At 45.8% G+C, this 144,179-nt stretch overlaps 2 protein-coding genes across 6 annotated transcripts; one reads left to right on the forward strand and one right to left on the reverse strand.

Moving 5' to 3' along the window:
• Positions 1–4,815: 4,815 nt before the first annotated feature.
• On the reverse strand, positions 4,816–15,416 carry pex11a (peroxisomal biogenesis factor 11 alpha). 3 transcript variants are annotated; one of them, XM_085968535.1, is made up of 4 exons: positions 15,077–15,416; positions 14,747–14,928; positions 12,390–12,505; positions 4,816–8,837 (listed from the first exon to the last, which is right to left on the reverse strand). In XM_085968535.1, exons 2-4 carry the CDS (start codon positions 14,800–14,802, stop codon positions 8,260–8,262), a joined length of 750 nt encoding a protein of 249 aa, XP_085824661.1. In that variant the 5' UTR covers positions 14,803–14,928; positions 15,077–15,416; the 3' UTR covers positions 4,816–8,259. The 3 variants fall into 3 exon arrangements, with proteins under 3 accessions (XP_085824661.1, XP_085824660.1, XP_085824659.1); XM_085968534.1 differs by having other exon boundaries at positions 15,061–15,416; XM_085968533.1 differs by having other exon boundaries at positions 14,747–15,416.
• Positions 15,415–74,473, forward strand: wdr93 (WD repeat domain 93). Of its 3 annotated transcripts, XM_085968531.1 has the most exons (17): positions 15,418–15,552; positions 15,727–15,899; positions 22,296–22,594; positions 24,567–24,768; positions 27,712–27,776; positions 30,308–30,386; positions 43,002–43,105; positions 53,318–53,399; positions 57,426–57,606; positions 61,183–61,253; positions 63,450–63,539; positions 64,792–64,923; positions 65,104–65,302; positions 66,017–66,074; positions 70,040–70,196; positions 72,676–72,850; positions 73,515–74,473. In XM_085968531.1, exons 3-17 carry the CDS (start codon positions 22,334–22,336, stop codon positions 73,636–73,638), a joined length of 1,980 nt encoding a protein of 659 aa, XP_085824657.1. In that variant the 5' UTR covers positions 15,418–15,552; positions 15,727–15,899; positions 22,296–22,333; the 3' UTR covers positions 73,639–74,473. The 3 variants fall into 3 exon arrangements, with proteins under 3 accessions (XP_085824658.1, XP_085824657.1, XP_085824656.1); XM_085968530.1 differs by having other exon boundaries at positions 15,418–15,899; XM_085968532.1 differs by lacking the exon at positions 72,676–72,850 and having other exon boundaries at positions 15,415–15,899; positions 73,515–73,598.
• Positions 74,474–144,179: the final 69,706 nt, after the last annotated feature.

A 144,179-nucleotide genomic window follows, 5' to 3' on the forward strand; every position in this document is an offset into this window, starting at 1 on the left:
AGCCAATTGGAGGAGGGAAAAGCCCATTCATAAGATTGACAGAAAGACCTGTCAAAGCGTATGAATGCTGAGGGCCCAAAACAGTAGTTAACCTACAAATAAATTTTTAAAAAACATCACACTTTTTAAATAAACTATAAATTACATGAAATAACTATTTTAAACAATAATTTAAATTTTTGAAAAAAATAATTTTATTAAAAAACGGGGCTAAAAATAAACTTACCTTGCTTTAAAGTATTTAAAAATAATAAACCTGTGGAAAAAATGTTTTAATTTTAATTAATTGACCACTTACCTTTTAAAATGCAGTCCTTACGCCTGGTTTTTACATTTCTAAAATCTAAAGACTAACCCTCACGGAAAAACCTGTAAAAAAAAAACGTAAGTTCAAAGCGCACGCGCAGACTCCCGCGCGCACGCGTTCGACCTCTGGACCCCTTCGTTCAGAGGATCAGAAGTGACGGTTTCCCGCGCATGCGTAGTGCATACAAGGAACCGGCACTTCCATCGGGTCCACGCGGGAGTACCCCGTGCGTACTCACGCGTTGGGACCCGAATTTCTGGGCCAATATCTCCTTATGTGGCTTGGTGTCAAATTTTGTTTGATTACACTCCTGTGCAGTGCCTTGGGATGTTTTACTACGTTAAAGGTGCTATATCAATGCAAGTTGTTGTTGTTGAAAAATTGGGGCTGTTACATTGGAATGGAGGAGATTAAGGGATGATTTTATCGAGGTGTTTAAAACGATAACGGGATGAGACAGATTAGATGGAAATGGATTGCTTCAAGTGATTGAGGGGAGGTAGATATAAGATTAAAATGGAAGAGATTTAGGACAAAGAGCTGGAGAATTTTCTTTTTTACAGAGGGTTGTGAGGCAATGGAATGTACTACCAGAGTTAATGATTGAAGCAGGCTATGCCAACATTTAAGAATAGGTTAGATAGGTGGTAGAAGGAAAGGGAAATAAAGAGCGATGGCAACAGAGCAAGTACATGGGATTAGGGCTACTGCTCACGGAGAGGAAAAACACCAGCATGGGCTGGTTGGTCCAATCGGCCTGTTTCTGTGTTGTAATTTCTATGTCATGTTACGTAAATCCATCGTTGCTGTTTTTAACCCTAAAGGCTTAAACTGTTGGGTTTTCCCCTTCTTACCACCTGATTTATGGGTAGTATTTGGGGGTGTGGGGTGGAAATTGAAGCAGGGATCCTTTCCCATGAATTCCCACCAGTTTAGCACCTGCCCAATATACCCGCATTTAAACTGGCGGGTATATTTAAATGAGGGTAATGATATGGTGCTGTCATACATTCCATTTTTCATTATTACCACCTCTTCCACACTCATTTAAGCCTGTATACAACTAGCATTCAGGATTACTAAGCATTGGGGGGGGGGGAGGCAGAACACAAGAGCCAACCACAGATAGTTGAAAGCTTTGGAGAATCCTTATTTATGCACTGACTTTGGAATTTGTGGGGGGGATTTTGCGTGTCAACTAATTTACCATCTGCATCCTTCTTCAAACAGGACGCAAAATGGGTTTCACATTGGGGACTGCTCTCTACTCTTGCTCCCTGGAGATAGAGGAGGAAGAATGCTGGGAGGCTATGCTGGGAAAGTTGCACTGGAGATACATGGCACCTATCCGCTCGTGCGCACACACTAGAGGACACAGGCAGGGACATTCCTACTGCATTCGCATAAGCAGCAGCAGCAATCTGGAAATGATGTGAAGGATATCCTTTTCCTGGCTGCAAGGCACATTCATGCCAAATTCACTTAGCAGCTCTCATCTTGACTACCACATCTGGTCACTTGTTGAACAGTCTTGTGTACATCTTGCCCCTTTCCCATCAGTAACATGGCGTCTTCTACAGAACCTTCCCTGTGGGCATCACCCCACACAGTTCCCATTTATGCCAACTCCTCAATGTCGCTTCCAAACCTTGCTAAGAACAATGTATACAGACACAACTTTAGTACAACCATAATTTTAATCAAAAGCTATAGTGTGTGTATGTGTGTTGTCTATGTGTGCTTAGTACTGGTGCCATTGGTGCCATTGTATTAATTACAAGCTCCTATAAATTTTGGCCTGGACATCAAGAGAACTCTCCTATCTGAGAGAGCAGACAAGGCACCAGTTTAATGCAGCATCTGAAGTACAGGACCTCCAAGGTGCAGCACTCCATCAGTATTGCACTATAGTATCAGCTTAGATTAGGTGCTCAAGCCTCTGGCATGGGGCTTGAACCATTGACTCAGGAATGAGAGTGCTACCACTGAGCCCAGGCTGACACTTAGAACATAAGAATTAGGAGCAGGAGTAGTAGTCCATACGGCCCTTCGAGCCTGCTCCGCCATTCAATATCATGGCTTATCTTTGACCTCAACTCCACTTTCCCGGCCGATCCCCATATCCCTTGAATCCCAGCAGTAGAGTGTGGCAGGATAGAACCACTCCTGCCCAACCTAAGTACATGGCCCAAAATTGTATTGTCTGTACCTTTCAATGTGTCTTTAGCCAGAATCATCTCACCCTACTAAAAAGAGAAAAAAAAACCTGAACAACACCATCAGATCTCTTTATTTTCTTTTGGGTCTCTGGTCCACTTAGTGTCTGTGGCTCAAAGGGTTACCTGTTACCAAGCTTCTGGCATTGCAGCTCTGAATCACCTGTCAGGAGGCATGTAACAGTCTTTCAGACTGGCTCTTCTTCATCCCAGTTCCCAGCTCTACATATGGAGTAGTCACTTGGCCTGTATTCTTGGCCTTTTCAAGTAGAACAGCTGAGATCAGGAATGCTGCAGAGTGGGGTAGATGAAGCCCTCATCTGCACTGCTACAGCACAAACTATGTATTTTGAATGTTTATTCTCTTAGGGCAAAGCAAATCACCCTTGTCAACATATTCTTTCGACATATGTGGCTGTTCTCTACCAAATGCCAAAATGTAGCATCAAAGTCCTTATTATGAACTGTATTGACATCTTCACTGGCCAATGATGTTGACATATGTTTGTCATGATCAAGGGCTGATGATCAAATATAAGAGCTGTCTACTGACTGGCAGGAGGATTAGGATTAGCAGAATTATACCCGATAACGCATGTATTGCATTACATTACATAGCCTGGATCTAGAATCTGACAATATATAGGAGTACGCAGATCACAACTCATTGAGGCAACTGGCAATAAAAATTGAATCAGAGCTGGTTTACCTTGTTATTGAATGAGGATCTAGAGCTTGAGAGAAACTTGATTAATGGGGGAAGATACTGTTGCTGTTCCTAATAGGTGAACCATCAAAATAATCTTTGCTTTTCAAAAGCCTTCTGGGTGCATATGGTGTCAGAATTAGCAAATCCTGTTTAAAAGTAGAAACTGGGGCTTACTGCCAATCAAGACCGTTTCCAAGCCATTCCCTGCCATTGTGTCTTTGGTTTTGATGGGCAGTTTTGATCTCCGGAGGCAGGGCAAGCTGTTCGCAAATGTGACAGTTGTTGGCTATTACTTCATTTCACCATCGAGCCTCAGGAGCAAGGAACGACTCCATGAGAACAGTTTCTCACATATAACTTAGCAAAGACAGATGGACCCACTAGAATCACTAAGAATTTAGAGCATTTATAGCTTTGGAACACGTACTGCAAGTTAGGTGATTTATCTAATTTGCAGCTTTTATTCTGTTAACTTTTGCTTCTTATAAACTTGATTCAGTTTTCACGTTATGTCAGTGTGGTACTTTCCACCAGATTTCAAAGCATTCAGGAGTATATGGTGGGATTCTGTCCTATTTCAAGCGTATACTTCAATGGTAAAAGGGTTCGCTGTGCACAAAGATGCGGACCATCCTAAATATGTTCCAAAGGTCCAGTTTCGGTTCATAGCATGTGCTTGCATATGGAGGACGACTTTGCGATAAACATGAAAAAAAAGTAGGGAAGTATCAAAACAGTCCAAATTAAAATGGCTGTCCGCATAACAAATGGCTGCTAGGCTTGTTTACATAAGTACTGGACTTGAAGGTAATTCATTATGAGAAAGACTTTTGAAGAGTTTTCAAGAAATGTGATAAGGTGCTCAAGGAATGCAAATTTTTCTTTGTAAAATCACAAAACTAACAGTACTATTAAAATATTCATGATTAAAACATAGTTAAGTGTGTTGTCCACTCAATATCTTTCCAATGGTTAATACTAACTTTGTCACATATATTCAGGGCTGTGCCAAGCTCCAAATACACTGTCCTACAAGCCTTTCCCACTCCATGCATCCTTACTGTGCTCAGAACAAGATTTATCACACTGACTCCTACTCTACCTCATTCCTCCTCCCCTCCAACAGAACTTTAAAACTGTGGACCTCCTCAAATCCCTTAGTCTGCTCTTCCTCCTTAAACCACCATCACTTTCTTTATATTGTCTTCACTCCGACACTCTGCGGCATTGGTGGCGTCTTTCGTCTTGGCCTTTTCTCCATTCAGCAGTTACACTTCTATAGTGCTCTTTTAAAATAAATTGCCTCAGGGCACTTTAAATGGGAACAAGAAAACTGGACACCAAGGAGGGAAAGGAAAACAAAGTTTAGGGTGTGTCAGGGCCAAAGAGAAGGATTTTGAGAAGGCTTTGAAAGCAAAGAGGGATTTTGGGAGGCAGGACATATTGGTTGAAAGAACAGCCTGTAATGGTAGAATGGAAGCAGAGAACAAGGAGTAAACTAGTGTCAGAGGGTTCGAAAATATCTGTAACTGCAATACGATTGAATGCATTTCAAACAGAAATGTAAAATAAAGCACTACAAATTTGTAATGAATACATTAGTTTATTAGAGCACACACAAACATTAGAATTATTCAGGTTCGTTGAGTACAGCAGCATTGGTTTGCAGCAGAGTCACTGAATTAAGAGTTTCCTAATTTAGGATACAGAATTAGTTCATTTCTCAAATATTGCATTGTAAGAAAAATTTTGGAAGGACAATCTTGATGTTCAGTCTCGCTAGATGAGAACGTGGGTTGCAGTTAGTCCTAGTGTTTTAATGCCATCCATCTCTGACCCACGCTCCTTTCAAGCAAGATTCCATACCAGGAGCTTCCCATCACAAAATTTTCTTTGATGTCTTTAATCGAATATTAAAAACGTTTTGCATAGATTTTTTTTTTCCAGTGAACAAAGATTGTAAACACGGTTTCTGAAGATTCTAAATTCAGACGCAACACTCCTCATTAGAGAGCCCCTAAAATATAATGTTCAACACACAAATATATTTGTATTTTCATAAAGGATTTACCACTCTTAATAGAAAGTCGCTAGGAAGGCTCAGAAAAATTATACAACTCACTATCCAGCCACTTACCAAGATCAAAAATTTAAATATTAAATTAACAGAAATTATATTATTTCTCAAAAAAAAAATCATATTGCAGACAGGTTGCACGTGATACTTCCCTGCATTTACTTGTGTAGCGTTAAGACTCTGAAAACAATGGAGTCCTAGTCAATGAATCCTGACTCGAGTGCAGAGCTGAGCCCTAGCTGCAAATAACGCTTTATTTGCCGGAGATACTGCCCTCCCAGAGAAAAGTGTAATAGTTGTTCCCCGATACCTCAGTGGGTAAGTGTACTCTGCAATGTGGTACAGAGTCATACAAAACCCCAGTTTCAATTCTCAGTCTGTGCTGAGTAAGCAGATCTCAACCAGGGTGGTATTGAGGAGATTGCAGCTGGGTTGGGTGACCTCACGTTAAGAATGAAAGGGTAAAATCTAATCAGCCAAGGTTCTGATCACTATCAATTGACCCTTGCTGGAAAGCACACGTGTGGAATGTCAGGAACTGGTTCCGTTGTGATGCGCCCACCCCTCCACATTCCATAAATCCGAACATTTGGGACAGCACAGCGAGAAAGGTACAGGAGGAATGCCAGAGAATACTCCAGTACATCACCACTTCAAGAAAGTCAAAAAAACATGGAGGGAAAAAAGTGTGTAAATGTAATGTCTGCCAGATAGATAGCATACAAAGTAAAATTTTACTTGCAGCCAACACTGGGATCAGGAGCGAGTCAAGATTCTGCAGCCAGCATGCTCTCATCTGAGAGAGTTACAGTAGTCTTGATTGAGTTTGGGAAATCAGCTGTTGCTATGATCATTTGGGAGGATTAGAAATAGAATAAAATTCTGCAGGTAGGTTTAAAAAATTTTAATTTTAGAAAATTTAGTGGGACAAGCCTGACAAAACTGCCCGATTCCTTCTGGGATCTATGCAACATTTCTTAGGCTGTCCTTGAGAGTGACTCATCTTGGTTCCCAACTCTTGTCTGCACAATCCAGGGAGATAGCTTAGAATAATCAAGTGAGGCAGAGAGCTTGAAGGTAATTGTCATCGGGATTCAGAGTCAAGATATGAAATGTGGTCAAAAATTAATTCTGTAAATTTTACCCTGAATTATTCAGTTTGTACTGAAATGCCCCATAAATTAAAATAATTTACAAAGCACCACACCCTCTATTAAAGTATTGCAAGTCACACAAAACTATTAGATTCTCAAAAGCAAATATTCTTTTTAAATTAATGCTCTCTAATATATAGAGAGAATGAGTTTGTGGTGAAGCTCAGAACTTCACATTTCTTTGTTCTAGACCAACTTCAGCCGCCCAAGTGGCCATTCTTCAATCGCGAGCCAAGACAAAGTTTTAGCTGACTATTTAACCATTGAGGGATCACAAAAGAGCCGAAAACTACCCTCACCCAATGTCCATGAAGGTGCATTTTCTAGCTGAACTCAAGGTACAGCATACTCCTTTTAATTCAAAGTACTGTAGCTTAATTCAAATTAATCAATTAAGATTTTTTGGTATGAAAAGGTAAATGTTATTGCTTAATTCATTTTTGGGCAAAAAAATGGCAGTCAACAGGAACAGACTGTACACTGGATCACAAGCAGAAACTGGGATTAAATATGGGATCTTCTAGTCTATATGCAGGAAACTTTGGTTTATCCGGAGGTTGTATGTCCGGAAACCTCGATCTACCGGCAGAAATCAGGAGCCGTTTTTAGGCTTTTTTTCTTCTCGTGGCTTTGCTTTCAACAGTCGGGCTCTGGAAAGTCTCTCTGAAGCTGTTGCTAAGCTACAGAGATGCTTCCAAGGTACGGGCCAACTGTTTACAAGCTGTTGCTAAGCAACAGTGTTTGTTGTCAGATAGAGAGATGAAAACCGCCATATGCTTCAACATTAACTTTATATGTCCGGCAGTTTTGATAGATCGGCAACAGCTCGGGCCCGTCGGTGCCGATATAACAAAGTTTCCTGTATATCAATACAACATCAAATAGTGCATTTAGGCACAAATATTGAGAGAATACACTTGTCAGCAAGGGTAAAGGTACAGGCAGATCTCAGTTTGGAATAATCGACAGTTTAATGAACTCATTGATTTTCTCAGATGGTTCGAATCATGGAACTTACAGGAGTCCACTTGTCCCATTGCACCTGTGTCAGTACTAATATTGAACTAGAACTCATCTTTTTATATTTCAGAAATCTATCCCAATTCCCTTCAAAAAGTGATGTTACAGTTTTGGCCTCAACAACTTGTGCTAAAGCATTCCATATTCTAGAGATCCTAGCACTTCTTTCCCCCCTATTCTCAAGTGACAATCCGGAATCTATAATCTCTTGTGACCTAATATCCAGCCCGTGCAAATAATCTTTCACTAATGACCCTCGCGATGGGTATTTAAAAAAAAAAACAGAAACAAATACTAGGGACCCATGTTCAACATGGATAAAAGAGCTGGTGTTACGGAGCGGCAGATATTTACTTGTATGTGTGATGTTAGTGTCCTGCTCAGGACATAAACCCAAGTCAGTGTGCTTTTGGTCTGCTTTAGTACCTAAATGGCATGCTGCCAACCAGACCCCAGCACAGCATCAGATTATAATTGATCTGTTTGCACAGGGCAGTAGGATGGCAGATTTCAATTAAAAAAGGGTTCCAAGTTCATAAACAACAGTACACGTTGGAAGTCACTGCATTAACATTTTGCTCTCAAAAGATACAGCAAGAAAATAATTGAAGGAAACAGTTCTTGTGTTGAGAGCAAATTAAAATACACCATTATATATCTTGCTTTCAGAAGCCACAGGCTACATTTTGAAAGCACTTTATTTCCATTCCCACACATTCTTTGATATGTTTATCAGACAAGGAATAAGATTGTTATTCAAAGAACACACAGTTTGTTCACGGTCTCAATTTCAGTGCTGGGTGTGTCAAAGTTAGAATGGAGAGAATGGAGGAAACAAGACCACAGAGACCCACCACTCCAGGATTGGTTTTGCAAATGCCTAGTTTGTCTAATGGAAGGGCGAGGTCACAGAGGTTTTTAACAATGTCGAGTAATACAGGAGGATTGCTCTTAAGGCTTTGAAAAAGCAGCAGAAGAAAAGCTTCAGTCTTGACCCTCGCTGTGCAGACAAGCTCCCTCCGCAGGTGATTACTTTCCAGGTGGTTTATGGATTTGCATGGTTGTCCCTTCTGGGCCAGTGCTGCTTCTTTCAGGAGCTGGACAATCTCATAGACATCTCTGCTCAGGTTGATAATCAATGAGAAGAAATAGTAGTGGTTGGAACGCTTGTTCCATTTCTCCTTGTCGATATCACCAAGTCCCACCGCTCCCATCCAGAGAATATCATCACAGATGAAGTACAGAGCCCGACTGAGAGAAACGACTGTGAGGCAAAACCGAAGCACTGGGTCCGAGAGCTGAACATTTCTTCTGGCTGTCTGAACGGCATCCAGTGTGTTACCTAACCGGAATACTAAAATAAAAATAGAAAGGATTTAATACAGCACTAGCTTTTACCAGTTGTCAATGGCCAAAACATAAAAATAAAATGATTCTGGGTGAGCAATTTAAATACAGGCAGGTTTTGTCTCTGGTTGAGCTTGCAGAAGCTAAATCTCCTCCATCTTGGGTACCATACATTATCGCACATCATATAGAGGCTAGCCAATTTTAACATTTGACCAGAGAGAGAGAGAGAATTAGTCAGTGTCGGTCAGGTTAAAACGCAGTTTATATGACTCACATTGATAACAGAATCCATGGAACAAAATCTTGCTTTATGATTACTGTTCTATGCTGACAGAAAACCACAATCATAATCTTTTGTGGTCTCCTGCTGTAGGAATTTTTACCACATCGTGAATCCTCGATAAAAGATTTTATAATTTAAAGAATTGAATACAGAATTTTCTCACTAGTGAAAAAGCTATGGTTTCCTTCCTGCATACACACACAAACATGTGTCAGCTTGGCTCAGTTGTTAGCACTTTCACCTCAAACATAAAGTTGTGGGTTCATGCCTCGTTCTGGACCAGTGTATTCAAGTGCAGTACTGAGGAAGTGCTTCATTATCAAACAGGTGCTGACTTTGGTGAGATTTAACATAGAAAATAGGAGCAGGAGTAGGCCATTCGGCCCCTCGAGCCTGCTCCGCCATTCAATGAGATCATGGCTGATCATCCAAACTCAGTACCCTGTCCCTGCTTTCTCCCCATATCCCATTAGCCTCAAGAAATATATCCAACTCCTTCTTGAATATATTTAATGAATTGGCCTCAACTGCCTTGTGTGGTAGAGAATTCCACAGGTTCACCACTCTCTGGGTGACGAAATTCCTTCTCATCTCTGTCCTAAATGGCTTACCCCTTATCCTTAGACTGTGACCCCTGGTTTCAATGAGATCCCCTCTCCTTCTAAACTCCAGCGAATATAAGCCCAATCGACCCAATCTCTCCTCGGACGTCATTCCTGCCATCCCAGGTATCAGTCTGGGCCTAACATGAGGCCCTTTCTGCTTGTTCCGGTGGACACGTCGGTCGGACACGTCGGTCGGTCAGTCACTTGCTATTTGTGGGACCTTGCTGCGTGCACATCTGCTGCCACATCTGCCTATGTAATCACACTTCAAAAAAGTAATCCACTGGTTCGAATGTATAAAAGGGCATGATTCGGTGCTATTTAAATGCAAGTTTTTTCTTTTTTCAATCAATAGATAAAGCTTGTACATGCAGCAGAGAGAACAAAAACAAACTAGACAGACAGATGTAGTCCCCTGGCACTTGTAACAAACAGTGCAAACTGCTGCTGGCATCGATAAGACTTCACCTTCGCTGTGTTTGCACTGGGCCCCACAGGTTGTGTTGGAGCTCTGCCCCATGTCAATTTATTTCTCCCAGACTGCCACACAATAAGAGTCCCTTCACAATTAATTTTACTTTTCAGCAAGATAGGGGCAATTAGACACTAATGATTGTACTGCACAGTGATGTTGTATAAATGAACTTTGAATAGTAACCAGAACAAACAATGTTGGAAACATAACAAGCCAGTCACCACACATGAAGAGAATAGATAGTACTTTTTTCCTCTTGGCCTCTCCATTACCAAGCCATTCCACCTTTCATTTCTCCACTCAGGTATTTTTAACCCCACAATCCCTACCCCAACTCATAATTGAGCTTCTGCACTCCTATTCCTGCTATTGGCCCAGGTTTGATTCTCTCTTGGCATTCTTCAAATGGCCATCGAGGCATCTGGCGCGAACTCCCAACAGCAGCCATCCCATCCTGTTTTTAAACTCAAACTTGGCTTGTGGGCGCAACACTTTCCCCCTTACCGAAGCCTCCCCACCTGCCTATGCTTTCCATCATCTGTCCTGCGCAAATTGCTGTGATGTGGCTCTTATAACCACGTCACACCTTGGTTTCGCCTCCTACTCGTTTGAGCCTCCTCACCCTGTGCCACCCCCCTTACGTCTCCTTTAAAATATTCATTGTCGACTGCCCCTCACCCCAAGCTCCACCTCGACTTTCTCCCCAAGATATCCACCCTCCTTTCCTCCCTCAGCCTGCACACTGAGTGACTCCTCGCGTCAGCTTGTGGCTCAGTTAGTAGCACTCTCACCTCCGAGTCAGAAGGTTGTGGGTTCAAGTCCCAGGCTGACACTCGAGTGCAGTACTGAGGGAGAGCTGCACAGAGGTGCCATCTTTTCCGCTAGTTTTGCGCCCAGGTTCCAGCGCAATCGGGATAGAATCGACTGAACCAGCGCAAAAGATCGGAGGAATTTAAAACATAGGGGTGCTACGCCCAAAACCACTTGCACTCATGTTTTCCGCTTGTTAAAGTTTTAATTCACCCGAATCAGACCCGCCCACAAGTCGAAATTGCAAGATTGTGCCGGTTCAGGAATGCTCTTTAAATTGTGCTCATTTTCATTAAGCGCACAGGCACTAGTAGGTACATTATAAAAGTTTTTTCATATCAAACTGACTAGTGTACACCAATTAAACTATACAGAACCATTTAATAGTTTTACATTATTTTCAGTGATTCCAAAATCAGGTGGAGGACTGGACACCCTTATTAAAAATGTTTATTTTTGGTGATAAAACCCATTTTCAGCTGTATTCATAAAACTGCATCAGGATACCACTCTCAAATACACTTTTTAAACAAAGAAAAAACCCAATTACGTTCTATTACGCTACTTGATTGCGCTGGTTCATGGAAGATTTTAAGTTTGTGATTATGCAAATGAATTTTAGGGGAAAACTTGAAGTGCAACCTAACCAGCACAATTGCAAGTGTATTTTAGGCACAATTTCCCAATGGCACCCAAAGCAGAAACTCTACCCCATCATCTAGGCTGACACGCCAGTGCTGTACTGCTGCATTAGCAGAGAGTCTATCTTTCAGATGTGACATTAAACCACTTCTCAGGCGGATGTAAAAAGATCCTGTAATACTATCCGAAGAACAGGGAGATTTCCTGGCAACATTCTTCCCTCAACCAACACCACCAAAAACAGATTATCGCGTTATTTATTTGCTGTTTCTGGGATCTTGCTGTCCCCAATTGGCTGCTGCATTTGTCTATACAACCACAGGGACTGTACTTCGAAAGTAATCCATTGGGTGCAAAGCGCTTTGGGAAATCCTGAGGATGTGAAAAAAAGTGTGTTATAATAATGCTAGTTCTTTCTTAGAGGCAGCCCAGGTTAGCAGCGAAACATCACTGTACTCCAGCCTCAATGCTACCCAGGAGCAGCAGGAAATCTGCTAATTTTGGTAAAGAGAAATAGGAAATCTATGGGGTGAAATTGCTCTCAGCAGTATCTGCAACAAATTAATCCATTCACTTTGGCTGGGTTAATTAACCCATTAAAATAACACAGAGGAATCTTACATGAACACGGTAATGTGCTTTTACAAATATCACTGACACCAACTTCACCCCATTGATCACTGAACAGGGAATGGAGTGCTGCTTTTTTTCCTTCCCCTCCAGAGTTGGTTGTATACTTACACTTGCGTCCTGCACTCATGTTAGACTCCAGCTGTTTGAGCTTTGCAGCCAGCTCCTTGTTGCTACCATTCTTGTGAATTAGATAATTAAGTAACGTGCATGCATACTGAGTGGTTCTGAAAGAAAACAAAATGCAAGAAGCACAGAGCTTATTTCCTGCTACACGCAACAATTAGTGTCTAATGCTTATGGCAAATGCACGATTAACAAAATATGTGTTGGATCAATAAAAAACATAATAGGTCTTCTAAAATAATAAAAGATGCATCATGCACTATACTATTGATTTCACATCGCACCCTCACAGCAGCAGGGAAAAGATTTACACCAATCAGCTGGCCTGGATTCAAAACCAGGTCTTAGAGATGAAAGGACAGCAAGCAACTGGTCTATCTTCACAGGTGTTGCAGGATCTATGGAGGGGGGCTTGCATGAACTATGCAAACAGATCAATTAAGGTTCATAAAATTAAAGTTTTGTTATTTCTGTACTTTTACAAAGTCACCAATTTAAAACAGTCTTTAAAAGAGAGCGAGATGGGTTAGGAGAAATGTTTTAATATAGATTTGTTGGAGCACGGAAGCTTTGCGACGGAGAAACTAAAGCAGACATCACTGCATCTTTGGGGGGGGGGGGGGGGGGGAGAAAGAGAGAAAGCGACTAGATATTGAAGCGGAGGAAGATACAGGCCTATGAGCGCAGGATAGTGGGGTTAGTTTTTGGATTGCTCTAGCAAAAAGACACAGACAGGAGTTTACAGCACAGAAGTGGCCATGTTTTGAAGAAGGGTTCGACCCGAAACGTCAACTCAAATTTCTCTCCACGGATGTTGCCTGACCTGCTGAGTTTTTCCAGCATTTTCTGTTGTTATTTTGGCCCATGGTTTTATGGTCATAGACAACATCTGATTATCTAGAATATAAGGATTCAATACAGCTACACTGGAAATGATATGCTGGTGACACTCCCAAAAACAAACCAATAAACTAGGAGATTTAAAATTGCTCTTCTGGTGCATACGTAGGCCTGTACCATAACTGAATGCAGAAATTGAGGGGCTCTTCCACAGCAACCAGTGAGAATGTAAAGATATGCAAACCTATCAACTCAGCTTCTTGCACATGATATAATGCCTAAGAAAGGCAGTTTACAAAGAGTAGCAGCTCATGACAAATCCTATGAATTTCTGCAAGATAGGGCAAGTTAAAGGCGGCCATTTTGTTTCATGTGATTTGCTTCCCGAGTACTGCAAAACATTTTTCTCCTTCACCCCCGTCCATGTCATCAAATTCTTTATGCTACATATTACTTGGGCTGAATTTACATTGTTTGATTCCCACCTGTCTGGAATTTTTATGGTCCTATTTAGGAGAAAGCTCCGTATATGCTTGAATACACCTAGTAATGCAAATGTTTTACAAGGAGTCCCCAACTCCCCATTTCGCTAAAATTTAAATTGAGGTAAGAGCGCTACACGAGGGTCCATTGGACCGTCACGAGCAGTTTCTACAGCAAGCTTGCAACTCCATGCACTGTGAAACTACCCTAGCCACTTCACTTGAATCCAGTCAGGCTCCGACTGTGGGTTTACAATGCAAGTTTGGGGTCAGTGCAAACCATAAATTGCTTAGCATTGACAATGAATTTGCAATGTAAAAGAACCAAGAATGACACAAACTATTCAGAACATACAAGTGTCTAGCATCTCATCCAGATAGTCAGAATTTTAATTTCCTTCAAAAATCAAACTGGAATCTAAATGTCCAAGCATCATTAATATCCAGACACTACCCTGCATCAGCAGAACCCTAGATCAATGCAATTCATATGTAACAGAGAAAATATACAAGACTCACCTGGTAGCATTATACACACATTTTAACTTCAACCTGTCCCCCACCAGCAAATGTACACCTAAAATGTCTTAGAACTACAACAGCAAGCCATGATACTTTAAACAGCAACTGAAAACACGATTTAAAATAAATGCCTGTTAGCCATTAAAATACTGCAAGAAGATAATTAGAGAGCCTTTGAAATAATGAAACTAAACAGAAAAAAAAGTTAAATACTTTAGGCAGCAGGCCTCAATTTGCACATTGTAAGTCAAGACATGCAAAAGTAATGTTTTCGTTCGGTTACAACGTAGAGAAATGTTTGATTATAAGTGAGATCAAAATATTAAGCACAGATGTCAAAAATAAAGCTGGATATGCAACTGAGCATTTTTTTTTTTTTTTTAAACGAGCCAACGATAAATGAAAATGCAACTTATGCATGATCAACAATGTAATAGAAATTCTACGTCAGGTTGATGTTGAAAGTCAATGTGAAGGTTTCATTTACAGAAAACTTACCTTAAGATTCTGTCCCTTCCTTGGCTGAGGGAAGTGAATTTCACAAAAGAATCCATGGGGAGTAATGGTAGGGCAGCGAAGAGCAGAGTTCACCGGAACTTGGGTTGTGAAAGGGAGCTTTTAATCCCAGATGGAATGACTCAAAACTCAAAAACTTCCCCCACGGCAGCCGGAGCCTCGGGCTGCAAAAAAGCAGCAGGGGGAAAAAAAAAGGAAAAACAATGAAAAAAGAGAAATGAAAACACAAAGACAAAGAGTGCTCACTCTCATCTCCCAAAATACATGAACAATTTCTGACACGAGAGCATTGCTACCTCAGGCTGCACTCACACAAGTCTCATTATTGTTTAAATTGGTAAATTTAAAAACTAGGTTTTTTTAATGTTCTTTTTCTGTTTTGAGGCCTTGGGAAACTCCTCGCTTCTGAAGCCTTCAACCCCTTGAGGTCTCCATAGCAATAGGGAACCTGATCCCACCCCCCAACAAATTTCTAATTTTAACGTATTAGATTGAATCAGATGACGGGATTTCCTTCACCAATAAATAAAACCCAATGGGTTAAAATATAATCTAAACGGATATAGCTACTCCAATAAAGCATAGGAATTAAATAATTTTAAGGACTTTATCGTTCCCGCCCCCCTGAATGAAGAAGCGGCGGACATTTTTAGAGGGCGGACGGTGCTTCCGGTCCGGGTCTCCTAGCAACGAGCGGCCCAGTGGCAGCAACAAACTGGAGCCTGAGGAGAAGAATTCACAACACAATTCCTTTCATTCTGGGAAAATCTAATAACCAGCCGGTGGAGGTCGGCCTGCATTTATTTTTCTCTTTATATATAAAAATTCTCCCTCTTTGCCTCAATCATTTTAAAAATCTTTTCCTCCCATCTGATGGCAAGGGAGGGTGAAGCAACTGTTTCTAAATCTGTGGCTGCGTAGCTTTGGAAACTAAGTGTAAGTATATTTTATAATAACAACAGAAAATGCTGGAAAAACTCAGCAGGCCAGGCAACATCCGTGGAGAGAAAATAGAGTCAACGTTTCAGGTGAACCCTTTGTCAAGACTAAAGAAGCACAGGAAATGAAATAGATTAAGAGGCCAGGCTGGGAGAGAACAAAAGAGAAGAGACATTAAGAGGTATTTGTTATCGCTGTAAGTATTTTATTCCCCCCAGGATGTTGTTTGATATGATGTTTGTTCTATCAGTGAGGGAGCCCGTGGAATGACTGCCGATGCCCGTCCGGTTCTGCAGTAGGATGTCTGGAAATTAATCTTACATCGAATTTACAGCACAGAAACAGGCCATTCTGCTCCATGCCGGTGTTTATGCTCCACTCAAGCCTCCAGTATTCCACCCACCCCTTTCATCTAACCCCATCCTTCTATAATAAAAACAGAAAATGCTGGAAATACTAAGCAGGCCAGGCAGCATCTGTGGAGAGAGAAACGGTTAACACAGAAACACAGAAACCCCACAGTGCAGATAGAGGCCATTTCGGCCCATCGAGCCTGCACCGACACATATCCCACCCGATCCCCGTAACCCCACGTATTTAATCCCCCTAACACTAAGGGTCAATTTATCATAGCCAATCATCCTAACCTGCACATCTTTGGACTGTGGTTAAGTTTTAGTTCGATGAAGATCTGACGAAGGGTCATCGACCTGAAACGTTAACTCTGTTTCTCTCTCCACAGATGTTTCTCTCTCCACAGATCCTGCCTGGAGTATTTCCAGCATTTTCTGTTTTTATTTCAGATTTCCAACATGTGCAGTATTTTGCTTTTATAACAGATCCTTCTATTCCTTTCTCCCTCATGTGCTTATCAAACTTCCCCATAAATACATCTATGCTATTCGCCTCAACTACTCCATGCAGGAGCGAGTTCCACGTTCCTGCCACACTCTGGGTAAAGAAACATAGAAACATTGAAGATAGGAGTAGGCCATTCGGCCCTTCGAGCCTGCTCTGCCATTCAATGAGATCATGGCTGATCATCCAAATTCAGTACCCTGTCCCTGCCTTCTCCCCATATCCCTTGATCCCTTTAGCCTTAAGAAATATATCCAACTCCTTCTTGAATATATTTAATGAACTGGCCTCCACCACCCTCTGTGGCAGAGAATTCCACAGGTTCACCACTCTCTGGGTGAAGAAATTCCTCCTCATTTCAGTCCTAAATGGCTTACCCCTTATCCTTAGACTATGACCCCTGGTTCTGGACTCCCCGACCATCGGAAACATCCTTCCTGCATCTAGTCTGTCCAGGCCTGACAGAATTTTATAGGTTTCGATGAGATCCCCTCTCAATCATCTAAACTCCAGTGAGTATAAGCCCAATCGGCACAATCTCTCCTCATACGTCATTCCTGCCATCCCAGGTATCAGCCTGGTGAATCTTCGCTGCACTCCTTCCATGGCAAGAACGTCCTTCCTCAGATAAGGCGACCAAAACTGCACACAATACTCAAGGTGCAGTCTCACCAAGGCCCTGTACAACTGCAGCAAGACATCCTTGTTCCTGTACTCGAACCCTCTTGCTACGAAGGCCAACATACCATTTGCCTTCTTAACCGCCTGCTGCACCTGCATGCTTACCTTCAGCGACTGGTGCACAAGAACACCCAGGTCTCTTTGCACTTCCCCTTCTCCCAATCTATTGCCATTCAAATAATAATCTGCCTTCCTGTTTTTGCCACCAAAGTGGATAACCTCACATTTATCCACATTATAGTGCATTTGCCATGTTTCTGCCCAATCACCCAACCTGTCCAAATCGTACTGGAGTTTCACGACATCCTCCTCACAGCAGACCCTCCCACCCAGCTTTGTGTCGTCTGCAAATTTGGAGATATTACATCCAATTCCCTCGTCCAGATCATTAATGTACATTGTGAACAGCTGGGGTCCTAGGACCGATCCTTGCGGTACCCCACTAGTCACTGCCTGCCACTCGGAAAACGACCTGTTTATTCCAACTCTCTGTTTTCTATCCGCCAACCAGTTCTCTATCCAAGTCAATACCTTGCCCCCAATCCCATGTGCCTTAATTTTGCACACTAATCTCTTATGCGGGACCTTATCGAAAGCCTTCTGAAAGTCCAAATACACCACATCCACTGGTTCTCCCTTATCTATTTTACCAGTTACATCCTCAAAAAATTCCAGTAGATTAGTCAAGCATGATTTACCTTTTGTAAATCCATGTTGACTTTGTCCGATCCTGTCGCTGCTTTCCAAGTGCTCTGCTATTACATCTTTTATAATGGACTCTAGCATTTTCCCCACTACTGATGTCAGTCAAACGACCTAAGTCAAGGCATCAACGCCTCAATCCTTTTCCTGTTCTTGATAGGAGGTGGCACTCCTATACATAATTCAGGAGGAGTACCATTGCCACCTTTTGCTGCACCTCTAGCTGAAGATATTCTATTGATGATGTATGAGGTGACCTAAAGATATGGCAAAGCCAGAAAGTTTCCAAGTCTACAGTTGTCCTGGTATGGAATCTTGGGAGAGCAGTGTGAGCTTCATTATCTTCCATATGCCAACCGCCAAGAGTGATGCCAAGATAACCTTGGGAATACAAGTGCTACGGTTCCACCAGTAAACTAAGATAATAGCAACTTCTGTTTAAAAAAAAAACAAAGCAGAACAGACTTTTAATGTAGAGTTTACATTTAAGATAGTTGAAGGAGCTGACACATATTCTTGAGATACTTTCCCTCACTATATCATAGAATCATAGAATAGTACAGCAATTTAGGATAGTGCCATTCGGCCCATCAAGTCTGCACCTAGGGCACTATCCTAAACTTCCCCAAATAGCTTAGTGGATAGTTGCAGCATCTAATGTGGCGATGATGAGCCATGCAGACAAAGAAGACTCCAGGTTCAATCTTGGGTCTTGTCACAGGGACTGTGGAGTCAGGAGAGCATTCCTCCACAAGAGAGTATTTTTTTTAACTTGCCTTTCTTTGGCAGCTACAGCAGCCACTTTAGAACCCCGAGCAAGGCAGACCTGGCACCTGCTCCACTCGTCGGAAACATATTTCCCAGAGGGGTCCTTAAACGGGCTATAGGCCCTTAATTAACATATGCAAGGGATACAACGCCTAAAAAAAAGTGTGTCTAACATATTTAGCAGCGGCACGAACAAAGATGCAGATTGGGTGCAAGTCATCACATTGCAAAATTTGTCAGCATTGCTCCATTTTATAAAAGAAAAAAAGAAAGATTTGCATTTCTATAGCGCCGTTACGTGACCACCGGATGTCCCAAAGCACTTTACAGCCAATTAAGTACTTTTTTTTTAAGTGTAGTCAACTGTTGTAGTTTAGGAAACATGGCAGCCAATTTGCACACAGCAAGCTCCCACAAACAGCAATGTGATAATGACCAGATAGTCTATTTTGGTGATGGTGATTGAGGGATAAATATTGGCCCCAGGACACCGGGGATAACTCCTGCTCTTCTTCAAAATAGTGGGATCTTTTACATACACCTGACAGAGCAGACAGGGCCTCACCTTAATGTCTCGTCCAAAGGACGGCACCTCCGACAGTGCGGTGGATGCGGTGAGGATGTTCCCAATGATGGGTGAAACTAGAACTAGGGGGCATAATCTTAGAATAAGGGGCTGCTCTTTCAAAACTGAGATGAGGAGAAACTTCTTCACTCAGAGGGTGGTAGGTTTGTGGAATTTGCTGCCCCAGAAAGCTGTGGAAGCTACATCATTAAATAAATTTAAAACAGAAATAGATAGTTTCCTAGAAGTAAAGGGAATTAAGGGTTACGGGGAGCGGGCAGAAAATTGGACATGAGTCTAGGTTCGGAATGGTCATGGCCCTGTGGGTAGTGGAGCGGGCCCAGGGGCCGTGTAGCCTGGTTCTGCTCCTCCTTGTGTTCTAATTCTGTGTTAGATTTCAGGAGATGGTTTTATTCCTGTTCCTGGCTGGGGTGGAGATCGCCTTTACAGAAGGTAAGTACTGTAGAAAATATAGGGACAGAGTGATCTCCTGGACGAGTTTCGATCGCCTAGATGGGTCGGAGAGGAATTTCCCAGATTTTTTTCTCCCAAATTGACCATTGGGTTTTTTATCTGGTTTTTCGCCTCTCCCGGGAGATCACATGGGTTCGGGTGGGATGGAGAGTGATAGAAGATTTGAGGTTAGGATCAGATCAGCCATGATCTTATTGAATGGTGGAGCAGGCTCGAGGGGCCGATTGGCCTACTCCTGCTCCTATTTCTTATGTTCTTATGCAGCGCTCCCTCATTATTGCACTAGAGTGTCAGCCTAGATTTCAGTGCCCAAGACTCTGGAGTGGGACTTGAACCCACAACCTTCTGATTCAGAGGTAAGGGTGCTACTCACTGAGCCACAGCTGACACACACGCCTAAAAAAGGGGCGCAACATATGGCGATTCTAGCCCTATCATCCATTTACTATTAAGTTTGGCTGAGAAATGGGTATTTTAATAGTTTAATCATGTGTATGTAAAATATCTTCTGCTTGTGTTTGTCTTTTTTTTTAGAATAATTATTGACTGAGCAATTCATATGGTGCTTGGCACAGATAATTTGAAATGGCTTTCCTGTGATCTGATCCTAATCCAACAATAATTTGGCACAAGTATTGCATTTCCTGGCAAAATAAATTTGTTTATTATGACTGATTGTCGCTTATTTTTGATTTAAGACTCGGGTAAAAGTATCAGGAACATTGGAAACCGCTGCAGGTTGATTTGCTCCATAGCCTATGGTGTTGATCCAGTATCACTTTGAATAACAATTGTTTTTCTTCTGTAATTGTACTTGGATAATGTGGGTCTTAATGCTGCCTTCTGACTGTTACCAACTGACAGGATTCTTTATGAAATTACTTTTGCTTATATAAGCAGAAACTGACTGCACCAAACTTGGTTAACTCTTAAGAAGTCCTTTTTGTATTCAGAAGCCAAAGTGAAGGGTCTAGCCTCAGAGAGCCAGGCAACATCGCAGTTGAAGAGTGTAGGAGAGAAAAAGTAAATCAAGTGGGCAAATATTTTTCTTGTGAATTTTGTACTCATCAAGGTGAGGGACACTAGTTCTCGGGAACAGCGCACTTTCTATTGCAGGGACTCAGTGTCAGTATCATGCACTGCCATGTCAGGTATTATCTAATTAAATGCAGAGTAAAGCTTCATTTAATTTGGCCAAACAATATGCCTCAATTCCAGCCTCAAAAGAACACTCCCAACATCATCAGTGTGACATTTTTCCACTTTCAATACTAGCCATTTTGTGGCCTCTCTGAGTGCGATTGCTAATTTGACCTAAACTGGGAGCACCCATAACCACTAAGAACTGGATTGAGACTGTCCAAACTCATTTCACATAGGACTCTTGTAGCCAGCAGACAGAAGAGACTTTGGGCAGGATTTTCAATGGGCCGTGGAGGCGGGATTGGAGGCGTGTGGGGGGTTAAAATCCCCAAATCAGGGGGCACGAACCCATCCCGCACCCAACCTGCCTCCATGCCAGTTTCAAAGGAGGCGGGTACCCGCCCCGCACTGGGACCCGCCTCCCCGAGGCGGGAAGGGGATTAGTGCCAATTAACTGCCTGTTAACAGGTAGTTAATAGGCAGTTTTTAGCCTAATCCCTATTTTTAATGTTGAAGTGTGGGATTCCCGACGGCTCCAAGCCACGCCAAGTTCGAGGAGGCGGACCGTCGGGATGAAGGGCTTGGAGGGGTCGAAATATCCGGTGTTCAGGTGAGTGATGGGTGCGTGAGTACAAAAGTAAATGTGTTTGGTGTGTGTAAAGTGTTTAAAGAAGTTTTACATACCTCTACTTACCTTTACAGCCTTCCTTCCTTCAGGTCTCGGGAGTCCCTCATCTCACCGGCACAGAAAGCAGAATGGCTGCAAGCTGTCAAAAATTGCAGCATTCAGCTCTCTGTTCCGAGGAGATCTCTAAATCAGCCTGAGAGGATGGAATTAACTTAGAGTACAGATTGTCAGTGTTTGACAGCTTCATACAGCTGTGAAACGCTGATATTTCATCTGTCAAAAGGTCTTGACAGATGAAATATCAATCTGTGACGTCACCTGTTGCCAGATGGCCCTTAATTGGCCTGCTGAGCCCGCTGGGCGGGCTCAACAAGGTCAATCATGTCAAAATCGCGTGGATTGGTCGCATCTCGATGGAGGCGGGACTACAACCCCGAAAGTTGTAGTCCCGACTCCTCAATGAAAATCCAGCCCAGATTCTATCTGTCTAGGCTGGATTGAACCCAGATCCCAGAGAAGAAATCTCAATGCCTAAAGCTTGTTTTTTAGAAGCCTGTTCACTGTAGAAGGGAGGGAAGACTGTAAGAAGTAATGAATTCTGCAATTTTGAGGTCCTGGGGAAAAATGAGTTAGAGTTTGAAATGGTGCGAATGGGTTCTGAATTCAACAGAGTGTGAATAAAAATGTAGGATTTGATTCTTGGATGGAACCAGAGAAGACAGACTGACAAATTCTCTGGAGTGACTACTAAAATGGTTTTGGTCATGTTTCAGAGTGTTGAAGAACTGTGAGGCTGTGGAAATTAAAGAAAATGCCAGGTTACACTAAGAAATATCTAGAAGTTCCAAATCCTCCAGAACATAATTGGAGTGACGATAATGAAAATGACTATTATCTGAAGGATCCAGATCAGTGGCTTGATGAGTTGCCCCAGCCTTTCAGGATGATTAATAAATTAATTGGCCGCATCATAGAGAGTGCTTGTGAAAGCATTGAAGGAAGGGAAGCAGAAAGAGAAGCAGAAAGATTAAAGATAAAACCACCTTCTCGTGAATCATCAGAGGAAATTCAGGTGGGCGAGTGTGTGCTGTAATCCAGCAAACTTCACTGTTCAATTCTGCATGCTATTCATAGAATCATAAAATGTTACAACACAAAAACAAGCCATTTGGATCATCAAGTCTACTTCAGTTGTGTTCTCCACATGAGCCACCTATCCCACTCTCCTGCTTGCTCCCCATATGATATGACCTTTAATATTCGTCTTTTTCTTTTTTACAGATTTACATAAGAACATAATAATTAGGAGCAGGAGTAGGCCATACAGCCCCTCGAGCCTGCTCCGCCATTCAATAAGATCATGGCTGATCTTCAACCTCAACTCCACTTTCCTGCCCGATCCCCATATCCCTTGATTCCCTCACAGTCCAAAAATCCATCGATCTCAGCCTTGAATATACTCAACAACTGAGCACCCACAACCCTTTGAGGTAGAGAATTTCAAAGATTCACAAACCCTCTGAGTGAAGAAATTCCTCCTCATCTCAGTCTTAAAAGGCTGACTCCTTATCCTGAGACTATGCCCCCTAATTCTAGGCTCTGCAGCCAGAGGAGACAACCTGTCAGCATCTATCCTGTCAATCCCCCTCAGGATCTTATATGTTTTCTCCCCTTTTTTCTTAAAGACACTGGCTGTTGCTGGGGTGTGGTTCCATGAGCACTAGCAGCCTTAAGGTACCTCACCCAAATGTCTGTTTGTCATGTGTGAGGTAGATAAGGGCAAGCTGTAATTATTGATGTGTCTTATTGCCGTCTCCTGGCACTTATGTGATAGTCTTTGGCGTGGAAGAGGAATTTCCCAAAGTTTTTTCGACTCGTCCAGGATAGATAGATAGACTTGCATTTCTATAGCGCCTTTAACAACCACAGGACGTCCCAAAGCACTTTACAGCCAATGAAGTATTTTTTGAAGTATAGCCACTGTTGTAATGCAGGAAACGCGTCAGCAAGCTCCCACAAACAGCAGTGTGATAATGACCAGATAATCTGTTTTTGTTATGTTGGTTGAGGGATAAATATTGACCAGGACACCGGGGATAACACCCCTGTTCTTCTTCGAAATAGTGCCACGGGATCTTTTACATCCACCTAAGAGAGCAGACGGGGCCTCGGTTTAACGTCTCATCCGAAAGACGGCACCTCTGACAGTGCAGCACTCCCTCAGCACTGCACTGGAGTGTCAGCCTAGACTTTTGTGCTCAAGTCACTGGAGTGGGAATGAACACACGACCTTCTCACTCAGTGGTGAGAGTGCGACCCACTGAGCCACGGCTGACACATTTAAGTTCAGCGGAAACCCTGGAGTAATGGCATTGACGGCTATTTATGCGGTTTCAGCGGTATCCACCGATCTTCTGCCGAAAGAGAGTGCTACCCATTGAGCCATGGCTTGTGTGAATATGATGTGGGGGCAGGATGGTGCATGGTGGGCTACACAATTTCTGTATGGGAGAGGCTTGATGGACCAGTTGGCCTTTTCCTGACCTTTTTCATGTGTTCCTGGCTGTTAAAAAAACAATCCTTGATGTAAGAAAACTACTAGGCACTTGGTCTAAGCGTTAAACAAAGCTTTAATCAACTGTTTTACAACATGGAGGTCTAGTTGTGTCCTTCACTAGTTCCTGTTAAGAATGTCCTGCGCAAGCTGGGCCCGTGCCCGAGTATTTATACTCTCCCTGGACAGCGCCACCCGCAGGCCGCTCAGTATTATTTCATAAGTCTTTCTTTAATGAATGACTGATTCATGTCAATCCTTTTACATTTTTTTGGTGAATTGTTTTTAGATTCATCAATGTGAAGAGCTGTCTTTGCTGGAGAGTAGGGCAGGTTAGAGTTCACACTGTATCTGTGGATCCTGCTGCTGATTTATGCTAAGAGGAAGCTTTCCAGTAATGAAGAAATCTTTGGCCAGAAATCAGGTGTTCAGTACTGGTCTCGGCCATTGTTAGATGATCTGATCGCGATCTCCTTTACTTTTTGAACAGCTTCCTGGCAATTTAAACTGTCTTGCAAATTCTGTGGATGGAAATTATATCTTTGCTGGTCTGACTGAAGGAGTGGCAGCTCTGAACACGGAGGATCATACTGTTGCATCTCTTTGGAAGTCGGAAGGTGCTGAGGTTGTTGCACTTCAAGTAACGCACACTGGAGGCCAGCTTTATCTGCTTGCTGCTGTGGATGACATGGGTATTTATCTGAAAATATTTATTGTTCAATAGTTTTTTTTCCCCAAGTTTGTCCCCTCCTGTTCGCAAGGCTCAAATTCCTTGCTGGCCTCTGTTTCCTTTATCATTTTTAACGTGCAAGTTTATTCAGTGAAAAGAAAGAAAGACTTGCATTTATATAGCGCCTTTCACGACCACCGGACGTCTCAAAGCGCTTTACAGCCAATGAAGTACTTTTGGAGTGTAGTCACTGTTGTAATGTAGGAAACACGGCAGCCAATTTGCGCACAGCAAGCTCCCACAAACAGCAATGTGATCATGACCAGATAATCTGTTTTAGTGATGTTGATTGAGGGGAAAATATTGTCCAGGACACCGGGGAGAACTCCCCTGCTCTTCTTCAAAATAGTGCCATAAGAGCTTTTACGTCTACCTGAGAGAGCAGACAGGACCTCAGTTTAATGTCTCATCCGAAAGACGGTAGCTCCGACAGTGCAGCGCTCCCTCAGTACTGCACTAGAATGCCAGCCTAGATTTATACGCTCCAGTCTCTGGAATGTGACTCGGAGGCGAGGGTGCTACTGACTGAGCCATGGCTGACACTTAAATATCAGTGAATATCAGCAGACTATTTACTTGCAAGGGGTATTATAGCTAACCCTGATCCTAATATCCACACAAATGCACTTTCCAACAGGAGTTATAGGCCTAGAAATTGGGTTGGGGCGCCAAAGTGGCGCAAAAGTCGCCTGAGTGCAGGATTTAGCGCAGCGATCGGAGTGATACCGATCGCCAGAAATTCAGTTTCAGTGCCCCTTGAGGGAGACGGGGCGAGGCTCGAGGCGCTCCGCGTCCCTCTTAGGGCGCTGAAACTGATTATCGCAGCGCAACGTGCCGCAGCGCCACATGCTGCGGCACGGCACGCTGCGGTACTGCAGGCCTTCCTCCCACTGTTAAGGGGGAGGGGCCTGCAGCAGCGCGAGCCTCGATCGCGAGTGCCGGCAAATGAGCCCGGCACCAAGGAGAAGTGCCGGGCTCTCGGGAAACAGCCGGCAATGCCGCGGGGGGGGTTAGGAGGCCGGGGACGGAGGTGCTGGCAGGCGGCTGCCGAAAAAGCGGCCGCCCCGCACCTCCACCTTAACTTGCGCCGCTGCCGGCACAGTAAGGCCCCGTGAACCGGGCGCGGGTAGCGAGCGGCGCAACTGTGGCGTTCGCTACCAAATATCGCGAACGGGGCACGAATGGGGTGCTGCGCACACCGATGATGTCATCGGTGGCGGCGCAGCGCAAATGCCTAATGCCACCATTAGCGCCCCTACTGAATATCGCCGGAGACGCAGCCAGTGGCGCTACAGCCACTGACTGCCTCTTTAGGCGCTAACAGGTGGCGCTACTCACCCAATTTCTCCCCCATAGTGTATTATTAGGAGAACCTTGGCTTGATTTTCCCACCCCAGGCCCAGGAGCGCAGAGGCTAACTATAATGGCTCAACCTCCTGGTCTGTAAGGATAGACAGTATTTATCTTAAATCTTGGATGCTGTTAATTTCATGGGGAAGCTGCTGTTCTTCTTGACAACATGAGTTGGGGTGCGAGTGCAATTGCCCATTATACAAATTGTATGACTTGCTTACTTTTCCTCCTTTCTTTCGCTTAGGGAAGGCACATTTTTGCACCACGCTGCTAAGAATGTGCTGAGTGGCGGTAATGTGGTCCCTGAAGTATTCTGTAATCATTTCATTAGAATTTAGGAGGAGCACTAGTTTCCATCCCTGCTACCTACATGGCACCTAGGAGCATTCTTCAAGTGCTGTCGTTTGCAGGCAACGTCCACAGTAGTTAACACTGAGACTAATATGAATGACGCCGTGCCATCTGTGAATAGTCAATTTTATCTGGTCTGTTCTGTATAAAGTCACACCCAGATTTCAAAACTGAAATGGCAGATAAATAAATTGCTGGTTTAAAGAAAATCTATCTGCTTCTGTACCAAGTTTTGGAATGAACAAAGTTTTGGAGCACTGCAGTTTGCCTGGAGCTCCAGGCCAAAACTGCAGCCTTGTGAGTTTTTTTATGTGTCTCAGAGCACCAATCGGATAGAAATTATGTTTTCTCCACATGTAACTGTCTAAATGTGCTTTGTGTTAACAGCAGCTTTATTCATTTATTTACTTGGGTCCATTTCAAAGCTCCATTAAGGCTGTCCATAAGGTGAGAGTGCAGCACAGTTTGAGGTAAAAGCATGCCTAATTGGTAACCTCTGGGCCTTGTTACTCATACAGGATGTGATAAGTGACCTGTTCACCTTTTCCCGTTGGAAGCAGTGCACCAGTCCTGCACTCTTAAATTGTAAAATTACATTGCTAGTGACATTTGATTACTCCCCTTGAATTATTGTGCCATTTGTGAAGCAATGCAACAACAGATCATCCTCGGGCATCGTGGAGCGACTCCATCGTTACATTCCCAACCTGTAACATAGCTTCCTGAGATCTGGTGGCTGCAGAGCCGGCATCAGAGCAGCCCAAAGTCGTACTTTACTCCCTGCTGTTTGCTACGGAGTTGCTCCTGGACGCCTCCATAAATGGAGTGGCCTAGCACGTGGAGAAACCTCACTTAAGGGTCCCCAGTTTGGTACTAAAATAGCAATAAAAAAAAACCACACAAACATCTAGTAAGAATATAATTGTGATAAAGGTGTAATATTTTGAACAAACAAATATTTTCTTACCATTTACCTTTTTATCAGATATGTCTGGCCTGCTGTGCATTACCAGCATTTTCTGTTTTCATTGCAGATTTCCAGCATTCACTGTTTTTCTTTTTATTCTGTGCCCTTTACACGTGCATTTGTGCTACATTATTATAGCGCTTCACACCTACCATACAAACCTTTGTCTCTTCAAGAATGGGCTCATACGTATTTTGTGACTTAATCCCTTTTTTCTCTCCTTTTGTATTTTAGGTGTTGCACGTCTTCTTTTTTCTTACGGTGACGTCTTTTCCACGATGAAAGTTTTCAATGCATTTGTAAGTTATCTTCTGTCATGTGAACCTTGGGGTTAGGGTGAACAAAACATATTTTTAATGAGCCACACAGGTCAGGAAGGCCCCAGGTTAGATCCCCGATCTGTGCTGAGTTAGCTGAATCCAGCTGAGGCAGTAGCTGGGGCCACTACAATTGGCCCCAGCAACCTTGCATTAGAGAGATGCTGTCCTGTGGCCCTTGCTGGAAGTATGTGTACGTGTGTGTGTGGCCAATTGTGATGCCCTTCCCCACTCAGTACTCACTGCTGAAAAATGGCAAGAAATCACAGTGCACCTATGGTGTGAAATTTGCTTCCCGACATGGTGGGTGGAGGGGTCCGTTGGCGCACGAGAAACCAGAAGTCTGTGCTTCCCCGCATGCTGTGGAGATTTAACTCCACGGCGTGCAGCTCTTGGCCCTGACAGGTTCCCCGCCCAGAAGTCAGCGTGATTGATAACTGGCTTCCAGTTGGGCGGGGAGCACTCTGTAGGAGGCCGCAGGACCAAGTAGGTCCAATCCCGGTCTGGGGGGGTTTGTTTGGGCGGTGGGGGGGGGGAGGGGTGGTGGGTCTGATGATAGGGGCGCTTGCGGGCTGGGAGGAGGCACGCCTGCTCCTCCTGGCCCACAAGGAGTGCTCCCCGAGGCTGACCTCCTCTCACTGCAGCTGGTTTTCCCGAGGCCCGGGCAATCTGGCCAGCCAAAGTAAAACCTGCAGGTTAAATCCGAGGCTTCCAGCCTCAATAATATATTTAAACTGCCAACCTGCCTCCTGGGAGCGGGTTGGCTGCCTGCCCCTTGGCCCGCCTCAGTAAAACCCGAAGGTCGGTGGATTGGAGCCGGCTTTCCAACACACTTGGAATTTTTGCCCATTTAACCTTCCCACCTGTACCCACTCCCACCTGCTCACCCATGTTAAAATTCCTCCCTATGGAACTGCACCACAGGAAGAAATCAACACCTTCAGGAGAGGAGTAGAATGGAATGAAAATTGGTGGTTTAAAGGAGGAAAATAATTGCATGTCGAATATTGGTGTTCTGCAGCTGTGAGTTGATTTTGGTGCCACTTTTGTTCAAATGGGCATGAGCCATGTCTGTAAGTATTCTGCTGACCATCTGTTATCTTGTGTGTTACTTTGGATTGCCAGACGTGGAGGCTGTTGGGGAAAGAAGAACCATGGTTTTGAGATGTTCTTGCGTGTGTGGGGGGGGGGAGTTAAATCACATTTTTGGGGTGGAATAGAGGGAGCTTTAATCTGGGGTTGATTTTTAACTCTACTCACCTGGTGGAAGCCAGGCAGGTGGGCAGTTAAAATCGAGCAGGTTACTTTGCCCCATTTACGATTTTAACCTGCAGCATTCTGCAAAAGGATGAGACGCTCGCCCAAAGCAGGTAGGAGAATCATCAACACTTGCAGATCGGGATCCTACTACATCAGAAGGACCCAGGCTGCATTTTAACTGGGGCCTGAGCAGGGAAGTGACCGTGGCTTTCCAGTCAGGCTGCAGCTGTTCGGCTGATAGAAGAGGCACTCCAAGTAGGGTTACCAACCCTCCCAGATTGTCCTGGAGTCTCCCGGAATGAAAGATTAATTCCATGGACACTACTGTGATACCTGGGAGAAAAACTATAGGGGCATTTTTTCCTCCCGTTTTGCTCCAACCGGACTCACAGCGAGCACCAAGGCTGCAACGCGCCCATGATGTACAGGAAACCTTTTTTTTATCCGGGACCGACGTGGTGCCGGTTCATCAAAAATTCCGGATAACCGAGAGCTATAGTAAAAGATACGGAGAGCTGAGAGCTCCGTATAAAGCAACAAACCCTGTTGCTTAGCAACAGGTGCAGAACAATGGCCAGAAGTTCCAAGCGTCTCTGTAGCTTAGCAACAGCTGCAGCCACACCCAATTGCACAGCAACAGATCGAGGAAGGCAAGTAATATGAAGTAAAACTTACCTGAACCTACTCCTGAATTTTGCTGGTTAACCGAGATTTCCGGTTATTTAGGTGCCGGTAAATCGAAAGTTTCCTGTAATGTGGCCCTTGTGCATGCATGCTCTAATCAGTAAAGCCATGCAATGCAGGGGATTGTCAATATTGCAGCTGCCATTATTGACCAATTACCGCAAGGATTGACGTGTCAGGCAACCAATGGTGGGAGCATGGTTTCAGGGTGGTTGGAGGCGGGAGGACATGTGATGAAAGTTCCCAGAATATGGTCCAACCAGAGTTGTGGGCTCTTTCGTGCCCCACAAAGAAAGATATGGCCTCCCCTGGCCTGTCCAAAACAATAGCCTTCCATTCCCCAGTGCCGAGTTATCTCACCTTCACTGGCATAAAAAGTTCAGCAAAAGAAAAGTCTAATGGGACTATGTGTGCATTGGATCAAACAGTTGAGGATAGCAGGCCAGTTGAACGACTTGAGATCTAACTTTTGAGGTGAACTCCCACTCCCCTGTTCCCTGGTAGTTCATTATTACTTAAATGTTTTATTGCAATAAACCTGAACAAAGTAAATGTTATCTTTTTTTTAGGACAATGTAATCGAAAGAAACACTTGTAGTAAATTTGAGTTATCAGAAGGCGGAGATTATGCTGGTGTAACTCTTGAAGGTAAAGAATTCTCTCAATTCCTAAATGTTCCTACGTTACTTTGTCTGGTTATTCAACTCATTGCTCTTTGTCGCTGCATACTTAAGAATATTGACTGCACTTCAAAGTAATTCACTAATTTGAAGTGTTTTAGGTGTCTTGAGAAATATGATAATGTGCTATATAAATGCAAATTCATTCTTTCTTTGTGTACTTTGTACCTCACGCAATAACAAGGGGGCACAATCCTAAAATTAGAGCTAGGGCATTTAGCAGTGAAATCATGAAGCACGTTTTCATACAAAGGGTAGTAGAAACCTGGAACTCCCTCCCCCAAAAGGCTATGAATGCTAGGTCAACTGAAATATTCAAGACTGAGATCGATAGATTTTTGTTAGGTAAAAGTATCAAAGGATATAGTTCAAAGGCAGATCAGCCATGATGTGATAGAATGGTGGAACAGGCTTGGGGGGCTGAATGGCCTACTCCTGTTCCTATGTAACATACATGTGTTGCCTGTTTCTTCATATTCCTAAGGGTTAAAAGGGGGCCATTTCCTTCTTCCAGACTGAAGTTGAATATGACTGAGACAGATATAAGAAGATTAGAAAAGTCAAGGACAAGGATGGGCCATTCAATCACCGAAGCCCATCCTCTACTCTCCCTAACTACCATTCAACCGTGTTTTGAGCTCTCTTCATGTCTCTACTCCTCAGCCTGGCAGATTATTCCAAACATTCTTTGTGGAATGAAGTTCCTTCTGGTATCCGTTCTATATTTATTCTTTCACTATCTTATATTTATGAAATTTGATCTTAATATCCTGATTTATTTTGAAGCAATATTTATTCAGGATTTACCTTATCTAACCTATTTAATATTTCATATATTTCCCCCCTCCTCCCCAGTGTTAGAGATGGAACTTTTCTAACCTTCATGTCCCCATTGGCAAAATCATCCCCATTGTTTCTAAAACTTTACCCACCACTGATGTTAAATTTGCCGATGACACCAAACAGTGAGGATGATACCAATCGACTGCAACAGGACATAGAAAGGCTAGCAGAATGGGCAGACAAGTGGCAGATGGAATTTAATACAGAGAAGTGTGAGGTGATGCATTTTGGCAGAAAGAACAGGGAGTGGCAATATACACTTAATGGCACATTTTAAAGGGCAGGGACAGAGGGACCTGGGAGTTAATGTGCATAGGTTCCTGAAGATCGCAGGACATATTGAGAGAGTGGTTAACAAAGCATATGGGATATTGGGCTTCATAAATAGAGGTATTGAGTACAGTAGAAAAGTTATGCTGAACTTTTATAAAGCGCTGGTTCAGCCACAACTGGAGTATTGCGTCCAGTTCTGGCCACCACACTTTAGGAAGGATGTGAAGGCCCTTGAGAGGGTGCAGAGGAGATTTACCAGAATGGTTCCGGGGATGGGGGATCTTCGCTACAAGGACAGGTTGGAGAAGCTGGATTTGTTTTCATTAGAGCAAAGGAGGTTGAGGGGTGATTTGATAGAGGTGTATAAGATTATGACGGGTTTGGATAGGCTAGGTGGGAAAAGGCTGTTCCCACTAGTTGATGGTACAAGAACTAGGGGACACAGATTTAAGGTTTTGGGCAAGAGATACAGGGGGGACGTGAGGAAAAACTTTTTTGCGCAGTGAGTGATGATGACCTGGAACTCGCTGCCGACGGAAGTGGTGGAAGCGGAGACACTCAATGTTTTCAAGGGGAGACTGGATAGGCACTTGAGGGAAATAAACTTGCCGGGCTACGGGGATAGAGAGGGGCAATGGGACTGACTGGATTGCTCTACAGAGAGCCGGCACGGACCCGATGGGCCAAATGGCCTCCTTCTGTGCCGTTCTGATTCTATGACTTAGGTCATCATAAAATCTCTTTTCCAAAGAAAGCAAGGCCAAATTCCTGAACTTTTCCTTAAGATTTAAATTCCTGATCTTGCTGCTGTAACTTCTCAAGGGCAATAATATCCCTCCTATGAGCACACTGTATTTCAGATGAAATCTTGCATACGGGAAACTATGTGAAAGTTCTAGCTAATATTTTTTAAAATAAGCTCTGAACTGAAGGCCTGGTTATTGAATTCCGTTGTGACCTCAAGGCGAGTGATACATACATCAATAAATCCACAATCCAGTACGCCTGTCGACAGTCAAAGTGAAACTGTAATTTCCTCAACATTATTGCTGTCATGGAACATTGAAGATCCTGAGCATATCTTTATTGCTCTGCAAAATGTATCTTCCTTTCCCGACTTTTTCATCAATTATACCATAAAATGAGATGGTAATTCTGAAAAATGTAGCATATACCTCTCAGAGCACCAGAACCGGCAAGCTATATAAACAGAATAATTGCAGTGAAATGGGCTCCAATTATTCAGCTTGACCTTTTATTCAACTTTTACATGTTGAATTGCAGTGTGTGATTGTATTACTGATCTCTATAATTCGTCAGCGTTAACCCTTCAATTGTACTCTCTCAACAATGTCTTTGTGATTAGATTAACCGCAAGTATGTGGTAGAGTTGCTCATTGTCTGGCATTAAACAGGGCTGCCTGCTTTCTGAACTAGCTGTCTGGTTTCTGAACAGGCTGTCTGGTTTCTGAACAGGCTGTCTGGCGATTTATAAAATGGCAAAGCTTTTTCTAACGTAGAAGTCAAGTTGCATTTATATAGCATCCTTTACATCTCTGAGCACTTTACAAGAGGGAAAGGAGGATATTGAGGAAGAGCTGGGGAGGATTAAGGTGAGGGAGAATCGAAGACACAGCCAAGGAGATAGATTTTTAAGAAGCTTTTGAAGGAAGGGAGAGAGGTAGGAAGGAAGGCAAAGTGTTTTAGGAATCTACTTCCAAAGAGTAGAGGCAAGATGACTGATCTTTGAGGGAGGAGCTGCGGGTGTGGATTGGGGTGGAAACATTAATTATGAAAGTTACTAAGGGGGAAAAATTCAGTTGCTTTGCGCCTCCCGGTGAAATTCAGCAGGAGGTTAGCGGCGGCCGCAACCATTAGTGCCCCGCGGCGCTGCGCCACCGGCAATGACGTCATCGACCCGCTCGCTCACCGGCCGCGACCTTCGGTATCGCCCCGACTTACCACCAGACGCTATGTCCGATGGGGTCAGGGGGGCCTATCTGCGGCTGGGACGGCACTAATTAAAGGGGAGGTGCCGGGCGGCCATTTTTGTTGGCCACCTGCCAGCACCTGCCTCCGTTGCCATCCCTGGCCTCCTCAGCAGCACCCCCCACCATGGCATGCCGGCTGCGCTCCGTGAGCCCGGCACTCCTCTTGCGTGCCGGGCTCTTTTGCCGGCAATCCGATCCCTGGTGGCCCAGCTGGGCCCCGGGTTGCGCTGCGCAAGGCCCCTCCCCTTTAAGAAGGGGAGGAAGGCCTGCAATACAGCAGCACATAGTACCGCGATATTCCCTCGCAGCGCCCCAAGAGGGAGGCGGGGCGTTTCCAGTAGCGCCCCGCTTCCCTCTTGGGGCGCTACCGATGAATTTCAGCCGCGTGGGCTGAAATTAATTTTTTGGGGCGCTAAAAGTAACGCCCCAGCAAAGTTAGTGCCCCAAAGGGGGCGCGACTCAATTTTTCCCCCTAAGATTTTTAAACTTTTATCAGCAGCAAAGCCAATTTAAGGCATAATCCCACCCTCTTCCCACCTTACCTCCTTACTGTTTAGCCACTACTTCTTGATTTACCATTTACCTTCTTGATTTACTAGATCCGGAAAATATACAATCTGTAGATTAATGCTTATGTAGCTGATGGTGAGAGGAGAAGCCTGGAATGATGCATATTACAGCAATTGTTGCGATAAAATAGAAAAAGATGGGTACAGTTGCAATAGAGATGGGGTGGTATTAGGATCAAGTGTCAGATGACAAGTTTTTAGACATGGCCATGAATGTAAGAGATGCATTAGCAGAGCCTCCTTATATATGGGAGCAGTATTCAAGTCTTGAGCAGACTTAAGCTTCGTAAAAAGTTAAGAGTTGTTGGGTGTGAAATTCAACTTCAGTGGGGGTGCAAAATGGGTGGCAGCGGATCGATTTGAGTTTCATTGACTTCAATGGAAAGGAGCATCAGGCAGGGTGTATAACGAGAGGTCGATCCACTGCCGTTTGTTTTGTGACCCTGTCAAAGTTGAATTCTTCCCCCACTGAGTGCAAAGAACATACATAGGGGATACATTTGCACCTTTGGCACCCAACTATCCACATTAAGCTCTCCCAAATCAGCTATCGCACAGGCCAAATGCATCAATATGTGAAAACTGGCAGGGGGAGGAGAAAGGACCAGGAGTCATTTGTTTTTTACACTCTGATGTGTGGGCTGACATAAATTGCACTGTACAAAACTCACCAAATTATAGGGACCAAAGAACTAAGTGGGAGGAAAATGCTCAATGTTTTAAATATAATTTTACAAAACAATTCTGCGTGAAAGGATTTCAAAGATTTTTTTTTAACTATTTATGCATTTCTTTCACACGGCTTTTTGCTTAATTGGAGGAGTGAGTATAAGGGAATAAAGCAATTTTACAGTTTTGGCATGCCAGAATCAATCACTCTCCGCTCAGGCCAAATGCAAAGTAAAGTTCCCTCTACACCTTTCCAACAATGTGCTTTAATCCCAAACTCACACCTCCTACTGCATCTGTGTGACATCTCCATTTCCCATTCTTTTTGAGTGAGACAGCCAGTTCACTTTTCAAGTACTACGAAATTACTTGTGTTGTGAAACTGCTCCCACCAAGAACCCAGTTGAGATTGACCCTTGAAACTAGCAGATTGAAACCTTTATCCCTCTTGCCGGAGCTGAATTTGAACTGCTGAGGTAGCAGCTAGTGGCATCGTTGCTCCTGCTCCAGAGAGTTCCTCCACCTACTTTGAATATGTTCTTATACCCAAGTCCTCTGTTGTTCCTTCCACTATTAGTAGCAAACCATAAAGAGCCAGTACCAGTGCCTGTGACAGATCCCAAGCCATACAGGCACCGTACATAGCCAACAAGTGACAAAAATCAGTGTATCTACAGTGTCAGCTTGGCTAAATTGGTAGCACTTGTCTCTTGAGTAGAAAGGTTGCGGGATCAAATGCCATAAGAACATAAGAACATAAGAAATAGGAGCAGGAGTAGGCCAATCGGCCCCTCGAGCCTGCTCCACCATTCAATAAGATCATGGCTGATCTGATCCTAACCGCCAATCTACTATCACAGAACCATCTCCTGAATCTAACAGAATTAGACACACGAAATAGGAGCAGGATCAGGCTACACGGCCCCTGGGCCCGCTCCGCTACCCACAGGGCCATGACCGATCCGAACCTAGACTCATGTGGCTATGATGATGTGATCTTGGTTAATAGTGAACATCCAGTTACTTCAGTGCACAGTAGTATTAATGGGGTTACAGATGTTGTTAAATAAAGCAGTGTTAGTTTAATGCAACTTTGTGTCTGACTTCATCTTTAATGACTGGAGTTAATCACACATCAGTCAGTGTTACATTGTGGCCCTGTTGTAATTGGTTTGGCTTGGGTAAGCATCATGTAATTTGGATTAAGTTACATGAGATAGTCCAAAGGTGAACTAATTCAGGCATTTTATAAACTCTTAAACATGAATGGCAGATCCAATCTTCTGATATGTACATGCTATGGAAGGAAGAAAGATTTGTCCAGAGGGAGTGCTGCATTGTTAGAGGTGCATTTTTCAGATGGGATTTTAAACTTAGGTCCTGCCTCCCTGTTCAAGTGGATGTCAACCATTCCACGGCACTAAAAGAGAATTCTCCTGGTCTCTTGGCCAATATTTTCTTCTCAGCCAACAGCATCAAAAACAGAGGGGGGAGTGGGTGTTCACATAGGGGACTCCAGATGCAACACTGAAATCACTGCGGCGTTATCCTAGTGACGTTCCAGCAATTTGCAGTGCAAATAGGATGTCAACGGTGAGCAGAAAAATTCAGTTAACGCCGTTCGCCACGAAACTCTTCATAAAGTATTTCATTGTATACAAAGTGCTTTGAGATCATAGAATGATACAGCACAGAAGGAGGCCATTTAGCCCATTGTGCCGGTGCTGAGAGATGCGATAGGTTGCTATGTCAATGCAATATTTCCTTTTCTTCACATTCAATAATGAATTCACCTTTGGTGCATAAATAATAAAGAATTTTTTTTTAATTAATTTAACTTAAGGTTGTGTTTTAAGATTATTTCAATGGGTGGTAGCATCTATTGATGAAGGCTGCTTTATTGATATATGCATGACCATTGAATAGTTTAGTTTTAACCATTAGTCATTGGAACAGCCAATTAGCTTGTTGATAAATTCTGTGTAACAGACCCATACAGGCCAGGAGGTCTCTGGTTCAATCCCTGCTCTGTGTTGAGTTAACTGATCTCATCTGGGGCACATGTGCGTATTTTCTCATTTTTCCTTCCCAGCCCAGTTGCACTGAGGCAAATTGTAACACTGCTACTCCCACACCAACTTAGCACAGAATGGGAATCTAACCCAGAACTTTTTGTTTTGTATGGCTCAGTTATAACTACCTTTATCAAATTACCTATTGGAAAGTTCTATATACAAAACAACAATAATGGTGTTATGAATATCACAGATTATTACATTGTAAGCTATGTGACAATTCCATAAAATGTACTTCCCCCATAAGTTTTCCCCTAGGCTACAGGCACAGTATATTTACTGTTTCCTGGCTCCTGGAGCATTCCCTTCGAGTAGTGCCTTGGGACCATTAACATCCACTTGAACAGGCAGACAGGACCTGGGTTTAACATCTCATCTGAAAAACTCCAACTCTGACAATGCAGCACTCCCTTTGTATTGGTTTTACTTCATTACTTTGCTGGTTTACTTTATTACCTTCTGGGGGTGGGCATGCAGGTGCGGCGGGCGGTTGGGGGGGGCGGGTGGTATGTTGGCCTTCGTAGCGAAGGGGTTTGAGTACGGGAATGGGGATGTCTTGCTGCAGTTGTGCGGGGCCTTGGTGGGACCACATCTTGAGTATTGTGTGCAGTTTTGGTCGCCTTATCTGAGGAGGAATGTTCTTGCCATTGGGGGAGTGCAGCGAGGATTCACCAGGCTGGTACCTGGGATGGCAGGAGTGACGTATGAGGAGAGATTTGATCGATTGGGCTTGTACTCGCTGGAGTTCAGAGGAATGAGAGGGGATCTCATTGAAGCTTATAAAATTCTAACGGGACTAGATGGACTGGATGCTGGAGGGATGTTCCCGATGGTCGGGGGGGTCCGGAACCAGGGGTCACAGTCTGGGGATAGGGGGTGGGCCATTTGGGACGGAGATGGGGAGGAGTTTCTGTAGTGTATGTACCCGTCTACCTTTAAGGGAACGATTGAGTGTAACCGTTCACCTTTAAGAGAACTACTTTAGGTGTGGCACTATTTGATTGGCTTCTGTATACGGTAATACCGACAGTGACCACACCAGTATATAAGTGATGTTACAGGATAACTAGGGCAGATTCGCCCTGACCTCTGAATAGTAAAGACCTGTTTGTTTGTACTTCAAAAGTCTGTATATTTATTTACTGCACAACCCACAGACTTTACAGTAGCGACGAGTCCGATCGTACCCTGCGGCAAGAATAGCAAAGTAACAAAGAGCGTCGAAGAGAGGCAACCGCCCTCGTCGTGCTACCAAAAGAAAACACGAGGCTACAACAACAGAAAGTGTGGTACTTTACAGAAGCTGGAAGACTAGCAACAAAAGCTTCATCAGCAACAGGCACTGATTACCCTGCTACCACGGTGTGGAGTGAGCCGACCAGCAAGAAACAAGGCGGCCGAAGAGACTGTGAGTAGGGGAAGGGGTAGAAGTATCCGGAGGAGAAGGGCAGAGCACTCGACCTCGGTCGAGGGGGAGCTGTACCGGCCAAAAGTCGGGTCCAACGGCGTCGGGTGACAGCCGGACCGCGATCGGCGGAAAAAATCCGGGCAGCGACCGCAGCCACGAAGCGCTGAACCTGCGAGTAGGCGCGGGAGGAGAAACCCAGCCGCAGCCGGGGAGGGAAACACCGGTCTGCGAGAGGGCTGGGGAGGCGAACGGGAACCGTGCGGGTGAGAGCTGGGTGCGGAGTGAGAGACTGCGAGGAGCCAGTCCAGCGGCTGAGCTGTTCTCCACCAACGGGGTACTCAGAGCCGGCAAAACCGAACGTGCGGGAGTGGGAGAGCGAACAGGAGCCGAGAACGGGGAGAGAGACTGCGCGAGAGCCAGTCCAGCGGCTGAACTGTTCTCCACCTACGGAGTACCCAGAGCCGGTAGAACCGAACGTGCGGGAGAGGGAGAGACAGAGCCGAGCACGGGGAGAGAGAGACTGCGCGAGAGCCAGTCCAGCGGCTGAACTGTCCTCCGTTAACGGGGTGTACCCAGCGCTGGTAGAGCCGTGCGGGCGGGAGGAAAAGACAGAGCCGAGTAAGGGGAGCTGTGCGAGAGCCAGCCCAGCGGCTGAACCTGTCCGCTGTGGGGAAAGCGTACCCCTTACACCAGGGAGAAACGCGGAAAGCCGCCATTAGGCGGAGAAGACGACAGAGGCGGGAAACCGCCATTGAAGTGGGCGGGGAGAGAAAGGAAGAGCGGGAAACCGCCATTTTCACAGGAAAACCGCCATTTTAGAAAAAAAAAGATAATAAATAATACTTAAAGAAATACTGTGCTGCTTCAAAGAAAGAAAGATGCCTAAGCGAGGGAATATTAACGATTTTAATTCTGAAATAGAAGACTGGGCCACGTACGTGGAACGCATAGAGATCTATTGCGAAGCCAACAAAATAGAGGAAGACGACAAGGCGATAACATTGCTAAACTCGATGGGGGCAAAAACATATGGGCTCTTGAAGCATCTAATAGCACCAGCTAAACCAGCTGATCAGACCTTCGAAGAAATTGTGGCTGTGCTGAAGGACCACTTGAACCCCACACCGTTGATGCTGGCTGAGCGATTCAAATTCTACGCAAGAATGCAGAGGAAAGACGAAAGCAATGCGGAATACTTGGTCGAACTGCGTAGGCTAGCGAAATACTGCCAGTTCGGAGGGAATCTGACAGAGGCACTGCGGGACAAGTTCGTATGCGGATTGTCCAAAGAAGGAACGCAGAAGCGACTACTGGAAGAAAACGACCTCACACTGGACAGGGCTGTCCTCATAGCTGCATCACACGAAGCCGCAGCGAAAGGAACGGCCGAAATGCAGCTAAAGGCGGCGGCACTCGGGGTGGACCAAATTACTTCGAGCACAACAAAATGCTACCATTGTGGGAAGACCACGCACGACCAGAATCACTGCTGGTTTAAGAACCAAGAGTGTCGGAAATGTGGCAAACTGGGTCACATCGCGAAGGTATGCAGGTCCGGGAAAAAGACCAACAATCAACGGAAGCCACCACAAGAAAAGTACAACAAGGTACACAAGGTGGCTGAAAAGAGTTCAGACGAACAGAATTCAGACTCAGACCCAAACAACCAGGAGCTGGGTAGTCTGAAGATCCACAATGTGGGGAAAGAAACTGATCTACAAACGATTTGGGTTGTACTAAAAATAGCTGGAGTCCAAGTACGAATGGAGCTGGACACTGGATCAGCTCTATCAGTCATCAACCGAAGGGACTACCACCGGCTGTTCTCTCACATACCTTTGAGAAATACCAAGTTCGTATTACAGACATACACGGGGCATAATGTATACCCCATGGGGAAAATAAGAGTCAAGGTGAGAGATAGAGGGAAAGAACACCCAAGAATGAATTTGTACGTATTACCTGAGGGAGGACCACCACTTCTAGGACGGGAGTGGATTAAGAAAATAGACATGGAATGGCACTACCTAAAAGCCATAATGAAGGAGGATTCGGTGCAAGCTATCAGCTCAGATTCTGAGATGGATGACGATAAGACCAATTCAAATATGCATGACAAGGCTAAAGGGGACTTGCCGACGATGGGGAAGGAAACAAAGACATGCAGAAAGACTTATGTCACCAAGAAGAATAAAGTTACAGAGCAGAACTCCAGGTTGACAGAGAATTCTGAGCCTGTTCAAGCTAAGGATTCATCCACGACGGAAGAACACCGAGCTCGGACTCAAACTTATGTCAAAGTACGACAACAATTAGAACAGTGGAGTGACCGTCTCGTACAAGAGATGAAAAATATGGAAAAGTTCTGGGACACTGAATGGGAGAACCTGGGAAGACAACAGAGACAGCTAGCTCGAGAAAAGAGCGACCATAGAGCCATCGTGGCCAAGTACCGATCACATCTCCCTGAAACTGTTCAGGAACTAGACTATTTACAGAACGACCTAAAGGAAGAGGAATCTTCAGGAAGCCAGGATTTTATCCCAGTTCATCTCTACGACTCGTTGCAAGCAGAGTGTAACAAGTTGAAGGAACAGTATGAACGGGCCCAGACTACAATCCTGGAAGGGGTTAACTCGGCAACCTCCGAAAAGCTAGTTTTAGTGAAAGCATATGAACAACTAAAGTTTGAACATGAGCGAGAATTACAAAGGCTGCAGGAAATGTTTGACGAGCTCCAGGCCAAGACAGACTCATCGGTAGAGATTCCATCCGTAGATGGAAAATTAGAGGTGGAAGACATAGCAGAACGTGAAATTCAAGATGTCCAAGAACTCGTTAAATTATTGAAGGAAACCCAAGACAAATATGAGGCGGCAATGGCAGAGGTCCAACAACTTGAAGAACATATTCAACTAGGAATCCGGGCAGTGGAAGGAAAGGCCAATGGAAGGAACACAGAGACTGTAGGAATGGCCCCTGATCAGGAGTTAGAGAACACCAAGGCGCAATTTCTTCGAGCGCTTAAAACCAAAGGACCGGAGGAAAGGAAGGTGAAAACATTGGAGGGAAAGGTGGATGAAATGGAGAAGGCGCTAATCCACAGTGTCCCCGTAGAAGAGTTAACGGCCAGCCAACTCTTATACACGCTGAGGGACAAGACTCCAAAATGGGAACACGAGTTTCAGGTTTCAAAGGGAAAGAATTCGGAGCTTCCAAAAGTCACGGAGAGAGCTGAGGGGGCAACACAGCTTGCACATGGATGTCAAAAGTATGCTGAATTACGTCAAGGGGAACAGAAGAATGCGGAAACAGCTACTTCAGTAGAAGGATTAAATAGCCTGATAACGGAATCCCCGATGGAAGGGAAGGTATTGAACTCACAAATGAGGCCAGGCGTGAAGGAATGGCAGACATCCCAGGAAGAGCGGGATGAATATGAATGCTTGAAGAAGTCTTTTCAAGAAAGATGGTCAGAGAAGGAACCACCGTCGGCTAACGTCCAGTTGGATAAGAAGGAAGTAGAAGGGCCCCTCACTGGCCTAACTCAGGACGACCCCGAATACTATCATGACCTATTGAGTGACACTGAATATTACGAGGATCTGGTCTGCCCAGTTTGTGATGAAAACTCCCAAAGTACAGAAATCCGCATGAAGCACTTAAGGTCTAATGAACATAGAGAGTTGGTGGCGCTACAGATGGCCGCAGAGAAAGGAGCTCCGAGAGTTTCAAAAAGGCAGAAAAGAAAAAGAAGAAGCAGGAGATAATAACTGTCTAAAATACTATCATCTCAGGCGGGACACCATGAAAGGAGCTAAATTAGTTGAAAACCCGAAAATTATCAAGACAGCCAGTTGGTTGTAAAAGTCCGCACTGCTGGTTCAACAGGACGGAAGGTCAAGCTGTTACGTTAAGAAAAAGGCTATGGAGGAGTCCCGCTAGCCATGTGAACCGGCTACACCAAAGAGATGCTGTTCGGAATGAGTCAAGATCAGAGACTGAATCTATGAACTGTTTCCGCAGAGACTGAACCTGTGAACTGTTCCCACCGAAAGTATATCTGTAAACTGTTTTATATGACGTTGACTCCACCGGAATTATCTCTGTAAATTGTTTGTTCTCCACCGAGAGTATATCTGTAAATTGTTATGTGAAGTTGAAGATATGTATGTTTAACGGGGACCCTGTAAGTAATAAGCTAAAAAGGGAGGATTGTAGTGTATGTACCCGTCTACCTTTAAGGGAACGATTGAGTGTAACCGTTCACCTTTAAGAGAACTACTTTAGGTGTGGCACTATTTGATTGGCTTCTGTATACGGTAATACCGACAGTGACCACACCAGTATATAAGTGATGTTACAGGATAATTAGGGCAGATTCGCCCTGACCTCTGAATAGTAAAGACCTGTTTGTACTTCAAAAGTCTGTGTATTTATTTACTGCACAACCCACAGACTTTACAGTTTCTTCACCCAGAGAGTGGTGAACCTGTGGAATTCTCTACCAAAGAAGGCAGTGGAGGCCAATTCATTGAATGTATTCAAGAATGAGTTGGATATATTTCTTAAGGCTAAAGGGATCAAGGGATATGGAGAGAAAGCAGGGACAGGGTACTGAATTTGGATGATCAGCCATGATCTCATTGAATGGTGGAGCAGGCTCGAGGGGCCAAATGGACTACTCCTGCTCCTATCTTCTATGTTTCTGTTTCTGGTTTATTTCTCAGTTTAAATTTGTGTTTTCTCATTTAGGTAAAGGCGAGTCCTGGCTGGAAGTGTATCGACTGCTGAAGGACAATTGGGCACACGAGCTGGACCAGTTTGTAAAGCTAATGGCACTTCATGAGCAAACTGGAGTATGTGATAAAATAGCAAAGACATGCCATTGTTTGCTTTTTAGGCTGCTCACCAATGAAAACCTAATTTAGATGTAAAATAAATGCTGGAAATACATGGCATGTTGATCAGCATCTGAAAGGAGAAGAAAGGTTAACATTTCAAGTTCAAACTCTTCATCTGATGAACTCAATGTTAACCTATTTGTTCTCTTTTCAGACCTGCTGTGCAGTTCCAAGGTTTTGTGTTCTTTTCCCCATCTCTCCTGAAGGCACTGACTCTTGCTGGGGTGCAGTTCCATGGGAGCTAGTAATCTTCCAGTACCTCAATCAAGTGGGCATTCTTCATGGGTCATGCCCCAGTATAAAACCCAACATCGCATTTGCCATTTTCATGGCATTTTCTACCGGACGCGACTGCTGGCAATGAATCGGAAGCGGACTGCGCATGCGCGCTGCCGGTTCGTCACGGGAGCGGGTTCGTTAATTAATAAATAAATAAATGCCGGGAGGGAGCGGGCTGTGAGGGTGGTTCCAGAATAATGTGCAGTACGCCTCTGCACAGCTTCCGGCCATTGGCAGGAGTCACTCCATTTTCGGACTGCACACCCACTTTTAAAGATCTATGTACCTGCACTCTGAGGTCGCTCTGCTTCTCCACTGTGTTAAGAATCTTACCCGTTCGGGTATATTTACTTTCAGTGTCTCCATTGCTGCCCTAGTTGAGACCAGCCACCAGATTCCAGTCTGGAAACGTCTAGTCTATGTGACTTAGTTGAAGTGCCAGCTCAGTGGTAGCACTATCACCTTTGAGTCAGGAAAAAAGAAAGGCTATGCAGTGCCTTTCATGACTTCAGGACGTCCCAAAGTGCTTTACAGCCAATGAAGTACTTTTTGGGGTATAGTCACTGTTCTAATGTAGGAAACGCGGCAGCCAATTTGTGCACAGCAAGCTCCCACAAACAGCAATTTAATAATGACCATATAATCTGTTTTAGTGATGTTGGTTAAGGGATAAATACTAGCCAGGGCACCGGGTCCCCTACTCTTCTTCAAAATGGTGCCATGGGATCTTTTACATCCACCTGAGAGGACAGACGGGGCCTCGGTGTAACACCTCACCCAAAGGACAGCACCTCCGTTGTTACAATGCTCCCTCAGTACTGCGCTGAAATGTCAGCCTAGATTTTGTGCTCAAGACTCTGGAGTGGGACTTGAACCCACAACCTTCTGACTCAGGAGAGTGTACTCCTACTGAGCCACAGCTGATACCATTCAAGCCTCACTCCAGGAGTTGAACACATAAGCTGGAGTATTGTGTTCAATTCTGGGCACCACACCTTAGGAATGATGTCAAGGCCTTGGAGAGGGTGCAAAGGAGATTTACTAGAATGGTACCAGGGATGATGGACTTATGTGGATAGATTGGAAAAGCTGGGGTTGTTCTCCTTAGAGCAGAGAATGTTAAGAGGAGATTTGATAGGGGTGTTCAAAACCATGAGTGGTTTTGATAGAGTAAATAAGGAGAAACTGTTTCCAGTGGCAGAAGGGTCAGTAACCAGAGGACACAGATTTAAGGTGATTGGCAAGAGAACCAGAGGCAACATGAGGAAACTTTTTTTTTACATAGAGAGTTGTTGTGATGCGGAATGCACTGCCTGAAAGGGTGGAGGAAGCAGATTCAATGGTAATGGTATTCAAAAGAGAATGGGATAAATTTACAGGGCTGTGGGGAAAGATCAGGGGAGTGGGATTAATTGGATAGCTCTACCAAAGAGCACGTGGTGAACTTTGGCAGCAGTGGGGGTTTAAATGGGCACAGCTTGGAGGTACAAAAAAGCAGTCTTGGTGCCCGCGATTTCGCCTACCGAGGCGGGGCTGGGGTCGGTAGCGCGGTCCCAGCCCGCTGCCTGCTCCAGCCCGCTTTGCTGAAGTGATTTTACGATGATTGGGCTTGTTAAGCCCACCCAGCGAGGTTCCCAGCCAATTAAAAGGAAGCGCGTCTGATGACGTCATTTGATGATGCATTATCAGCCGGTTTCCTTAAAGGGGCGATGTCCAAATTTACTTTGACAGCTGTGCTGTCAGTGTTCTACAGCACTGAGGTGCTGCAAACACTGACAAGCACTGCACAAAGGTGCACGGCTGCACCCAGGCTCTCCCATGACTCCCTCCATATGCAGGGATGTCGTCAGGAGGACCAGGCTGCAGTGGCGCAAACCTTTCAATGATCTCAGTAGATCACGAAACGTTACTGCAAAGCCACACTCAACCTCATCCTCCTGTGCCACTCATCCCCATCACTCTGCCTTCCCTACGCTACTCCTGCACATCCTTACACCAATTTACCTTGCATCTCCACCCATCCCACTCTATCTACATTATCACTTCCCCATCCCACTCACCACCCCTCACACTCACTCTCACCCTAGTGTAAGCATACCAACTAACAACACACAAGGCTGTTTTTGCCAATGTTCATGTAAAGTTTCTGTTAATGTGTAGTCAAACATTGAAATCTTTATTTTCAACACTTTCTGTTCTTGGACAGATTTGTGTGCACCTTTGGAAGTGGCTTAGTGAGTTGCAGTGAATGGTGAGACATAAGGGTGTACCCTCCTGCAATGGTGATGTGTGTGAAAGGAATGGCTTGGGCATTGTAGGGATGCTTTTATGGTGTTGGTGTGGGGTGGTGCCAACCTGGCGCATCATGTAGCAGCCAAGGTGTGCAGTGTCAAGTGAAGTAAAGGTGGCCATGGTGAGGCCATCCCTGGCGTCCCGGGCAGCAGTGTGGTCGGGTGCTGATGCCCTGTGTCCTGTGCAGCATCAGTTGATTGCGGAGAAGGTTGGTGTTGATGTTGGTGCTGCTGGTGTGCTTGGTGCTGCTGGTGTTGGGGCTGATCATGGCGGGATTCTGAGGACCAAGGTGAGATTTTTTCAAGGGCACCGATGCTGCTGGAATAGATGGCAGGTGAGGTTGAGATGACAGAAGTGATCTGTCAATGGTGAGAGAGGTTGTTCCGATGAGGTGACACTAGATAGAGAGTTTGCTCAAAACACTTGCTAGCTGCATAAAGCTCAATCTGTCTTCCAAATGCAGTAAGCATCAGCTTCTAACCTTGGAAAGTGAACACCCATGCAATGGGATTTTTTATAGACCATTTGCAGCTGTCAAGTAAAGAAATCATCACAAGTTGACACAACACCCGACCTCCTTACCTGACGTGATCCCCAAGCAACGGGGAAGCTGTTGGCGAACTCTAAAAATCTAAAGGTGAGCTTAAAATAGTTTTTAAGTGCCTGTTAACAAGCTCTTAATAATCTAAATTGCCTCCCCTGCCACTTGGTGTTGGGTCTGTTCAGCGTTGACCGACCCAACACCTGGGAGACAAGCGTGGAGGCGGGTTGACAGCGGGGTCCCGACCCGCTGTCAATCATTTCAAATTTCACAGCTGCCCCGCCTCCGATCCCGTCCTCTAGGTGCCGGTAAAATTCCGGCCGGTGTACCAATGGATGTGGGGGGGGGGGGGGCGGAAAGCCAGTTCAGGGTTGACCAAGGCACCAAGATTACAAAGCACTGAGGAATTAGGCATTGGACCATGCCACCTATGCTTTTGGCTGCAGGTGTGTCTGTAGGGATAAGCGTAATGTAGGAAAATAGAATAATTTTATATTCCCTCAAAAAAATGTACTTATTTCAGCTTACAATTAATAATTTTGCAGAATGTGAATTAAATGCAGAAAATAAATCACAAATGTTGGAGATCGGAAATAAAACAATAGTGCTAGAAATACACAGCAGGTCAATCAACATTTCTGAACGAGAAGGACAAGTTAATGTTTCAGATGAGACCTTTCATTGGAACTGAATTCTGATAGTGGGAGAGTTATCAGTGTGATTTTAATGAGTTTGTGAAGTGCACAGTTAATTATCGTACAAGGCTGTGTGCATGTTAAGATTATGTGCACCTGATGTAAGGGTCTTACCAACACACAATCCTATTGTAGAACCGTATCTTTCTCATTGTTCTCGCTGTGACTCCCACTCTGCCAATTAATGTCAAACAATGGTGGCTGCCTATCAGCTAAAATCACTGTGACACCGGAATAATGACAGTTCATAGCCAAGCAATTATTCACAGCCATTTGTGCTGCAATTCTGAGAATTTCACAGTGAGGGGAAGGACAATTATTTTTGGTGATTATCAATTGCACATGTAATCTTATTAAACAGAACTTCCTAACAAACAGAACTTAGTGTCAAAGAACTTGAAATTACACCACGGTATACTAGTGTGCATATATTTAACACGTTTGTCTGAAAGCCTTCTCTCTGCTATTTTAACCTGTTAAATTGTTTAAAATGGATGGGCTGGTAATAAAGTTTCCCACATCGTAATTTCAAGGGTCAGAGAGCGTCAGGCCAAAAATGGGCTGTTGTAATAGATATAATTTGGCATCCTGGTTACTTTACAGGGTCACTCCATCAGAGCAAACAACTAAATTACAGTTCTGTTTGTGGCTCCAAAACATCTCCGGGGACACAGGTTTTCTGGGTGGCTCTGACCACTGGGCTTTGCTGACTCCAGTCGAAAGGCAAACATTCATTGCTGGTGACACTTAAGGGATGATTTTATTCCCCCTGCTGGTGGGATTAGTGGGGGTAGGGGCTTAATGATAGGGGGAAATTGCCCTGCGTCCCCGCCTCCACCCCCTCTTCGCCCCATCATTTTTACTTTCCTGACCAGGCACAGAAAGGCCGCCCTCCCCAGAAGAGTGGGGCATTAATTTAAATGTCAGTGTAATCAGCATGTCGCTTACAGATGCAACAAGTGAACAGTCTGTAACATTCCCTCAAAGCAATATTCTAGTGTAAGAAATTACAAATCGTTTACATTGAAAGCAGTTCCATAACAGAAATGGGCTTTAAGATGTTTGATCTTATTGGAGTTAGGATGGAGAAGGAGGTTAAACCTTTTTCATTACCAATGTGCTCCTATTTGTTGCTGTTAATGTTGCTGATTCCACTTGTTAGCCGGAGAGGGTGTTTTGTCAGCTCAACACACACTGCAGCTGTTAACTTGCTTTTGTGTATATATAAGTTAGGTTTTTACCAAACTAACAACTACTCCACATTGAAATACACTGTGTAAGCACCCCAGATTTGTTTATTTTGCACCTTCCAGTTTAAAGTGTGGAAAGTTTACAGTATTGTAGATTAGATCCACATAATCAGCCCTAAATGAAAATCTCTTTTATATTTAGTTCCCCGCTGTACCTCAGTTTATTCCTGATGTGGTAGGAAATGTTATTTCTTCCTACCTGAGACAGTCATCCATCTCTAATTGAAATTAAATATATTGGTTTTTAAATTGTTAGCTATTTGGAGGGTGGTGCTATGAAGCGATGCAGTAGAGCACTAATGTTACAGCTTGCAAGTCTCAGAGGATCTAGGATTAATTGTGTCAGCTCCCAACTCTGGATCTTGCAGGCAAATATTCCAGCGACAGTTTTCCATTGCTCCATCTGGAGAGTTGCAGTCAGGAAGTTTGCTTGCAAAAATCGGAAGCCGGAACCTGGCACAGATGATCGGGAATCCTCCCGGATAGTTCCGGAGATTTGTAAAGTATGCAACATGCTGTGCCACAGAGTGACGGGATGTGGGTTTGAGTTTGACACTGGCTCCTCACAACCTGCTTAGATCAAATCTCACAAATTGGGGGTGTGGAGGATATCGCACACCTCCTGCATGCCCTGCTTTGACCAAGACGTCCTGATATTAAACAGAACTGAAACAGTGTACAAAACTCCTAAGCCAACAAAAACCATCTGATTAGCTGGTTCTAGGAAAGCTGTACTTGTAGGAGTCTCTGCACTCCTAACAAAGAATCTATAACTTACTGGAAGTTAACAAACTGAATTTATTGTCTAAGAACTTTACAAAACAAGAAACTACAGGAGAAGCTCAAAACAGGTCTTTTCTCTTTCAATCCACACGAGGACTGGCTGGTCCCGCCCTCTACCTCTGACGTCATGACGACATCACGTTTCCTGCCAAAGGGGACGTCATGTGACCCACGTGATGACGTCATCGCGTCAGATCGCGATGTTGTCGACCTAGCTCTGTTTAACCAGAGCCAACTTGAAAGGTAATAACATTGGTTACAGACAATTAATGCTAGAGGTAATAACATTGGTTACAGACAATTATGTAAGTCACTTAGTGGTTTTGCCACATACTCCCAATTGAAGCACCAACAGTATTGCATTCTTTCAGCACTGTACTTGTGGAGATGTACGTCTTACACTTCTAGGGCTATTCCCCCAGGAATCTCGCTTGCTTTAAAAGATATATTTTACACAAGTTTCAAAAGATTCTAGCTTGACTCAATTTGTGTAGCACCTGATCATGCCTTTCAGAAACATTCCACACAATGGACAGGCACAGTAAGATCCCACTTTCAGTAATGGCCCATAAATCTCTTTGCTAATGTTGGTTGAGGGAGAAATGTTGGCCACAGCACTTGGCGAACTCCCAACTCTTTCCCCCTGCTCTTCAAATAGTGCCATGGGATCGTGAACATCCATCCAAACAGGCAGACTGAATTTTGGTTAAACATCTCATCCCAAGGGCAGCACATCCAACAACACAGCACTCCCTCAATACTACACAGGAACTTAGATCCTGAACACAAACACCTGATTACAGGTCTTGAACCGACAATCTTAAGGCCCTGAATCAAGATTGCTACCAACTGAGTCAAACTGACACGTAACATAAAGAAAAAAAGAGTTGCTTTCAGTGTTCCCCATCACTCTGCCTTCCCTACCCTACTCCTGCACATCCTTACACCAATTTACCTTGTACCTCCACCCATCCCTCTATATCTACATTATCACATCCCCATCTCACTAGCCACCCCTCACACTCACCCTCATCCTAGTGCAATCATACCAACTAACAACACACAAAGGTAGCCACTTGGGTGTTTTATACAATGTTCACGTAAAGTTTCTGGTAATGTGCTGTCAAACATTAAAACTTTTATTTTAAACACTTTGCGTTCTTGGACAGATTTGTGTGCACCTTTGGAAGTGGCTTAGTGAGTTGCAGTGAATGGTGAGACATAACGGTACCCCCCGCAATGGTCATGAGTGTGAAAGGAATGGCTTGGGCATTGTAGGGATGCTTTTTGGTGTTGGTATGGGGTGGTGTCAACCTGGCGCATCATGTGGCAGCCAGGGTGTACAGTGTCAAGTGAAGTAAATCAGGCCATGGTGAGGCCATCCCTGGCCTCCCAAGCAGCAATATGGTCAGGTGCTGATGCATCAGGTGATTGCGGAGAAGGTTGGTGGTGTTGTTGGTGCTGCTGGTGTGCCTCGTGCTGCTGGTGTTGGGGCTGATCGTGGTCGGATTCTGAGGACCAAGGTGAGACAGTATAGGGGTACGATAGCATAGTGGTTATGCTACTGGACTAGTAATCCAGAGGCCTGGGCTAATAATCTGGAGATGTGAGTTCAAATCCCACCACGGCAGCTGGGGGAATTTAAATTCCTTTAACTAAATAAATCTGGAATTAAAAAGCTAGTATCAGTAATGGTGACCATGAAACTACTGGGTTGTCAGAAAAACCCAACTGGTTCACTAATGTCCTTTAGGGAAGGAAATCTGCCTGGTCTGGCCTATGTGTGACTCTAGACCCACAGCAATGTGGTTGACTCTTGACTGCCCTCTGAAATGGCCTAACAAGCCACTCAGTTGTACCAAACTGTTACAACAAAGTCAGCACTTTGGGAGTATCTTCAACACACAGACTGCAGCAGTTCAAGAAGGCAGCTTGAAGGGATAATTACAGTACTAGCCCTTTTCTGGCTACCCCAGATCAGGCGTATTCCCCAGACGTTCACCTTCAACTAAAGTTAGAGATAGCCGAATTCTATAAGACGCTTAATTAGGTCTAAAGGTCCAGGCTATCTCTCTCTAAAGGAAAGGAATGACGTAAAGATGTTACCGTCCTCCAGATAGCACTTTTAATAAGTTTAACTAGACTGTAACCTTCCGGATATTATGCATCAGGTGATTGTGGAAAACCCCCCCAGAATTCTGTAACTCCTTACTGAAGAGTGTACAGAAATTGAGTTTGCGAGTTTGATACAGAAATACTACTTGAGACAATTCTAAAAATATATATATTTATTTAAGAGCCGACATACAGTTAAGAGCTATTGAGTCAATCGCAACTTTAACAGTTCAAAATACAAATAGCTTACATTTCTTTTTCTCAGAGATCCTTATTCTCAAATCTTAACTTCGTACATTTTTACATTTCTATTATTCTTAATCCAGAATATCCACCAAAATCAAATAAGAGTACCTTTTTGATCCCCGGGCCTCAAAGAGTTAAAAACTTACAGAGATGCCTCTGAAGAGTGAGAGAATCGCTTGCCCTTTCCAGCGACTTCTGACTTTCTATCTGAAAAGCTCTATTTTTATACCTTTTTTTAGTGGTTTATCCTTTGAAGTTTTCTGCTGATGTAAGCTAATTATCTCTAGTCATTCTTTGTTGAATTCTTTCTATACTTACTGCCAAATCAACTGTTAGCTTTTAGAATCCTGTCTGCTCTATAGGTGTTTCAAAACTTACCATAAAATGGTTATAACAGATTTATCTCTTTGATGTCATTCTTATCGAAGGTCTTCAATTCAATTTTTAAATATTGGCTTAACTGGTTATAATCAGACGTGTCTCCTAACTATTCCATTTTCAATACAAACACAATGTGATTGGTGTCATCTATTGAAGTCATATTTTCAAAGTGTTCTGTTGGTATCTTTTACAACATGTAAATCAAAACCCCTTCAACCAGGGTGTTTCATGCATTTCTTAGCTACTTCAATTGGTTGCATATATAATCGTGTTTCCTGTTTCATTTGATGTTACTTTTACAAAGGCATGTGGTTTTTTAATATTCTGTGTTCCTGTTCGAAGTGTCAGTTTTTAACACTTTACTTGGGCATTGCTATTGTGTTGGTTCCAATGTTCAGACATAGAGGAACTTCCAGCCTGCTGTTTCAACAGGGCTATTATCTCAGTATTAACAATCAATTCCCATTTCAAAAGCTTGTGTGGTGTTTACAACTTTTGTGTTAACATTTCATCTTATCTCAGAAGCCTGTGTTCTGTTTGCAACCTGTGTTGTCGAGGCTTTCCAAACTTTTAAACCCAGTATGTCGTGTATTAATAATATCCAAAATCTGTTCATAGGGTGGTGTATCGCTCTGAAATATGGCTATTTCCTTTACAAGCTCACCATCACCTTCTCAAGGGCAATTAGGGATGGGCAAGAAATGCCGGCCTTGCCTGCAATGCCCACGTCCCGTGAACTAATAAAAAAAAAAGGGCACCATGTTAATAGAAATAGAGATAACAGAAGCATTCTGCCAATGGTGAGATAGGTCTTCCAATGAGGTGAGAGTGGATGGAAAGTGGAAAGCCTGCAGAATCTGTGCTGGATGGAAATGGACTGAGAAACAGCTTGTGGCTGAGGAAAGTGATGATCTGTCAGTTGGGAGCTTTTACTGTACATTTGAAGCTGTCAAGTAATCAGCTGGAGCAATGGCCATTCAACTCCCGTCTCAGGTTCACAGACGTGGTCCCTGAGCAGCGTGGACCCCGTGGGCGAGCAGTTAAAGTTAAAAGATAAGGTTAAAAGCATTATTAAGGGTCTGTCAACAACCCAATAATTGGTTTAATTGGGTCGCCCGCCTCGGGTTGGATTGGAAATCACACATGCGCCATTGGAAAAGGCGTGTTGCGGTGGCTTGACAGCGGGGTCCTGCCCTGTTGTCAAAAAATCAAATTTCCTGCCCCTCCACTGACGCCCTGGAAAATTCTGGCCCAAGTCTCTAGATTGCCAATGGCTTCTTTCCTTATTATCTTAACAGCCTCTCCAAGTTGTCTCATAGCCAGAAAAGCAGCAGAAAATAACTGGATATCCTTTTCTTTTTGTATATTTCTTTTAATACTGTTCGGTTGTGATTTGCTGGTATTTTATACAAGCTGTAACCTCTGGAAATATAATGGGCACTCTTAAAATAGGGGCACTTATATATAAATAGATAGATTAATGTAATCTGCTTGATCTGATTAATCTATCAAGAATTACTTTGTCCATTATTATAACAGAGAATGTTTTTAAAATAAAGTTATGATGTGTATATTTCTATTTTAGCACATTAATCCACCAAATTTACAAGATATTAAACTGACACCTCCGGTTCTAGTATTGAAATTAAGACCCAAGCAGATCACAGGTACGTACCAGAATTATTTCCATGAGCCTGTACTTACAGCTATTTCCCATAAGAGTTTATCATCAAAATGCCTTTATTGTTAGGAATACTTAAATGGGGATTTATATTGAGTTACTGCTTATGTAAGACGGCGCACTGCTGTCAAAAAAAAGCTTGCCTGATGGTGCCGTCGGTAAAAGCCACGTGCAATTTAGCCAGAAGAACCGAGTTTTGGTTGTGCTGAGTTAGCTGGTCTCAGCAAGGGTTGTACTGTGGGCTAGGGTGTGGGAATATCTGCCAGAGTTCGCACTCCTGCTGAACAATGCATACATGTAAATGTAAGGCAAGGACAGGTTGTAACATCCTCCACTATAAAATAGCTTGCTTATGAAAAATTATGAAAAGTTGGGTGAGGTAGCGGCAGGGTGCTAGTGCCTGTGAAACCATATCTCAGCAAGAGCCACCACCTTCAGCAAGCATGAAAATTGACAAAAGATAATTCTTGTAAGGGATTATATTGTGCATGTATGACTGTACTGTTGAATGCATATAAAACATGCACAAAATATAGACTCTGATCATTTTACCATTACGTTGAATATCCCACTCCGTCGACAGCAAAGAGCATTAACTTTCACTGAGCAAATTCTGCACTTTTTGACTAGGCCATTAGATGGTGCAAACAGAAAGCTATGTCACTGTGTTTGGGGATTACTGTGTGAATCAATAGTCCTTGCAGTAAATTAGAATCGATATTTCTAAAATAATTCTGTTAAAGTTTAACTCTTTTCGCTTTCCAACATTAATTTATTGCAAAAACCAACAATACAAGAGATCCTTAAAATATCAACCCCCCCCCCCCCCACTTTTGATGTAATTTCAAGAAGTGTAATTGAGACGTGAATGAATTTATGATTGTTAAATCCATGCCATATTACGAGAACGGAAGTTTCCTCCCCCAGCTAGATGTAAAGGGGGAAAAATTGAGTTGCGCTCCCTTTGGGGCGCTAACTTCGTCAGGGCGCTACTTTTAGCGCCCTGAAAAAATTACCGCCCCCGCGGCTGAAGTTCATCGGTAGAGTTCGAAGAGGGAAGCGGGGCGCCACTGGGAGGCGCAAAGCAACCAAATTTTTCCCCCGAAGCTTCTGTTACAATGTCTTTATGGGATGCAATCCACAAATGGAGACCTGTGACCCCAACTTGTCCTGGTCTCCCATGTAAACTTGGTGCTAAAATCTGACTCAGTGACAGCTCTCAAGACTCATGACAATGTGGGTGTTAGATGCCATTGAGTCTGCGGAGTACCCTGTAAGTCATGTTGCTGTGCCCTTGTAGTGAAGTTTTACTCTTCATCTAACCAATGCTATACCTAAAGTAAAATACCGTAGATGATGGAAATCTGAAATATAAACAAAAAAATGCTGGAAACACTGAGCTGGTCAGGCAGTATCTGTTGAGAGAGGTAGGTAGGGTTAACGTTTTAGGTCGATAATCTTTCCTCAGAACGGGGAAATGTGACCAATGAACATCTTATAAGGAGGAACAAATCCCGTGAAAAGGGCAGGAAGAAAATAAATAGCCTGTGATTAGGTGGAGGACAGAAGATGATTAATTTCTCTCATTATTGCCTCCTTTTGTCACACCATTATCACTTCTGTCATTTAGAGAATTAAAAAGATGTATCTGAGACTCCGAGCATGTGTAAATAGTTACAGCAGAACAGCAGAGGGAGAGGGAAGCATGGGAAATCGAGAAACAGCATCTCATACTTTACAGTCCTCTGGCCTTAACATTGACTTTAACAACATTTAGATTTAGATGAGGAAAGACGGGAGGAGGCTCGTGTGGAGCATAAACGTCGGCATGGACTGGTTGGGCCGAATGGCCTGTTTCTGTGCCGTATATCCGATGTAATCCTATGTAAAATATAACCACAGCTCCCAGTTTCTTTCAAACAGCAGGTGCTGGTAATGCAGGATGGGTGCACCATGTATCCGGGAATGGGGGGAGGTTGTGGGCTGGTGCCTGGGATTGGGATCCCCTATTGGTACATGGTCGGTGGGGTGGTCTGCAGCCCTGGTGCCACTATACTCCCAGGCCACTGGAGCCTTCTCTGCTTTTCCAGATTTTCTATGCTTCCCTCCCCCTCCACCATTTGCCGTAGCCATCCTCTCCGTTTTGGAAGCATTTTAATTTCTCTCTTTATTGCCTAATTTTGTCACACCATTATAATTTCTGTCATGTAATCATCTTCTGTCCTCTACTTAATCACAGACTATTTTTTTACCCTCTCCGCCCCCCTATTTTCGTGACCCTGTTGCTCCTTATAAATCTGTAACATCTCTCGTTTCTGGTAAATGGTCAACAACCTGAAACGTTAACCCTACCTTCCCCTCTCAACGGATGCTGTGTTTCCAGTATTTTCTGTTTATATTCCATGCTACACCTTACCTGGGAATGCTTAGTATTATTGATTGACACAGAGGGCTGGATTTTCATTCAGAAGTCGGGAAGGAGGCGGGACTACAAATTTCGGGGTTGTAGTCCCGCCTCCATCGAGATGCGGCCAATCCACGCGATTTTAACTTGATTGACCTTGTTGAGCCCGTCCAGCAGGCTCAGCAGGCCAATTAAGGGCCACCCGGCAACAGGTGACGCCACAGACTGAAATTTCATCTTTCAAGAGATTTTGACAGATGAAATATCAGCGTTTCACAGCTGTTTGAAGCTGTCAAACACTGACAGTCTGACTTCTAACATGAGTCCTTCTACACAGACTCAGTTAGAAATCTCACCGGCACAGAAAGCTGCAGGCTGTCACTTTTGACAGATCACAGCCATTCTGCTTTCTGTGCCGGCTGAATGATGGACTCCCGAAACCTAGAGGAAGGAAGGCTGTAAAGGTAAGTACAGGTAATTTAAACTTCTTTACACACTTTAGACACACCAAACACACTTACCTTTGCACTCATGCACCCATCACCCACCTGAACACCGACATCTCGACCCCTCCAAGTCCTTCAACCCGACAGCCCGACTCCTCTAACTTGGCGTGGTTTGGAGCCGTCGGGAATCCCACATGACAACCTTCAAAATAGGGATTAGGCTAAAAACTGCCTGTTAACTAGCTGTTAACAGGCAGTTAATTGGCACTAATCCCTTCCCGCCTCAGGTCGGTGGGTCCCAGTGTGGGGCGGGTACCCGCCTCCTTTGAAACTTACATGGAGGCGGGTTGGTGTCGGGACCCCCGAATTCGGGAATTTAATCCCCCGCACGCCTCCAATCCCGACTCTACGGCACACTGAAAATCGACCCCAGAAAGTCAAAACTGTGCCATCCATGAGCACTGACTTTTTAAAAAACTTGATGAATTTAACACTTGCATTATTGTTTTTTTTTTGTCACAATTTTTCAGCCAGAGAGCTGTCTTACCTTATTTAGCATTGAGCACTGATGTTTCATTATGAATATACAGTGTACTGAAATTAAGCTTTCAAGGGCAGGAGATCATTTTGGTTCCTCCTCTCCTGAAGATGGACAGTCTTGCTGAGATGGTTCTACAGACACAGGCTGAGCCTCCAATGTCTCACATGTGGCCATTGTTCATGATTGGTCCTAGATAGTGAGTGTTGCCAGGCAATTCAATCATAAGGAGTACGAGAGATAGTAGGGAAGGTGACACAAGATGCGGTTGAAGATGTAGATTTTGAGGAGGTTTTTGAAGGTGGGGAAAGATGTAGCAAGACAGAAACATTGCGAAGGGAATTTCAGAGCAGGAGCATTAAGGCTCGAGACTGTGCTGCAGATGGTAGAGTAGAGGGATGGGAGGACTTGCAGTAGACCAGCATCAGAAGAGTAGAGTGTACAAGCTGGGCTATAGAGCTTGCAAAAATTGCAGAGGTAAGGTTAGACAATTAGTGATGTATATAATGTTCTTCCCTGAGGATGTGACCAATTAAATGCACCTCTATCCTCTTGCATCTCACTTGATTAAAATACTTGTAAATCTACATTGACTTGACATAATTTATTTTGCTTTTAATACAGATTGCCTTTGGAAAAATCCATTTGACGCCCTTGAGAAGCTTGATGATGCCAACGTTATTGGTACAGGCCAAAATCATGTTATTACTGCTCAGCAATGGAATGAAGAAAAGAAAATATTTGAAGAAATGTACAAGACTTATCTTTCCAAAGACACCACAGAAGAGAGTGAAGAAAAGCAAAGGTTTATATTATCATTAATATTTTCACTTCAACGTGTTCACATCAAAGTAACAGAATTGAGCACTGTAAGGCCAGATTTGGTACAGGATAAAAGTGATTGTGAGTCTCTGACATTGTTTCAAGAATTAACCTGTATGCATCACATAGCTCTGCGAATCAACCTGCACACCTCGCGGGGCTCTACGAATTGGCTTGTATACCTGACATGACTCTAAGAATCGGTCTGTATACCTGACTTTGCTAAATGCAAATCTTTTCTCCCTGGGCAAGATTGTTTTTATCCAACAATCAGATTTGTTTCCAGACAAAAGACTAGGCAAAACTCTGACGCATATTGCGAATTCTTTAAGGTGCTCCGCTGATAATTTACCAATGCAGTAACTGCAACAAAAAGCAGCATCAGCAGCCTCAAGGTTATCAGCAGCTGGAAGGGCTCTCAGAGTCTTGTCACATCTCTGGAGCGCCTTTTAGCAAAAGGAGCAAGATTATTAGGCACTGAGGGCATAAGCTTCATAAGAAGGTGGTGCAGAGGCTGCATTGATTTTTGATACTCTCACTGGGCTGCACCGCAGTGCTCTTCTAGATTTGTCCAGGCATCGAAAATGGGACTTGAGAATTCCTATAGTCTGCCCTATGACACTTCTTGCAGTTGCATTTGCCCTCCTCTGTCTGTTGAAGCCTTACTGGAGTCATCAGCCATGACTGCAGGGGTTCGCCCTGATAACCAGCGAGCCATCTGGTTACATGGCTTTGAGTCATGAAGGCTGGCATGGTGGATTGTCGCATGATGAAAGTATGATGGCAGCTTCCTGGGTATCTGGCATTGATGTGCAGGATAAGATCATTGGCATCATACACCAGTTGGACATTAATAGAATGAAAATCATTCCTAATCATTACATTGAGGGAGCTGTTAAATGGGGCTTTGAGTCCCACATGCTTTGGGTTAATGGCTCCTTGCCTCAGTGGGGATCCTGCCAGTCTGTAGAACTGCATAACTCTTTTTCTGATTCCATTGGAAATGATGGGCCAGATTTTGCTGTCAAAATAACGGTGAGGCTAATGGCGCTTGCCATTATTTATGCATAAATGGTACAGCAACATCAGGCAAGGAGCAGATGTGCGGTTAAATGCTAATATCCTAAAGTTGCTGTCCACAGAAACGGCATTTTGCTGTTTGCCTCACCGTTGAAATGCATTAAATGTCATGAAGTTGCTGTGTTTACGTGGTAGATACAAACTAAACTCGCCACAGAAAATTAAGTCTTGTCATTTCAATTGTAAGTACCCTTTTAACAACATGATAATTGTTAATTACTGCCAATCAACTTCTCTGACACTAAAAATTAACTATTACAAGTATGGAGTCTCATTCCTTCAGGTGGGACTGGAGTGCATTATCACCCCCGGGAATAGAATTTTAATTAAATTTGTTACGGTTCCTTTTAATTTGTTTTAAGTTACAGTCCTTATTGGTTTTGCCCCTTTAAAAAGGGGGCACATGCTGAACTTTAAATTGGCAATTGCCAACAAGAAGAGCCATTCCTTCAGGTATTAATTGTTGTTGGAGATTTTTAAAATGTCAAATTTAAAATAAGAAAAATGTTTTTTACTTTTCCTTTCTGCCTCTTTTTTTCTCTCTCTCTCTCTTAATCGAATCTTTCTTTCCCTCTGTTATTTCTCTTTCTGTAGCTGATTTGACATTGAATTCACCCTCTCTAATTTACACTTCTTTCTCAGTTCTTCCGCTGTTTATTTCTCAATCTTTCAATCTGATTGGTTAAGGAGATACCTTGTTGGTTGCCCTCTTCACTCAGGTCCCAGTAGCCCCGTATCCCTCGCTGCACCATTATCAGCTCGCACTTTCAGCAACTTAGTGGGCAAAAATGATTTGAGCTGAAGGGTGCAGGGGCAAATCTAACTAATGGCAGACGTGAGGTAAATCAGGCCCCCAGTCAGCATTCCCTCAAAGAGTGGGTGCGCAGCTCTCTGCCGGTCCCGCGCAGCCCGCAATCGGTTTTCTCAATGTTAAACTTCACGCATGAGCAAAACTGTGAATGGGGCCGCGCACCCAAAAAAATTACAGGGAACCGCTTTTTGAGAATGTAATGCAGTTGCAGATCTTTTGCTGCGGATTTGAGCAAGTAGTCTCTAAGAACTCATTTTACTCAGTTTACCGCACTAAATCCACCCCAAAACAGGCAGTAGTTCGAAGGGAAATTCTAGCCTCTATTTTTAATATTTATTATGGAAACTTGTGTCACTTGGTTACTGCGTAGCTGATAGCAGCCAGTCCAGATGGAATAGATAGATTTTTCTGAAGCAGGACTCCCTCCATCCGTGGCTCCTAACAAGTAATTAGTAGAGTTTCCTTCTTGCGCTACAGCTATATGGCCAGTGGTTAACAAAGGACTTTGTAGGAGTTCGGTTTCATGTAAAACTTTGCATTGTACACATTGGGGTCGATTTTCCCGAAGCTGTCGGGAAGAAGGCGGGACTACAACTTTCGGTTTTTAGTCCCGCCTACGTCGACGTCCGGCCAATCCGTGCGATTTTCCCTTGATTGACCTTGTTGAGCCCGGCCAGCAGGCTCAGCAGGCCAATTAATGGCCACCCGGCAACGGGTGACATCACAGACTGCAATTTCATCTGTCAAGAGTTCTTGACCAGATGAAATATCAGTGTCTCACAGCTGTTTGAAGCTGTGAAACACTGACAGTCTGAGTTCTGACATGAGTCCTTCTGCACAGACTCAGTTAGAACTCACACCGGCACTCAAAGCTGAAGGCTGTCACTTTTCACAGATCGCAGCCGTTCAGCTTTAACTGCCGGCTGAGTGATGGGCTCCTGACGGCTACAGGAAGAAAGGCTGTTAAGGTAAGTACAGGTAAGTAAAAGTTCTTTACACACTTTAGACACACCAAACACACTTACCTTTGCACTCATGCACCCATCACTCACCTGAGCGCTGACATCGTGACCCCTCCAACTCCTTCAACCCGACGGCCCGCCTGCTCTAACCTGGCGTGGTTTGGAGCCGTCGGGAAACCCACACGAAACCCCTCAAAATAGGGATTAGGCTAAAAACTGCCTGTTAACTACCTGTTAACAGGCAGTTAATCGCCACTAATCCCTTCCCGCCTGATTTCGGCGGGTCCCAGTGCGGGGCGGGTTCCTGCTGCCTCTGAAAGTTGCGTGGAGCGGGGTTTTGGGCGGGATGGTGTCGGGACCCCCGAAATCGGGATTTCCCCCCCTCCCCCACACACCTGAAACCCCGCCTCCTGACGGCTCCACGAAAATCGACCCCTCTGTGATTATGCAATTTTACGTATAAACTTTGCATCATGCTCACTGATCCAAGTAATAATGTAATACTATAGAGAATGACTAGAATAGGAAGTGTGTGCTAAGCTGAACCTTTAATACATTATATAGATAGATGGATAGATTTAATGAACACATTTTTGGTCATTTAGGCAATTATTGCCTTTTGTACCAAAATATATACACATTTTTGCATTAATCATTTTATTATAAAAGAAACTACATAAAAATAAACTTTTTTCAATTGTTTCAGTCAAGCAACATTTCATTTTTTTACGCTCGGACGAATTCTTACTGCGGGTATGGAAAATAAAACTCAAGTTGGTAAGATACTCTTTTTGTTCCTTGATTTAAAAAAAACTTGTATTTTATTTCTGTTTAAATATTTATCTTTTACCAAAGCGTAAGATTCCCTTTTATGTGTCTCCCTTTTCTGTAATCACCCTTGACATCCAGAGTCCATCCAAGTGTAGCTGATAGCAAGGCTGGATGACTTTTCCCACACCTTCAGCAATGTTGCTTTCAACCATCCACAGGGAGGTGTGTGACCATAGGCTGGAACAGTTTTTCTTCAAATCTGACAGTAAAAAAGTGCCTGAACTCCACCCGGCCCCTTCCCATAGCGATACACCCGAGGTTGGAAACTCAGTGACCCATCCTTCACCTTGCATGCTCCTCTAGAAATGCACTTAAGATTGCATCAGCCTGGTGTCTACCTAGCGCCTCCCAGTGACAATGCACCTGAGATTGGGAGCTCTATGGCCTGGAGATTCAACCTGTATTCCACCACATGCTGGTCCTCACTATTATTTTATATCAAAATGCAACTTTTTGACATTTTAAGTAACATACAGAGGAGAAAAGGCTTTTTGTAGGATTCTTTGGGCAGGATTTTCATTGGGCCGTGGAGTCAAGATTGGAGGCGTGTGGGGGGTTAAAATCCTGAAATCGGGGGTCCCGACCCCATCCCGCCCCCAGCCCGCCTCCATGCCAGTTTCAAAGGAGGCGGGTACCCGCCCCGCACTGGGACCCGCCTCCCCGAGGCGGGAAGGGGATTAGTGCCAATTAACTGCCTGTTAACCGGTAGTTAACAGGCAGTTTTTAGCCTAATCCCTATTTTTAATGTTGACGTGTGGGATTCCCGACGGCCCCAAACCACACCAAGCTAGAGGAGGTGGACCGTCGGGATGAAGGGCTTGGAGGGGTCGAGATGTCTGGTGTTCAGGTGAGTGATGGGTGCATGAGTGCAAAGGTAAGTGTGTTTGGTGTGTGTAAAGTGTTTAAATAAGTTTTACTTACATGTACTTACCTTTACAACCTTCCTTCCTTCAGGTCTGGGGAGTCCCTCATCTCACCGGCACAGAAAGCAGAATGGCTGCGAGCTGTCAAAAATTGCAGCATTCAGCTTTCTGTTCCGGGGAGATCTCTAACTCATCCTGACAGGAAGGAATTAACCTGGAGTGCAGATTGTCAGTGTTTGACAGCTTCAAACAGCTGTGAAACGCTGATATTTCATCTGTCAAAAGGTCTTGTTGCCGGGTGGCCCTTAATTGGCCTGCTGAGCCCACTGGGCGGGCTCAACAAGGTCAATCAAGTCTAAATCGCATGGGTTGGCTAGAACGCGATGGAGGTGGGACTACAACCCCGAAAGTTGTAGTCCCGCCTCCTACCCGACTCCTCAATGAAAATCCAGCCCTTTATGTCTGAATAGATTTAGATGAGGAAAGACGGGAGGAGGCTCGAGTGGAGCATAAACGCCGGCATGGACTGGTTGGGCTGAATGGCCTGTTTCTGTGCCGTATATCCTATGAATGTTGTGCTCATCAAGGTGAGATATATTGTTACTGGGTATAAAACACCATTTCAAGCCCCTAGTGTCAGCACCAAGCACTCTCAGGGGTCAGGAAATGCAGAGTAAAGCTCTCTCTACAATTCCCAATAATGCACCCAGCCTGGTTGATCCATCTGACTGCATTTGTGAACCCAGGTCCCAAGAATTAATGGTCAGTGTCTACCCACTGTGACACCCAGCCCCCCCCTTACTGAAAATGCATGATGCAATGAAGTAAATTGCATCAAAACATACCATTGCATATGTCATCTCAGCAAAAATGGTGCATTACTCGTCAGGCTGACCTCCAAAAAAGAAAGTTTGCTGAACGTTTTTCCAAGAAGCAACTGTCCCTTTAAGGACTGCAAAGGTGGTTTTTGAGGTGAATGGGCAAGTTCTGTAGTGAAGGAGAGCACCATGCGGGGCAAAAGGGAATTAAATTAGAAAGTAATGTTTAGGTGATACTGAGCTTTGGTTTTAAAAGCCGCCAGATAGGACAAAGGGAAAACTGGAAAGAGCAAGAGGAGTTTTTTTTTTTTAAGGAATATTTAGTCAGAAGTATACAGTTATTTTAAGTTTGTATAATGAGCTTGGGAATGCAAGGAAATTGATGTCTATATTACAGAAACTGTGCAAGTAGGACATGTTGCTGTGGACTTGATGAATTAATCTTCTGATTCTCCTTCTAGGTCTTCCCAATGCCTTATGCTTGTGGTGGAGTGGCAGCCATGTTCTACTCCAATATGTACTGAAAATACCAATAGGGAAAGAAAAGATAGGTATAAGTACCATTCTGTACAATATCACTGGGCTCTGAAGGAGTGAATTAACCCTTGATAGGATTCCCAGATAAAACGGATCCCTGTGTGCATAGAAAAACTTCACTTGAAATGTGCAATGGGCAGAGTGTCTGGGTGGGGCTCAGACCAATGCAATCAACCAATATTAGCACAATTACCTGTGCTACTTCTCAGTCTGTGATTGATTGAATCAAATGCTGCTAAAATGATAGAATCAGTCAAGCTTGCATATTGGGAGCTTCTAAGCTGGTTTAAAGGTGTAGCATCATTATCAAAATGAGCCTTAAGCTTCTTTCTCCTCTCCATAAGGTTATCTCCTCAGACTATACATCTCTCCAAAAGTTACATCGCAAGGGTCAGGTGATACGTTTACACCTTGTTCAAAGTTCCAAGCAGAACTTCTATGTTTTATAAAGGAATTCTGGCTCCATTTTGTGACTGTGAACATCAGAAATGCTGAACATTCAGAATAAAAGAAAAGGCTTGTATTTATATAGCCCCTATTATGCTTTAAGAGCTTCACATACAATAAATTACTTTGAAATATAGTCAATAGTGCTGTGAGGGCAGATGCAGCAGCTATCTTTGGTTGACAGCAAAATCCCGCCAATAGCAATGAAATGAATAGCCGGTTAATCTGCCTTTGGTGTTTGCTGAGGGAGAACTGTTGTCCAGGACAACCAGAGAACTCTCTAGTCTTCTTTGAAATGGTGCCATGGATCTTTAATATCCACCCGAATGGCAGATTGGTTCTTGATTTAGCATCTCATCCAAAGCGCAGCATCTCTGATGATGCAGCACTCCCCCAGTACTGCACTGAAACATCAACCGAGATTCTATGCTGAAGTCCTAGATTGTGGCTTGAACCCACCAACTGAGCCAACATAATAGATGCACTGTTACAATCAAGGCCCATCTCCCATTCTGATTCTTGGTTTTGTAAGACTATTTGCCTTCTTTGATTCTTCTAGAAAATACAAGCCATTAAAACCCTACTCACAGCTTCTTGATTTATTTTGTTTTCTGTCCTGCCTCTTTCAACCTTGCAGGTGTCCTGTTATATGGGCCTTCGCTTTTCCTTTCGATTTCTCTGTGAAAAATATATAACCGTCTTCACAGCATTTCATAGTAAATGTGACTTCTGAGGCTTTTTTTTAAGATCTTGTTTTAAAATGTAAAAACTGGATTATGGGGATAATTAAGATATTTCTCTTGTTCTTTTGCTCTACAGAACTGGAACCAAAAGCTGATATTGTCTGGCCCAATGCTTCTCCAATCACCTGTTCTGCTGTGAAAGTTTGTGCATCCCTCCTGGCGATTGCCTTTGCAGATGGGACAATGACAATCTGGGACTTGTACTTAGGTAGGTATTTGCCTCTTTATTTGGGCATTTGAGTGGTTAATGTTCATGAATTTGCAGCTACCATTAGCTGTTTGCTAATTTTAGTTTTTAAGTGGGTTGAGGTTGTCTAATTATTGGCTCTCTAAATTCAGTAAAGTAGTTTTGAATCGTTAAGACCCAAACCCATGTTTTTTTTTTCAGGCATCCCAATATTAGTCTTACCAGTTTCAATGGACAGTACCATCAGGAGTCTGCACTTTCTGGAGTCTAGCTTTTGTGTTCCCTTTGGATCATCTGATGAATATACAAAAGCCCAGGTGTTGGTAACCTGCAAAAATGGTGCAATTTACCTGGTGACAGCCACTGAACACACAGGTAGCATTTCCACATTGAGAGAGAGGTGAGTTGGAGTGTGAAGCTAGCAGTGGTTAAAGCACCATTGCAGAAAAACCTATTTTAATACGATGAAGATGATGTCGCTTTCCATTGACTTGTTCAATGTCTACTGTCAGAAAGCGGCTTAATTAAATCTGCACCAATTAAATTGCATTCTAAAATCTTTCACCCAGTTTATCTCTTACATACTTGAGGGAAAATTCCTCTCTGTTAGTGGGTGCTTCTCTTTTTGCCAAAAAAAAAGGCCAATAGGTAAGCCCTGCCAGTTACCAGGAGGTGCTTTAGCAGTAGGGAAAACTCTCCATCCATTTGTTTCTTCTTTTCACCATCGTGCCCCCGCCCTATTCACTGGCTTTATATCTATTTGGGGTGTTTCCACAGAGTGAGAATTTGGCAGGGATTACCTGGTCCCTCCTCAGCATTTCCCCAGAGTGGGTCGACTGAGCTTGCCAAAATTCACAACTGCAATCCTGCATCCCACCGTTCTATTGCGCAGCATGCTCCTGCTCCAACACAGTCATTTGCAGAGGGCCACAAGTGAGGGAGAGGTTGCCTGCAAGTGGCCCCCTTGTTGGTTCCTACCTAAGAGGAGCTTGGCAAATAAGTTGATCCTGAGGTGAGCACATTGCTCAGTGAGTTGTTGAATGAAATGCTTTACCTCTGAAATCATTGTTAAAGTACAGTACAGCCTAACCAGACACTATTTTCTTTTGTACAGGAATGAAGAGCCAGGAGATACAATTAGTGCAGTAGCACCTGTACCACAACTCTCAAAGGCAGGTAGATGTTACGTTTCAACAACATCTCAACAGTCCAGCAATATGTATTAGCAAGGCCACTGGTTTACGCTTTTCAAGAGAAAATGGATAGAATGCGGTTCTCAATGACACCAATAAAAGTCCTGGAACCTCGTAATAAAAGCGCAGTTTGATTAAATTAAATCACCGTAAATCAGTGGTGCTAATTACTAGACGACTGGGTTGGGGTTTTCGAATTCAGTACTTACCAGACTGTGCTTTTCTGCCCATTAATTTTAATGGCTGAAAAATCACGACTGGCAAGCACAGAAGCGGAAAATCTTGTCCCAATTGTCTCATTCTTTTGTTTTGGAAAATTTCCAAAACCGTTCCCAGCAACTATAAGCTGGTCAGTTTAACCACGGTAGTGGGGAAGCTTTTAGAAACAATAATCGGGGACAAAATTAACAGTCACTTGGACAAGTGTGGATTAATTAAGGAAAGCCAGCACGAATTTGTTAAAGGCAAATTGTGTTTAATCAACTTGATCAAGTTTTTTGATGAGGTAACAGAGAAGGTTGATGAGGGCAATGCGGTTGACGTGGTGTACATGGATTTCCAAAAGGCGTTCGACAAAGTGCCACACAATAGGCTTGCTAGCAAAGTTGAAACCCATGGAATAAAGGGGACAGTGGCAGCATGGATACGAAAGTGGCTAAGTGACAGGAAACAGAGATTAATGGTGAATGGTTGTTTTTTCAGACTGAAGGAAGGTATACAGTGGTGTTCCCCAGGGGTCGGTACTAGGACCACTGCTTTTCTTGATATATACTATGACTTAGACTTGTGTGTACAGGGCACAATTTCAAAATTTGCAGATGACACAAATCTTGTAAGTATAGTGAACAGTGAGGAGGATAGTGATAGACTGCAAGAGGACATAGACAGGCTGGTGGAATGGGCGGACATGTGGCAGATGAAATTTAATGCAAAAAAGTTTGAAGTGATACATTTTGGTGGAAAGAATGAGGAGAGGAAATTTAAACTAAAGGGTACAATCCTAAAGGGGGTGGATGAACAGAGAGACCTGGGGGTGTATGTGCACAAATCACTGAAGACAGGGCAGGATGAGAAAGCAGTTAAAAAAGCTTACGGGATCCTGGGCTTCATGAATAGAGGTATAGAGTACAAAAGCGTGGAAATTATGATGAACCTTTATAAAACACTGGTTCGGCCACAACTGGAGTATTGTATTCAATTCTGGGCACCGCACTTTAGGAAGGATGTGAAGGCCTTAGAGAAGATGTAGAAAAGATTTACGAGAATGATTCCAGGGATGAGGGACTTCAGTTACGTGGATAGACTGGCGAATCATAGAAAGTTACAGCACAGAAGAAGGCCATTTCGGCCCATCGTGTCCGCGCCGGCCAACAAAGCGCTATCCAGCCTAATCTCACTTCCCAGCTCTTGGTCTGTAGCCCTGCAGGTTACAGCATCCCAAGTGCACATCCAAGTACTTTTTAAATGTAGTTAGGGTTCCTGCCACTACCACCCTTTCAGGCAGTGAGTTCCAGACCCCCACAACCCTCTGGGTGAAGAAATTTCCCCTCAAACCCCCTCTAAACCTTCCCCCAATTACTTTAAATCTGTGCCCCCTGGTTTAAGCTGGGGTTGTTCTCCTTAGAGCAGAGAAGATTGAGAGGAGATTTGATAGAGGTGTTCAAAATCATGAGGGGTCTGGACAGAGTAGATAGAGAGAAACTGTTCTCATTGCTGGAAGGGTCGAGAACCAGAGGACACAGATTTAAGGTGATTGGCAAAAGAACCAAAGGTGGCATAAGAAAAAACTTTTTTACTCAGCGAGTGGTTAGGATCTGGAATGCACTGGCTGAAAGGGTGGTGGAGGCAGACTCAATAACGGCTTTCAAAAGGGAGTTGGAAAAGTATCTGAAAGAAAAACATTTGCAGGGCTACGGGGAAAGGGCGGAGGAGTGGGACTAGCTGAGGTGCTCTTGCATAGAGCCGGCACGGGCTCGACGGGCCGAACGGCCTTCTTCCGTGCTGCAACCATTCTATGATTCTATTATTCACTCTCCCTCACCTCTCACCTTCAACACAATCCATGTAGTGAAAATAATTTTTTTGTTTTTGTTTTTCTCCACATGGATGATTCATCATAAAAATAATATTTTTAATTTTCACTTAACTCCCTGGTGATTTATATCTGTCCGCCTTCAAGGCCGATAAATCCCCAGGGCCTGATAATCTACATCCTAGGGTACTTAAGGAAGTGGCCCTAGAAATAGTAGATGCATTGCTGGTCATCTTCCAAAATTCTATAGGCTCTGGAACAGTTCCCATGGATTGGAGGATAGCTAATGTAACCCCACTATTTAAAAAGGGTGGTAGAGAGAAAACGGGGAATTATAGACCGGTAAGCCTGACATCAGTAGTGGGGAAAATGCTAGAGTCCATTATAAAAGATGTACAGGATTGGACAAAGTCAACATGGATTTACAAAAGGTAAATCATGCTTGACTAATCTACTGGAATTTTTTGAGGATGTAACTGGTAGAATAGATAAGGGATAACCAGTGGATGTGGTGTATTTGGACTTTCAGAAGGTTTTCGATAAGGTCCCGCATAAGAGATTAGTGTGCAAATTTAAAGCACATGGGATTGGGGGTAAGTAACTGTCTTGGATAGAGAACTGGTTGGCAGATAGGAAGCGAAGAGTTGGAATAAACGGGTCTGTTTCCGAGTGGCAGGCAGTGACTAGTGGGGTACCGCAGGGATCGGTGCTAGGACCCCAGCTATTCACAATATATATAAATGATCTAGACGAGGGAACTAGGTGTAATATCAGACGACACAAAGCTGGGTGGGTGTGTGTGCTGTGAGGAGGATGCTGAGAAACTCCAGTATGATTTGGACAGGTTGGGTGATCGGGCAGATGCATGGCAAATGCAGTATAATGTGGATAAATGCGAGGTTATCCACTTTGGTGGCAAAAACAGGAAGACAGATTATTATCTGAACAGCAATAGATTGGGAAAAGGGGAAGTGAAATGAGACCTGGGTGCCCTTGTGCACCAGTCGCTGAAGGTAAGCATGCAGGTGCAGCAGGCGGTTAAGAGGCAAATGGTATGTTGGCCTTCATAGCGAGAGGATTCGAGTACAGGAGCAAGGATGTCTTGCTGCAGTTGTACAGGGCCTTGGTGAGACCACACCTTGAGTATTGTGTGCAGTTTTGGTCACCTTATCTGAGGAAGGATGTTCTTGCCATGGAGAGAGTGCAGCGAAGATTCACCAGACTGATACCTGGGATGGCAGGAATGACGTATGAGGAGAGATTGGGTCGATTAGGCTTATATTCGCTAGAGTTTAGAAGAATGAGAGGGGATCTCATTGAAACCTATAAAATTCTAACAGGACTAGACGGACTAGATGCAGGAAGGATGTTCCCGATGGCGGAGGAGTCCAGAACCGGGGTCACAGTCTAAGGATAAGGGGTAAGCCATTTAGGACTGAGACGAGGAGGAATTTCTTCACCCAGAGAGTGGTGAACCTGTGGAATTCTCTGCCACACAGGGCAGTTGAGGCCAATTCATTAAATATATTCAAGAAGGAGTTGGATATATTTCTTGAGGCTAAAGGGATCAAGGGATATGGGGAGAAGGCAGGGACAGGGTACTGAATTTGGATGATCAGCCATGATCTCATTGAATGGCGGAGCAGGCTCGAGGGGCCGAATGGCCTACTCCTGCTCCTATCTTCTATGTTTCTATGTAAACCTGCTGTCATGTAATTGTAACTGCTTCTGGCTGCAGAGTTTCATGAAAAGTTACATTTTTACAATGGGAGCAATATAGTGAGGACAATGGCAGTGGGGCTGCCACTGGTTAATAACCCAGAAAAAAACACAAAAATTGACATTGTATTTTGAGCTGAGAAGACTGAAATTCTACAAAAAAGACACCTTTATTTTCTCTCTTTTTCCCTAGTTTCTACTCATCTTTACTAATGGCATGACAGCTTTGTTGGACAGCACCCATGGGGATATTTTGTGCCACTGTATTTTCCCTTTCCCACATGTGATAGCGTCACCATGGGAGCCGGTATTTGCTTTTGACAGAGATGGCAGTTTCCTCTTTATCAAAGGTAGAAAAAAATGCACAATTAATTTTATTTTTTGGGTTCCTCTCATAGAAATGTTGAGCTATTGAGAATCAGAATTGTATTGCACAGCCAAACTGAGCATGTGCCTCTGTGGTTTAGAACTTCTAACTTGAGCAGAGCAAGTTTAATATATACTGTATTGCCAAATTGGTAAAATGAGAATGGGTTACATTGAGGCTGATCGCTAACATCAGAGAACTGACTTATATGGGGAAAATGGAAAAACTGGGGCTCCTTAGTTTGAAAGAAGGCAACTGTGAGGAGATCTTATGGAAGTATATAAGATATTAAATGGTATAGAGAAGGTACCTCCAGTGCACTGCTACAAAGTGAACCACCATAGCACAGGGGGACATAGGTTGAAACTGGTGAGATGTGAATCTCGGACAGATGTCAGGAAAATTTATTTGCACATTTGGAACAAACTTCTGGGTAGAGTAGCGGAGACAAAAACCTTGCATGGCTCAAGAGCCAGATGGATGCAGTGATGGGAGACTGCAGATTTTTCTTTCCTCACAGATGAACTAAGATGTGCCAAAAGGCCGCCTTCATCTGTATTTATCTTCTGATGTTCTGTATGTGATCAGTTACTTCCGAGGACAGAAGTACAGGATTAAGTTAATGATACAGCATACGTCAAATTTTTCGTCTTATAATATTCCTGTGAAGCGCCTTGGGATGTTTTACTATGTTAAAGGCGCCATATAAATGCAAGTTGTTGTTGTGTGGTTTACACATCTATTGAGGCACCCATCAACGAGTCAGAGTGAGTGTGGTTTAATCTTTTATAAGCTACCTGTGTCGTTTTAATATATTTTCATTAGAATTTTTTTCTTAAGACGAACTGAATTAATTTTTCCCTATTTTTCTCTTCCGGTTTCAAATCACAATTCTTCAACATGTTACTTACAGCATCTCACTGTATCCAAACTGAACTCCACCTGAGTAAATATCTTGACTGTCTAAATCTATTAATTACTATTTCACTCAAGCGTACAAGCAGAGAATGCATCAAAGAGTTTTACTGCATTAAAATCAAACCCAGATTTGATTTTAATTTAACTTTTGGTAATTAAAAAGTAATTCCTGTTTCAACAACTTGCATGCATAAAGCACCTTTAAAATAGGAGAACATCCAAAAGGCACTTTACAGAGGGAATAATAATTTTAAAAAGGGAAATGAAACCGAGCCATAGTGGGGGAGTTAGGAGATTGTGCCCGCTGGTTTGAAGAAGGTTTTTAAAGGTGGATAGGAAATTAGAGAGGAGGAGGGTTTCAGGGAGAGTTCCAGGGGGCAGGGTTGAGATGAATGAAGGGTATGCCACAATGGTGGAGAGGAGTGGAGTGGAGCGCAAAAGGCCAGAATTTCATTAACTTATGTGATAATAATCATGACTAGTTGATGAATAGGTCTGTAATGGTACTAAAAATGTTTCACTACTTTCTGTAGTTTTTCTTTCCTTCCTTCATCCCTCCTTCCCTGAAGGTGCACAACTGCTGACTGCCCTCCAGTACCTTGCCCACATGGCCATGCTTCATGTGTGAGCCCAGCCCATGTCAGTTGGCTACAGGAAACTTTCTGGTATCCGGCACTGACGGGACCGAGCTGGTGCCGTACCATCAAAACTGCCGTAGAAACCAGCGCTAATGTTAAAACATACGGAGCTTTTCAGCTCCGTGTGAATCAACAAACCCTGTTGCTTAGCAACAGCTTCAAAACAGTCGGCCGCAGCTTAAAAGCATCTCTGTAGCTAAGCAACAGCTTCAGCTAGACCTTGCAGAGCCTGACTGGAAAGAAAAAGCAACGAGAAGTAAAAAAACTTATAGGAAAGGCTCCTGAATTTTGCCGGTAGATAGAGCTTTCCGGACATTTAACCTCCGGTTAAACCAAAGTTTCCTGTATTTGACTTCATGGGGCATCATAGCTGAGCCTGATCCTGTCCTTATCCAATATCCACACACATTGCACTTTTCCAGTAGGGATTCTCCAATAATGATGTCTTCCTTAACCCAGAGGCATTGAGGCCAGTTATAATGTCCCTATTACTGCCTCAGCTCAGTCTAGCTAACCCAGCGCAGACTTGGAATTGAACCTGGAATGTTCCTAATCTGTATGATTTTGTTTTTGAGAGAGTAAATAGTTTCTTTTTTTTGAACTATATTTATTGTGTAGATTGCAAAGGGAAGTCCATAGATTGGACAGAGACCGAGGATTAAACACCAAACTGTGGCAATATTTGCTGACAAAGCTCACTGCCCTTTCAGGGTAGAATCCTGTGCTTATAGTCTCACCATTAATGAATTGAGCTGGACCAGTTTCAGCCCAGCCCCAGCACACATGAGCCTGCAGAACCAAAGCTGCTCCAAAGTGCATAGTCAACCTGATTTCCACCCCTGCCAGTTAGTAGGTGTTTACAATTCTTCCATCCGCCTATATCCTGGGCTTTGTTGTTGCCTGCAGGAGATAAAAAGATGAGCGAAGAAGCCCTCGACAGAAAGGAAAGCAGCAGCTCATTATTTGCCTTCTCCTTGCTCTTTCTTTTCCCACTGGGCATTTGTACAAAAAAGAAAGTGCTCCCACAGCCTCCCACGCAGAATACTTGGGAAAAGAGATGTGAACATTTTCTGCAGGAAAGGTGAGCTCATTACTTTTAGTACAAGGCCACTCCTAAAGATAACCAAAGCAATGTAGTAATACAGTAGTCTGTTTCTTTGAAGAGTAAATTTTACAGTACCCTTTTGTGGAGTAAGAAAAACTCTTAAGGAAATAGGACAGCAGTACCAATATATATTTTTAAATTTAGATCACTTCTCTCCTCGCTTGGAGGTCATGCTAGGGTGTAGTTCCACAATGGCCATTTTTTTATGTGTGAAGTTGAACCTTGTATTGGAAGGTCGTTCAACTATGGGGGAGTGGGGATAATGGGAGGGGGGGAGAGGGCCTCACAGCCAAGCCCAGCCCTGTCCCTGCTTGATATCTACATGTGTGCAGTTTCAAGCAGGGCTCACTGGATGGCAATCAGGTGAAGAAGAAAGTTTAGTTGACATTTTTTTTCCTCCCTTCCCTAGCATATGGGTGCTGAGGCCAATTGGCGTGCCCCCGCTGGCCCAACTGAGATTTGCTAACTCCGCACTGACCAGAGATGGAATCTGGAACTGACCTAGTCTGTTAGGCTTAGTGCCATACTGACCAGCCCATTTACTTACTGAGATTTTGATGAATTCGTAAACATTTTCTAGAAAAGTTCTTTTGTTTATTCTAATTTACTCTTGTCTTCGCTTCTCATTCTGGTGTTTAAGATTGAAGTCTGTGACGAGCAGAAATGAAGAAATGACAGAGCGTTGGAATCAGCTTCAGCATCATGCCATGTTCGTCAATGAAGGGAGAGAGAGTAAGAAAAAGACGACGTGTCCTTTCAGATAAAAAGAAGCTCACATAAATATATCATCAGATTGGAGTATAATGGTGAAGGATTTCCTGCATGATCTCTAAAATGAAGCTTTCAGATGAGCGGTTAAACCAAGGCAACTGAAACTGGAAACTAAGCAGGCTGTAGAGGGGGTTGGGGGGGTGCGGAGTGGTTGATCTTGTGCTGCTCCTCTTAGCAGTTCTATATATTGATGCTTCAAAACGGCGCACCACTACACTATACTTGTTTAAAAATTGCACAACTGTTCTGAAACAGCAGGAATAATTGAGCAGCAAATGCGGGTTGGAAAACCTCAAACCCTATCTCTAACCCATGCTCATGTCATAGAGTTATACAGCACAGAAAGAGGCCCTTCGGCCCATCGTGTCCGCGCTGGCCATCAAGCCCTATCCTAATCCCATTTTCCAGCACTTGGTCCGTAGCCTTGTATGCGATGGCGTTTCAAGTGCTCATCTAAATGCTTCTTGAATGTTGTGAGGGTTCCTGCCTCTACCACCCTTTCAGGCAGTCTAATGATGTTCTGCACTGGCAGCAGAGCTTTGCTGGCCACCGCCTCCATTTAATAAATTGTGATCCTCCGTGCCCAATTTCTTTTTCAATTTTCTCCCCTGGCACTGACTCATGCCTGGAGTACAATCCACCATTATTGCAGTACTACAGTAGTTAATGCTTTTACCTCGTAATCTGTCAGGGGAGCTCTCATTTTAAAACTGAATAAAAATAAGGTTGTTTTAAAATCTCCGGTGTGCCATAAATTGATCTAAATGTCCTAAAAGTTACTTTGATTGCATTAATTAATAGTAATAAAAATCTGGGCAGTTTCTAATGCACGGGTTTGAATGTTGCTGCTTTTATCAAAGATTTGCCTGGCAGTTGGATTTGCAGGAGGTGATTACGCAAGTCACTGGCAGAGCTTTACTTTTGGATAAGTCTCCATTTAGAAATTTGCAACAGTGAGAAAGGATATGGCCAAGGTAAATGTGTCCGCTTTCCTCTTCGGCCTGACAGCTGAGCAAGTTTATCCAGCAGGTTGTTGAACAATGCAAACCAAGACCATCGAATCCCTGTGGTGGTGAGTCAGCTGATCTCAGCCAAGGCAGTGCTACGGTTGGCTTCAGTATCCCTGGATTTGGCCAGTTTTATCACTCCTGATCCTGGCCCATATTAGATGGGTCGCACTTAAGCATTGGCTACTAAGAGGAGAATCAATCGGTCCACGTGAAACTGGACCCCAGAAATGAGTCAATGCCTTCAGCAGAGGAGATGGGAAAGGAAGGAAATTTCAGCCAAAATATGGTTCAATTCAATTCAATTCAATTTTATTTGTCATATATGCAGCAAACGTGTGTACTGCACAATGAAATGTTGATTTTTACGAGTCCTCCCAACATTGGAATAAATATGGCATAGCAATGATAAAAATACTAATAGAAATACAGTAATAATAAATAAAACAGTAATAAATAATAAATTATTCATTCATGAGTCTTATGGCCTGGAGGTAGAAGCTGTTTCGAAACCTGCTGGTACGAGACCGTATGCTTCGATATCTCTTACCAGACGGGAGCAGGGCAAAGAGGTTGTGGCTGGGGTGGCTCGCGTCTTTGATGATTCTCAGGGCCTTGTGGCTTGTTATATGCTTTCTGATAGGTTTTTAGATGTTCCTTTGTAGTGTTAGTAAGAAGAATATGCTCAGGTGTGAAAACTGATTATGTGAGAGATTTCGTGCTGAGCAGCATTTCTACTAGTTTTTGTAAGCATAGTGTCAGCTTGGCTCAGTTGGTAATATTCTTGCCTCTAAATCAGAAGGTTATGAGTTCAGGCCCCGCTCCAGGACTTCAGCATATAAACTATGCTGTCACTCTATGGTGGAAGCTGGCGAGCCAGCCTCCAAAATATTAATAACCCTGAGGTTGGAAAGTTGCCCAGTGTCAGTGGTGCATCTCCTTAGCTTAAGTCAAGTCCCTGATAAGTCACTTGCTATGTGTGAAGCCCACTGGTGGCATGGGGTTTTGGATAGTTTGGCCTTGTATGTGTATATTGGATAAGTGCACAGCTTCAGAGTGTAATATATGGAATCTATCCTTGTTAGGGAGGAGGACAAAAGCACTTCCTTTTGACTGAAGACACTTGGTCTGAAGAAAGTATTATGTACAGATTCTCAGAATCATGCTAATTAACTAGAAGTGACGAGGTTGGGTTTGGAACCCTGAACACGAGCTGCAGCTGACTGTGTATCTCCACAGCTACAACTGCAAGTGAGGTGTGACATGTTCTGTCCTATTTCCTGCTGGTAATTGTTCTAGAAAATGAAAAGGTGTAAAGAGGGAGCATTGTTAAGGAGCATTTAGCTCCAACCTGCGGGGAAGAATGGCACCACGTAAATAGAGCAACTGTAGCTCATTGTTGGCAATTCACTTAGTGCCATTTATCTGTGCCCAGACAAACAAGAACAATAATTTGGAGGGGGAGAGGATATTTTCATTCTGAACTACTATTATTTTTACCCCAATAAACTTACCTTTTCCTGCACTCCCTTCCTGAAGCTGATTCATGCTGGGGTACAGTCCACAAACACCAAAATCCCCCACCCACCATGTGGCTATTTCTCATCTCTTAGCCAAAAAAGATGTTGGCTGGCTGCTTGACTATAGGAAGCATCACAGCCAAACTCAGTTCCTCTCTGCCCACTGTCTTCACATGCACACACTCCAACAAGGGTCCACTGGGTAACAATCACAACCAAGAACCCCAGCTGATATTCTCCTCCCTGACTTAGGGCCTTAAGTCTGGGGATTTCTTCTCACAGTGGCTCAGTAGTAGACCAGCTGGTGCATTTATCCGCTGGCTCATCAGCAGAGATGAAAAAATTACTGTTGGGAATGTCTCCAATCTGAAGAGTGATGCGTGTTTCTCTAGAGATAGTGGGGAGGTGGGTTAAGACCAATCAAAAGGGTCAGGCTTGATGGGCTAAATGGTCTTTTCCTGTTCCTACAAGCTCCTATGCGCTAGCTGATCTCAGTTGTAATAGCCTTCAGTATGTCCCTTGGTCTGGGATGAGTAAAATTAACCCAGGCTTCCGCTTTTGATCATTAGCCAGTGTGTGTGGATGGTAGAGGGTCAGGCTGGGCTGATGTCCCCCACCTCCACACTTGTGGTCATGTGGACTTGCTTCCGGGAATGGCAAAGAGCCAGAATACTGGCGGCCCATTCTTGCCTCAGTATGTTTTCATGCTGGGTTTCAATGCAGGTTGTTTCCTTGCATCGCTGACTGTCAATGTTTTTTCTTTTCAAAAATGGCTTTTATTTGAAAAAGATACTTTCATTGATCTCTCCACAAATTTAAATTTGTTGATTATCAGACTAAACTTTGACCAGATACACTTCCTAATAAGAAATAGCAGATAATTAGTTAATAGAAAAAATGTATTACTAAAGGTTACTTTGTGTATAAGGAAAGAAAACAGTGTGCCATTTCCTTTTTTGACTCCTCGTCCTTCATTCCCCCCCCCACCCCCCGCAACTCCCTCGCTCCTCCAATTAATCCTGCCCTCCTGGTTTAGATAGAATTACATGGGGGGGAATTTTAACGTCAAAAAAAAGGTTTGGGGCGTGGGGATAGTTAAAGTGTTAAAAATCTGAATCCTGACCTGAACCCGCCTCCAACCTGCCCACTTCCGGTTTTTACGGGGGCGGGTAGCCAATCCACTACCAGGAGGCGGATTGTCTATTTAAATATTATAATGAGGATGGAAGCCTCTGCTTTAACCTGCATTTTGTATTTAACTTTAGCTGGTCAGGTTTTGCACGCCTGGTGAAACCCGCCAGCTAAAGCAAGGCGAGGATTGCTGGATCCAGGAAGTAAGTGCCTTTACAGTTACCTCCTGAATCGAGCTTCCCTGTCTAAACCACCCCCCCCAGTGATCGGAGACCCCATCACGAGGCCTCCAATTCCCCAGGCTCCCGATCTCCCCCACCCCCGCTCAGGCCCCTGATCCCCCCCACCACGGCTCCTCTGGCCCTTCTCTTGCCCTTGATCCCTTCGGACCCCACCCCCACTCCTCCTGTGGCCCGCAATCCTCTGGAGGCCCCCACAGCCCTGCTCCTCCGGCCGGCCCGCAATTGCGATCTTCTGGAGACCCTGCTCCCAGCCCATGATCTTGTTGAACTGCTCCCCCCTGTGCTCCTCAAGCCACTCTCGGCCCCCACGTTATCCCTCACTCCCTCCTCTGTGCGACCTATTGCCACAGGCCTACCCACCCAGAGCCAGACAGACAGAGGTTTCCCATGCAAATCAGCACTGGCATTAAATTCAGCAGGGTCTGCGGGAAACCCGTTCTCCCAGGTTTCCCAGTCACCTTGGCGCCCCCCATCCCATCCCATCCCATCCCCAACACGTCTTCTCCATTAAAATTCAGCCCATAGAATCTACAGCACAGAAATGGGCCAATCAGCCCAACTGGTCCATGCTGGTGATTATGCTCCACATGAGATTCCCCTCACCCCTCTTCATCTAACCCTATCAGCATAACCTCCTATTCCTTTCCCCCCTCATGTTTATCTCGCTTCTGAATCCTTGGCATAATATTCCACGGGTATCACCAGCTCTCCAGTAGCTCACCCTAACGCCCATTCTTTATGTAAAAGCATAAGAAATAGGGGCAGGAGTAGGCCACTCGGCCCTTCGAGCCTGCTCCGCCATTCAATGAGATCATGGCTGACCTTCTGCCTCAATTCCATTCACCGGCCTTATCGCCATATCCCTTGATACCCATACTAGTCAGAAATCTATCGACTTCTGTTTTGAATATACCCAATGACTGAGTTTAAAAGGCACAACATCTGACTAGGAAGCATCAAAATTGAGCCTGGTCCTGTTCTTGATAAAGTGTCAGCACACATGTACTTTCCAGCAGGGGTTTCTGTACAGTGATGAGGAGCTGAAGCTGTGGCTAAACTTCCACTTTGTTAACAATCAGATGCTGAGACCAATTGTAGCACCTGTACCATTGAGATTAGCTAACCCAGCACAATTGAAGATTGAACCTTGGACCCTCCTGTACTCTGCTGGCACTTTCTCCACATGTGATTACCTGATTCTCTGCCATCCTTCTGCTTCTTCTCCCAAAGGTCTCATTATTTATAGCTCTGTTTCCTAAGTATTTTCCTTATATAAATTTCTCTCTGGTTAATCCTTACTCAATCTCTGCACTGAACAACTCTTCATCCTTAGCAACTTGAACCTGCACCTGAACGCACCTTGCTCCAACTGCTGGTAGAAACCACCTAGCATTTCCTGGTGTATGCCTATCAGTCTTTTTCTGTAGCCTGGGCCCTCAAAGTCTGACCAAGTGAGGGTGCATCTTCAGGAAGGCTGGCTTCCTCTTTCTGAAGTAGCAGAGGTATTTCCACATTTTCAACACATGAAATGAAAAAGAAGGAAAAGAGTTAGCTTTCAGTGCGAAGGGAGAGCAGAGAGAAATGAGTGGCAGGTAAAAGCAACTTTAGAACTTAACAGATTTACAGTAATTGGCAAAAGAGCCAGAGGGGAGATGAGAATTTTTTTTATGCAATGAGTTATGATCTGGAATGCGCTGCCTGAAAGGGTGATGAAAGCTGTTTCAATAGTAACTTTCAAAAGGGAATTGGATAAATACTTGAAGGAGATAAAGTTGCCGGGCTATGGGAAAAGAGCAGGGGAGTGGGACTAATTCGATAGCTCTTTCATAGAGCCGGCACAGGCACGATGGACTGAATGGCCTTCTTCTGTGCTGTATGATTCTATTCTATTCTATAACTGCAGTTTGTTATGCAGTGTGTAGTATGAGATGGAAGTAATGAGAGTAAAAGGTGTGAAGGAATCCTGCGCGGTGACTCTCACCTGCCCGTGACAGCCAGCATGTTTTCTTCCACGGGAAAGTACATGTGTGCTCCCCACCACCAGCCGTGCACAGAGGGCAGCAGACACATGACCTCTTGCAACTTCACGCCCAGCTACTGTGGCTCTAATAGCGCCCAATAATGTGTGTGCAAGAGATGGCTCAGAGACAACTATTTCATTCCCCTGCCCTCCTTGTAATACTAACTTAACTAGGAAGATGAACCTTAGAACTGTTTAATGCCTATCAAAGTGTTCATTCCATCACTGCTTAAATAGGGAGAAATAGTTATTAAACCACTAGAAAATCATTGGGTGTATTGAATATTATTGACCAGGGAACTGATTCATTGCACGGTGGCCAAGGATTTTATTAGAACCAAGCAAGCAATCTATTTTCATGCCAACTCAAAGAATTCAATCAATTGTTGCATTTAGAGCTCAAGTCAACAGTTCCTCAAATCTATTAGTTTTGGGACATAATGTAGCTCATGTGACAGGGTTAATGGGAGTGTGTGGCAGCAAAGGCTGAACATAAAGCCAAAGTATTAGACTAATATAGTTGGTACTGTATCAGATTCTCTGTAAAGCAGTGAGATCTAGATTGTGCACATCCTGCAGTGAAGCTTAGTTCTTTTATCGCAACCAACTAGCACTCATTGGAAATGTCAGTGTAGCAATTTTACTGAATTGGATCAAGTTTCAGGAAGAAGGCTGAGGTGACTTTAGAGCTTAGAAGGTTAGATAATCCTTGCTCAATATCCCTTGTATTCAGCTCGCTTAAAAGCAGATTCTGCATTTTTAGTAACTGCTCAGTTGTTAAATATTGAAAGAGATAACAACCTTTCGTATTGAGTTTCTACTCTTTCCCTAACTTCTTACTGAAGACTCCTGGGCGATGAGTGAGGAGGTATCTTGTGCGGGTTAGGTTGATTGGCTATGATAAATTGACCCTTAGTGTTAGGGGGATTAAATACGTGGGGTTACGGGGATCGGGTGGAATATGTGTCGGTGCAGGCTCGATGGGCCGAAATGGCCTCTATCTGCACTGTGGGGTTTCTGTGATTCTGTGATCTGTAGTGTCCGTGTGTAGATAAAGACACTGAAGACAGGAGTTGGTTCATAGGTATTTACTAAGCAAGTCTGGGGGGGGTTTCTAAAGGATATACACAATACACAGGCTTATATAGCCCAAGTGGCAATTACCGGTATTACGCACACCTGGGGCTCTTAAAGGCACATACACCATAATTGCTCTTAAAGGCACATACACCACAATTCCTCCCCTTCTAGCTAACTAGTACATCATATTTTAAGTAATTATTAATTACATGTTATATGCAAAATAATATACATTGCTGTATTAATTAATTATAAGTTAGTCTCTCAGGAGGCTTCCACGCCTCGGGGGTGTAGTAGTTTCTGGTGGTGTAGTAGGTTCTTCTGGCAAGGCTGATTCGGCTTGAAGGCCAGTGTCGGGTTCATCGGGCTCCAGTATCACCGGATCGGAGGTAGATATGGGTATCTCTACTTCATCGTTAGATGTATAGAGTGGTGGTGTAGGTTGTCCCTTTTCGGATGACTTGATGATTTGGTCAGCATGGCGCCTTATTATGCTGTCTCCGATGTCCACGGTATACATCAGTGGTCCTAATCGTGTGCAGATAGTTCCAGGCTGCCATTTCTCGGTACGGTAGTCCCGGGCCAAAACCGGTTGGCCTATCTGGAAGGCCCTAGTTGGCCTTTCATTCATGCCCTGAAACTGCCGGTTCTCCACGTCCCTTCGGATGTTGGGCTTGACCAAATCCAGCCGGCATCTTAGGTTTCTATTGTAGAACATCATGGCGGGTGTTTGGTTAGTAACCATATGCGTTGCATTCCTATATGCAAATAAGAAGTTATCCACCTTGTGCTGAAGTTTTATGTCTTCATTACCCATGGCCTTGATGGCCTTCTTGAAGGTCTGGACAAACCTTTCAGCCAATCCATTGGTGGCGGGATGGTATGGGGCGGACGTGTAGTGCTTTACCCCATTGTTCTTTAAGAACTTTCTGAATTCTTCGGACACAAATTGCGGTCCATTATCAGAACATATCTGCTCTGGCAGCCCATTCCTGGCAAATATGGTCCTTAATACTGTGATGGTTTTTTCCGTGGTGGTGGAGGACATCTTTATTACCTCCGGCCACTTGGAGTGTGCATCAACTGCGATTAAGAACATTGAGTCCATAAATGGACCAGCAAAGTCGATGTGCACCCTTTGCCGGGGAGATGAGGGCCACTCCCATGGATGTAGAGGGGCCTGTGGCGGAGCATTTTGGACCTTCTGGCATCCTAGGCAGCTCTTGGTCATGTCTTCGATGTCTCCATCGATACCTGGCCACCATACAAACGCCCTAGCTAGGTTCTTCATTTTCACTCCACCCAGATGCCCCTCGTGAAGCTCCTTTAGCACTTTATCCTGGAGTTTGGGTGGAATCACCACTCTGGATCCACACATCAAGGTTCCTCGGCACACTGACAGCTGTTCTCTTCTTTGCGAGAATGCTGGCAACAGTGGTTCGCCATGTGCTGGCCATCCCTTCACTGTTAAATCGTAGACCCGTGAGAGAGTAGGGTCATTCCTTGTCTCCCTTTCAATGGCAGAATTTGTCACCGGTAGACATTCCACTATGGTAGAGTGGAATATCTCTACTGGGTCTACTGTAGGTGCCTCTTCTATCGTTGGCAACGGTAGGCGCGATAAACCGTCAGCATTCCCATGCTGTTTTGACCCTTTGTATTCAATGCTGTATTGGTGTGCCCCTAGAAAAAGGGACCACCTCTGTAGTCTTTGTGCCGCCATAATGGGGACACCTTTTTTAGGGTTGAATATGGAGATAAGGGGTTGATGGTCAGTCAGCAAGGTAAATTTTTGTCCGTGTAGGTAATGGTTGAATTTCTTCACTCCCCATACCAGGCTGAGTGCTTCCCTGTCTATCTGGGCATAGTTACGCTCAGCTGAGTTCAATGAGGGTGACGCAAAAGCTATCGGCCGTTCCGAGCCATCAGGGAATCTACGGGACAATACCGCTCCTATGCCGTAAGGGGATGCATCGCACGCCAGTCTGATTGGTAGTGATGGGTTGTAATGAGCCAAAACTTTCTCGGATGTGATTAAGTCTTTACATTTATGGAAGGCACGTTTACAGTCTTCGTTCCATTTCCAAATCACTCCTGTCTGTAGAAGATCATTAAGAGGGTGTAGAATAGTTGATAAGTTCGGTAAAAATTTATGATAGTAATTTATTAATCCGAGGAATGACCTTAATTGTGAAACATTTTCAGGTGCTGGGGCTTTTATAACTGCTTCAATTTTTTCAGGTGACTTATGCAACCCTTCCTTATTAATTATGTGGCCACAATATGATATCTGATTTTGGAAAAATTTGCACTTGGGGCGATTTGCTCGTAGGCCCCGTTCTTTCAGCCTAGTGAGCACCTGCTCCAAATTGGCAAGGTGCTTGTTGTCGTTTTCTCCTGTTATAAGGATGTCGTCTAGGTAGCATTGAGTCCCCGGAATCCCTTGCAGGACTTGCTCCATAGCTCTTTGCCAGATAGCTGGAGCTGATGCTATTCCAAAAACCAGTCGATTGTACTGGTACAGGCCTTTGTGTGTGTTTATTGTGAGATACTTTTTAGAGGTCTCCTCAACCTCCATCTGTAGATATGCCTGTGCCAAGTCAATTTTTGTGAAACGTTTCCCTCCGGATAGTGAGGCGAAAATATCTTCTATCCTCGGAAGAGGATACTGTACCGTGTGAAGGACTGGGTTTACAGTCACCTTAAAGTCCCCACAGATGCGAATTTTTTTCTGTTCCTCAGAGTTATTTTTCAATGTTTTTTTCATGACTGGAACGATGGGTGTTGCCCATTCGCTCCAATCTATTTTGGATAATACGCCTGCCTTTTCCAAATTCTCCAGCTCTGCCTCGACTGCCGGACGTATTGCGTATGGCACCGGTCTTGCCTTAAAAAATTTTGGAATTGCTGTATCTTCCACCTTTATTGAGGCGGTGATGCCTTTCAAGGTTCCTAGTTTCTCTTGAAACACTTCTTTGACGTTGGCCAAGATGTCTTTTAATCGTTCAGGTATGATGCCATCATTGTTTTTTTCCTTACTGGTCACCGTCAGTGCCTGAATGGAGTGCCAGTCTAAACGTATCTTCCTTATCCATTCACGTCCCAACAACGGTGGACCACCATCTTGTAGAATGTATAAATACAACTTTTGTATTTCTTTGCCGTTGTATACCACAGGCACCCTTATTTTTCCTTTGGGGTAGACTTTCTGCCCCGTATATGTTTTTAAGATAATGGATGTGTCTTTTAGAGGTATATGCGAAAATAGCCTCTCGTAATCTCGTCGATTTATTACGGTTAGAGCTGATCCTGTATCTAGCTCCATTTTAACTGGGGACCCTGCTATTGTGAGGGTAACCCAAATGGTTTGGTAATCCTCTTTGGCAAGTACATTATGTAATTTGAGACAGCTTAGTCTCTTGTTTCCGGAGTCGCTATCGCTATTCTGGTCTTCGGAGCTATTGTCCGTCATCATTTGTACCTTCCTGTACTTTTCTTTATTGATTTTTTGTTTTCTGTCAGTGGATTTATTTTGTCCAGATTGGCATACCTGTGCTATGTGTCCAATCTTACCACATTGCCTGCATGCTTTGCCCTTGAACCAGCAGTCCCTCTGGTTATGGGTGGATCTGCTGCAGCGATAACATCTTCCGAACTCCTGTGTCATTTTATGGGTGCCGAAGTCCTGTGTCTCTTGTTGTATCTCTGCAGCTCCTTTTGCTGCTGCTTCGTATGATACAGCCATACTGAAAGCTTTGTCCAATGTTAAATCTTTTTCAGAAAGCAGTCTTTTTTGTGTTCCTTCACTTAAGAGACCGCAAACAAATTTGTCTCGAAGATAATCCGATAGTCCTGCTCCGAATTGGCAGTACTTTGATAGCTTTCTTAATTCGGTTAGGTAATCAGCGTTACTTTCATTCTTGTGTTGATTTCTCTTGAAGAACTTGAATCGTTCCGCTATCAGCAGCGGTGTTGGGTTTAAATGCTCCTGCAGGGTATCAACAATTTCTTTAAAAGTTTTGTCCTTTGGTTTGGCTGGAGTGATTAAATTTCGTAACAGCCCGTATGTCTTCGCGCCCATTAAGTTCAGAAGTACTGAAGCTTTTTTTTCATCTGCTATTCCATTTGCAGTGCAATAAACCTCTACTCTTTCCACGTATGTGGTCCAATCTTCTATTTCGCCATCAAAAGCCTCAATATTACCAGATTTAGGCATTTCAGAAAAGATATGGCGCTTCCCGCGCTTTTTTTTTTTCTCTGTAGAAAAGATATGGCGCTTCCCGCGCTTTCCCGCCGCTGCTACCGATAATAATGTTGTTTTACTGTGGTTTCCGTTTATTCACTGTTGGAGACTCGTTCCCGATGGAGGTCTAAACACTGACCTGCTTGCTGCACCGGCTGTCTCTCGAGTGCACCCTCCCAGTCCGTTATTGCTTGCCTCCGATTTCGCTGCCTGTCTCAGCTGTAGAGCCCGCCGCTGGAGCTCCAGCCTGATGCCCAGGAAGGATTAGCGCAGTACCTGTCACCAGCTTGGCCAGCTGGTGAAACCACAGTTTCTCTTACTTCCTTGAGTCTTCTGGACGCTGGAGGAATCGATGTCCTTGAGGTGCTGCCGAATTGCAGGTAAGTCCGTTTCCACTTCGTCGCCACTGTAGTGTCCGTGTGTAGATAAAGACACTGAAGACAGGAGTTGGTTCATAGGTATTTACTAAGCAAGTCTGGGGGGGGGGCGTTCTAAAGGATATACACAATACACAGGCTTATATAGCCCAAGTGGCAATTACTGGCATTACGCACACCTGGGGCTCTTAAAGGCACATACACCATAATTGCTCTTAAAGTCACATACACCACAGTATCTGCTTCAAAAAGAGTCCTGTTTCAAACAGATTTGCACTGTTTCAATGGCTTAGTATCATTCTTTACCATGTTTGGCTGGGATTATGGTCCACAACAAATGTCTTGCTCAAAGGCAACTCTCGGTAATACTGTAACCTTCTGCACCATGGGTGCGATTTCTCATACAGTGAGCTCCTGATCTCAATCGTACCGCTGTGGGCAACTGTCAGCTGGAGGAAAGGTACCTCACCACAGGAAGAGACCAAAAAAGTATAGATCTAATAAACGGCTCTATTTTAACAGGGTTCTTTCAGTTGCTGTACGGAAGGTCGGGATAATACAACAACAACTTATCTTTATATAGTGCCGTTGATGTAGTAAAACATCCCAAGGCACTTCACAGGAGTATTAAAAGACAAAAAAATTGACACCAAGTCACATAAGGATAGATTAGGGCAGGTGGCCAAAAGCTTGGTCAAAGAGGTTTTAAGGAGCGTCTTAAAGGAGGAGAGAGAGGTAGCGAGGTGGAGAGGTTTAGGCAGGGAATTCCAGAGCTTAGGGCCTTGGCAACAGAAGGCACGGCCACCAATGGTTGAGCGATTATAATCAAGGATGCTCAAGAGGGCAGAATTAGAGGCGCGCAGATATCTCGGGGGGGGGGGGGGCGGGGGGATGGGGGCGTGGTGGGGCTGAAGGAGATTACAGAGATAGGGAGGGTCAAGGCCATGGAGGGATTTGAAAACAAGATGGAGAATTTTGAAATTGAGGCATTGCTTAACCATTGTAGGTCAGCAAGCACAGGGGTGATGGGTGAACGGGACTTGGTGTGAGTTAGGACACGAGCAGCTGAGTTTTGGATGATTTCAAGTTTACGTAGGGTAGAATGTGGGAGACCAGCCAGGAGTGCGTTGGAATAGTCAAGCCTAGAGGTAACAAAGGCATGGATGAGGGTTTCAGCAGCGGGTGAGCTGAGGCAAGGGCGGAGACGAGCCATGTTACGGAGGTGGAAATAGGTGGTCTTAGTTATGCTGCGGAAACTGTCCAGTTTCCATGGGCATTCAGCATTTACATCCAGCAACCGCTCTGCCCACATTCTGACTTTAAAATCAGGATTGAGCTGGGCCAACCCCGCATAAACTTCCAGCTTCATTTTCAATGCACGTCCATCTGACATGACATCACGCTCGGCCAGATATAGCTCGAAGAGGGAGAAAGCACTGACCTTGGTCAGCAACATGGCACTTCCCAGCTGATATGTGGAAAAGAAAACATCATCGCTTCTTTGCACACAGCGCATTAGCATGGTGGAGGGATCATGGAGCCAGAAGGAGCCATTACAAATAAGATCCCAATCAAGTAGGGTGAGTCTCTAGTTTATGTTTTTAATCCCAAACAGCTGATTTGAAAAAACTCTGTTCCTGAAGCTGATGGGATACTAGTGTACAAATGCTTTGCGCATTTGTCCGAAATTCAACCCCCCTCCCCGCCTCGTCGTTTTAATGAAGGCCTTAGCCTGTTGGTTTTAAACCAATTAATTAAAATAGGGCAGAGAGGAATTTCAGATGAACACATACAGTAGTGCCCCATGGTATCATTGCAGGACCTTTATTTTTGTTCTGTTTTTAACAGGAGTGTTACAAGTCTTGGGTCTGTCTTGGATTTTCTCTTGGGGTACAACAGTGCTGATTGCTCCCGTAAACAGTCTGAGCTTCTTGAATCCAAGAGTCTGCCTGTATTTCCTATATCTAACTATACAATCGCATAATCCAGGCGTGTAACAATAGGATGCCCTAGTGATCTGAAATGGATATCGTGTCTTTCACATGCCCCAATGTGAATTCCTCCAAGTTTCTTGAAGGTAGACTTAAACCCTGAGATGAAGCCACATACAAATTGTTAAGATGCTTTATTTTACAGACAGTAAACGAACATACAGTGTAGTGTATTGATTACCCAATAGCCCATTAAAATATAATGAATGTAAATTATCTTTGGATAATAATGCGCCTCCTGCAAAATTCCGTGGGAGGTTAGCGGCGGCGCTACCGGGTATCGCCTCGATCTTCTGCGCACAGAGATCATGACGTCCTCTCCGGGCGCAGCGCCTCGGGAGAAAAATTCCCCCTCATATCCCGCAGCAGCGCCGGGCGATGTTACCGGCTGCTGCAGGGGTCGCAAACAGTGAGGCCGGCCACCACACCTTTAATTGGCGCACTGTTCACTTTGATTGTGGTGGTCCCAATATATCAAATTGCAGATCATAGCACCTCAGTTTAATCAGCTGGGATGGTGCGATCTGCAGATGCAGCTAGCTGAAAATCGCTGACCTTTACTCAAATTATTTAACTTTTGTTTTGTTCTAACTGTCCTGTCAACTCTTCACTATTATTAAAATTGAAACAACATTGGGACACCAGTGACTGAAGCTTCTTGCATTCATGTAAGGCCATATGCGCAGAGCTACATATTGCCTGAACAGAGCAGTGCAGAAGCAGCAGTGTCACTCCGTTCACCCCTTCTCTTTCCACACCCCCTCGTTATCTCCCCACCCCACCCCTCCAACTCGCCACTCTTAAGCAAGGACTGGGTTCGAACCAGTACTTGCTGTATAACAGCACCCAAAGAGCCAGAGGTGTAGATTTTATGAATGAGTGCTCCTGGCACCGAGCTTCGTGTAGCGGCAGTGCCAGTTGGAATGTTGGGCACCGAGATTAATATGCCCCATTCGCAGCCAATATCCGATCAATGCTCTGGTTCCTTGGTGGCAGGAAATCTGAATTGTAAATTCTGCTGCAGCATTCAAACAGAATCTTACAATGAGTTTGTGGTGGATTTTATATGATAATGCTATTTAAATTTATTCAGGACATGGATTACTGATGTTTGCTGTATCTTGGCAGTCCCTGAACCATTTGATATTCATAACATCAAACAGAGCTGGAGAATGGTTCAAACAACATAAGTTTTCACCGTGTGGCTCCTTTACAGGAGGAAGCATCTGTACCTCTGTCATTCATTCCTTTTCTTTTCCCTTGAAGTCCACAAAGGGCGATCAAAAGTATACGGTTCAGGATAGGGCCAATGAGAGACGAAGAAGGCAACCTTGTAGTGAGGAGCGATGGAATGGCAGGGATTAATTTTAAAAGGCCAGAAAATCGCACATTGTGCAGCGCGATTTCCCAATGTGCTCTCAGCGGGTGAAGCTCTGTGCAAAGAGCACGCAAGTGAATGACAAATCCTGGCGATTATTGCACAATACCAAAATCATTGTGTTACAACAACAACATGCATTTGTATAGCGCCTTTAACATAGTAAAACGCCCCAAAGGGGGTTCACAGGAGCGTTATCAAACCTTTTTGATGCCAAGCCACATAAAGAGATTTTGGAACAGGTCAAAGAGGTAGGTTTTAAGGAGCGTCTTAAAGGAGAAGAGAGAGGCGGAGAGGTTTAGGGAGAGAATTCCAGAGCTTAGGGTTGTAAGAATACATCATCGCTGTAAAGTAACTTGACTAAACTCAAAGTTGACTAAATTTAATGGACCAGCATACCTTGAGAAACTGAGGGCCATGTTACTGGGCAAATTCCGTAAAAATCACAGAGAAGAAAGTGGACCTTGAGGGTTCTGTAAAACAAACCTTCGAACCATTGTTAACAGGAACTTCTTCAGACAATGGCGTAACTGGCCTTGAGGCCTACTGCCTAACAGATAAGAAGAGGAGAAAGAAAAACAACTGCTGGCCATTGTTAACGTGGTCTGGGACACGTATGCATTGGGTGGTCTGCTAAGTTTTGGGGTATAAAACGTGCAGTCGAAAGATACTAGGGGCTGCTGCAGTGATCGGGCGACTTGATCGGTCGCACAGAGAAGAGAACCTACTCGTCACTGCCGAACTGGTCACTCGCTGGTGTTAGTACGCATATATTCTTGTACTTGCTTGTAATCGCTGTTGATTTTAAGTAAGTAATAGTTACCCTGAAATCTTTATCTCAAGTTGTCTGTTCCAATACGGGTCTGAACTCTTAAGTACTGTTGGACTGGAGTAAAAATAAACACATCTTACAGGGCCGAGGCAACTGAAGGCACAGCCGTCAATGGAAAGCGTGTACCCTGGGCCTGTGATTAGATTGATGAGGTCAAACTCTGATGTGCTTTACATTTGGCCACGTGCGAAATGCTGACAAAAAGCTAATTCCTTGTCGCCTCAGAGGCATAGATCTACCAAAATAAATGATCTCAGTGTTAAAAGTTTGATGGTTAAGTTTAAAAAGAAAAACTAGCGTTTATAGCGAGAGGATTCAAGTACAGGAGCAAGGATGTCTTGCTGCAGTTGTACAGGGCCTTGGTGAGACCACACCTTGAGTATTGTGTGCAGTTTTGGTCGCCTTATCTGAGGAAGGATGTTCTTGCCATGGTGGGAGTGCAGCGAAGATTCACCAGACTGATACCTGGGATGGCAGGAATGACATATGAGGAGAGATTGGGTCAATTGGGTTTATATTCACTGAAGTTCAGAAGAATGAGAGGGGATCTCACTGAAACTTATAAAATTCTAACAGGACTAGACAGACTAGATGCAGGAAGGATGTTCCCGATGGCGGGGGAGTCCAGAACCAGGGGTCACAGTCTAAAGATAAGGGGTAAGCCATTTAGGACAGAGATGAGGAGGAATTTCTTCACCCAGAGAGTGGTGAACCTGTGGAATTCTCTACCACAAAACGCAGTTGAGGCCAATTCATTAAATATATTCAAGAAGGAGTTAGATAAATTTCTTAAGGTTAAAGGGATCAAGGGATATGGGGAGAAAGCAGGGACAGGGTACTTAATTTGGATGATCAGCCATGATCTCAATAAATGGCGGAGCAGGCTCGAGGGGCCGGATGGCCTACTCCTGCTCCTATCTTCTATGTTTCTATAAAGTGTCTTATGGACATCTCTGAGTGACTGATAAATTGTCAGCTGCTGCTGAAACAATAACTGTAGCCCTGGCTAATCAGCCCCTGAGCTGCTACACTGTTAGACCACTAATTCCGTAATTAAGAATTTGAGTGGTTGGTGTTCAACATACAGCATGTTGTAGCCGAAAGAAAATGGGAGAGTTCCATTTGCTGTGCATCCCCATTGGGAGATTCTTCCTCGTTTTGTAGGTACATGATTAGAAGCAGAGTTTAAAAATATGTGTGACAAACTCCGAGGAGGACTGTAAAAGACTTCTGGAAGATATAGGCAGGTTAGCGAAATGGGCAGACAGGTGGCAGATACAATTTAAGTTGGATAAGTGTGAGGTAATACATTTCTGGAGAAAAAGTAAGGAATAGGGGTGACGTAAGAAAACTACTAGGCACTTGGTCTAAGCGTTAAAGCTTTAATCAACTATTTTACAACATGGAGGTCTAGTTGCGTCCTTCACTAGTTCCTGTTAAGAATGTCCTGCGCAAGCTGGGCCCGTGCCTGAGTATTTATACTCTCCCTGGACAGCGCCACCCACAGGCCACTCAGTTGATTCATGTCAGGGGGTACAGTGGAAACACACTGAAAGGTATAGATGAGCAAAGAGACCTAGGCATTCCATCACATAGTTCTCAAAAAGTGCAAGTGTATGTGCATAAAGCCGCTAGAAGAGGCAATGATATAAATAGGGGCACAGAGTACAACTGCAAAGAATTAATGATAAATTTATACAAAATATTGGCTGGGTCACAGTGAGAGTGCTGTGTGCAGTTTTGCGCACCCCATTATAGAAAGGACATAGAGAGCGTGCAACATATATTCACCAGAATGATGACAGGGATGGAAAACTATACTTATGAGGAGAGACAAGGCCTAAAAATTTGGTTGCACAAATTAGTGCTCTCAGAGGGCGCTAACGGGGCGCATAGCAATTAGCACCCTAGCGCGGCACAGCCAACACCTCCCGCAAAATTCAGCAGGAGGTCAGTTACGGCAGTAACCATTAGCGCCCCGCGGCGCTGTGCTGCCGGCGATGACATCATCTCCGTGCGCAGCACCCTGCTCGCACCCCAGCTGCGATCTTCGGTAGCGCCCCCTGACTTACCGCCGGATACTACCTTCGACGGGGTCAGGGGAGCCTACCTGCGGCCGGGGCAGCGCTAATTAAAGAGAAGGTGCCGGGCGGCCATTTTTGTTGCTGGCCGCCTGCCAGCACCTGCCCCCTCTGCCGTCCCCGGCCTCCTCTGAAGACACCCCCCCCCAGCAGAGTGCCAGCTGCGCTCCGTGAGCCCGGCACATCTCTTGAGTGCCGGGCTCTTTTGCTGGCACTCCAATCCCTGGTGGCCCAGCTGGGCCCCGGGTTGCGCTGAGCAAGGCCCCTCCCCTTTAATAAGGGGAGGAAGGCCTGCAGTACTGCGGCACAACGTGACGCGATATTCACTCGCAGCGCCCTAAGAGAGAGGTGGAGCGTTTCCAGTAGTGCACCGCTTCCGACTTGGGATGCTACCGATGAATTTCGGCTGCGGGGATGCTAATTTTTTTGGGGCGCTAGAAGTTAGCACCCCAAAGGGAGCACAACTCAATTTTTCCCCCTATTTCCACTAGAGTAAAAAAGGTTAAGATAAGATTAATTGGGATTTTTAAAATGAAGAGCTCTGACCAAGTGAATAAAGAAAGACTATTTCCTCTGGAGGAGTCAAGTGGTCATGGAGGGAGTGGGTGAAGAGGTTAGGAGACATTTCTTTACACAGAGGGCTGTTTGAATGAGGGATACGCTGCCACAGGAGATGATTTGAGGCTGAGACCATTGTGTATTTAAGGGAAAATTGGATAAATATCAAGCAGAGTATGATAAGAGCTACGGGGAAGAGAATGGTGCAACGGAGGTAGTTCTGGATTGCACGAGCAAAAGCTTGTCACAGACCCAATGGACCAAATGGCGGCCTCCTGTGCTGTATGATTCTAAGCTTTTATTCAGGACTATTTCCAGTTGTATACTGTGTTTTGTGAGTTAGCAGCTTGCTGAGGCTGTTTATTAACTTTTCCAACTTTTGGAGGTTAGCACGTAAGAGGATTGTGCCTCATACAATGCAGCACTCCCCGAGGAGGGGACGACACTACAGAGTTTATTCAGCATCATAGACAAGTACTGTAGGCTTTGACAAGCCTTTATTCAGACTGTAATACTGACATGTCAAATCCTGGTTGTCAAATTTATGTTGCCTCCCTTGTCTTCATGGGGTTAGTGACAATAGAGCGGCATGTTTTCAAAGGACATTAATCTCACGATCTTGCATCAAATTAAGGAATATACAAATTTCAAGATCAACCTTTTGATTGAAAATCTGATCATCCAGATATACATACAGTATATTGAATTTGAGACTTGAATCGTTGCCAATTCCTGTGATCTGGAATTGCTGATATTTTTAATGCAGCTTTGAAATGAAGAAGATCGAATCTCATCTCCAAAGCATAAGGCTTTTAGCTGCTGAGTGACTCACCATGTGTTCAGAAGCTAATAGAAATTCATACTTGGCCTCACGATATTCAGAAATTCTATGTCAGAATTAATGTGCATGGTGCCCACTTATAAGTGGTAACTGTAATACAACCCAGAGCCAATAAGCCAGTGTGGCTCAGTGGGTAGCACTCTCGCTTCTGAGTCAGATGGTTGTGGGTTCAAGTCCCACTCCAGGGACTTGAGTACAAAGCTCTAAGCTGACACTCCAGTGCAGTACTGAGAGAGTGCTGCACTGTCAGAGGTGCCGTCTTTCAGATGAGATGTTAAACCGAGGCCCCGTCTGCTCTCTCAGGTGGACGTAAAAGGTCCCATGGCACTATTTTGAAGATGAGCAGGGGAGTGATCTCCGGTGTCCTGGCCAATATTTATCCCTCAATCAGCATCACTAAAACAGATATTCTGGGCATTATCACATTGCTGTTTGTAGGAGCTTGCTGTATGCAAATTGGCTGCCGCGTTTCCTACATTACAACAGTGATTACACTTCAAAAAGTACTTCATTGGCTGTAAAGCACTTTGGGATGTCCAGCGGTTTTGAAAGGTGCTATATAAATTTGCTTCCAATTTCCACCCTTCCCTCACCTTCACATGGTCCATCTCCGACTCTTCCATCCCCTTCCTCGACTTCTCTGTCTCCATCTCTGGGGATAGGCTATTGACAAACATTCACTACAAGTCCACTGACTCCCACAGTTACCTGGACTACACTTCCTCCCACCCCGCTTCCTGTAAGGAACTATTCCATTCTCCCAGTTTCTCCCTTTCCTCCGCATCTGCTCTGACGATGCCACCTTCCATACTAGTGCTTCCGACATGTCTTCCTTTTTCCTCAACCGAGGATTCCCCTCTACTGTGGTGGACACGGCCCTTGACCGTGTCCGTTCTATTTCCCGCACTTCTGCTCTCACCCCTTCCCCTCCCTCCCGGAACCACGATAGGGTTCCCCTTGTCGTCACCTTTCACCCCATCAGCTTCCACATTCAACAGATCATCCTTCGCCATTTCCACCACCTCCAGCGTGATCCCACCACCAAACACACCTTCCCCTCACCTCCCCTTTCAGCATTCCGAAGGGACCGCTCCCTCTGCGACACCCTCGTCCACTCCTCTATCACCCCCAACACCCCTTCCCCTTTATCCGGCACCTTCCCGTGCAAGCGCAGGTGATGTAACACATGCACTTTTACCTCCACCCTTCCCACTGTCCAGGGCCCCAAACACTCCTTCCAGGTGAAACAGCGATTTACTTGTACTTCTTGCAATTTAGTATACTGTATTCGCTGCTCACGATGCGGTCTCCTCTACATTGGGGAGACCAAACGCAGATTGGAGGACCGCTTTGCGGAACACCTCCGTTCAGTCCGTAAGGGCGACCCCGAGCATCCGGTGGCCTGTCACTTTAATTCTCCACTCCACTCCCACTCAGACCTCACTGTCCTCGGCCTCTTACACTGTTCCAATGAAGCTCAATGTAAGCTCGAGGAACAGCACCTCATCTTTCGATTAGGCACTTTACAGCCTTTGGACTCAACAGAGTTCAAAAATTTCAGACCATAACCTCTGCCCCTATCCTTTTTTTCAATTTTTTCTTCTCCCTTTCCCCCACATGGCAGCTGTCTTTCATTCTGCCAGTGCCATTTACACTTCACTACAGCCATCTTTTGTTTCTTAACTTGTCCCATTACCATCTCCTTTTACCTTGCACCATCTCTTAATCTCTCTTAATGTCTCTTAATCTCTCCTGCCTTCCACCCTATCACAGACCTTCCCTTTTGTCCTTTCCTACCCTCCCCCCTTTCCCTGCCCCTGCACTTGCTTAAAAACCTGTTACATCTCCAGCTTTTTCCAGTTCTGACGAAGGGTCATCAACCTGAAATTTTGGGCTCAATTTTGCCAGGCCCGAGGAGGTGGGATTGGAGGCGTGTGAGGTGGTAAAATTGCAAGAAATGGTGGGTGGCTCCGATCCCGCCTCCGAGCAATTTTCCCAGAATCGAGGTTTCAGACCCTGTTTCCATCCCGCCTCCAAGAGGCGGGATAGGCCCTTAAGACCCTTAACAACCACTTAATTGCCTCTATAATCCAATTTTGAGAGGCCTTTTTGATTTTTAGACATTTTCCCCATCCTACACGCTTCCTCTGGAACACGCCAGGTAACCCTGGCGGCCTCACAAGTGGATTGCTTAGTAACAGCTGCAGCTCCACCATTAAAAAGGAGTTTCCAGCAATCATCATTTGCAGGTGGCAGAACTTTGTTGTCTCAGGTCTGGGGGAACTTTTAGCGGCCTACTCATTGTTGTGGAAGGTTGGAGCCTGACACCCATCTCCAGTGTGACCTCCTGGGAAACTCCTCTCCCCACCTTGACTGAGCGCTTCCTCAACTGAGGCATATACCAGAAGCATGGGAACCATTTACTTCCTTTCCTCCTGGACATCACATTCGGACAAAGACCACCCACGACAGCAGCAGAACCTTGAACAACAGCAGCACCAACAGCAGGAGCAAAAACAGGAGCGCCAAGCTGCTGCTCACCCACCTGAAACTGCACAGGCCAGAAGGCGCCAGTGCGTGACCACATTGCTGCCGGGGATACAAGGGACGCACTCATCTTGGCCAGATTTGCTTAGCCTGCACAATCAAACACTTTGGCCTCGTACCTTCTTACCAGAGCATCGACAATGGACAAGAACCTGCGGATTCCTATCACTCTGACTACCATACTGACAATTGCAAGTCGCTCTAAGCCCTCAATGTGGAAGTCCCATTTGCGAAATGACACACGCCACAACTTCAACAGATTGCCATCAGATATTTTTATCACAACAAGCAACTGATGGCATTTCAAAAATATACACAACATAACACCCAAGTGACTACCCTTGTGACTACTTGTGCATTATCTTCCTCTTACGCGTGCTCCCACATGGTGCTTCCCCTGTGGCTTCAGCAGATGTGAAGGTCCCTTGCTCACTTTCTTGCTGCTCCTGTCTCGACACCTTTGGCGGCCGTCCTCTGGGGTTGCGAACCTGTGAAGGCTTGGCAACAGTCTGCTGCTCCTGTGGTTGTGCAGGGGATGAGACGCCCCTCTCAGTTGGGTGAGGACTCTGGTGGGGCTCTGACCGAGGACTTTGCAGTGGCATGGTCGTGTGAGCGCTTGGAGAGGAACCCCTACATCCTTGTTGTCTGCCACCAACATCCCTCTCATGGGTCAGGCCCACTTCAGAGCTAGCAAGTGGCTTGAAAGCACCTTGCTGCATTTCAGGGGGGCCATGAGGACCTGTTTTTGCACTGGAAGTCCTACTACTCCAGAAGACTTCCATGAAGGTCTGGTTTCTATGCTGCGCCCCTAGCCAAGCTGTTCCAGTACAGCTACAACACTGGCATCTACCCGGCAATGTGGAAAATTGCCCAAGTATGTCCTGTTTTCAAAAAGCAGGACAAATCCGACCCGGCCAATTACCGTCCCATCAGTCTACTCTCAATCATCAGCAAAGTGATGGAAGGTGTCGTCGACAGTGCTATCAAGCGGCACTTACTCAGCAATAACCTGCTAACTGACGCCCAGTTTGGGTTCCGCCAGGTCCACTCAGCTCCTGAACTCATTACAGCCTTGGTCCAAACATAGACAAAAGAGCTAACTCAAGAGGTGAGGTGAGAGTGACTGCCCTTGACATCAAGGCAGCATTTGATTGAGTGTGGCATCAAGGAGCCCTAGCAAAACTGAAGTCAATGGGAATCGAGGGGAAAACTCTCCATTGGTTGCAATCATACCTAGCACAAAGGAAGTTGGCTGTGGTTGTTGGAGGTCATTCATCTCAATCACATGACATCACTGCAGGAGTTCCTCAGGGCAGTGTCCTAGGCCCAACCATCTTCAGCTGTTTCATCAATGACCTTCCCTCCATCAGAAGGTCAGAAGTGAGGATGTTCGCTGATGATTGCACACTGTTCAGCACCATTCGAGACTCGTCAGATACTGATGCAGTCCGTGTCCATATGCAGCAAGACCTGGACAACATTCAGACTTGGGCTGACAAGTGGCAAGTAACATTCGCACCACACAAGTGCCAGGCAATGACCATCTCCAACAAACGAGACTCTAACCATCTCCCCTTGACATTCAATGGCATTACCATCGCTGAATCCCCCACTATCAACATCCTGGGGGTTACCATTGATCAGAAACTGAACTGGACCAGCCATATAAATACTGTGGCTACAAGAGCAGGCCAGAGGCTGGGAATTCTGCGGCGAGTGTCTCACCTCCTGACTCCCCAAAGCCTTTCCACCATCTACAAGGCACAAGTCAGGAGTGTGATGGAATACTCTCCACTTGCCTGGATGAGTGCAGCTCCAACAACACTCAAGAAGCTCGACACCATTCAGGATAAAGCAGCCCGCTTGATTGGCACTCCATCCACCACCTTCAACATTCACTCCCTCCACCACCGGCGCACTGTGGCTGCAGTGTGTACCATCTACAAGATGCACTGCAGCAACTCGCCAAAGCTCCTTCAACAGCACCTTCCAAACCCGCGACCTCTACCACTTAGAAGGACAAGGGCAACAGACGCATGGGAACATCACCACCTACAAGTTCCCCTCCAAGCCACACACCATCCTGACTTGGACCTGTATCGCCGTTCCTTCACTGTCGCTGGGCCAAAATCCTGGAACTCCCTTCCTAACAGCATTGTGGGTGTACCTACACCATATGGACTGCAGTGGTTCAAGAAGGCAGCTCACCACCATCTTCTCAAGGGCAATTAGGGATGGGCACTAAATGCAGGCCTAGCCAGCGATGCCCACATCCCATCAATGAATATTTTTTTAAAAATAGCTGACCATCGCTCCTCAAGAGATGCCAGTCTATTCTGAACAATGACCATGTTTTCAACATTCTGGCGACTTAGCTCCTCCATGGCCATAGCCATCCTCTCCTCTACCATAGCCATCCTTTCCACGGAGGTTGCCATCCATTCTGTGGTGATGCGTTCATGCGCCAATGCCTCCACAAAGGCTCTGCTCATGTTTCCGATGGACTCCTCCATTCACTCCACACTTGCAGCGACCCTGGAGACAAAACCTGCCAGAGACTCCTGCACCTGTTCCTGGAGTTCCAGCACCGCTCTCCTTCTGGATGGACCCGGAGGCACAGGGTCAACATGCAGCTGAGCCGAGCTGGCAGAGTCCTGCGCCCTCTGACGAGGACTCTCCACTGCTGCCCCTGTGTCCACCATCTGCTGATGCTCACTTGTGAGCTGTGATACACCAGGTGACAACAATACTCTATCTTGCAAAGGTCCCACCGAGGTGTGAGTGTCTGCGCTGGTGGTGGGTGCACTGAATTCTGCTGACGCTGCACCCTCAGAGGTTGCAGCTTCCTCTGAGGAGTCTGGAAGCTCAGGCACTTCCTCCTGGACAGTGGGGACAGGGGCTCTCGATGGTCTTGTGGGGGAGTAAAGGAAAGAGTTAGAGATGTGAGGTCAAGGTTACATGAACATTGAATAGTGCAGATGATCATAAGTCATTCTGTTAGAGCATCAGATTCATTATCAGTGACTCATGCAATGTCAATGAGAGAGATGCCAAACTATTCTGTCACCAGCTTGCTCTGATGCGCCCGTCTGTCCGTCCCCCACTTGGGAATCCTCGTCGATCCCGGTGATTTCCAGGACCGCCTCCTCCCAGGCGGTGAGCTGGGCTACTGAGGGTGGCCCTCCTCCTGTCCTCACTCTTTCTCTCTTATTGTGGGCTCTCTTTTCCTGCAATGAGGGCCACAAGTGGAGTTTGAGTGAGAATTAAAGAGTGAGTATAGAGAATGCATAGCATAGATGCTTAGAAGGAGACAAAGGGCCCTCCCTGTGTGTTGTAAGTTGTTGGGTTGTTGTTGCATCACAGTGATGGGGAGTGTGAGGGCTACATGGTCGAATAGTTAAGTGAATGTGACCATAGAGAGAGAGGGAATGGGTAAGGATGCAGGGATGTAAGTGTTAAGTGGGATGTGGAGGATGAGGTTGGCAAAGCAGAGTGCTGGTGAGGAGAGGCGATGGGGATCAGATTGAGGGTGATGGGAAAGTCATACTCACTTTTCCTGTGCGGAGAAGGTCATGAAACCTCCTCCTGCATTGCAGCCAGGTTCTGCGGCTCATTGATATGGAGTTGACCTCCTCAGCCACTTGCAGCCACACAGCTTTAGTCTGCTGGGGTGGCTTTTTTCTCCCTGAGGAAGGGAAGAGCACCTCCTTATTAGATCTTGCTCCCTGCACCAGAGCTTGGAGGGAGGGCTCATCAAAGCGAGGTGCACACTTTTGCTTGCTGCTGGACATGGTCGGTAAATGAAGTCCTTCATACAATGTCCAAAGCGTTTCCAGTCTCCAGAAGAAGCAAGGTTGCTTGCAGGTCTTAAATCCAGCAGCATTGATGACGTCATTGGAGTCGACTTTCTGTATGAAAAGACTCATTGGGCCAAGGGTTCCCACACGCTGGAAATCAATTGCCTAATTAGGGGAAAATCGCAATTTTTCAACACTTCACTTCGGAGTCGGGGTCCTGACACGAATCCCACCTGACACCTCCCAGCCCGCCCACACTGGCAAAGTCGAGCCCATTAACTCTGTTTCTCTCTCCACAGATGCTGCCTGACCTGCTGAGTATTTCCAGCATTTTCTGTTTTTATTGCAAGCCTTTCTTAATGGTAGAACACATTTGAAGGTGGATGGGCCATAAAGACCCTAGTTTAAGCTTTGCTGCATTAGTTAATATCAGTAAGGGCGATGGTCGGGGGCACTACAGGAGACCTCAGTACTCCAGGCGTAGGGAGAGGACAAATCGGCAAAAGCTCCTCTTGGTGCCTGTAGAACTCAGCCACAATCATTGGCTTTAGAACAGAGGGGATAAATTGATAGTGGGAACTAATAAAAACGCTATTCATATTCCATTCAGTGAAGTTTCATATGATCTGATTATAAGGCCTACAAGGTTTTCAATAGCTTGTGTAATAATGCTCCCATTTTTCATTGTCCAAAATATCTTGGTTATATTTTGAAGTTAAACATTGAGTTGCTGTTGGATCACAAAAATGCTATTTGGCATTTAGCTGTTCCAATGGCCTAGGAAGTTAATCTACAGCCTGTTGTAGCACTACTAAACCGTACAGACTAGAAAGCTCCCCAAGTTTGATCAACGGCCTGTGCTGATCTACAGGAGAGCTAGAAGTCAGCGCTATATTTGGCCTTCGTGTCCCTGCACTGGAGGGAGTGGGTGGCGGGGGTGGGAACCACTTCCCACACTTGAACGCTGTTAGCAACTCATGCTAAAAAATGCAACATGCATGAACGCTGGGTGAGTACCAGATTGGACTTGACTGTGATGTCCTCCTCAATTAAAAAGCCTACTGAGACTCACTGTCAAGACTTATGCAAGAAGAATGGCCACCTGGGCAGGGTCCTGGAGAGCTGCTGGCCTCTGTGGAACTGCACCCAAGCATTTCATGCAATAGTTGTGAAGCTATTACAGGGGAAGGATGGTGCTGGATTACCCCAGATTATGAAGAGATAAATATGAACACTTGTATTCACATAGCACCTTCTCACATTAAATATCATAAAAACACTTCACAAGCAATTCATTACTTTGACGTGCAGTGACTGTTGCTATGTAGACAAATGAAGCAGTTATTTTGCACACAGCAAGATCCAACAAACTGCAATGTGATGGATAACCAGCCAATCAGTGCTTGGTGGCTTTGGTTGAGAGAGAATGTTGGCCTGGACAGCAAGAGCACCTCCTTGCTCTTTTTGAATTGGGGGCGTTCGATCTTTAGTATCCATGACCTGGGCAGGACACGAGATCTCAGTTTAATCTCTCAGCTGAAGGACGGCACTTCAGACGATGCAGCACTCTCTCAACATCGCCCTGGAGCATTAGCCTAGATACCACAATCAAGTGCCGATGGGTGGCTAGGAACCAGAACCTGATAATGCAGAGGGGGGAGTGCTTCCCACTTGGCCAATTATAAAGTACTTTCAGTGATATAGTACGAACACATAATGCTCTCACGTTAAATTCTGTCCCTGCTAATTAAACAGGGCGTTAAAGAGAACAGGCTAACTCTGCCATTAATGTAGTGCAAGGACGAATTTGAAATGCGTGCATTGTGGCATACCGATCACGTTGGGGTCACCAATGTAGGAGTCTACGTACTCCTAACAAAATATACTGAACTCGGAGAGGTTCAACAGAAAAGGTTTAATTGTTGAGACCACATATTGACCCTTCAGAGGAAGGCAAGTACGCACATCTCAAGGCCGCGCTCCTTAAAAAATTCACAGCCTCCCAATTCGTGCGCAACTGCCACCTCCTCGACCTCCCGGGCCTCGGTGACTCCACGCCGTCAGACTTGCTCTCACACATGTTTGCTCTGACCGACGAGAAACCGCCCGGCTCCCTCTTCCGCACGCTCAGAGCGGGGGAGGGGCAGCCCTATCCCGGGCGCCATGGCCCCCTCCCCCCAACCCGCCGAAGGCGATCGTGGCATCCAGCCTCACGGACCTCGAGGACCTGGCCGACGAAGCCGATAAGCTGCTGTCCGCCGGCTCCAACTACGCCGTCACCCCCGACCTGGCCTCCGCAGCGTCGGCGCGCGCTCCACCCTCTATCGCGTGGCCACACAGCTCGGCCACGAGGCCCCCAGGCCCCCACGTCCCCCAAGCCCTCCGACCCAGGGCTACTGCTACTTCCATACCCGGTTCGGCGCACGGGCACGCCGCTGCAGCCATCCCTGCACGTTTCCAACCGCCCCCACACCGGCCTACACGATGGCCGTGGGGCAAGCAGGCGCACTGCTGTACGTTACGGACAGCGCCTCCGGACACCGTCTCCTATGCGACACGGGCGCACGGCGCAGCATCATCCCCGCATCCGCCCTCGAGATCCAGCGAGGCGGCCGCGGCCCTGCGCTGGCTGCCGCCAACGGCACCGACATCCGGACGTACGGCACCCGCACCGTCACCATCGACCTCGCAGGCCGCCGCTACCACTGGGAGTTTATCACCGCCAAGGTGCTCTCCCCGCTCCTTGGTGCGGATTTCCTGTGCGCCCACGGCCTGTTGGTCGACATGCCTCGGCGCCGCCTCGTGGACATGAACACCATGTCACCTATCCCGGGCGCCATGGCCCCCCCCAACCCGCTGAAATGGCGTGGCAGTGCCGCGCCCACTCAACGGACGACTACTCAGCACTCCTGGCTGAGTTCCCAGCCCTCACCAACCCGACCTTCTCCGCGAAAGTTGCTAAGCACGGGGTAGAACACTTCATCCCCACCACAGGCCCACCGGTGTATGCCCATGCCCGCAGGCTGGACCCGGCCAAGCTGGAGATCGCGCGGGCCGAGTTCGCCACAATGGAACGGCTCGGCATCATCCGCCGCTCCAACAGCCCCTGGGCCTCCCCACTCCACATCGTCACCAAACCCAACGGGGGATGGCACCCCTGCGGGGACTACCGGCGCCTAAACAACGCCACCATGCCGGATCGGTACCCCACACCGCACATTCAAGACTTCTCGGCTAGACTGGCCGGCCGCTCAGTCTTCTCCAAAGTCGACCTGGTGCGCAGTTACCATCAGGTGCCAGTCCACCCCACGGACGTTCCCAAGACGGCCATAATCACCCCTTTTGGGCTATTCGAGTTCCTCCGAATGCCCTTCGGCCTCAAAAACGCGGCCCAGGCCTTCCAGTGGCTCATGGACTCAGTCCTCCGGGACCTGAAGTTCCTCTTTGTCTACCTGGATGACATCCTGGTAGCTAGTTCCTCCAAGCAGGAACACATCGAGCACCTCCGCACCCTGTTCCAGCGGCTCAGTGAGCACGGGCTCATCATCAGCCCAGCCAAGTGCCAATTCGGCCTCAGCAGGATCGAATTCCTCGGCCACCACATCACGCAGGACGGAGCCATTCCCCTGCCCGCCAAGGTGCAAGCCGTCCAGCAGTTCCCCCGGCCTACCACCATCAAAGGCCTCCAGGAGTTCTTGGGGATGATCAACTTTTACAACCGCTTCATTCCCGGAGCGGCCTCCCTCATGCGGCCCCTGTACGAAGCCCTCCGGGGTAAGAAAGACAGAATGGCGATCGAGTGGTCGGCGGACATGTTGACCGCTTTCGACTCGACCAAAAAGGCGCTCGCTGACGCCACCATGCTCGCTCACCCACAGCCCAATGCCAGGGTGGCCCTCACCACGGACGCCTCCGACCACGCGGTCGGCACCGTGTACGAACAGTGGGTCGACGGGGCCTGGCAACCGCTGGCCTTTTTCAGCCGCCAACTGCGCCCCCCGGAGGCCAAATACAGCGCCTTTGACCGCGAGCTCCTCGCACTGTACCTGGCAGTCCGCCATTTTAGATTTCTTCTGGAGGGCCGCCCCTTCACCGCGTTTGTCGACCACAAACCCCTGACATTCGCGATGGCAAAATCTGCGGACCCGTGGTCAGCCAGGCAACAACGCCAGCTCGCCGCGGTGTCCAAATTCACCATGGACATCCGGCACGTCTCTGGTCGAGACAACGTGGTGGCCGACTGCCTATCCCGCCCCGCCATCCACGGCGCCCACCTGGCAGTGGACTATGCTCAACTGGCAGCAGAGCAACGCACCGACCCCGATCTGCTCTCCGCGCCCACAACCCTCTCAGGACTGCGACTGACCGACGTCGCCTGCGGCCCGTCCGCCGTCACAGTCAAATGCGACACCTCCTTGGCGCAACCCCGCCCCGTAGTCCCGGCGTCCTGGCGAAAACGGGTGTTCGACATCATCTACGGCCTCTCACACCCCGGCACCCGCGCGTCCATTAGACTGGTGGCCAACCGATTTGTCTGGCGCAGCCGGCGCAAAGATGTGCGCGTCTGGTCCAGATCCTGCATAGCTTGCCAGCGTGCCAAAATCCACCAGCACGTCAAAGCCCCACTCGAGGAGTTCACCGTGCCAGAAAGAAGGTTTGACCACGTCCACATCGACCTCGTCGGCCCCCTGCCGCCATCACAAGGTCATACGCACCTGCTGACAATCGTGGACCGTACCACCCGCTGGCCCGAGGCCATTCCACTGACGTCCACCACCACCGCCGACATCGCAAGGGCGTTCATCGGGACCTGGGTCGCTCGGTTCGGCGTCCCCTCCGACATGACGTCGGATAGAGGCCCGCAGTTCACCTCTGATCTGTGGGCCGCCATCGCCCGAAACCTCGGGGTGGCCGTTCACCGCACCACGGCTTACCACCCCCAAGCCAACGGACTGTGCGAGTGATTCCACAGGTCCATGAAGGCGTCCCTCCGCGCCAGCCTCGAGGACGAGGCTTGGATCGACCGCCTCCCGTGGGTGCTACTTGGCCTACGCTCCGTGGTCAAGGAAGACCTGCAAGCCTCGGCGGCGGAACTCGTGTACGGCTAGCCGCCGCGCGTACCCGGAGAGTTCCTGCCCACCGCCACGACCCCCTGGTCAGCTGACCAGCAACGTCACGCTTTCGCCAACCAAGCACAACAGTTCGCTCCGGTACCCACCGGCCGGCACGGCGAACCAGCAACCCGCGTACCACCTAGCCTGCACATGGCCAAATTTGTTTTCGTGCGCCATGATGCCCACCGAGGACCTCTACGGCCCCCATACGACGGACCCTACAAGGTACTCCAGACGGGGAACAAGTTCTTCCTCCTCCAAGTGGGCGGCAGAACTGACAAGGTGTCGGTCGACCGGCTCAAGCTGGCGCACCTAGAGCCCGACGAACCCGTTCAAGTGGGCCAACCCCCACCGCGGGGCAGACCGCCTAAGAGCCCGACGCGTCCGACCGACCCGCACCCGACACCAACTGCCAAGAGCCGTTCCGGCCGTGCCAACAAGCCGCCATGCCGGTTCGTACACTCCCTACTAGCGGATTCTGGGGGGAGCTGTGTGGCGTACCGATCACAGAAAGGACACAATCCGCTTTTCGGTCCGTAGACTATAAATCAGGCGTCATGCCTTTAAGAAGGATCACACCTTTAAGAAACTCGATCTGCAACATAGTTAAGCTCAGAGCGGGGGAGGGGCAGTCGAAGCTGCGGGCTGAGTAAAGGCAGTCGGACTTGGTGGAGTCTCTGACGCCATTTTTGTGTTCAACATGTGGTCTCAACAATTAAACCTTTTCTGTTGAACCTCTCCGAGTTCAGTATATTTTGTTAGGAGTACGTAGACTCCTACAGCATTAAGTTTTCTCAGCAGTGATTTCCATCCTTGGTTCTGTACTCTTAACTGTGTCTCTGTCACCTCTTGGCCCATTTCTGTGCTTTGAAATTGCCGTAAGTCACGCCAGCTGAAATAAGTTAAGTCCACGCAGTTGTCTAAAGGTTTAAAAAAATTTACAAATAACTTTGGAAATCGCAAGTCGCGATGTGCATGTGTGTCCCCTACTTAGAAATAAGTAATTCTCTTCAGAAGAATACGCTGAGAACATTCTCAAGTTCTCTTAACGTTGATCAATAAAGGAGAGGCCACCGAGTCTGTGGTCTTCTGCGAGGAATCACGCTGTGTTCCGTGTTCATTCTTCCAGAATTTATCTACAGCAAGCCAGAGCCCCCTCAGCTTTCCAGTGTAACACCCAGAGAGTATATCAAAGGCCAAAGCTTAATCTAACTGAGTTTGCACAGATTGATGGGCATTGAGATTGCACTCATCCAAAGGGTCTGCAGGTTGACGGCAGCTCCCCGCTGTGGTAACCACAGAGCAATGACTGAATCTCTCGTCTTTCACCGGCTCACCAGAGAACTCTTGGCATATTGTCCTGAAGAGAAGTGTTGTATTTATAAATCAAGGACCACATGCAAGCACAGCGCTGCTTGGGATTTTCTAAGGCACTCGTAAGATTATTTTAACTTTTAGACAAATAGGAAATTCTGTACTCCTGGGTCTGGCCATTTGTTATATTTATAAGATTCCAGTGATTGAAAACAGAAAAAAAAGTCAACAGGACCCTAGGAAGTACAGAGGGTCAGAGGGACCTTGGTGTACATGTACATAGATCTCTGAAGGCAGCGGAACAGGTAGATAAGGTGGTTAAAAAGGCATATGGGATACTTGCCTTCATTAGCCGAGGCATAGAATATAAGAGCAGGGAGGTTATGATGGAGCTGTACAAAACGCTGGTGAGGCCACAGCTGGAGTACTGTGTGCAGTTCTGGTCGCCTCACTATAGGAAGGACGTGATTGCTTTGGAGAGGGTGCAGAGAAGATTCACCAGGATGTTACCTGGGATGGAGCGCCTCAGCTATGAAGAAAGACTAAACAGGCTGGGGTTGTTTTCCTTGGAGCAAAGAAGGCTGAGGGGGGACCTGATTGAGGTGTACAAAATGATGAGGGGCATAGATAGGGTAGACAAAGAGGAACTTTTCCCCTTAGTAGGGGGGTCAATAACAAGGGGGCATAGATTCAGGGTAAGGGGCAGGAGATTTAGAGGGGATTTGAGGAGGAACTTTTTCACCCAGAGGGTGGTTGGAATGTGGAACTCAATGCCTAAAAGGGTGGTAGAGGCAGGAACCCTCACAACATTCAAGAAGCATTTGGATGAGCACTTGAAATGCCATTGCATACAGGGCTATGGACCAAATGCTGGAAAATGGGATTAGACTGGACAGGGATGGATGGGCGGCGCAGACACGATGGGCCGAAGGGCCTCTTTCTGTGCTGTAAAACTCTATGACTATGAACAACTTTTATTTATATAGCTTCTTCAACATAGTAAAACATCCCAAGGCGCTTCACAGGAGTATTATAAGACAAAAAATTTGACACTGAGCCACATAAGTAGAAATTAGGGCAGATGACCAAAAGCTTGGTCAAAGAAATGGTTTTAAGGAGCGTCTTAAAGGAGGAAAGAGAGGTAGCGAGGCGAAAAGGTTTAGGCAGGAATTCCAGAGCTTATCTGCTAATATAACAGTAATAATGTATGGTACAAGTCTCCCAGGAGGGTCCCACATCACTTGGACCATGAGGAGCTGGAAGCTGGTACAAGCAACCCTCCCGACTGCACTTTTCCAGACAGATCAATTCAGCACTGCATTCAAGAAGTTTGTCTCCAACGTCCAGAATCAGGAGCTGACACAGGTGAGCTGGGAATACCCCCCAAGAGATTTTTAAGGTATAAAGCAGTGTTTGTTATTAAGTTTGGCTACTAGCAAACTAGAAAGGACTTCAGAGCTCCAGAACATGTGGCATGTTTTGATCAGCCAGTTCAGTAGACTATGTTTAGCTGTCAATCATCAATAGCCACTTGTGATAAAGCATTCCATATTCTAATAACCCTCTGTGTGAAAACATTTCTTCTAACTTCCCCCTCGGTCCTCCCCCCTCCCCGGTTATTAATTTGGCAACCAACAAAAACAATCTTTCACTAGTTATCTTCCTCATTTGATAACCTGGGGTCGATCTTGACCCTGTGCGATAGTGTAAAACGGGTGATAGCGAGTTGGCAGCCCGTTTTGCAACTCTCCTGACTTTTATTTCCATTTGAGCTCAATGGAAGGCGGGAACACACTGGCTTAAGCTGAGCTGCTCTTTAAGTATTCAGAGGACACTGCATCGAGGTTGAAAGAAAAAACATGGACAATATGTAAACTAAACAACCCAGGAGAAATGTATTCCGAAATCATTGCAATGAAACAGCAAGTGGCTTAATTTTATCTCTTTCCTTTTCAGAAAAATCAGATGAAATATTGCAAAAATAAATTCATCCGTCACTGCCTTCAAAGGGCACTCAGTACTCAGAATTATCCCAGCTCGTTCTGATTATTATTTGTCAAAACTTCAGGAAATTATCTATTGTCAGTAGTAGCAGCAAAAACAGAGCACTATCACTCTGAAAGCCTTTGTTTCTCCCCAGAGGGCACCTTCTGTAATTATATTACATTGGTGTGCATCAGCACAGAACAATTCAGTTTCTATGTGGTAGCAGCAGTTGTTTTAAAGACGAAAGTAGCGAATTGAGAAATTGGTAAAAACCCAGAGGAATCAAACCAACTTCTTTGTTATTATTATGAGATAATGCTATAGTCCAGTTTCTGATAACAGTCAGCTCGGCTCAGTTGGCAACACTCTCGCCTTTGGTTCCAAAGATTGCCAGCTCATGGCCCATTTGGGGGGAATTTTCCCAGCCCTGGGGAGGCGGGTATGGAGGCGGGACTGCCGGGAAAATGGCAGAAACTGGGAGTGGGTACCGACCCCGCCCCCAACCCGCCTCCGTGCCATCTTCCCGGGAGGTGGGTCCCCGAGTCACGCAGGGACCTGTCTCCTCGAGGCGGGAAGGGGATTAGAGCCAATTAACTGCCTGTTAACAGGTAGTTAACAGGCAGTTTTGAGGCTTATCCCCATTTTACGCCTGCAATTCCGGGCTTCCTCACCAGGGTCAGCGAGGCGAGCAGTGGGCCTGCAGGGGGTGAGAGGGGTCGAACCGTCAGCTGTAGAGGTGAGTGATGGGTGCAAGTGTGGACAGGTAAGTATGAGAGGTGAGTGTAAAGTGTTGGAAAAAGTTTCCTTACCTTTGCTTCTTTCTGCAGGCTTCAACCGTTGAGGATCCGGAGGTACCTGATCTCAACGGCAGAGATGACAGAGTGGCTGCTACATTCTCAGATGCAGCTTTCTGCTGAGGAGAGGGGTCTTGGTGAGCCTGTGTGCAAGGGTTCACCTTAGAACAGAGATTGTCAGCGTTTGACAGCTTCTCAGAGCTGTCAAACGCTGACAATTCATCTGTCAAAAAATTTTCAACAGATAAAACGTCATACGCTGACGTCATCTGTCACCGGCTTTCCCTTAATTAGCCAGTAAGCCCGCAGGGTGGGCTTAACAAGGCCAATAAAGGGAAAATAGCATGGGTTGGGGGAGGGACTGAAACCCGGAAACCAGAAGTCCCACCTCCAGCATGTCTCCATTGAGAAAATCCAGCCCAAGGGGTCTGATTACACAATCGATTCTGATACTCCAGTGTGGTGCCGGACAGTCACATTGTTGGAGGTTCCATTCTTGAGGTGAGATGTTGTCCTGTTGGCTCGGTGGACATTAAAGGGCCCCACAGCATGATAGAAGATCAGGGCGTTCTTCCGGTCAAAATCTCTTACTCATCCATTGCCACCAAAAAAAAGGTTAACTGATCATTCTGTTTGCGGAATCTTGGTGTGTAAACCGAGTGCTATATTTGCCTACATTACAACTCACTGTGCTTCAAAGCAAAGTAAGCCCTCGCATGTGGGATTAAATGTTGGTAGCCTGTATAAAGGCTGCTAATAATTGGCCCTGAATTTGCGGTCGGTACCACCCTTGAAACTGACTGCAACTTCGGGATTTGGCGCATGCGCAAGCGGAAATCCCGAAGTTGCGGTCGGTCAATGACAGTTCCGAAACAGGCGGCGCTGTGTGCCACCATCGCAGAGCCGGCAATCAGTGAAATCTCGTAAATCATTGAAACTGACGAAAACTTCAGCTCTTCTGCAGTAATTACGCTGTTAAATTCCCCACTAAAAGTTAAACCCAAAGTGATTAGGTGTAACTGGGGTTTTAACACCGTATTGACTGCTAAACAAATGTTAAGGACCTGGAAAACTAATTTTAATTTTTGTGCCGTGTGAAATTTGTCCATTTTAATTTTAAAAATTAAAGTTTTTAAGAAACTTTTCATAAAAATGTTGGCCCATATTTTCCGATCGCAGGCCTCCCACGGGCAGAGGCCTGCGATCTGGAAAAATCTGCGCCATTACCTGAGGGCTCCCAGGACGCGCACACTTCCGCTCCTCGGCCTCTCCAAACTGCTGGTGTGCAGGGCCCACGTATTCCAGAGACGCAGGTAGTTCGCAGCGTCCCTGGGATCACGTGGGCCATGGGGAGCCAATCACAGAAGGGAATCTCTCTTCATACATTTGATAGGAAGACCTGTCAAATATATGAATGGAGATCACCCCAAAAACATAGTAAAACTTTAAATACATTTTTTAAAAAATCACATTTTTAAAATGACTTGAAATTACAATAAATTAAGTATTTTAAACAAAAATTTAATTTTTTGTAAAAAATACTTAGCATTTTACGGGGCTAAAAATAAACTTACCTTTTTTTAAAGTAATTTTAAATGATAAATCAGTGAAAAAACTTTTTTTTTTAAAAACTTTTTTCTACTCTTATCCTGGTAAAAGCAGGCCTTATGCCTGCTTTTACCAGGCGTAAGAATTGTAAGGGTTTTCTGCGGGCGGAAGGTCTCCAAAAAGCAGAACTATCTACCCGCAGAGGCCCTTCGCCAGGGCAGCCAGAGGATCTGTCAAGAGGATTCTTGACAGATCGGAAATGCCGGTTTTCAGTGCATGCGCTGTGGATGCCTGAAACCGGCATTTCCGATGTCCCTACGGGTGGGTGCACAGCACGTACCCACCCGTAGGGATCGGAATATCCGGCCCGTTAAGTTTGTGCATCTTTTAGGTTTGCCTTTTCCCCATGTGAGAACCCCAATCGTTCTTTTGCTCTGTGAGAATTCTGCCTTTTGATTGGCTGCTTAGACAGCCTGTTGCCGTCAGAGAACTTCGCTCAAGGGGATCCCCATTAAGTTCCGTTGAATTGAATTCAAGGTCGGAAAACCCAAAGTTCTCGACACGGGGAATTACGAGATCCCTGTGCGGAGCGTACTTCGGGGCCAGCAGGGAACGCCTTCGCTTCGCCGCTGACCGCAAATTCAGGGCCAATATTTTTTATGTACCAGTCTTTCCAAAAACCGTTGGGTAACAAAAATGTCATTGACAAAATCCAATGGCAGGTACAATAAACACGGAGGCAGGAAATTAAATCTGTGGCCATTTCTGGCGCCAGTACAAAACCCAACCGAAAAATTAGGCGGGTCTCTAAATGGGTGGAAATCTGACATATTCCTGTCTCTGGCCATTTTCCTCATCCCCCACTTCATCCCATTAATCAGGCGCAACTAAGGAGGAAATCTACCCTGTTAATTCTATTGAAATTTACATTTTTAAGCAACTTTAATAATATATATGAATAAAATACATTATTTGAGTATGGCACTGTCCAACCAGAGAGAAAAATATATTTGAGTCTGTGAAGATCAAAACACCATTAATGAGTTCCCAAACTAGTAGGTCTGCTGGCCAAGAGTGATGAGACATTCACAATAGACAAACAATTAGCGCATACAGATTACAGGAAATCTCTATTATTTACATCAATGTAGCCATTAACAATTTAAAACCAAAAATATTCTATACTAGAATCAAAAGTCATCATCTGCTTATTTAATTAAAAATGAAACAAGCCAAAATTAATGAGTCCATAGAGTAATAATTCCTCAATTCACTGTGTAGCAACATTTTAAATGCATTCATGAAGATTTCCACTCAAAGGTCTCTCTGGCAAAATCATAAGCAATTAGGAGATTGCGATCATCTCTCCCATTTGCTGTATTGACTAGGGTGCTTCAAATCCCTTTGTGCACTATTTTAATAATGTAATGCTTTTTAAAATTTAACGACTTCTTTTAAATTGCCCCATTATAAAATTGAGTCAAGTGCATCAACCAGATCACTAAAACTAGTACACAGAGGAATTCCAACACCCAACACACTAGGTTGAGAGGAAGGGGAGCGGAGAGACAAGGGTAGCAGGATGGCGGACGAGGCAAAGAGGAAGGTGAAGAGCATCATGAACAGAAATGTTTGGGGTGAAGTTGTGATCTGTGAGATTAGCATACAAATGCGTGAGATACTCATATCATATTGCATGATTTCACCCCAGTTGTGATGGTGCTCTATGCAAACTAGGCACTAAATATATATTTTTTAATTTAACAGTTTAAAAGGCTGGCATGTTTTGTTGCTTGAAATGAGGATGATCTTACACAGTAATGAATTTTCCACATTCCTAAGAAAGTAAATTTAGTCAGTATCTGCACCTTTGTGTTGTAACTGCAATTGAAATGCAATTTTTGTTACACACCACTGCGCCTTTGGATTCTGAAGAGATAGGAGCAGCGTTTCTTGTAATTATCAAGTTTTAGAAAAGGTTCGATATCATGAAGGTACATAGAATCATAGAATGGTACAACACAGAAGAAGGCCATTCAGCCCAATGTGTCCGTGCTGGCTCTTTGAAAGAGCTATCCAATTAGTCCCATTCCCCTGTTCTTTCCCCAATAGCCGCAGACATAGACTAACAAATAGGTGACGTAATAAAACTCACTACACACTTGGTTTGAGCATAAAGCAAGGCTTTAATCAACTTATTTCAGAACATGGAGGTCTAGTTGTATTTCACTAGCTCCTTGTCTTTACAAAATGTCCCTGGCAAGATGGGCCAACGCCCGAGTATTTATACTCCTTGGACGGCGCCACCAGCTGGCCGTCCAGTGTTATTTCATAGGTAGTTTGAGATTTATGACAATCGGGTTTTTTATTATTCCATCTTCATGAAATACTACATTTGCATTTACAACAACAACACTTTGCATTTATACCGTGTCTTTAACGTAGAAAAAAAGCCCCAAGGAACATGAGGAGAAAATGAGCAGTGAGCTAAAGAAGGAGCTATTAGGAGGAGTGACTAAAGGTTTGGTGGAAGAGATGGTTTTTAAGGAGGGTCTCAAAGGAGGGAGGAGAGGTGGAGGGGTTTAGGGAGGGAATTCCAGGACATGGGCCCAGGCCGCTGAAAGCCAGGCCACCAATGGTGGGGCAAAGGGATGCACACAAGGTCAGAGCCAGAGGGACAGAGTTTGGCTGGGGTAGGGGAGGGGGTGATAGAGATAGGTAGAGGCAAGACCATAAAGAGAGGTTAAAAACAAGGGTGAGAACTTTAAATTTGACCTTCAAGGAGATCGCAAGCCGTACATTCAAACAAAAATATATTGTGTGATTTTTTATTTCCAGCTCTATGCATGACTGGCAAATCCTTTTGAATTTAGCTGACATATAATGGAATCCATAAGCCGTAGTGGGGCCAAAATCCATCATCATTGAAATGATAACCAATTTATCAGGGCAGAGGCCTGTGCCCAATCTGCACAGGCATTCGGGCCACTGCTAAATTAGTCGGGATTTTTTTTAGGTAGCCCTGGTGCTCCACCTGGCGCCTTAAAACAACTGCGTGCCTCTACGTTCTTGCTCTTGGTATCTTCAATCCTGCTCCTAATGGGATTGTCAGCCACACAATTATGACTGACAGGACTTCTTTGCTTTTCAAGATTAGTCCATGTTCTCGATTATTCTCAACAGTACAAGTCGCCTCTGGCATAATGTAGCTTTAATTAATTTCTTTATATTCTGTCTTTACCCTTAATGCGATTAAGGGGCTCTGAATTCTTAGGCTATCCTGTGCAGTCCTTAGATCGACAGGAGAAAGACTGAGGCTATTTAGAATTACAGTGTAACAGGATATCAGTAAATTGACCCAGTTGCAGGTTACAGAAAAGACTCTATCCACGTTGAAATAACAGGTTTAGAATTAGCTATTTGAATGTAATACTTGGCAAGCCAGGTTGTTTGCTACTGGCCTCAATGCTAGGGCAAGTGAGGGGTGGAGGTGGGGGGTGGAAATCAACCAGGGTTCCTGCGACTGACTGATGGTCATTGGCTCCTCTTGGACAGTGCATGCAGGAGAGGACAGGACTGCAGTTGATTGTGATAGCTACACACAGAGTCATAGGGGGAAAAATTCAGTTCTTTGCGCTTCCTGTTAGTGTCTTAAGAGGGCGCTAATGGGGCGCAAAGCAACGAGCGCCCGGGTGCGGCAATGTTTGCGCCGCTCGCGAAATTAACTAGACATTTTGCGGCGGCACTAAACACTACCGCCACGATCTCCTGCGGCGACAGATCGTGACGTCAGTCGAGTGCGCAACGCCTCGTTAGCGCCCCGGAACGGATATTGAGTGGCGCCCCCTGCCTTACCGCCTGCCGCTAGCAACGACAGGTTGAGGGGAGCGTTTTGCAGTCAGAAAGGGACTGGGGGAGCGCTATTTAAAGGTGACCGCTTCCTGCTTTTTTTTGTCGGTGACATTTTTGCACCACACATTCTGAGAGAGAGGGAGAGAGACTTCTGGAGAGATTCAACGCTGTGTGAAGGAGTTTTGGGTACTGAGCAGCACTTTGCAGGTTTATTTTGATTTGCCCTTCCTTGCTTCGCCAGCGCTCTGAGGTAGCGCCTCGCTCCTCGGCCTTTGCGCCTTAAGACAGGTGTGAAGCGCCTGATTTCGCGCTCCAATCACCTCCAGGGGCGATAAAAGCCAAGTTTGCCGTCGGAGGCGATAATTAGCCCCAGGCGCTAAACTTTGCGTACGGCTGATAATGGCGCCCCAAACGGGGCGATACCGAATTTTTCCCCCATAGAATGTTATAGCACAGAAACAGGCTATTTACACATCTGTGCTCGTGATTTTTTTCCACTTGCCACCAAGTCTAATCTCACCTCCTACTCACTCCCCATATCCTTTACTATTCCTCTTTTCCAAATAAGTTCCGGCATTCCCTTTCAAAGGGATTTATGGACTCGGCGCCAACAATGGTTTCTGCAGAATTCTACTTTATGTAAATATTTTTTTTTCTAACCACTTTCATTCATTTTGTGCTTATCTTAAATTTGTACCCTCTACCGTTCTGCTAAATGCAAATAATCTATCACTACAGTATTTACTTTATAAACCTTCATATAGTGGAATGGGACTAAGTGGATAGCTCTTTGCAAGAGCTAGCACGGGTGCAATGGGCCAAATGACCTGTTCTGCTGTAAAATTCGATGGTTCGATAATAATCTTCATGGTCTTTATCAGGTCACCCTTTAACCTTCTCATCTATAGTTAAATAAGCCCTAACTTCTCAAATCTATCTACATAACTATAACTCCTCATTCCTGGTAACCCCAGCGAGAGTTGGAACCTTCAGGAGAGATGGGGGAAAAATAACAAAAAATGGGAAGAAAGCAGCAATTATACTCCTGATACTCCTGATGGGCACAAGCTTATCTCTGGCTCCCTTCAGTTATTTTGCTTCACTTAGAAAATGTTATTGCAATTTTTTTTTAATCTTGTTTCCTGAGGTTAGGAACATTGGAGCATAGGAACAGGAGGAGGCCATTCAGCCCCTCGAGCCTGCTCCGCCATTCAATGAGATCATGGCTGATCTGCGACCTACCTCCATATACCCCTCTTTGGCCCATATTCCTTATTACCCTTGGTTAACAGAAAGATATCAATCTCAGATTTAAAATTAACAATTGATCTAGCATCAATTGCCATTTGCGGAAGAGAGTTCCAAACTTCTACCACCCTTTGTGTGTAGAAGTGTTTCCTAATTTCACTCCTGAAAGGTCTGGCTCTAATTTTTAAACTCTGCCCCCTAGTCCTAGACTCCCCAACCAGCGGAAATAGTTTCACTCTATCTACCCTATCTGTTTCCCTTAGTTAGCGTAACAGTATCCCTTACACTTGCATTTTTATGCTTTCTAAATTTTGTTTTGTGAATTTTGTGCTCTTCCGTATGAGGGATGTGAACGCTGGAGGATGGAACATTTTTATTTCATTCATCCAGCATCACCAGCACGCCGCCTCGGTCATGTACAGCTCGGGTCAAATGCAGATCAAAGCCCCCTCAAACAATCCCAGCATGAGATAGATGCAAAGTGAAGCTCCCTCTACAATGTCCCAATCAAGCATCCCAGGTTAGATACGTGCAGCATGGGATAGAGGCAGAGTAAAGGACCTTCTATACTCTCTCATCAAGCTCTTCTAAGTCAGGAACAGCATGGATTGATGCAAAGCAGAGCCCCCTGTAGTCTGCCCCAAGTATGTGCCTCAGTCCTAACCCGCAAGGAACACCCTCTACTGCACCACTGTGACATTTATTTCTCTTCCCACAGCAGCCATCCTTTGCTTTCTCAGAGTGAGATTTTCAATTTAAGGCTATAAATGATGGGTGATTTTATCATTATGGATACTAAATGCATTCATATCAAATTCCCCTGGCATTAAATAATTTTTAAAAAAATCTGTCAGCCCCAGCTCAGTTGGTAGCACCCTCGCCTCAGAGTCAGAAGGTTGTGGGTTCAAGCCAGATCCTGTAATTGCCTGATGTCCACAGGTAATGATTTTCCACTCACAAAAATCTCGGCTGACACTCCAGTGCAGTGCTGAGGGAGTGCTGCACTGTCGGAGGTGCCGTCTGTCAGATGAGAAGTTAAACCGAGGTCCCGTCTGCTCTCTCAGGTGGATGTAAAAGATCCCATGGCACTATTTCGAAGAAGAGCAGAGGAGTTCTCCCCGGTGTCCTGGGCCAATATTTATCCCTCAATCAAAATCACTGAAACAGATTATCTGGTCATTATCACATTGCTGTTCGTGGGAGCTTGCTGTGTGCAAATTGGCTGCTGCGTTTCCCACATTACAACAGTGACTACACTTCAAAAGTACTTCATTAGCTGTAAAGCACTTTGGGATGTCCTGAGGTTGTGAAAGACGCTGTAGAAATGCAAGTCTATTTTTTAATAGGCGGGTTTAAGTTTTTCTAAGATAATAACACCCAGGGTCATACCTAAGCTTTAATGTTGAATTAGGCACCATTTTTGAACTGGGCTGAGATTGCCCAGACACATTTTGGCATAGGACGCTTACAGCCAGAAGACAGTGGACATGTTCATCCTCTCAGTCTGGGTTGGATATGACCCTCAGTCCCAGAGGTAAAAGACCACCAGCTGAACCACCAAATCTCCTCCAATGCATCACCAGTTCCCCGCCCTCCAACTACACTACCCCATTTCCCCTACCCCATCCCACTTCCCTCTGCACCACCGAGCATCCCCACCTCCCACACCCCGCCACTGACCCCCACCCCTTGGCCACCCGCCTCCACCTTGAAATTTAATAAATTGTTTCCTGGGCTTTGTGCTGAAACTAAGCAGATAAATTTGAACTTCACAAACTGCTGATGCACCTCTCAGCTCATGATGGGCACTTGCCTCATCACAAGTGATTAGTATGCATACGATAGCAAAATACTGCGGATGCTGGAAATCCGAAATAACACCAGAAAACGCTGGAAAAACTCAGCAGGCCAGGCAACATCCGTGGAGAGAGAAACAGAGTCAATGTTTCAGGTCGAAACCCTTCTTCAGAGATAAGTATGCATACCTCAGTATAACCGAACCGGCCTCATTCAGTTGCCTTCTTACAGGAATGTGAATTTCATTGTCATGTCAATATCCTCAGGGCTTTGGTCTCATTAGAATGATTGATTCACACTAAAGCACCACAGGCTACATTTAACTGTTAATCTCTTCATTCTTTTCAATGTATTTTCAAAAAATGATTTGATTTATTAAAGATTTCATGGGTTCCTCGTGGAAATTCTTCCTGCAGTGAGCGTTGCTGGATATTTGCCAATGGAGCTGAGCCAGATCCTGTAGTCGCCCAATGTCCACAGGTAATGATTTTCCAAACGGCATGCGTTAGATTCTTTCACTTATCATCCATCTGGTACCACTACATCTCCTGACAAACAACAGTAAATTAGTGACATTATACGCTGCTGGTACAAAACGTAGTCCTGAAGCAGGCAGGGGAGGCTGCCTCATGCACAGAGAATTTGTGTACAAACGACAGCGAGTTGTGGATGATCGGGAGATTGGGAGAGTGAGAGGGAGACTGACGTAGTGTGTGACATAAGAAAACTACTAGGCACTTGGTCTAAGCGTTAAACAAAGCTTTAATCAACTGTTTTACAACATGGAGGTCTAGTTGTGTCCTTCACTAGTTCCTGTTAAGAATGTCCTGCGCAAGCTGGGCCCGTGCCTGAGTATTTATACTCTCCCTGGACAGCGCCACCCGTAGGCCGCTCAGTATTATTTCATAAGCCTTTCATGAATGACTGATTCATGTCAGTGTGCACAAGAGAAACTGAGGTATTGAGTGCATGTGTGAGAGCAGGAGACTGTCAGAGAGAGAGAGAGGAAAATAGGAACAGGAGTAGACCATTTAGCCCCTCGAGCCTGTTTCGCCATTCAATGAGATCATGGCTGATCTGTGACCTACCTCCATATACCCACCTTTGGCCCACATCCCTTAATATCTTTGCTTAACAAATAGCTATCAACCTCCGATTTAAAATGAACAATTGATCTAGCATCAATTGCTGTTTGCGGAAGAGAGAGTGAGAGAGAGCCTATTAAAGAGGAAGAGGTGAAAAGTGCGTGCGAGAGAAAGGGAAAAAGAAGCTGATGTGCACGGGGAGACTGAGGGGGCGATTTTCTGCCATCGGAGGAGGCGGGTTTGGAGGTGGGAAAGGCGGGAAAATCAGAATAAATGAGCGCGGGTTCGGAACCCACCTCCACGGGATTTTGCCGGTGCCGGTTTTGGAGGTCGGGAAACGGTCCCGCCTCCAGCTGGCTATAGTGATACTTGTGATCATTAAGTGCTCGTTAAGGGCCTCTCTAAGCCTATTTTGAGAGGTCCTCGTGATTTTTCGAGGATTTTGCCGTGCTCCTCGCACCTCCTAAACCACACCAGGTAAACCTGGTGGGTTGACTCGTGGGTGGCCTCCTCACAGCTGCAGGTCTAACAAGACATCATTTATTGCATCAAGGATTACTTGCAGGTGCCAGACCTTTGCTTTTAGAAGGCCTACCGAAGTTGGAGGTGCTTCAGCTTGAATCAATCAACTGTGGGACCTCCTTGGAAGACCCTTTCCCTGCTTGCAATGGGCGCTTCCCCAAAGGAGGCATCTGCAAGCAGCATGGGAACCATTTGTTTTCTTTCTGCATGGACCTCGGATGAGGATGAGGAGGAGGAGGAGTATCTGGAGGAGGAGGAGCAGGAGGAGGTCAAAGCGCCAGTCTATCAACCAGCGGCAGTGGCAGCATGCAAGCACATGGCTGCCCGGGATGCGAGGGATGAACTTATCCTGGCCAGATTTGCATAGGTTGCCCAAGTTGGCACATGTCCTTGGCTCCATCCTAGGACATCATTGACAATGGACATGACTCTCTGGCCTCCTTTCACTCAGGCCTCCAACCTGACAACGCAAGTGTGTGGAGCCCGCACTGTGGAGCTGCCTAAGGCGAAAGAACAGATGGCACAACGCCAACATTTTGACTTCAAATCATTTTAATGCTGTCCAACAGGGTTGGCATTTCATCAATACACATAAACATTCTCCCAATCTGCACACAGATCTGGAGGTTATATCCCTTGCCAGCTGTACCCACAGAGGTTTCTTTGGCATGCCTCTTCCTCCCAGATGAGTGGAAGAGCACCTCCATACTAGCTGTCACCCCCTCAAACAACATTTGCAGCGCCTCCTCCGAGAGCCTCGGAGAGGCCCTTGCCTTGGAATTGGACATAGTGGTTTCTCAAAAAGATGTTGGAGGTGGTACAGAAGATGCAGAAATGCTGTGGAATGAGCCAAGGGAGCAAGAAGCCATAAAATCAGACTGGAAATGTGCTGTCAACAGAGGAGAGTTTCAGTCCTAAAACACTAATTGAGCAAGGGCATCCCACACCTCTGAAATCAAGTGGCCAATCAGGGGAAAATCTCAATGTTTTGAAAACTATCAGTGGAGGCGGGTTTCAAACCCACCCAAACCAAAACCTGCCTCCATCTCGCCTCCAGGGTGAAAATCGCCCCCTGAGTGTATGAGAGAGAGAGGGAGAAACAGTATGTGAAAGAGAGTGACAGACTGAGGGGGATTTTTCTTCACGATCCCACCCATAATTGGATGGCATTGTGGTGGAAATGGCATAAAATTGGGGCTGGAAGGTCTACCATCACTTCACCGCCCCAATTGGTCTTCAACCACTCCCCCCACCCCCATTCACTTTCCCCACATGCAAATGAAGAGGGGCCTGGGCCCCAGTGGTTTGTCAGTTTTCTCTCTCTGTGTTGCCACCGTTTCCTGGGGCCACGATGGGAAAGACAGTAAGTGCCCTGAGGTGCCCCCATGCAGGGAGAGGGCCTTAGCATGGCCACCTCTCTCTCCCTTCATACCGTCTCCTTTATCTGTTGAAGGCCGCTGGTTTTCGCCAAGGCCTTCAGTGGGTCTGTCAGATCTTGGGGTTGCATCTGCCCTATTTACAGTCCCTGACTGGGTGTTCTGGTGCTGCAGTGACCGCCCCACTGCCGGAGGTACCTCCTTTGCACTGGCGGGCTTCCTCTTGATGGCGGGAATCCCTCTGGGAGCCTGGTGTGCAAACATAATAAGCCCCAACCCAAGAAAATGGGTTGGACTGGGGCGGATATAGAGAGGTGGGCAGGGAATCAAGAGTATCCCCAGGGATATTGTACCCCTGTGTGTATGTGTGAGAGAGGAAGGGACCAAGTATAATGAGAAGAATAGAGACTAGGGAGAGGAAGGGCCTGGGTATGCATTGGAGAGAGAAGGGGAACAGACTGAAGGGCCCATTTTCCAAGTTCTCACTGCTGGTGAAAAGCCTCACCTGCTGGCCATGTATATCGGGAAATCATGGGTCCTCTGCCCACAGATTTCAGTCCATTAATGAGGGATAAAAAGGGGCAGGAGATAAGCATGTGGAGGAAGCTACACAGTGTGGACTGATTAATGGGAGCTGTGATTAGGTGGATGTTTGTGTTTACCAAGTTCATCTTTCAGTATAATGTAAAATGGCAGAAACACCAGCTTGTATGTTTCAGTGGCTTTGGGACTAGCTTTGGAGCATGTTCAGTCAATCTGAATTCAAATCCCGATACAGCTAAATGCTTAACTTTGCAGCCCAGTACCTCTGATTGCTAAGGATTTGAATCCTGATGAAAAGACTTTGTCTAATGGAATAACTCACTTTAGCTCCACGACATACATGTCACGCAGGCAGTCAGCATTTTGGGGAGCCAGTCAACATGTCTGCATTTGCAGACAAAAACCCACATAGACCACGCCCCTTTCCTCTCAGTGTCATTTCTATGAGAGTCCTGCCTCGAATGGAAGGAATTCTGACCCCTGCATATTGCAGACTGGTGAGAACAAGAGTCCCCACCAACAGCGGGCAATGGCTGGGATCCCTTCCATGAGCAATGGGACTTGGATAGGGGCAGTGCTGTGGGGAGAGCAAAAGAGAAATAGCTGGGAATAAAGGGGAAAGTAAAAGGGGAAATGAATGACAATCAAAAGGGAGAGGGAAGAAGTGAAAGAAAAAGAGAGGGGGTGAGTGAAGGGGGAATGGATGGCAATAAAGGGAATGGGAACTGAGGATGAAAAGGAATGGCTCAGAAGAATGAGAGGGGAAGAAGAGTGTCAGAATGAGAGGGAATGGGGCGGGAGAGTGACAGCATTGACTGAGGGGTAGGGAATAATATCAGTGCTATATCCGATAAACACGAAAGGGTCCGAACTGATTACTGATAATGACTGCAATATATTAGAATGAACAACAAAACATGATATACTGGGACATTTCTAACCACAATGGGGTGGTGTAAATAGTAAATAATAAGGAGAACAGTCTTCAGCAGCTCAAAACCTGAGCAGCTGATTGAAAAATGATTGATTACTACATACAGGAAGATAATAGAATTATTAAAGTTGGTTTTCTAGCGGGTGAAATAAAGTTTCATTGTTATGAATTATTGACACAGTTGAATTCATTAAAGAAGAACAATGTTCCGGGGGAAGATTCCTCACAGTCGAAGGTTCTCATCTGAAACATGTTTGAGAAAGGTTTTTCCAAGACAGAAATCATCTGGCTGGTGGCTCTTCCTCTCCAGGTCGCTCCACCACTTCTCCCCGAGCAAAAAACATCCTGTAGGCTGCACCAGCCTCAGCTGGTATTTTCATAGAATTCATTTTCAGGATGTGGGCATTGCTGGGATACCGGCATCCATTGCCCAACCCTCATTGCCCTGTGAAGGTGGTGGTGGGTCTTCTTCTTGAACCACTGAATTTTTTGTCGTGGTTTGATACAATTGATTAGCTTGCGAGGCCACTTGCGAGGGCAGTTAAGAGTTGTGGTAAACCACTGTTTGTATTCCTGTTTGTCCTGTTTGTATTCCACTGTGTACATGCCTGGACATGCCTCGGCTGACTCCTCCCACAGGTCCTAGTATAAAGGTGACTGCTCCCCAGCCCTTAGTATCATGGACCGGTCGACCACGCGAGGCAGACCTCCATTCTGTTGTTAATAAAAGCCTTTAGTTACTCTTCTAACTCTCAGTCTTTTATGAGTAATTGATAGCGCATCAATTTTATTAACAACATTTTTATAATGGAGAAGATCCTCACACCAGCATGCCTGGACTTAGATCATCGGGAGGCGGACTCATCCACCAAGTTTACTCACTGGCTTAAGTGTTTCGAAAAATTCCTGACCGCCTCCGAAGCAATCAAATCGGACGAGGACAAACTGGATGTCCTGACCTCCAAAGTGAACCACCGAGTGTACTCGGTCATCCAAGACGCGACCTCGTACGCGGACGCTATCAAACTCCTCAAGGACCAGTACACGCGCCCAGTGAACGAAGTGTACGCCAGGCACCTCCTGGGGAGTCGTAAACAACAACCTGGGGAATCGACCGTGGAATACCTTCAGGCACTGTCTGTGCTTGGCCGGGCCTGTGGTTGTAAGGATGTAAAGGCCGCCGTGTACACAGAGGAACTTATCCGGGACGCTTTTGTAGCGGGCCACAGATCCAATTACACCCGACAGCGACTGTTGGAGCAGAGTAACCTCGACCTCAACAAGGCCTCTGAACTCGCACTATCGTTGGATGCAGCCTACCAGGGCATGGATGCCTACTCCTCTGCACCGTGGACGCCGCGGGGAATGACAGCCTGGGACACGGTAGGACCGCCTCATAGCGCCGTGCCACCCCAGCCACACCCCAACAACGGCCCAACTACCGCAGCAGTGTCCCAAGGCCAGACAGCAGTGCCCCAAGGCCAGAAATGCTACTTCTGTGGCCAGGCAAAACACCCCAGAGCGCGCTGCCCGGCGAAAAACGCGATCTGCTCGGGCTGCGGGAAGAAGGGACACTACGATAGCGTCTGCAGGGCCAAAGCCACCCCGAACCCCAGCAGCGCCGCGTGTGGGCCATGCGGGCCGCCATCTTGGACCTCCCCGGCCATGTGCGAATCACCGGTACAGCAGCCATTTTGGACGCCTCCAGCCACATGGGGATCATGGACGCCGCCATCTTGGACGACAGCCGGGACGCAGCAGGCCCCCGACACCGCCTCATCTGATACCCGCAGCGACACACCGACCCCTACGCTGGCATCCGTTACACTGGACCAAGCGAGACCGCACCAACTGGCCAGTTCCACAATGGACATTAAGGTAAATGGTCACGATACAATCTGCCTTTTTGACTCTGGGAGCACGGAGAGCTTCATCCACCCCGACACGGTGCGGCGTTGCTCTCTCCCAGTCCTGCCTGCGCAACAGCGGATTTCTATGGCCTCCGAGTCCCAGTCGGCGGACATCGGTGGCTACTGCGTGGTGACACTCGTAGTAGACGGGACCGTGTACGATCATTTTAAACTTCTGGTCCTGCCTGACCTCTGCGCTGCCGTCCTGCTGGGGTTAGATTTTCAGTGCCACCTTAAAAGTGTTACGATGGCGTACGGTGGACCCCTACCCCCACTCACAGTCCGCAGCCAGCAGCTTCCAAACTGCCCGCCGCGCACCAGGTGCAACCTCTCCACACTCAGAGTCACCCCCCCCCAACTGTTTGCTAACCTCACCCCCGACTGTAAGCCCATCGCCACAAAGAGCAGGCGATACAGTGCCGGGGACAGGGTTTTCATTAAAACCGAAGTGGAGCGGCTCCTGAAAGAAGGGATTATTGAGGGCAGCACCAGCCCCTGGCGAGCCCAGGTTGTGGTCGTTAAGACTGGCGAGAAGCAGCGCCTGGTCATCGACTACAGCCAGACAATAAATCGCTACACCCTGCTGGACGCCTACCCACTCCCCCGTATAGCTGATATGGTCAACCAGATCGCGCAGTACCGCGTCTTCTCGACCATTGACCTGAAATCAGCGTACCACCAGCTCCCCATCCACCCTGAGGACCGCCAGTACACTGCCTTTGAGGCAAACGGCCGCCTCTATCACTTCCTTAGGGTTCCCTTTGGCGTCACCAACGGGGTCTCCGTCTTCCAAAGGGAGATGGACCGGATGGTAGATCAAAATGCGTTGCAGGCCACTTTCCCATATCTGGACAATGTGACCATCTGCGGCCGTGACTTGCAGGACCATGACGCAAACCTCGAAAAATTCCTCCGCACCGCCCAACTCCTAAACCTGACATATAACAAGGAGAAGTGCATATTCCGCACAAACCGCCTCGCCATCCTTGGCTGTGTTGTGGAACACGGAGTCATCGGCCCCGACCCCGACCGGATGCGTCCCCTTATGGAACTTCCACTGCCCCACTGCCTCAAGGCCCTGAAGAGGTGCCTAGGGTTTTTCTCCTATTACGCCCAGTGGGTCCCCTACTATGCGGACAAGGCCCGTCCGCTGATCAAGTCCACCTCTTTTCCCTTGACGGCAGAGGCCCGCTTAGCCTTCCACCGTATCAAGGAGGACATTGCCAAAGCCACCATGCACGCAGTGGACGAATCCATCCCCTTCCAGGTGGAAAGCGACGCGTCTGACTTTGCCCTGGCCGCTACCCTCAATCAGGCGGGGAGACCCGTGGCCTTCTTTTCACGAACCCTCCAAGGCCCGGAGACCAGACACTCCGCTGTTGAGAAGGAGGCCCAGGCGATTGTGGAGGCTGTGCGTCATTGGAGGCACTACCTGGCCGGAAAACGATTTACCCTGCTCACTGACCAGCGTTCAGTTGCTTTTATGTTTAACAACAAGCAGAGGGGCAAAATCAAAAATGACAAGAGCTTGAGGTGGAGAATCGAACTTTCCACCTACAACTACGAGATCTTGTACCGGCCCGGGAAACTAAATGAACCCCCGGATGCGCTATCACGTGGCACCTGCGCCAGCGCGCAGATCGATAGACTGCGGGCCCTCCACAATGACCTCTGCCACCCGGGGGTCGCCAGGTTCTTCCACTTCATCAAGGCCCGCAACCTGCCTTACTCTATTGAGGAGGTCAGGACCATGACCAGGAACTGCCAAGTCTGCGCTGAGTGCAAACCGCACTTTTATAGACCAGACAGGGCCCACCTGATAAAAGCCACTCGCCCCTTCGAGCGCCTGAGCGTCGATTTTAAAGGGCCTCTCCCCTCCTCCGACCGCAATGTGTACTTCCTCAATATTATTGATGAGTACTCCCGTTTCCCGTTCGCCTTCCCCTGCCCGGACATGACCAGTGCCACGGTCATTAAATGTCTGAACAACCTCTTCACCCTGTTCGGCTTCCCCAGCTATATCCATAGCGACCGGGGCTCATCGTTTATGAGCGACGAACTCCGTCAGTACCTGCTAACTAGGGGTATTGCCACAAGCAGGACCACCAGTTACAACCCCCGGGGGAACGGACAGGTGGAAAGAGAAAATGCGACAGTTTGGAAGGCCGTCCTGCTAGCCTTAAAGTCTAGGGGCCTTCCAACCTCCCGCTGGCAGGATGTGCTCCCCGATGCGCTCCACTCTATTCGGTCACTGCTCTGCACTGCCACTAACGCCACCCCTCATGAGAAAATGTTTGTCTTCCCAAGGAAGTCCACATCGGGGACATCGCTACCGCCATGGCTGACGTCCCCAGGGCCGGTCCTACTGAGAAGACACGTGAGGACCCATAAAACGGACCCCCTGGTCGAGAGGGTCGACCTCCTCCACGCCAACCCCCAGTATGCTTACATTGCATACCCGGACGGGCGGGAGGACACAGTCTCCATAAGAGACCTTGCACCCTCGGGGGCCGCAGTAACCCACTACCCACTACCACCCCCCCCCACGATCCGATATCCAGCCCCAGCAGACGGCAGGCCTGGGCCCCGCGACCCGCTCGACATCTACGAGGACGACACGCCTGTGCCACAGCCTACGCTGGACTCGACGCCGGAAACTTCACTACCCCTGCCGTCGCCACGCAGATCACAGCGGCAGACAAGACCTCCGGAGAGACTCCAATACACTAACTTTTAATACACTTCACCCCGCCGGACTCAATTTTAAACAAGGGGTGAATGTGGTAAACCACTCTTTGTATTCCACTGTGTACATGCCTGGACATGCCTCGGCTGACTCCTCCCACAGGTCCTAGTATAAAGGTGACTGCTCCCCAGCCCTTAGTATCATGGACCGGTCGACCACGCGAGGCAGACCTCCATTCTGTTGTTAATAAAAGCCTTTAGTTACTCTTCTAACTCTCAGTCTTTTATGAGTAATTGATAGCGCATCAAGAGTTCACCACGTTGATGTGGGCCTGGAGTCACAGATAGGCTAGATTGGTTAAGGACGGCAGGTTTCCTTCCCTAAAGTACAGTAATGAACCAGTTGGGTTTTTAACCACAATCCGACAGCTTCATGGTCACGTTTACTGATTCCAGCTTTTTATTTCCAACTTTAAAAAAAAACTGAATTCAAATTCTCAAACTGTCATGGTGGGATTTGAACTCACATGCTCTGGATTACTGGTCGAGCCCCTGGACTAATAATCCAGAGAACGTGAGTGCACCGACTGTGTAAGAAATCACAGCCAACCCGGATTGTGTTACATAGGAACATAGGAACAGGAGGAGGCCATTTAGCCCCTCGAGCCTGTTCCGCCATTCAGTGAGATCACGGCTGATCTGCGACCTAACTCCCTATAGCCGCCTTTGGCCCATATCCCTTAATACCTTTACTTAACAAAAAGCTATCAATCTCAGATTTAAAATTAACAATTGATCTAATATTAATTGCTGTTTGCGGAAGAGAGTTCCAAACTTCTACCTTTGTATGTAGAAGTGTTTCCTAATTTCACTCCTGAAAGCTCCAAGAATCCCTAACCAGCGGAAATAGTTTCTCTCTATCTACCCTATCTGTTCCTCTTAATATCCTGAAAACTTCGATCAGATCACCCCTTAACCTTCTAATTCCAAGGAATACAATCCTGGTTTGTGTAATCTCTCCTCTCCTCGTAATTTAACCCTTGGAGTTTGGTATCATTCTGTTAAATCTACGCTGCACTCCCTCCAAGGCCAATATATCCTTCCTAAGGTGTGGTGCCCAGAACTGCTCACAGTGCTCCAGGTGTGGTCTAACCAGGGTTTTGTACAGCTGTAGTATAACTTCTACCCCCTTGTATTCTAGTCCTCTAGATATAAAGGCCAGCATCCCATTAGCCGTTCCATTATTTTCTGTACCTGTCCGTGACATTTTAATGATATGTACATGGACCCCCAAGGCTCTTTGGACCTCCACTCTTTTTAGATTTTCACCATTTAGAAAGTACCCTGTTCTATCCTTTTTAGGTCCAAAGTGGATGAGCTGGCATTTGCCTACATTGAAATCCATTTGCCACAGTTTTGCCCATTTGCTTAACCTATCAATATCTCTTTGTAACGTGATGCTTCCATCTACATTGCTTACAATGCCGGCTATCTTTGTGTCATTGGCAAACTTAGATATCTGGCTTTCTATCCCATCATCTAAGTCATTAGGAATATTTCCCTATGAAGTGCCTGCAAGACTGTTCCCATGGAGACGTCACAAGAAAACAATTATGAGTAGTCTTGCACTGAAGTCAGTTGCTTAAGCAGTAACTAGCTAACTTTTGTAAAGGTCATTCAGAGACTCACATCCAGCAGCCAAGTACTTTCAAGTTAATTATGACCTTTGCTTCTGCCACACAATGTTCTCAGACATCTGCAATCACAGAATCGCAGAAACCCCACAGTGCAGATAGAGGCCATTTCGGCCCATCGAGCCTGCACCGACACATATCCCACCCGATCCCCGTAACCCCACGTATTTAATCCTCCTAACACTAAGGGTCAATTTATCATAGCCAATCAACCTAACCCGCACATCTTTGGACTGTGGGAGGAAACCGGAGCACCCGGAGGAAACCCACGCAAACACGGGGAGAATGTGCAAACTCCACACAGACAGTCACCCGAGGCCGGATTCGAACCCGGGTCCCTGGCGCTGTGAGGCAACAGTGCTAACCACTATGCCACCGTGCTGCCAAAAAAAACTTAAATCTTATATTGTTTTTCTAAAGAAAAGTTAAATGAGATTGGATCTTCTTTCAAGAAAATGCTCTTTCTACCACTAGTTTTCTCCTCTTGTCTCTTAAAGGATCCGACTCTACCTGGGGCATGCAGGTAGATGGTTTTCAGTACCTTGCCTAAGTGAACATCCTTTAGGTATGAGTCCAGAGAGTTTGGATATTCGATAGTGGAAGGAACAAAAGCCAAGCATGATCATATTGTCGTCTGATGTAATCTGTAATGTAACCTGTCACCCCTGATCCTCTCTAACTTTTACCGCTGCACAATAGAGAGCATCCTGATGAACTGTATCACAGTATGGTATGGCAGCTGTAGCTACTATGACCGGAAAGCCCTGCAGCGGGTAGTCAAAACTGCCCAACACATTACCGGCACCCGGCTACCGACCATAGAGCACATATACCAGAAACGCTGTCTACGGAGGTCACGGTTCATCATCAAAGACCCTACCCACCCCAGCCACAGTCTGTTCGCCCTCCTGCTATCTGGGAGACACTACAGATGCATTCGCACCCGTACGACCAGATTTAGGAACAGCTTCTTTCCCAGGGCTGTCATCCTACTGAACTCCACAAATAAACTCTAAAGCCTGCACATCTGCCAATGCACTTTATTATGGTTATATTTATGTTAATGTATTACAAGCCAAATGTATGTTGAATGTTTAAATGTCTTAATCCAAATGTACACTCTCGGGAGCCGCAAGCCTACATTTCATTGTACTGCACTTGTGCACTAACAATGACAATAAAAGTTGATTTGATTTGATTTGATTTGATAAGCTCTTGCTTTTTCACAAGGAGTCACTGGATAGTAATCAGGAGCAGGAACCCTGCTTGACTTTTCCCTCCCTTGGGCAACAAAGTCAATTATAGCATCTCCACTGCCGTCTTGGTTGACAACATCAAGATTAGACTTGGGACCTTCCTGCCTTGTGTGCCTGTTAGGATCCAATATGCAGTCTAAAATAACAACAGAAACTGCTGGAAACACTCGGCAGGTCAGGCAGCATCGAGGAGAGAGAAACAGAGTCAACGTTTCGAGTCGGGGACCCTTCGTCAGGACTGGAAAAGGTTAGAGAAGAGAGATTTTTAAACAGGGGCAGGGAGGAGGGGAGGAAAGAACAAGAGGAAGGTCTGTGATAGGATGGAAGGCAGAAGAGATAGACTGACAAAAGCGATGACAGTGCAAGGCAAAAGGAGAGTTAATGGGACAAGTTAAGAAACAAAAGATGGCTCTAGATGATGCGTGGATGATAATGGCAGCAACATTAACAGCTATCATGTGAGGAAACAAGAGATCGGTGAAAATGGAGTGCCTCCCTGCCCCTGCTTAAAAATCTTTCTTCTCTAACCTTTTCCAGTTCTGTCGAAGGGTCCCCGACTCAAAACATTGACTCTGTTTCTCTCTCCTCGATGCTGCCTGACCTGCTGAGTGTTTCCAGCACTTTCTGTTGCTATTTCAGATTTCCAGCATCCGCAGAATTTTGCTATTGTATGAAGTCTAGCCTAGTTACCAGTGGGTACACTTCCACAGCACAACCCTGTCCATAAATGAGCAATCTCACCTGGAGAGACGGTAAGGATAGCTGGTGCAGTACATGGAAATGTCATCGTGGTAAGGGGGTACTCATTTACCACCAACCCCCTCCTTCCGACACTCTGGTGAGTTTCCAATGTCGCTCATACTGAGAAAAGGTAAATTGAATATAACAAGGTATAAACGAGCAAGAAATTTGGAGAATGTCTCTGGGAAGGAAAGGCATTTAATATTTATGATACAGGATGTTCTGAGAGATGTAAATCTCCTACGGTCTAACTATCTTAAAAGATGTATGCCCATGTTACATTGTATTTCAATCAACGTTACAATCCTTTGGAAGTTTAATCCTTTTGGAAGATTGCTTCAGAAATCCTGAATGAAAACCAAATTAAACTCAATCTGTGGTCTGTGCTGATCTGAGCTGGAATGCACTAAGGCTATTACAACCAGCTTTAACACCTTGAGATAGGAAGGGGGAAATCACCCAGGGCTCTCTCTGCTAATTGCCGCCCAGTAACCCCTGTTGGAAAGTATATCTGTAATGATGTCAGATGAAGACAGGATTGGGTTTGGCTGTGGTGCCGCCTGTAGTTGAATAGCTCGCCATCACACATGCACACACACACCTGAGTCAGTTGGATTAGGTAGCAGAGTGCGTCTCGCGACCATGGGACTTTACCCCTGCAAAGAATAAGACGACGGGAGGGGAGAAATAGACTGCCTGGTCTGCTGAGCATTGCAGATTGTGAAGGCCGCTGGTTGGATCCATGGGCTGTGCTGAATTAGCTGATCGCAGTAATGGTGCTATAACTGGCCTCAGCGTGCCTGAAGCGAAAAGGGAGAGAGTGCTCGGAACAGGAATCAACCGGAGTTCCTGCTGCTGGTCTCTAACCAGTGACCCCAGCTGAAAAGTCTGCACGTACAGGATGTTAGCCCAGGACAGGATTGGGCTCAGCTTTGACATCCCCTCCACTCCCCCTTGGCTGTGTTCAAACAGCTGGTTGACACTCACGGTGTGGGCCCACATACGAAGAACGACCACTTGGGAGACACAGTCGGTGCCCGTGGATGTACACTATGGTCGGAGTCCACACCTTCAGGAGAGCAGAAGTATGGGCTAAATTGTTTGAGTACGCACCTGCGATTTTCCTCCATGCATTGGTGACGGGAGAGTATCCTTGGGAAATTTTGACCGACATGTTAGTTAATGTTCTGTTCACTGTTTATAACAATATCATAAGGAAATTCTTTACACTCCACCCATCACCAGGAACAGGCATTGTTGATGCACAGCAGAAGGCAGAAAAAGTGTCCGAGCTTCATTTCTAGTATTTGACTAATGAGCCCACTTAAAACTGCAGTACAAGACAGCTGTTAAAGAACATTGTGAGATCTCCTCACCAAAAGCAGTGCTCTGATAAGCCAATGTGTGATAGTGTTCTCTAATTAAAAAACCGGCGCAGACTAAATCCCTCTGACATTAATAAGTTTAAGAGAAATGCCATGGAGTCATCCAGGACATTTCACAACCTCGGTTTAATTAAAGACGCTTAGTCTCCTAAATTAAACTGTTTCCGTAAAAGTATTTCCTGACATCAAGGCCGCGAATTTCATTGAACCTCAGAGGGTGGGTTTGGAGGCGGGTCTGTTGCGAAAATCGTAAAAATTGGGGGTGGGCTGCGAACCCGCCTCCACGCGACTTTGGAAAGTGTCGGGTCAGTCGCTCCCGAACTGACCCGACACCAAACGGTGGGAGAGGCCGTTAACTGCCTGGATAATCCTATTTTAAACGCCTGATCTGATTTTGGAGGTTTTATCACCATGCTGCCCGCCTTCATAAAATCATGCCAGGTGGATCGAGCCGGGTTGAGCGAGGACCTGAATTATTGCCAGCTGCTCGAGCAGCTTAAAGTGGTCCTACAATCTCTCATTCTTTCACATGCCACAACTTAGTGCTTTGAGATTTTGGAGACATTTTGCAGCTCTACTAATCTTGTGAGTTGAGGCTGAAATCCATCTGCTGTGTGACCTCCTTGGAATACCCTCTGGCCACTTTGTCTGAGCTCACACAACCTCCATTCCTCGACTGAAATATATACCAGCGGTATGGGAACCATTTATATCCTCTCATCCTGGTCGTCAGATTTGAAGGAACAGCAGCCGCGGCAGCAGCGCAACCAGGCACAGCTGCAGCTGCAGCAGCAAGAGTGCCAACCTTCTCCTGAGCCACCTGGTGATGCACAGGGCAGAGGGCGTCAGCGCAGGCCTGCACCTCGCCGCAGGAGAAACCCCCAACACATGGTTTACAGGCAGAGGATCAGCTTCCTCAACATGAGTGAGCAGCAGTGCCAAAGGAGGCTGAGACTTTCGCGAGAGGTAGTCGCTGACATCTGCGCAATGCTGCACCCACACCTGGAGCCCAGAGGAGCATGTGGACACTCCTTACCAGTGGCTGTCAAAGCACCCAACTTCTTTGCTTCGGGCTCCTTCCAGGGATCATCTGCAGACATCAGCGGCATCTCCCAGTCGGCCGCACACACCTGCATCACACAGGCAACTGATGCCTTCTTTGCAAAGGCGCCCAATTACATATATTTCCCCACAGATGAAGCAAGTGTAACTTCTCGTGCGGTTGGCTTTGCAAATATGGCAGGCTTCCCAAGGGTGCAGGGCGTCGTAGACTGCACACATGAGGCCATTAAGGCACCCCATCACAACCCAGCTGTATTTGTCAACCCCAAGGGCTATCAATCCCTTAACGTCCAGCTAGTGTGTAACCACAGGAACATCATCATGCATGTTTGCGCCAAATACCCTGACAGTTTCCATGAATCCTTCATCCTGTGGCAGTCTACTGTGCCTCAGCTCTTCAATCCGCAAACCCAACTTTCTGGATGGCTACTTGCGAAGAGGGCTATCCCCTGAAAAAGTGGCTCATGATATCGATGAGGAAGTCATCAAACAAGGCTGAGGAGTGGTACAATGTGAGCCACATTTCCACCAGAAGCATCATAGAGCAAACCATCTGCTTTCTCAAAATGCGATTCTGATGCATTGACAGATGTGTGGAGCCCTGCAGTATGCACCAGCCATGGTGTCCAGAATCATCGTCGTCTGCTGTGCCCTGCACAACATCGCACAGCAGCGTGCCTTAGCGCTCCCTGAGGAACAAGTGGCTCAGCACAGAGCACCCTCGAAAGAAGAGGGGGAGGAGGAGGAGGTGGAGGAGGACGAGGAGGAGGAGGAGGCATGCCTTGCGGGCCGGATGTGGCCAATGCAGTAGCACTCGAGCACATTACTAGCCGTCACATAAGGGATGCACTCATCCATGCCAGATTCGCGTAAGCTTACGCTTCAACCACAGGTGGCTAGCATATGGCTATGAATGTGTGGACGACTTTCTTAAAATGCCACATCATCTCTCCAATAAACGGTGCTTTCCTATCACTCTCAGCATCATCATTACAGTTGTAAGTCGCCCTGAGCCCTCAATGTGCAACTTGCATTTCCCAGATCACTTTTGTTTAATAAAATCACAAAAAGATGACAATGGCAAATATACAACAGAACAAAACACCCAAGTGACTACCCTTGTGACTATTTGTGTGTTAGCTTCCTCTTACGCGTGTTTCTACATGGTGCTTCCCCTTCAGCAGATGTAGAGGCACCTTGCTCACTTTGATGCTGTGCCTGCTTAGATGCCTTTGGCGGACATCCTCTGGGTTTGGGAGCCTGGGAGGGCTCTGCAACAGTCTGCTCTTCCTGCAGCTGTGCAGGGGCTGAGACGGCCATCTCAGTTGGGTGAGGACTCTGGGGCTCTGACCGAGAGCTCCACAGTGGCATGGGAGTGTGAGCGCTTGGAGAGGAGCCCACGCTTCCTTGTTGTCTGCCACCAACATCCCTCTCATGGGTCACCCGCGCTTCAGTGCTAGCAAGTGGCTGGAGGGCATCTTGCTGCACATCAGTAGGGCCATGAGGACCCGTCTCTGTACTGACAGTCCTCATACCGGGGATGTCCATGTACCTCTGGTGTCTCTCCTCAATAGATGCCCATCTATCCTCCATAGCAGACCATCTATTTAGAAGAGTTACCATGTTCTCCAGTGTCTGGTGACTTATGTCCTCCATGGAGGTTGCCATGAAGGGTTAATTACAGTCCTAGCCCTTTTGGGCCATCCCAGATCAGGCGTATTCCCCAGACGTTCACTCTCAACTTAAGTTAGAGATAGTCGAATTCCATAAGACGCTTGAATGGGTCTAAAGGTTCAGGCTATCTCTCCCTAAAGGAAAGGAACGACTAAAGATGTTACCTTCCTCCGGATAGTACTTTTAATAAGTTGAACTAGACTGTAACCTTCCGGATGTTATAAGGGTCCGGAATATCCCCCAGATTTCTGCAACTCCTTACAAAAGAGTGTACAGAATTTGTGGGTTGGTGAGTCTATACAGATTCACTCTTTGAGACAATTCTAAAAATATATTGGCCCAGTAATTCTGGTCCCAACGCGTGAGTACGGACGGGGTACTCACGCGTGGGCCCGTTGGAAGTGCCGGATTTCAGCATGCACAGCGCATGCGCGGGAAACTGGCATTTCCTGTCCTCTGAACCAAGGGGTTCAGAGGACGAATGCGTGCGTGCAGGAGTCTGCGCGTGTGCGCTGAAATTCCTTTTTTTCCACAGGTTTGCGCAGGTGTAAGGGCCTCTCCTTTTTACGAATGTAAAAAGGAGACGTAAAGACTTCATTCTTTAAGGTAAGTGGTCTATTACTTAAAATTATAACAATTTTTCCACAGCTTTATTGTTTTTAAGGACCTTACTGTAAGGTAAGTGTAGTTTTAGACCAGATTTAAAAAAAAAATATTTTTTTCAAAAACTTGATTAATTGTTTAAAATAGTTTTTTAAAGTTATTTATAGTTTATTTAATTATTGGGATGTTTTTTAAAATTTTATTTAAAGTTAAACTAGTCTTTTGGGTGCCTGTACTTTTCATGAGTTTGACAGTTCTTACTATCAAACTCATGAATGAAGTTTCCCCTCCCCTGATTGGCTGCACAGTGCTCACCTGATCCCAGCTGGCACATCGCACTAACTACGCCGCTGGATCAGGCAAGCACATCGCGCCGACATCTGAACCGGGCCAGTGACAGGAATTCCAAGCAGGCCCAGGCTTCAGATGTCGGCGCGCCGGGTGAGTGCACATTGGGGGCTTGCACGCGCGGCAAGCCCCCGAACCTAATTTCTGGGCCATAGTTTTATTTAAGAGCCGGCATTCAGTTAACATCTGTTGAATCAGTCGCAACATTAACAATTCAAAGTACAATTAGCTTACATTTCTTTTTTCTCAGAGATCCTTATTCTCAAACCTTTACTTTATATTTCTTATTTCTTACTTATTTCTAAATCAAGAACATTTCTTATTTCTTATTTCTAAATCCAGAAGCTCCACCAAAAATCAATCACTTTGATATACTTAAAAACTTACAGAGATGCCTCTGGAAAGTTGAGAATCGCCCTGCCCGTTCAGCGAATTCTGACATTCTGTTAAAAAGCTCTTATTTTTATACCCTTTTGGCATTGGTTTCTTCTTTGATGTTCTCTGCTGATGTCAGCTAATTGTCTTTATTGATCCCTCTGTTTGAATGCTTTCTATGTTACTACAGGTAGACTACCCTTTATCCGGACTTCCGAAAACCGAAACCCTCTAAAAACCGAAGGTTTTTTCGGTCAGCGTAAGTCGTGCGCACGACATGACCAGAGTGGCGCACGACTTACAGGCCTAGCCGGATAAGGGATAGTGTAGCATTTTTCCGCACTTCTGAAAACCGAAATCTTTATCCGCACATCCGAAACCAGAAAACCTCTGAAAGCCGAAAGTGGAGCAAAGCATGACTTCTGAAAACCGAAATGCGCACGACCACGACCCCCGCCGACCCCCACCCCCGACCCCCCGGCCGAACCCGACCCCCACCGACCCCCGACCCCCACCGACCCCCGACCCCCCCCCGCCGTACCCCACCCCCGCCGAACCCCACCCAATTTCGGATAAGAGATAGTGTACCATCCTTTATCCACACATCCGAAACCAGAAAACCTCTGAAAGCCGAAAGCGGCGCAAAGCATGACCCGACGCTGCCGATGCTTGACCCACGCAAGTGTTATGCTGCTCTGTGTGATATTTGCTGCTCTCTTAGATATTTGCTGCTCTCTTAGATATTTGCAGCTCTCTTAGATATTTGCTGCTCTCTTAGATATTTGCTGGCTTTTAACAATTTGTAAAAATGCTAAAAAGAGCTGCAGATACCCCAATGGGTAACAGTGAGAAGCAGAGAAGGAAGCATCGCTCATTATCGATATCGCAGAAAGTGGAGTTATTGCAGAAGCTTGATCGTGGTGTGTCTGTGTGACATCTTACTGAAGAATATGGTGTGGGAAGTACCACCGTATATGACTTAAAGAAACAGAAAGACAAGTTGTTGAAATTTTACACTGACAGTGATGACCATAAACTAATGAAAATTAGGAAAACATTGCATAGGGCAAAAAATGAAGATCTTGACCGTGTGCTGATTGAGTGGATTCGACAACGCAGAGGTGAACGTGTGCCACTGACTGGTTTGATGGTCATGAAGCAAGCTAGAATATACCATGAAGAACTGAACATTGAAGTTGAGTGTGAATATTCAGAAGGTTGGCTGCATAAATTTAAGAAGCGTCATGGTGTAAGATATCTGAAAATCTGTGGTGAAAAAGCTTCTGCTGATCATGAAGCAGCTGAAAATTACATAGATGAGTTTGCAAAAATAATATCGGATGAAAACCTCGGTCCTGAACAAATTTACAATGCTGATGAAACAGCTCTGCTCTGGCGCTACGTTCCTAGAAAAACATTAGCAACGGCTGATGAGAGTGCACCAGCAGGTTTTAAGGATGCTAAGGACAGGTTGACTGTTCTTGGGTGTGCCAATGCTGCAGGCACACACAAGTTAAAGTTGGTAGTGATTGGAAAAAGCCAACATCCGAGATGTTTGAAAGGTGTATGCAATTTACCTGTGCATTATTATGCGAGCAAGAAAGCATGGGTAACCAGAGGAATATTTTCTCACTGGTTCAATAACCACTTCGTACCAGCGACACGAGCTCATTGCAGGCAAGTTGGACTGGAAGAAAACTGCAAAATTTTATTGTTCCTGGACAACTGCTCCGCACATCCCCCTCCTGAACTTCTTGTGAAAAGTTATGCTTTCGGCATTAACTTTCCCCCTAATGTGACATCTTTAATACAGCCTTGTGACCAAGGAATTTTACGCTCCATGAAGAGCAAGTATAAAGACGTTTTTTTGAACTCTATGCTTGATGCAATCAACAGAGGCGAAGGAATCCAAAGCTTCCTGAAAGAATTCAATGTTAAGAATGCCATTTATGCAGTTGCTAATGCTTGGAACGATGTTGACAAACCAACATTAAAAAATGCTTGGCACAGACTTTGGCCTTCAACGATGTTTCATGAAGATGGACCTGCAGATGACGAGTTTGAAGGATTTCCTGTCAGTCAGGAGAAGATGATGATATCAAACCTCCTCACTTACGCCAAAGGTTTATCATCCGAAAGTGTAAATATGTTAGAGGAAGCTGACATCGAAGAAGTGCTGAACATTGACAATGATGCACCTGTTGTGAATTCGTTGAGTGATGGGGAAATTGCTGAAATGGTGTTAAATAAAGACAAGCATGAGGACAGTAGTGATGATGACGATGACATTGTGAACACAGGTGACAAAATCCCCATAGACGATATGGTGACAATGTGTGATCAGTTAATTGCTGGCCTTGAAAAACGTGCATTTATCAGTGAGCAAGAGATTATGCAAGTTTACTCAATTAAAGAGAGACTGCTTAGACAGAAACCAATGTTAATGAGACAGATGACACTGGAAGAAGTCTTTAAAAAGGCCGTCTGTCGTAGTCATGCTTCATCACTTGAGAATCCTGTTCCTGGCCCATCTTCAGATGTCCAACTCCAACCTGATGACAATGATGACAACACTGATGTACCATCTTCTCCAAGATCCTCAAGCCAGATGTAATGTACCTTTATTGCATGTTTATGTACAGGTATTTAGCTTAGTTTGTACCTGTACATGTTTAAAGTTTTACTGAATGTTTTCCTTACAAATAAACTGTACTACAGTATTTATCCCTGTAACTGCAGTATTTATAGTCGTTATTTTCGGATAAGGGATAGTGTATCCTTTATCCGCACTCCCGAAAACCGAATTACCTCTGAAAACCGAAGTGTTTTCGCGCACCTTCCGAAAACCGAAATTTTCCTAAAACCGAAACACAGCTGGTCCCGAGGTTTTCGGATAAAGGATAGTCTACCTGTATCAATTCAACTATTACATGCATAATTATTTCTCTACTTATAGGTGTTCCAAAAACCATCATAAAAACAATGACAGCTATGGTTTTTGTTTGATGTCATTCTTACCGAAGATTCTTCATTCATTTCTTAATATTGGCTTAACTGCTTTTTAGCAGACATTTTGACTCCGTTCTGCTTCAAGTTTAATACAAAGACAATGCAATTGCTTGGTGTCATCTATTGAAGTTATATCTTCAAAGTCTTGTTGGTATGGTTTTTACTATATGTAAATCAAAACCACTTTAACAGTGTGTTCACTTGTTTTCTAGCTATCTCAATTGGTTGCAATCGTGTTTCCTGTCATCCAAGTTTAATATAAAACTATTTGACCAGCAGATGTTTCTTTCCTTGATGTCATGTTTTCAAAGGCACTTGCCTCTTTTAATGTTTGTATTTCTGTTTTATCGTGTTAGTTTTTCACACTTTAAACTGTGTCTCTCATTGTGTTCGTTGCAAACCATAGACCTTTTGGAACCACCAATGGTTTGCTTCAATCTTTCATTGTTTTAGTATATTTAACTAATTCCCATTTCAAAGCTTGTTTGCAACTTTGTTATCAACTGATCTTATCTCAGAGCCGGTATTTCTGTTTTTGTCTTTTAAACCCAGTATGTCTTTTATTAATAATATTAGAAATCTGTTCATAGTATCGTGTATTTCTCTGAATCATGGCTATTCCTTCACAGCCACCCTCTCCATGGAGGCACGTTCATGTGCCATTGCCTCCGCAAAGGCAGTGCTCATGTTGGAGATGGACTCCTCCATTCTCTCCACACTCGCAGTTACCCTGGAGGCAAACCCTGTCAGAGACTCCTGCACTTGTTCTTGGAGTTCCAGCACCGCTCTCCTTCTGGATGGCCCCAGAGGCACAGCGTCTACATGCAGCTGAGCTGAGCTAGGAGAGTCCTGCAGCCTTCGACGAGGACGCTCCACTGCTGTCCCTGTCTCCACCATCTGCTGATGCTCACTTGTGAGCTGTGATACACCAGGTGACAACGCTACTCTATGTCGCGAAGGACCCACCGAGGTGTGCGTCTCTGCGCTGGTGCTGGGTGCGATGAGTTCTGGTGACGCTGCTCCCTCAGAGGCTGCAGGTTCCTCCGAGGAGTCGTCCGGCTCTTCCTCCTGGACAGTGGGGAGGGGGGGGCTCTCAATGGTCCTGTGGGAGAGCAAAGGTATGAGTTAGACATCTGATTTTTAGGTCGCAGACACATTCTATTGTGCAGATGATCCAAAGTCAATCTCTATGAACATCATATGCCAATGCAGTCAATCATGAAATCTAAATGTGAGGGTTGAAAACCTATTCTGTCACCAGTTTCGTCGAGTGTGCCCGTCTCTCTGTCCCCCAATTCCAGCTCCTCGCCACCTCTCACGATCTCCTTAGTTCTTGTCAATGTCGCTAAGGATTGAGGCCCTCCTCCTGTCTTCACTCTCTCCCTCTTATTGTGAGCTATCTTTTTCTGCAAAGAGGGACACAAGTGGAGTTTCAGCGAGAATGATGGAGTGACTGTGAAGAATTCATAACATAAAAGCTTAGAGGGAGACCAAGGTGGAGTGAGGTGGCAAGATGCAATATAATTTGGGTAAGTGCAAGGTTATCCACTTTGGTGGCAAAAACAGGAAGGCAGATTATTATCTGAATGGCAATAGATTGGGAGAAGGGGGAAGTGCAACGAGACCTGGGTGTCCTTGTGCACCAGTCGCTGAAGGTAAGCATGCAGGTGCAGCAGGCAGTTAAGAAGGCAAATGGTATGTTGGCCTTCATAGCGAGAGGGTTTGAGTACAGGAACAAGGATGTCTTGCTGCAGTTGTACAGGGCCTTGGTGAGACCACACCTTGAGTATTGTGTGCAGTTTTGGTCGCCTTATCTGTGGAAGGATGTTCTTGCCATGGAGGGAGTGCAGCGAAGATTCACCAGACTGATACCTGGGATGGCAGGAATGACGTATGAAGAGAGATTGGGTCGATTAGGCTTATATTCGCTAGAGTTTAGAAGAATGAGAGGGGATCTCATTGAAACTTATAAAATTCTAACGACTAGACAGACTAGATGCAGAAAGGATGTTCCCGATGGCGGGGGAGTCCAGAACCAGGGGTCACAGTCTAAGGATAAGGGGTAAGCCATTTAGGACTGAGATGAGGAGGAATTTCTTCACCCAGAGAGTGGTGAACCTGTGGAGTTCTCTACCACAGAATGCAGTTGAGGCCAACTTATTAAATATATTCAAGAAGGAGTTATATATATTTCTTGAGGCTAAAGGGATCAAGGGATATGGGGAGAAGGCAGGGACAGGGTACTGAATTTGGATGATCAGCCATGATCTCATTAAATGGCGGAGCGGGCTCGAGGGGCCGAATGGCCTACTCCTGCTCCTATCTTCTATGTTTCTTTGTTTAAGAGGAAGCTGCCTTTGTTTACTGAGGAGGCTTCCTCCGGCCATCGTGAGGGAACAGAATCTCCCTGCACCCTCTTACTCCCTCCACAAGAGCCTCATTGAAACGTGGAGCAGCCTTCGGTTTTGCACCCACTCATTGTGGCCTTGGCACATTCAAAGAGCAGCAGAAACGATAAGTGAAAGGCTTAGGCTTCATGGGACCCTTAAGAACAACTGCAGCAATGACGTCATCAGAGGCGACTAACAGACCCGACCCCAGTCATTGGACCGGCCAACGTGCACAACGGCACTTAATAGGCCAATTCAATTAAAATTCAAAATCCGGAGCGACTGACACCGGCAGCGGGACCGGACCCCGCAACCCGACTCCAACCCGCCTCCTCCATTAAATTCACGGCCCAAATGTCAAGAAGCTTTCTGTAGAAGTTATATAGCAACAAAGCCACAAGACAAGATGCTGGTCTTGTTCAAGCTGTGGAATAAAAAGCCTGGTGCTCCCTTGGTTAGAACTGATATAACTCACTTTACAATTCCCTGATGGCCCAGTGAGTAAATACACTGTGGTGTCATCCGAAACCTTTAAGCGTCTTAGCTTCAATCCTTGCTCTACACTGAGGTAGCTGATCTCAGCTAAGGCTGTAGTCAGGACGCTACAGTTGGCCTTGTGGGGCGGGGGCGGGTGTGGTGGGGGGTGGGGGTGAGGGGGGTTGGGCTTGTGGGAGGTGAGGATTGGGGGGAGGTGTGGGTGGGAGGAGGTGTGCTGAGAGGAGTTGGGGATGGGTGGGGTGAGAGGAGTTGGGGGTGGGGTGGGGTGGAGTGTGGGGGTTGGGGGAGGCCGGGTGGGTGGGTGGAGGTAGGGGATGGGTGGGGTGAGAGGAGTTGGGGGTGGGGTGAGAGGAGTTGGGGGGTGGGGTGGGGTGGGGTGGAGTGTGGGTGTTGGGGGGTGGGGTGGGTGGAGGTAGGGGATGGGTGGAGTGTGAGGGTTGGGGGAGTCCGGGTGGGTGGGATGGGTGGGGTGTGGGGGTTGGGGGGTGGGGTGGGGTGGAGTGTGGGGGTTGGGTGGAGGTAGGGGATGGGTGGGGTGTGGGGGTTGGGGGGTGGGTGGGTGGAGGTAGGGGATGGGTGGGGTTGTGGGCTGCGATGCGGAGCGGAGGGATGGGTGGGGAATTAAGTAGACCCTGCTGGAAAGATGTGAAGGTCCCTACAGCCTAATAGCCTGCCGATCCTCACCATATATGAAGAATGGCCACTTGGACGAGGTGCCAGAAGGCTGCCAGTATCTGGAAGGGGAAGAAGGGAGTATTGGGAAAAAATACAACTTAGGGCACTTCTCCTACTCAGCAATGTTCAAAGCTCTGTCCTCAAAGAGCAATCCTATGAGCAATCATTCATCCAGAAGTCTTGGTGATAAAACACTGACCAAGGTTATTACTTACAACCAGCGATGTGACTCGGTCGATTTGGCTGTTTCACGCAGCTGGTGAGTGTCCATGACGCTTGTCACAGTGAAGACTTAGTGCAGTGGATGTTGACATTAGAAAGGGACCCACTTATCGGGAAGTATCACCTTATACTCTGAATATATTTACGTCTCCCATGGAAAATAACACCATGGGGCTCTACTGAGAAAAGCAACAAAGGAAACTGCACTCATTCGAAGGAGCTACTTTCAGAAAAAGTTTTTTTCCCTCTTCTCTTCAATGACCCACTCTTGTTAGCATGTGGTTGCCTAGGTGCTGGCTGCCCTCAGAGACCTCGCCCAAGTGATTATGCTACATGCGTGAGCCAAGATAGAAAATGTCAGCAAACTATTTGACTGCAGCGGGGTGGGGCATCGCATCCAAACTCAATCCTCTCCCCAGGGAGAAAATAATCAAAGGTCCCACTCCACTCTGTTGTCCTTTGATCCCTATGACAAAGTGCATCAGGCGAGAACAAGATTGTGGTCGTCTGTGATGCCTTACCCAGTGCTCAAATTACCAATAAGCTCTGTCTAGTTTGTCACACACGAAAGGCAGGATTTTCATTGGGCCATGGAGGCGGGATTGGAGGCATGTGGGGGGGTTAAAATCTCGAAATCGGGGGGCACGAACCCATCTCGCCCCCAACCCGCCTCCATGCCAGTTTCAAAGGAGGTGGGTACCCGACCCGCACTGGGACCCGCCTCCCCGAGGCGGGAAGGGGATTAGTGCCAATTAACTGCCTGTTAACAGGTAGTTAACAGGCAGTTTTTAGCCTAATCCCTATTTTTATTGCTGAAGTGTGGGATTCCCGACGGCTCCAAACCACGCCAAGTTAGCAAGACGAGCCGTCGGGCTGAAGGACTTGGAGGGTTCGAGATGTCGGGTGTTTAGGGAGTCGATTTTCCCGAACCTGTCGGGAAGAAGGCGGGACTTCAACATCCGGGTTTTTGACCCGCCTCCATCGACGTCCGGCCAGTCCGCACGATTTTCCCTTGATTGACCTTGTTAAGCCCGCCCACCGGGCTCAGCAGGCCAATTGAGGGCCACCCGGCAACAGGTGACGTCACAGACTGCAATTTCATCTGTCAAGATTTCTTGACAGATGAAATATCAGTGCTTCATAGCTGTTTGAAGCTGTGAAACACTGACAGTCCGAGTTCTACCATGAGTCCTTCTGCACAGACTCAGTTAGAACACTTACTGGCACTCAAAGCTGAAGGCTGTCACTTTTCACAGATCGCAGCCGTTCAGCTTTAAGTGCCGGCTGAGTGATGGGCTCCCGACGGCTACAGGAAGAAAGGCTGTTAAGGTAAGTACAGGTAAGTAAAAGTTCTTTACACACTTTAGACACACCAAACACACTTACCTTTGCACTCATGCACCCATCACTCACCTGAGCACCGACATCGCGACCCTTCCAACTCCTTCAACCTGACGGCCCGCCTGCTCAACCTGGCGTGGTTTGGAGCCGTCGGGAATCCCACACGAAACCTCTCAAAATAGGGATTAGGCTAAAAACTGCCTGTTAACAGGCAGTTAATTGGCACTAATCCCTTCCCACCTGGTTTCGGCGGGTCCCAGTGCGGGGCAGGTACCCGCCGCCACTGAAAGTTGCGTGGGGCGGGGTTTTGGGCGGGATGGTATCGGGACCCCCAAATTCGGGATTTCACCCCCCCCCACACGCCTGAAACCCCGTCCAATGGCTCGGGGAAAATTGGGGCCCAGGTGAGTGATGGGTGCATGAGTGAAGAGGTAAGTGTGTTTGGTGTGTGTAAAGTGTTTAAATAAGTTTTACTTACCTTTACTTACCTTTACAGCCTTCCTTCTTTCAGGTCTCGGGAGTCCCTCATCTCACTGGCACAGAAAGCAGAATGGCCACGAGCTGTCAAAAGTTGCAGCCTCTGCTTTCTGTTCTGGAGAGATCTCTAAATCAGCCTGAGAGGAAGGAATTAATTTAGTGTACAGATTGTCAGTGTTTGACAGCTTCAAAGAGCTGTCAAACGCTGATATTTCATCTGTCAAAAGCTCTTGACAGATGAAATGTCAATCTGTGACATCACCTGTTGCTGGGTGGCCCTTAATTGGCCTGCTGAGCCCACTGGGCGGGCTCAACAAGGTCAATCAAGTGAAAATCACATGGGTTGGCCACAACTCGATGGAGGCGGGACTACAACCCCAAAAGTTGTAGTCACACCTCCAGAATCAAAATCCAGCCCGAAGTATACACAC

The sequence above is a fragment of the Somniosus microcephalus genome, chromosome 27, assembly GCF_052327205.1.
Source record: "Somniosus microcephalus isolate GS21.2 chromosome 27, FLI_Smic_1.0, whole genome shotgun sequence".
Lineage (NCBI taxonomy): Eukaryota > Metazoa > Chordata > Chondrichthyes > Squaliformes > Somniosidae > Somniosus > Somniosus microcephalus.

What these genes read in the sequence shown, in the direction of transcription:
- wdr93 (XM_085968530.1), top strand. Translation starts at nt 22,334, where the DNA reads ATGCCAGGTTACACTAAGAAATATCTAGAAGTTCCAAATCCTCCAGAA. An exon ending in GGAAAATAAAACTCAAGTTG is followed by an intron (nt 61,254 to 63,449) that starts GTAAGATACTCT and finishes TTCTCCTTCTAG; the next exon opens with GTCTTCCCAATGCCTTATGC. An exon ending in GAACATTTTCTGCAGGAAAG is followed by an intron (nt 72,851 to 73,514) that starts GTGAGCTCATTA and finishes CTGGTGTTTAAG; the next exon opens with ATTGAAGTCTGTGACGAGCA.
- pex11a (XM_085968535.1), bottom strand. Translation starts at nt 14,802, where the DNA reads ATGGATTCTTTTGTGAAATTCACTTCCCTCAGCCAAGGAAGGGACAGA. An exon ending in GGAAGGGACAGAATCTTAAG is followed by an intron (nt 12,506 to 14,746) that starts GTAAGTTTTCTG and finishes GTTTTCTTTCAG; the next exon opens with AACCACTCAGTATGCATGCA. An exon ending in CATGAGTGCAGGACGCAAGT is followed by an intron (nt 8,838 to 12,389) that starts GTAAGTATACAA and finishes TTTTTATTTTAG; the next exon opens with TATTCCGGTTAGGTAACACA.